Source organism: Polistes fuscatus, unplaced genomic scaffold (genome assembly GCF_010416935.1).
Source record: "Polistes fuscatus isolate 324 unplaced genomic scaffold, CU_Pfus_HIC Scaffold24, whole genome shotgun sequence".
Lineage (NCBI taxonomy): Eukaryota > Metazoa > Arthropoda > Insecta > Hymenoptera > Vespidae > Polistes > Polistes fuscatus.
The window spans coordinates 1189616-1333794 of NW_025113101.1; the positions used below are offsets into that span (position 1 = coordinate 1189616).

The 144179-nt window shown below is 36.3% G+C and overlaps 1 long non-coding RNA gene across 1 annotated transcript; it reads left to right on the forward strand.

The window, feature by feature from the left end:
* The first annotated feature begins 3459 nt into the window (after positions 1-3459).
* On the forward strand, positions 3460-58112 carry LOC122518400. Its single transcript, XR_006304073.1, has 2 exons — positions 3460-3543; positions 57999-58112. It is a non-coding gene; the product is annotated as an uncharacterized LOC122518400 (long non-coding RNA).
* Positions 58113-144179: the final 86067 nt, after the last annotated feature.

The window sequence follows — 144179 nt, forward strand, 5'->3', positions numbered from 1 at the left end:
ACTTTACAGTGGTTACAGTATAGTTACAAGACGACAACGACAAGGATGAATACGATGAAGTTGAGGAAGGTGGGAAGGGGGACACTGGGTGGGGGTGTAGGTAGAGTAGAAGAAACCTCTTGAAATTCATGCAAAGTGAAATCTTGAGAAGCATGGTAATACAACGAAACACCAGGATTCCTTAGACACGTTTCTAATTAAATTTAAATAAATAAATATACACTTGTGTGTGTGTATAAATGTCATGAACGAAAACGTAATCGATATCGGCTTGCAGTTAGGTTTCGAATACATCAGTTAATACGTTTACATTCGTTCGATGAAATCGGAGAACCGTGAAACATGGTATTAACGGATACAGTGATCCCTGATGGTAACAAATGATAGAAGAACCTTAATGGTTCGGTGTTAGGACCGAAAGAGGCATAGAAACGTTTATGTATAGTTCGTCGGTGACTCTTATTCTTCTTAGTACGACGTGTTCCCTTTTGATAGATTGCTTTTGTCACTTAGCCACCGTAAAGGTTTTACTAGCACACGGATCTATACTGCCCTTCTAATTACGAAGAGTTTAATTATTTTTCGCAGTCGGTAGCTTCTCCTATCTCTCTCTCTTTCTCTCTTACTCCTATCAGTACTTTAGTAGTTTCGTGATCCGAGATGGGGTTCGAATTTAAAGTCTTATTCCCCTTGGACCTATGCCATTGGAGTTTGCCTGCCTGCCTGCCTGCCTGCGTTTACTTTGCTGTGCTGTGCTGTGCTGTACTGTGCCACTCTATCGCGTTATATTCGAGAAGGAAATTTCATTTACAGGGTGCGTCAAAATTTGACGATTCAAATATACCAATTAATATTAGATCCTTTGAATAGGAAGATATCATTAATTTGTCTGATAATATTTAATCGATAAAAAGTTCATGCAAAATGAAATGTGATTTTTACAAAAAAATCAAGTAACTTATTATCGATGTTTTAATCATAAATATATTGCTTTCCGTATATATTGTTCGTAAAATAGCAACGATATGATTAGTCATGTACGAAATACCGTATATATACTGTGTTTGCGTGGAATAGGTATACGCAGGGTGAGTATAGTAGTACGAACGGGATACGGGTTACTAAGGCCCCCATAATGACCGCTGCAATCCTGTTCCCACACACAATCCCATAATTAAATCCGTTAATCAAGGCTTACGGCTTGGACTGACCCTATCAACTTGGTTTATTGTGATCTGCGTAATCTATGCTAAATTAAGACGGACCGTTCTAAGCAAAATCGCATGTCTCGTTTGTGTTACTAGGAACCATTCGTCCTCCATTAATTAGAGGATCGTTCCTAGTTTCGCGGAGTTTGGCCTAAGATGATGATGATGATGATGATGATAATCATCATCTTGCAGATAAGACGAGATATTGAATTAATAATCTTTAGAAAAGGTATTTTTAGGATGATACAAAGCAAAGATAACTTTCCTTGACCTAACGTTACTTGTAAACGTAATTAAATGGACCGTGAGGATACGTAAAGTTTGTAGAAGAGAGAGAGAGAGAGACATCTTGAAAGGATTACGAAAGTTTTCGTTAAAAGGAAGCGTGAGGGGGTCCCATCCATCGAGACAGTAAGTGATATTTTATGGCTAAGGTGGATCGTCCAAAGTTCTTCCACCTTTAGACACGGCCTAGAATTAATTGTCCGGCTTATCTATCAGCTTCCTCCGTCTCCTTCGAGGCTTTATTGCCTTTAATGAAAGAGAAAGAGAGAAGAAAAAGAAGAAGAAGAAGAAGAAAAAAAGTGATGGGAAGAGGAGAATGAGAATGAGGATAAGGATGAGGATGAGGTTTAAGCATCGATCGAACTAAAGCAAGAGAGAAGAAGTTTTATATATACACATTATGGGTCCGTCTCGTTCTCTCATGCTCCACTTCCTCTCCTCTCCTCTCCTCTCCTCTCCTCTCCTCTTCCTCTCGTCCTTATCTCTCCGACATTTCGTTGGCTTTGAAATGACAGAAGTCAAGTAGAGCGGAATACGGAGAACGCGGTTGAAGTGTAATTGGCACTGGAGTGCACTTGTCTTGGTTCGTTAGAGAAAATATCTTCCCCATTGTCGAGGGGCTTACGTAGCCTCCATTTTATATATATATCTGTCTCTCTCTCTCTCTGTCTCTTTTTTCTTTTTTTTTTATACATTTCACTTTTCTCTTACTATCCCTTTCTTTTTCTATCTCTCTCGGTCACGTCTTCTTTCTCTCCTCTTCGTTTCTTTTCGTAAGGGACAGTATTATTTTTGTTTCGAGTGGATACGGTCACTAGATGCAAGCAGCCTTCTTTCTTTCTTTCTTTCTTTCTTTCTTTCTTTTTCTTTCTCTATCGTGAAACGTGGAAACGTGGAAAAGCTTGTGACAGTCTAATCTTCTCGAGTATCCAGAAGAATAGAGCCTGATTCTCAAGTGATCTCGAAGGGAATTGACTCGGACGAACCACCACCACCAACATTGCTAACCCTACTACCCCTACCCCTACTACTACTACTACTACTATTATTACTATTACCAATATCATCCTTCTGTCCGTTTGTCTTCTACCCTTCGATTGAAAAATTCCATATTCCGTGTCCACTTTGTCCAACAGATGATTCCATCCTTTTGAACTTTCTATTTCCTTGAACGTGTTTAAACCCCTGTCTCGTATGCTGTCGTAAACAACGGTGCAGTAGCAAACCTTTGCGATTTTTTCCTTGAAGTTTCTCCCTTTCGATGTTTCGATTTAAAGAAAAATATTATAGGTGTACACACACATACACATATTTATATTATATTTCTCGGCGATTACACCCTAAACACTTTGTTCCCTTTTTTCCTCCAGTCTAACGTACATACATACATACATACATACATACATACAGAAGAGTTAATCTTTATTTTTCTTTTTGGGTTGAACTTTTGAAAACCCGTTCGAAGTTTCAAGAATGGTACTTGAATTTTCTTCTACGGTTTGTACAAAGGAAACGAACGTTTAATGACCACCATGTTTTACCAACAGCTTATTTACCGCAAAGTACTTTCCTATGGTTGATGATAAAGCGTGTAAAGAAGAAAAAGAAGAAGAAAAAGAAAGAAAGAAAGAAAGAAAGGGAGGAAGAAGGGTGAAACCTTTTGGAATCTCTCTCTTTTTTTTTTTTATTTTTTTGCGAACACAGTAGGCTTTAGAATCGTACGCGTGCGGACAGTCGAGTGCGAGGAAGAAAGAAAGAATACGTGAAGGAAAGAGTGAGATAGGTATACAAAACGTCACACATTTCTTTTTAGAGAGAGAAAGAGAGAGAAATATAATGAGAATAGGAAGGAAAGAGAGAGAGTGAGAGAGAGAGAGGAAAAAAGATTCTTCGCGAGCACACTCCAGATGGAAAGGAGAGAAATATACGGGTCTGCTTTGTGAATAAGTGAAGTGCGCACGTACAAGAGGTCCTCACCGGACGAGTGCTTGCTTCTACATACCTGCATACTCTTTTGGCTTTTGCGGAAGACGACTTATAGCAAACGGTAATAGCAGTACAACCACCACCACCATCATCATCAGTAACAGCAACAGCAACAGCACTAGCACTAGCACCAGCACCTGTTGGAACCCTTCTATCCCGTAACTTCCGTAAAAGCAATTTTTATCGTTTGATTTATGTACATCTTCAAAATGATATATAAACAAAAATGATTGAATCTTTATAATCAAGGAAGTAATTAGATTCGATTAAAATATATATTTATTTCAGATTTTTATTATTATTTCAAGAAACGACTTATGGTCTCACGTGTACATTTAAAAAAAAAAATAGAATGATGAAGGTATATATATCTCGTCATAATACTTTACATCTTCAAAATGATACACAAACAAAAATGATTGAATCTTTATAATCAAGGAAGTAATTAAATTCGATTAAAATATATATTTATTTGAGATTTTTATTATTATTTCAAGAAACGACTTATGGTCTCACGTGTACATTAAAAAAAAATAGAATGATGAAGGTATATATATCTCGTCATAATACTTTACATCTTCAAAATGATACACAAACCAAAATGATTGAATCTTTATAATCGAGGAAATAATTAGATTCGATTAAAATATATATTTATTTCAGATTTTTATTATTATTTCAAGAAATGACTTATGGTCTCACGTGTACATTTAAAAAAAAAAATATGTAATGACGAAGGTATATATATCTCGTCATAATATTTTTTTGGTTGTTTGTTCTTTCCCCCTTTTTTAAACGTCACGTTTATAGTCGAGTGTCGGACCCCTTCTTCTTCTTCTTCTCTACACGAAAAAAGATAAAAAGATTGAAACGTATCGATAGTAATAGTAGTAGTAGTAATAGTATGTAAATGTATATACAGATATTCACACATTCAAACACACACATACACAGAGATAATATAGTTATGGCGTTTCATAACAGACATCTCATATATAAGAGAACGAAACTGATTATTTATAATCACTCTCAGTGGGCACCTGCTAAATGACGTTCCCATGCGACCTGAAATAGTTCACTGACTATGCCTAACGCTAGAAGTAGATACCGCAACGTGTGTTTTTTTTTTTTTCTTTTTTATTAGAAGATAGAAAGAGAGATAGGGGGAGTGAAAAAGGGAAGAAGATAGAAGTTGTGAGACTGCATGTTAAAAGTCAAAGTTGTTCTTCTCCTTCTTTCACAAGGTGGCCGATGACGACTACGACAACGACGACGGGTTCTGTACTTTTCTCTGCTAAAAATATAATACCGAGGGTTATCCCTTAAATATAAGAACTAAAAACCACCGAGGACACGCGTAAATAGTTTCTCTCCCACGACGAATCTTTCACGAATAGACGCGTCCAACGTGTGTGCCTTTATTTTCTTCCTCATCTTTTTCTATTATTTCTTCTTCTTCCGCCTCATATTTCTATTTCTCTTATTCCAGCAAACGTTTTGTTTGGAATTACTTAATCATAGAAATAGGATAGATAACAACTGGCCGTATCCTTCTACTTGTAACACGAGAATCATTCGTGAAACAAAAAAGAAATAAACAAAACTTATCCTTTCATTTTTAAATCCCCTTATTTTTTTCTTTTTTTTTTCTTTTTATAACGCATACACGCGTGTTAATATGGTATGTACATATACGTAAAAAAGTACGTGTGACACGTATATAATCGATCGATATTTATACACGATAGAGTAATCGAACGTATCCTATCGAGTTTCGTTGCTTTTAAACTTCTCTTCTTCAAAATAAAAAAGAAAACCACGGATTTTTTTTTTGTCCATAACCAGGAAAGGTAAAACCTTTTTCGAACATCATTGCAACGAGTTGTAACACATCGAGACACATTTTTCTCCTGCCCTCGATAAATCAAATCTCACTTTTTCCGTGTAACATTAGTGAAATCGTGATCGTAAAAAAAGGGGCGAAGAAGAAGAGGAAGAGGAAGAGAAAGAGGAAGAGGAAGAAGAAAGAAAAAAAAGGGCCGTACGATAAGCAAAGAGGAAAATGAGAGGGAATGATGTATGACGTTGTCGTGATGTCAAAAAAGGAAAAAAAAAACAAAGAGAACAAAATCATAATCATAATCATAATCATAGTAATAATAATAAAAAAGAAAAAAAACGTGAGCAGCAGCAGCAGCAGCAGCAAGAGGAGAATGAAGAGGAGGACGAGAAGGAGGAGGATGAGGAGGAGGTTGGGGAGGGGGGAGGAGTTGGTCGTTGGTTATATACATTCTCGGTATAGATTTTATTGAGGGATAAACTCGGTATACGTGACGGCTCATTACCCAGTTTCGTGGCGAACGCAACGATGAGTGGTGTGGTCACCCTTCAACGATATGAACACGCGCGCACGCATACACGGACAGAGATAAATGCACATAGAACGGTTTAGTATACGGGCAGGCGCACACATCAGAGCGTAAAACCCTTCACGATGGGTGTTTGCGATCTCTGTAAAGCATCACCCACCCATGTGTTTCCGAGCGTAGCCCTTGGTCAAGCATTCGCATTATAAAACCATAAACCGTAGCATTCTCGTGGACGCCACACGGGTTTCTGAGCCATGTGTCAGGGCACTCGTTTTTCACAAAAATTGCCATTCCCTCGTTTTCCACCCTTCATTTCGTTCTCCCTCTCTCTTATTCGTTATTTTTGTTTTCTCTCTTTTTATCGTATTTGTATAGTGGATCTGCTTAGTATCGATATATGTGTGTATGGTTGAAAAAAGGGTGCGATGAAAAGTGAAAGGAGAACGAAAAATCGTAATGGAAAAAGAAAAAAAAAACGAATTAGGTAAAATAGAAAAAGGTGAAAGAAAGAAATATATATATACAATTGGTTTTAAATGTTTATTCATTGTCATCGTTTGGGACGAAAAGGAAAGAAAAAATGGAGAGAGAGAGATTAGCCTTGATAAGATCGTCTATTATATATATAGGGATTATATTATACACAATGATGCGTTTCCAGACAGAAAACAGATTCCCTGACGCCTAATAGAAATATTTGTCTTCACGTTTCGTTGCTTCCTCAGTTCGTTCTTTCTTCAGTTAGAATTTTCTTTAATCCGATATTAGATTTATATCTATAGTTTTGTTTTCTTTTTTATTTAAATCGAAGAATACCTATCGAGAATTTCTACGATCGATTTTACTTCTATACGAATATAATAATATATTTTACGATTTAAAAAAGAAAAAAATAAAAGAAAGAAAACGAATTCTTCTTTGTGATATAACACTTAGGCCAAGTTGCAGAAGATTACGAATCGGGTTTATGCATAAGAAAAAAAAAAAGAAAAGGAAGAAAAGAAAAATAATAAAACAGATAATGGGGTAGAGGAAAGAGGTTAATTCTCTTCCTCGTCCTCAATCGTTGCTTCTATTCTCAATAAAAAGATTTCGTATGTTAAGGTGAGAGAGGGGGGCTAGAGGGGGGGGTTAAGGTGAATAGAATTAATATCTAATTGTTGCTTGAACGCACGATCTCGATCTTGAGAGAAAAAGAAAGAGAGAAATAGGAGGAGCAAAAGGAAAGAAGGAAGGACAGCAGAACGCTTGGTTGATTGGTTGGTTGGTTGGTTGGTTTTTCGGCTAGTGAAAAGGCTACCCATAGGAAGAATAGTAGTCTTAACTAACTATAGACTCCTTGGACGACATAATCTCTATCCTAACATGCGAAGCCGAGTGTGTTCTTTGCCGCTAAGTACACATTCAAGCACGCTCCTGCTTTTCTTCTTGCGTTATACTCTCCTTCTCTCTCTTTCTCTTCTCCTATCACTTTTTATTCCTTCTCTTTTACGGTGTGTTTCATATACGACGATTAATACGGGGGTGTACGCTTGTGGTAAAGCACATGGTACATACGTGTGTTAGTTAGAAGAGGGAATGGCAAACGAACACGCAAGAGAATCATCTGTATCTGTGTGTCGGGTATACGTGTATATTTGAATATGTATATGTGAGAATGAAAAGAGAGAGGAGTGATCTTTATGAGTCACCATCATTCGGATAAAAATACCAGGGCGCTTGTACAAACAGTTACCCTTCGGGTGGGTGTCTTCTCAAACGACACCGTATCTCGGACAGGTTCACACGACACTCGAACAAAACCAGGTGTCTCTTCACCTGAAAGACGAGATCTTTCTCTATCTCGTTTTTCTTTTTTTTATTATTATATTTAATATTTATATATATATATATATATATTTGAAACTGGATCATTGTACATCATGGAATTATCTTTCCTCTACGTGTGTGATTTATCTTTTTATTTATTTATTATATTTTATTATCCCAGAATTATTTTGATTCGTAGCATCGAACAACACACGCGTGTCTAAAAACGTATTCTCAGACGAATACGAAAAACGATAAATAATGATCTAAAAGGTATTCATATATTTACTATACACATTCACACACACAGGGAGTATATTATAAAATGTGAAAAGATAATAAAAGATAGACAGGACAAGATAGATAGATAAATAGAAGAATAAGAAGAAGAAGAATAAGAGAGAAAAATAAGAATAATAATTCAGTTTAAACGGTGTCATAAATTCGCAAAGAAGTTTCCGTCCACTGTTTGACACTAATACTAATGATCGTTCATCGAGTAGAATAAGCGAATACAAAGGCGAACGTGAAAATCGGTGAAATTGAGCAGAACGGATATTTGGCGTTTGGTCCTTTGAGAGATGACTTTACGGTTGGTTGAGCCTAACATCGAGTAGAGTAGTAATAGTTCAGCCGGCACTACTCTCTTCCTCCGCCTATCGTATTTAATGATAGAAAATGACGGTTTATGAGCCTATCGAAAAGAGAGTTTGATTTATATATCGTAAATACCTTTTTCTTTTGGTGATACTATCGTTCCCTATGTTTCCCTTTCCCCTCCCCTCCTCTTCTCTCTCTCTCTTTCTCTCTGTTTTGACGTATCGTTGAAAAGGTGTTGCCATTCGTGTTCACTGATTCAAGTCGGACCATGTCCCCGTGTATGACACTTTTGAATATCGATTAGAGTATCTCTTTGTCGACACTCAACACGTCCAACATTTCAATGATTCGTTAGATTTTATCTATCTATCTTTATCTCGTTCACTCGGTGTAGAATCGTTAAATAAATGATGTTGTATCTAGTATGGTATGCTTTTATACGAGAAAACGTAATAGGCACAAGCGAGTGCATGCTAGTTGATCAATAAATTCGTTTATTTTCGTTAGCGTACACTCTCTCTCTCTCTCTCTCTCTTTCTCGTTTTCTCTCTTCGGGTATCGAATTAAATACTCGTCTGGATTGGTCCGAATATCCGGGACAACATCTGCGACCAATTTCCTCGCGAAATATACATATATTTTATTGGCTTACTATTCGCCAGGGTTGGGTTGTTTCCCATACGTTGATACGAGATAGTTATAGGTTCTCGTAGTGCGAGCAGCGTGGGCTCATAACCACATACGCGCGAAATCTCATTGGTGATTTGAAAGAAGAAAAAAGTGAAAAAAAAATAAAAAAAAAACGAAAGGAAAGTAAAAAAAGGAATATTATGGGAGTGAGCGAGCGTGCTGCCCCGCGTTGCTGACGGGATTCGCAATTTTCGCGTAACGATCAATTTGATTTCGTCGAACGATTAAGGGTAATTATTGTTTTATTACGGCCTGGTTGTTGTGTGTAGTTAGGTATCCAAATGGGGTGGGGAGGGGGAAAGGTTATGCTATCGAAATCTCTCTCTCTCTCTCTCTCTCTTTCCTTCTGGGAAAAAAAATGTTTATGCTTCCGTGATAGAAGCTAATAAAGTTGCACTCGCTAATTTCTAGGACTCTCGAAAGAAAGAAATAAAGAAAGAGAGAAAAAGAGAGAGAGAGAGAGATGTTTATGGGGTGGCCCCGATTTCGAAGGGGTCGTATACGTCGGGTCACGAAACCACCTACGGCGAAGGAAATACGCTTTTAGGCCTTTGGGGGGCGTTTAGATTCTAATCTAATAAATACTTCCTCGGTAGGCTTTTCGAAGGGTGAAAACTCAATGAGTTAACGTTTCCGTCGGGTAAACCGACAGATCTTTTTTTGCCACCTTATTCTTATTATTCCTATTATGGTAGGTAATCGTTGTTTTGGTACCTTATTGGAGGACCCCACCTGGCTCTCTCGTCGTGGCTGAGGTGTCGCGTTCTTCGATCTTACGGTGATTAGATTTTTCAAAATTTGTCGTTTCTCTCTCTTTTTGAATTTAACGAGACAAGTGTTGAATGTAAAGTATAGTTCGATTGGTAGAGTTATTTGAAATCTAAATGAACGAATTGTCAACGTATATTATAGATAAATTAAACGCGTATATTGTTTGCAATATTTTTAATAAATTATATAAATTGTTATAGGAAATATATAAAATAAGTTTTACTTTTAACAAATGTTACTTATTCTTGAATTTATCGCAATACTCGCATTATCGTACGTCATTCCTGTTTATCAAAGTTTCTTCCTTATCCGAGTTAGTTACGTGAAAATTGATATCGACCAAAATGGAAAGAAAAGTGTAAAGAAGAGGAAAGAAGGAAAGTAAATGGGCGAGAGGAAGAATAGAGAGATACGTTAAAAGCACGTCTAATGACACACGAAGGTGGAGATTTAAAGCCAATCGGCGAATTGCCATAACAATCGATCGTTTTATCGAGCCATACGAGGTTCAACCATTATCTAACTTTACTTTCATATTATCTTATGTATTGTTTTTTATTTTCTTTATTTTTTTTTTTTTCTTTATTTTTATTGTGCTTCCCATTCGTTGGGTTTCTTCTATTTTGGCTGCACCCACGACAGATATAATTCAGAGATTTCTAATCTCGCGTTTTTTGTTCCCCTTTTTTTCCTACCTTTTTCTTCGTTTATTTTTATTTCTCAGATCTCACCGTCAGTTTCTCAAATGCTATGTGTGCTGCAGTCACGATTTTGCAACTGACTTTGCGTTTTGTCTATGCATGTATTTTCCTTGTCACTGGTTAGACATATACTTATCGAATTATCGTTTACTCAAGGATACCTTCTAATTCTATGGAAATTTCTTTCCTTCTTTCTTTCTTTCTTTTCTTTTCTTTTCTTTTCTTAAATCCATTTACAAAGTAACGATAAGTGTACTCCGGATACGTGCGTAACTTTGCAAGATTTCTTCACGTGGTCTCGTGTAATTGTGGTTTAATATCTGTCGTTTGTGAAATTAAAAACCTAGATCTATCTATTTTCTTTGCTATATGTTCTTATCTGCTATAATTAATGACGAATGTAAAGTAACGTTTCTATGAAACATTTTCAAGATTTCTGAATGATCATTCGGAATCATAAACGATTAACCGAACCAAAATTATTTAAATTATATATTCGAAATAAAAAAAAGAAAGCACATATCATTAACAAATAAAATAAAAAATCAATTTAACGAGACAATAATGAATACAATAGTTCAAACAATTGTCCAAAAACTAAAGAGAAGAAAAACCATTTTGATTCGCCAATAAAAAGACAAGCATGGGAGCAATCAAGCAAACGAAGTAAAACTCGTTACGATAGAATCCTCACAGTGGTTTGTCAGGAAATTGCGTTTTTGTAATGTCTCATAGCACGGAAGGAAACCGTTCATTGGTTTTCCCATCAAAGTGAAAAGGTAGCTAGCTTGGATCTCGAGTAAGGTTTGTGGATTCGATGTGAAACAATACTCACTTTAGGTGTAAATACGAGACAATGAGTGAGAGTTTGATACGAGAAACGGTGTAAATTTGGTCCGGCGACTGGCAATAAAAAGCATGGGGCTGGTAGAGTGTTCGAAGGGGTCAAAAGATGAACCGTTGGATCTTTTATATATACATATATAAATGTATATATGTATATGTGTATATGTATATGTGTGTAGTGGTCACCCGTCCCTCGTAGTTGTTGCTATAAAGTAGTCACGTGTCCCTAGCACATACATGAGAATCTTCGAACGAATTCCCCTTCTCTTATTCCCTCTTTCTCTTACAAACTGGCTGAATAGCCAATGGTGTTTCGGAAGAGAGATGCTCTCTCACGATGGGGTAACGTACCTAACGCTGACCCGATATGGCGTGACGTGTTACTGGTGATCGTAGTTGATGACGACGACGACGACGGCAACTGCGATGATAATAATGATGATGATGATGGTGGTGGTGATGGTTGTGGTAGTAGCGATGGTGATGGTATGACCACCGTTCTCACATTAACGAGTAACATCGATTCCATAGCACGCCTACTAGAATCTACCTGAGCTTCGTCATAGTTTCTTCCTCACGCGTGGCACAAACACCACTATCCTCCTCCTCCTCCTACTCCTACTCCTGTTCTTCAATTAATCGTACCTGACACCGTGGGATCTGTTATTTTAGATTATATTTTTCAATTAGTATAAAACACATTTATTTCAATATTAAAATATTAAATTATATTAATATAATTTAATATTTTAAAATATTAAATTATATTATATATTTTTTATATTTTTATTTTAAAATTAAATTAATATAATTTAATATTTATTAAATTTTAAATAAAATTTAAAAAATATAATATTAATTAGAATTTTATTAAAATACGCGTTATCGATTGAAAGATACCACCGTGTGTTTTCATTTTTAATTAGAATTCTTCGCGATCTTCAACAATTTATTTTTCAACGATAATTATTATTTTCGTTTGTTACCTTACAGGTAGGTAAAAGAGAAAAGAAAAGTATCATGTTAGTGATGGCATTGACGAAAAATGAACAAGAAAATACAAATCGTAAGAATTGATCTCGAACGACCTATTTCTATTTTTCTTTTTTTCTTTTTTTAGTATTGAAAAGAATCGAATATGAAACCTCTTGAACTGACTCTATGAGACAACATAGATCAGTATGGGATGAGGTGGAGAAAACTCGGCTTAAAAAATTCGTGACGTGTATACGCGTGCAGGTAGAAAGAAAAAAGTAAACGTGAGAGATGAGCGGACACAGACAGATATATGTGTGTGTGTGTGTGTGTGCTTAACGTCATCGGGAGAGGGTGAAACGGATGACATAAACACGAGCAGGGATTTTTTTTGTTCTTCTCTCTGTATGGTTGCTTCGGTAGGATCGAGAAAAAGAAAAATAAAAAGAAGAAGAAGAAGAAGAAAACAAAACTGAATAAGAGGGGGATAGGGAAAGAAAAAAATAAAGAAATAAAATAAAAAAAAATATAAAAGAGTAGGGAAAAAAAAAAGGGAGTCGTAGTCGATAAGGATCTCTTCGGGGCTCCTGGGCCACTCCGCTCGTTTATCACCTTTTTATCGTTGCGACGTGATTACCTGGCTGCACTCGACGTTAATTTACATTTCCCGACTCTCTGTCTGTCTATCTGTCTCTCTTTCATTCCTTCTCTCTCTCTCTCTCTTACACTCTTTTATATTCTGTTGCTCGGATAAGTGAAATCGAAAGAAACCTACTCGCATAATATAATCTCGTTTTGTTTTATGATCCACGGAAAAACGCGTAGGGTTTGCAACAACGTTGTAACATTATTATCTATCACTATCTCTCTCTTTCTTATTCTCATTCTCTCATTCTCTCATTTTCTTTTTATAATCGTCTTTTCGTTGGCTGCTATGCACGTACTTTTAAGCGTAGGACGTGTTTGACGATTAATCGCGTGAATCAAGTGTTTCCTAGCACAAGTAATGAAAAATTAAATCGATCTAATGATTCTTATCAATCGTTTGAATTATAATACTATCAAAAACGAGACACCATTAACCGAGTTTATCCGTGGCAACGTGGATTTTAACGATCGTTATATGCATTTTTATTATTATTATTATTATTAGTTTTATTCTATCACGTAGTAACTGGAATATTTTAGTATTAGTATTAAACTTTGTATGAAATTATACCGGTTTTAAATAACAACAACAACAACAACAACAAAATCCTTTCTTTTCAATCCCTTATTCTTTCACTTTCCCTTTCTCTCTCTCTTTCTCTCTCTCTCTTTCTTTCTCTTTTTCTTTCTCTTTTTATCTCGAACAAACGCCAAGTTGATTTACGATTCCATTAAGGTGCGTTACGAGCTTCGAATAGGGTAGACCAAATCAAAGAGGATTATAAACGATAAAAAAGGTCAACGTTTTAGATCTTCTAACAACCAAGTGTGCCAACGCGGTTATAAGATATTGCACGTTAGTCCTAAACTCGAGAAAATTGTCGTCACGACGGGATACACAAAAGCATCCAGCCAGTCAACCAACCAACCAATCGCATTATCCTAGAGTAGGACGACTGTTTTAGGAAATCGTCAACGATTTCTCTCGATTCCATTCGTGAGATGGGGAAACGAAATAAGAGAAAGAGTGAGAGAGAGAGAGAGAGATAAATCGCGAGAGAAAGATGGTTTCTCGTTCGCTCTCTCGAACTACCGTTTTCCGTTCTGTTCCGTTCCGTTCGACTGCTTGAAAAATGCAGGACTCGTCCCTGCGTTCGTGCCCCCCTCTCGTCCCCCGTTTTCTTGGCCGTTTCTTCGCTCGACGTGAAAAATCGACGCGCGAGAATTCTGACGTCTCGCGATTTGTCAAGTCTTCCCTTTTTTTTTTTCTTTTTCATCTTATCTTTTTATTTTTTTCTTTCTCACATATACACACACGTACACACACACACACACATCATATACTACATACGTAAGGAAAGAGAGACAAGTACGACTTTTGATTCCCATTTTTATTTTTCCTCTCAATTTCTCTTTTTCCCTTTTCTCTCTCTCTCTCTCTCTCTCTCTTTCTCATTCTCTCCAAGCAACGTATCAATATCATCAACATACGTATAAAGACGAATCCACGAGAAGATAAAAGGGACGAGACGACTACGACGGTGGGTTAGGCTGGGGTGAAGTGAGGTACGGGGTATACGTCCGGGGAGTTTTGGGTTTCAAAATGATTGGGGTGAAATTGGGGTAAGCCGATACCGTCTGGCTGGCTGACTGGCTGGCTGGCTGCTACCACCCTTCGTCGTCGTCTTCTTCAACGGCGAGTCCTCGACTATGAGGACGACGTACCTATCGTCAATTTGGACCCCACATGTCAGTCGGAGAAGAAAAAATTGTTGAAATCGTGCCTGGTAACCTTCTCTCTCTTTCTCTTTCTTTCTTTCTTTCTTTCTCTCTTTCTCTTTCTTTTTCTATCCTTTTATATTATAACGAATTCCATGAAGAGTAGAGTACATCGAGCCAGGATATTCTTACTGGCCACTTCCGGCTTCGTGTTTCACCTGGGAAACGAATCGATTCGAACGAACACAACCCTCTAACTTCTTTTCACCCTAGGAAATACCCCACCTCTTATTCTTTTTTCTATCTATCCATCGAGTTCTACTCGTTCCGTCTCGAGAAAATGAAGATGGACAGGGTCCACGTGTCGAACTATCCCAAACTTCACCCCTCTTCCCTTCGACCCAACTTCCATTTGTTTCGCCACTCATTTTCATTCTATACGTCGAGTAGTTTGAAAAATTCTACTAAGAGAGAAGAATTAGTAGACACAGTTCAATAATAGTTCTATAATATAATGGATAACAACATCTATACATACATACATACATACATACATGCTCAACCATCCTTTTAGGAAGAAAACCCTTTTGATGGTTCGTTTCAAGGATTGACGAACGTCAATTAGCCATAGCCTAGGATTGTCATCGGTCAAGAGAAGAGAAACAAACCCCATGGATTGATCGAACACACACAGACACACATATACACACGTTATCTATGGTGAACTCGTCTCACGGTGCTTAGGATCGCACGAACATTTAGTCTTCCTAGGCTAGTATGGTCAACAACTATCATCGTGTCTCTCATAGTTGCTGCTTATCCTGTTGTCCTACACCAGATCATCGTGGATTTCTCGTTGTCCATGTGCGTTCACCGATCACCGATCTACATTGTCCAAGAATAGAACGTAGGAGAAACTCTTGTTGTTCGACCAGTCACCATCGGGTTCCCTAACAACACAACCTTCCGCCATTCTGTGGGAATTGACCAGTGGTCAGTTTAGTTTACCTCTCTTTATTCGAAAGTGACGAGCGTGTTTAACACGAAATATACGAATCTTTCCCAAGTTTGTCCATCTTTTGTTCGTTTCCGTTTCATACCTTCTTCTTTCTTTCTTTATTTCTTTCTTTCTTTCTTCTTATTTTCAATCGACGAACGAATTTACCAATCGACACGCGTTGTTGTTCCCCCTTCTTTTCCTTGATTATATTATACTAATCGAAACGTGGATTTTACGCTAGAAAAGGTATTCTGACAATGAGATTTGGATCGTTCAATTTCGTATTCTGGTTATTCCGTTAAACGTGACATTCTCAAAGTATCGTACGTGATTTATATTATTTTATATTATTTACGTAGGTGAGAATAATGAAATAATGTTTTAGAATTGATACAAAAGAAAGATTTGTTATATCGTGATGCATGGATTTATATGATTGAAATTTACGTTTCGCGAAGTAATGGAAAAATCTGTTAAATTTATTACATTTCGTTTTATGAATTAGATGAAAATCATCTCGTCTCACACTTCGATTTTATTTTTCGAGAAGGGTTTTTCCGTCCGATTCTCTCTCGTAAACAAATGTCGTTAGGTTTGTTCGAGTAACAACAACACCGAGAGAGATAAAACATTGAATTCTCAGTCGGTCGGAGAGATATCTGAATAGCAGGCAATTATGCGTGATGTATGAAGGGTGAGTTAGCATATGTATATTTTTGTCATTTTCACCAGGGCTCGAATTTGAATGTCATCTTCCTATATCTCGTTTCTCCGAGTCCTTCTTCGTCTCCTCATCCTTCTCAATTTATTCCAATACCATACCATACCTACCTACCTACCATGCGAAAACGTTATGGTTGACAGGGTGATTTGCATTTTACGTAAAAAGAGAGTAGTAGGTAGATGTAACGTAGATATAACGTTTAGTTTAGCAAGTCACACACGTTTTCTATCACGATAAATCATTTCCAATAGGATCTTATTGACGTTTTCGAAAAACTGATGGTAACGTCAGTAATTTTGGAATTTATTCTATAACTTATTTTTAAATATCTAAATGCATATGCGTAATACTGACAATGAGAACGAATTATTTTTCAAAGTTGACAATCGAAGTGCTTGAAAAATCGTGACCAGAGTTATATGGGACACCCTATATATATATGTCAACAAAATTACAAACCAATAAAAAGTAGGATTAAAACAAGTATGATTTTTCCAACGATTTTATTAGTAATTATTAATCCAACAAAAATAAGACGATATTGAAACGTTAAACAAATTAGTCGGATAAATAATATTCGTAAGTTTTCTTCAATTTATTTCAAATGAAATCTAAACTGTTATATACGATAAGTATGTGTGTATTTATGAAATAGGAAAGAAACTAAAACGTTTAATGCAGTCAGTCCGACGGGCAAAGTCAGTAAAAGTGTGTACCCAAGCGATGACAGGCTTCTACACCACCATATACGTAATATTTGCATGGGAAATTAAACGTTTGTTTGCCCAACCTGGCGAATGTCCTACGTTTGCGAGAAGAGATCGAATAGCTTGGTCGTAGCCTTAGGCACGAGAAAATACTCACGAGAGTGTGTACATGTGTATGGGAGTTCGTGTCTCTGATATTCACTCACGGAGAATATACATATCGTTGTGAATGGTATGTACACACACACATACACATGTATATATGTGATATAATACACGTTAGGCAAACGATCAGTTTATATCATATTCTCTCTGATCTCATTTTTTGCTTTTGATGCTGGTCTCTATCATTCGGTCATCTTTCAGATTTTAATCTGATGCCTCATACTACTACTACTACTATCACTACTATCTCATGTTAATTTTATTTCGTCAAATATTTTCATCATTTTATCATTTACATATAAACGTGATACGAATCTTTCACACAAATTTTTTAATTTATTCAAAGAAAAATGTCAATGTATCTCATTTTCAGAAGAAAATTAGATTTTCATTGGTGAATTGCGTTCGTATTTTTGTGTAATGAGGTTGGATTTTTTCATATATTCAAGATATTACAAATGTTGGATAAAAAAAAGAAATGAGGAGGGAAGATATACGAAGATACACGAGGAAGAGGAGAAAGAGGAGCAGGAGGAGGAGGAGGATGGGGTTCTTCTTCTGTCGCTAAAGCAAAGCGGAGATTCCATTGAAAAATCGTCCTTTGATCTGCAAAGTCAGAACCCCATTGAAACGAGACTGAATTTCCTTCAGATTAAGGTAGTAGGGCTTACAATTATGTTGATTAGGTTGTCTCCGTTGTATTCTCCTACACGGTTAGTAGAATCAAATTTTCCGAATTATTTATCGAAAATTAAATCAACGAACAATACAATATCCTACTGGGTAATACGGTTTCTTACAAATTAATAATATCTAAGAACGAATAATAATTAATTAAACATAATAGAATTGTTATAACGAAAAAGATAAAATCAAATGTTGAAAGAAACAGTCTACTCCTTACGAGGGGAGGGAGAGGGGGGAGGAATTATAAGAATAATACATGCAAATAAAGTATATATATTTATATGCAATTTGCATGCGACTTAAAACTTGTTGTCCACTCGTTTTTTCGAGCAACCGAGTTTCTATGGTGCATAAAGAAAGAAAGAATGAAAGAGAAAAAGAAAATAAGAGAGGGTTGGTCAAAGCGTCACGACAATCCAGACATAAGCAGCATTACGAACCAACTAGGTCGTCTACTATTTACCCTCATAGTTAAGGCTAACCCCATAAAGATTCAGATAGCCGAGGAAAAGGCTTGCACACACCCTATGGATATATAAAGCAACGTTTTGTAGCCCTGGCTTTAAAAGGGCGGCAACTCCTCCTCCTCCTCCTCTTCCTCTTCCTCTTCTTCCTCCTCCCTCCTCCCTCCTCCTCCTCGTGGTGGTTCAACGCTAACTGCTCTACGACAGGTTGGATGAAAAAGTTCTTCTTATAACGTTTTTAACCCCTCTCTATGGTAAAGCATCCTTTCTCTCCTTTCAACATGTTTTTAGCTAAGGAAACCGAGGGGTGGGGGGTTGGGGGGGTTGGTTAGTCGTTTGCTACTCCTTAAAAAGTTTCTCTCTCTCTCTCTCTTTCTTTCTTTCTCTTGTAATTTTATTCTTCTTCTTCTTATTGGTCGTTTCTCTTCTCTAACCTCATTCGCGTCCTTTACTTTAATCGATTTAAACCGATTTGAATTCTTCCCAAAGGAGGAGAGTTGCTTTCAATTTCTCTCTCTCTTTCTATTTCTCTTTTTATTTCTTTCTTTGTTTCTTTTTAAAAAGGGTTGTGAAAGTAGTAGGTTCCTTTAACGATGGAAAAAACGTCAGGTGTGGTATGGTGGTATAATAAATTTCCTGGTAGGTGTACCCTTTTTTTTTTTTTGTTTTCTTCTCTCTTCTTTTTTTACTCTTTCGGTAAATCATACCTCGTAGAAAAAAAAATATGTGAACTACTGATAAAGATCGATTTGGGGGGAAGAGAATTGGCGAGATAAGAAACCTGATGTTTTTTTACAAAGTATGAATATATATTTACCTACTCGTTTATGTTATACATGGTGTAAAATGTTAAAAAAAGGATATAATTTAGATAGAAAATAATACTAATCTAGAGGATTAGTTTCACGTGATGTTTGTGGACAAAAATTACTGGTATTCCTTTTATTTTTTTACCATCGTCGAGAAAGTTTTCAATTCAACGACGTATTTTCAAAGATATTTTTTGAAATCGTAGAATAAAAAAAAAACAGAGAGAATAGTAGACGACGAACTTTCTCTTGAGATAAAAATCTTCAAAACGTTCTGTGATTAATTACGCGAATGGTTAAAAAAAAAAAAAAAAAGAAACAGAACAAACGAGAAAAAGTTTTTCAAGGTACGTACGAAACGTGAACGCGACAGGTTGTCGTCGTCGTCGTCGTTGTGCGAAAGGAAGGAAGGTTTTGTGGTGGGAAAAAGGGTTCTGCGTGTTTCAACCCGTTCTCCCTTTCGTTGGCCAGTAGTAACCAACACCACCGATATACACCAATTCGTGCCTGACATTCTGCGGATGTTGGAATTTTCGCGACAGGATTTTTAATCACGCGAGCATTTTACTGCTACGCTTTTCCCCACCATGCTTTTAATATAGGAGCAATGCGGTTATGCATAGTGATGAGAGAGAAAGAAAAAAACAAAGAGAGGAAGAGAGAGAGAGAGAGAGGGAAAAGTGAAGTGGCAGTAAGCGTGAAATGCTTTGGCTAAAAACTTCATCTGTAGGCAAATTGCTTAATTACTTACGATATTGCGGGGGTGTATTCACCCAGAAATACGATCCAGGATCAGACAGAAAGAGAGACAAACCGAGAGAAAGAGAAAGAGTGAAAAAAAAGACGACTACTGGTGGTGGTGGTGGTGGTGGTCGGGCTCCCTCACCCTTCCCCCACCCTCGGTCCTTCCTAGTTACTTTCGACGAAATCAAATTTTCATTTCGACAAATTCGTAGTCTCGTTTAAAATTAGAAATTCAATTGCACGCAATGTTGCGATTGATTAAGTTCAGAAAGGATTCGACGAAGTGCTGAAAATTGAAAAGAAGAAGAAGAATTCTCGTCTACATGGGATTCTGAGATTCTCTTCTTGAATCTTTACTCGTGTTGAAATACAGAAAAAGAGAAAGAAAGGGACACAAAGAGAGATAGAGATAGAGAGAGAGAGAGAAGATTGCAACGTTTTTTCTCGTTAAATGGAGAAAAAATTACGCCAAGCACCGTTGGAAAAAATGAATTAAAGTTCCCCACCCCCACCCCCACCCCCCTTTTCCTCTGTACGTTGTAAAGATGAGAAACAAAGCTTTCTCTTCTTCTTTTCTCTTTTCCTTCTTTACCTTTATTCTCTTTCCCTCTCTTTCTCTCTTGGGAGGAGGAGAAGGTGGGGAAGGGAGGAAACCCTTTGCTCGAGTTTTACGCGTTCGCGTTTTTCCGTAACTTCTTTTTTATCTGCCATTCCCTTTGTGTCGGTACCCCGTGGTTTTTTCTTCTTTCCTTTTTCTTTTTTTTGTTTATTTAAAATTGACGCGTCTCTACGCGAGATTTCTCGCGTAACTCGCGCAAGAAGTAAACGCTTCCGTAATTTTTCCGCTCAATGTTTTTCCTTTTTTCGTTTCTTCTTTTTTTTTTTTCTTTTCGTTTCCGTTCCGTTCCTTTCACCCTGTATTTTTTTGTTGTTTCTTTACAATCGGGTGGACCGTAAAGCTCGGTTGTTCCTATCCGTTTTCGGAGTAACGTTGAGTTACCGCGATGTAACCGTTGATGGTGGGGGGGTGGTAGGCGACGAGCAAACTTTGTTTTCCATCGCGGTTTAATGGAAAGTATCGAATTTTCTCTCCCGTTCGGTGTAAAACCTACCAACACTTTACGTGTATGTATATATATATGTGTGTGTGTATGCGTGTATGAGCAGCGTTGGAAAATTCTATGCATTCATGAGAGCTTGTAATACAAGCTGCCGATACGACACACGAACGTGTATTACTTAACAACAACACACATATACACACATCCATATATATTTACATATTCTATGTAGTTTTACATTTCTATGCAGGTATAAATAACTTTATCAAATTTTTCGTATAGCATTATTACAAGTTATTAATTAATAATAATTAACATTTGAACGAAATATTAAGTAATATCTTATATACATACACATATAATACCATAGAATCGAATAACATATGATTTGATTCTATTTATAAATCGTGGCACGTTTCCTGAAATTATTATAAAAAATAAAAGAAGTAGGGGAACGATTTAGGTGTATACTTGTGTATCATCGTTACATTATTATTCCCTTAGAACGATGTTGGTAGTTCGTATTATTCAAACTACTTCTATCTATCTATCTATCTATCTCTATCTCCTATCATTCTCTATCTTTCCTCTCGTTCTTTATTCAAGTCTCGCGTAGTAATAGCGTAGGTATATGTAGTAGATTTAATAGTAGTATGCCCGAAGCAGCTGCATCACCTGCTGCGAATAACCGTAGATACATTTTCTGTCCCTTTTGTTGAAAGACCACCGTTCCGGAAGTTGTCGACACAATGGGATAGTTCGCGTAACCTATGGAAAGCTCTTCGTGGTTCAACGATTACGATACTTGGACGTAGGATGTAACATCGTGGATAGAAAGCATGATCAGGGAAACATCATCACAATCATAATCATCAAGCTTAATTAACACCCCCTGATATTTCTAATTGCCCTAAAGGAATCCTAATAGGATTCGTTGCATTCCCCCATTAATTGGAAACATTATCTTGCCATTGGTTAATATTGTTGTTAATGTTAGTATTGTTTGTGGGGAATAGGAGGAGGAGGAGGAGGAAGAAAAGGTGGGGGTAGTATGTAATATATCCACTAAGTTGGTATCTCAAACGTAAGCAGGAGGAAAGTTATTTCGTGATTTAACGCGCGAGATGAGGTTTGCTAGCACTCTTCGGAGGGAAAAGGGAGGAACGGTCGATCCTCTTGTTTTTACCTCGAGCTAAATTCTCACACAATCTCGTTGATATCCTCGGAAACATTCTAAATATATATATATGTATATATGTAAGTATATGTATTGTATATACACGGGTTACTATGCTCGGATTTCCAGTTCAAAGTTCTAGCCCTTCCACCACCTATGAGAAATTTTCCTCTACTACCGAGAAATATTTTCATAGAAATGTTTCACGGAAATGACATTGAACGGAGGGATGGAAACCACCACCACCCTCTCCCTTACCCTTTTGGAATATCCAACCACCTATAATCCGCAGGCCTAGTGACTCGTACTTGGCTCCTCGTTTTTCTTCTATCTCATTCTATTTTTCTGTTTTTTATTTTTTTATTTTTTCTTTCAGTTCATCTCGTTCCTCTTTTTCTTACCCAAGAAACAGGATGCTCATTACGAAAAAGGGGTTCCAACGGACGAAACGGTAATTGTTTTTAATCACTTCGGGCCCTACGAACGTGAGAAAAGGGAGGGGAGAACGTTTCGTGGATATTAGAGAAAGAAAGATAGAGAATTAAGGGAGGGAGACTGGGGGGGCAGGGGATTGCTATTACTCTCCCTCCTTTTTCTCTCACTTCGCTTAATATCATGGCACTTCTTTAACCCTCAACACAGAATATCCTTTTCCATTGGAGGAGCACGACCTCAGATTTCTATCTTTTCGTCGAGTAACTTTTCTTCCCCTCTTCGACCATTGTCAGATTTATTTTCCTCTTTTACTCTCATGATAAATTCATAACGCTTTTATATTTTTATAACTTTGTCGTTGTATTTGTAATTTTTTCCCTTTCTTTTTTTTTTTTTCTTCAATCGAATACACGGTTGAGATATGTTGACACGTTAATTGTCACGTTGGTCATTGATAAACGGAACGTTTTAATTAAATATTTAGTAAAAACAATGTTGAATATGAAAATTTATAATTATATTAGTAAATTTATTTTATATATATTTTCAATTATATTAACAAATAGTTCTTCTTCTTCTTCATTCTTTGGTTTAGGCAAATTGCCTGTTTCGTAACGATGTTTTTCTGCCTATTGCACTGTTAAATTGTCGCACCATCGTTTTCGTGGGCGCCCCGTGCTTAAAATAAATTTAAATAAATAATAAATAATTAAATAAAATTTATTTTATATATATTTTCAATTATATTAACAAATAGTTATATGTGAAAATTTATAGTTACAGTATATTGTTTTATTTTTTTTTTGATAACATTACCACTAATTAAAATATATTTTATAACAATAAAGGTGCACACCTCCCCCCCATCATTGTTGAATATGAATCCCGTCTGTTTAATATCATAAATTTATTATTATATTTTCTTATTATATACTTCGAATAATATCAAAATATTATCTTGTGTATTTCTGAATATAACACGTGATTTCGGTTTGCCAGTCAAAGTGTTAAAGAAACATTCTGATTTTTTGTTTTTTAAGTTGATCTCCCTTCTCCATTGTAATCATGTAAATCGTTGCAAACCTATTAAACGTTCGTTTACTCAACAGTCAGTCCATCCTACCGATTCGATTTCCAATTCAACTGACATCACCCTCACTCACCCCTCTCATGATGTTGGCTCGCATTAAAGCCACGTGGCTTGCTCGTGAGTACTGGTCGTCGATTATTCTACACGTTCTTCGTTTTATTTTTTTTTTTCTTTCTATTTCTCTATGATCTCAACTTTCTTTCTTTCTCTTTCGCTTCATTTTTCATTCTTTCATTCATTCTTATTCGTAAAACACAAATGTTATGCGTATATTTTTGTATTTTTTGTATATTGTTTTGTACACTTGAAAATATATCGGAATATTTGAAAGATTTTTTCGAATCGTATAATTAGAAATTAATCATAAGTTTACATAATATTTGATAATAAAAATGAATTTCAGGTTTCAACGATACCATATACAATATGTATGATATATATATATGGATGTATATAGCAGTGTATTTGCAAGTATATAAATTCGTATTATCCTTTATGCAGACTGAAGCAATTACGATTGCAACGAATGTAAAGGTCGACTAGCGCGTGAGAAAACGTTTAATACGAAATCATTTCTAATCAAATATTCATAAGACGTTTGGAGAAAGGTTGAAAGATTATTTGCTTCGATAGTGAGAGATTAACAACTATATTTCTTAAATTATAACTTTCCTATTATACACTAGTATTTTCTTTTTTATTTTTTAAAACGTTTCATGTGAAAATCTAAATATTTTCTTTTACATATAAAAATATATATATTAAATAATTATTTAATATCTGTGTGTGTGTGTGTTACATTTGAAGGTATATAAATGTGTAAAATAATTACGGAAAATTGTAAGACACAATATTTAACGCGCGTAATTTTCCTGTTAGTTAGTTTTGCATTGACCAAGAAACTCGAAATACGACGGAACGCTTGAACGGCAAATTTGTTTCCCGAGGGAGCGAAGGAAGTGTAGGAAGATGGTTTAAAGGGCTTTGAAGGGCGGTGTAGGTTGTTGTGGTGGTGTGGGTGTTCTCGGAGTAACAACGACGCGATAATATACGTTCGGGTGGAACTGACAAACAAGCCTCGTAACGGATTTTACGCGCAAGGCAATTATCAGAGTTGTCAGCCAGTCAGTTTAACGCCTCCATTTATGTTCGTGTAAACGCAAGAGTATGCGAACGGTAGTCGAAATGTAATACACCAACAGTAGTAGTAAATAGTATATTGTAATAGTGTTTAAGTGAACCAATGAAACGTATGAATGCTGGAATACATTAATCTAAGATTCATCGTCGTCGTTGTTTTTTGTCGTCATTGTTGCATTTTATTCGATGCATTACAAATTAGTATTTTACATCCAACTAGAATTAAATTCAAAGCTGTATACACGAACATCGTATGCATTATACTTTTAATTATCGTGTTATGATAGAGAAAAAAAGAAGAAGAAGAAGTAGATAATAATAAATGTTTTAGCATGGGATAAAATTGTATGCACATTTTTTTAAACAGGAACATCGTTCGAAAGTAGAACTTTTTATTTTCTAAATATATATATCATTCAACTAGGATTAAATTCAAAAAAGAAAATGTGTTATCTCGATAATAACTAAATTTGTTTCATATTTTTAGAAATAGTAATATTTTAGAAATAATTTATCAAGCATCGATTCATTTACTTTATCTCAATAGATTCTTCTTTTTCATCTATCAGACGATTAATAAAAATAAAAAGAAAGGAAACACAAAGGCAGACAGTGGTGTCTGCTTTTTGAGAAAATTCTTATTAGTTGTCCATCCTTTAACAGAGTGAAGAGGGGGTGATGGTGGTGATGATGGTGTGAGAAGAGAATATTCGACGTGTCCTAATGGAATACAGAGTGCGACCTAATGCACAAGCTAAAGAATATCTAATTATCTAACACGTGACCTGACACGTGTGGGAAGCTAGCTCCCGCCGATATTTTCTGATTCATTTATCGAGGCCGAGGAAGAAGAAGAAGAAGAAGAAGAAGAAGAAGCAAGAGAAATAAACGATATAAAATAGAATAAGATAGAAAGAAATAACCTACTAGATCTCTCCCTCTCTCTCTCTCTCTCTCTCTTTCTCATCTCGCGACCCCTGTGATATTTTCTAAAGTTTACTCGAACCAAGCTAACTCCGGTGTGAAACGCATGCTGTTATTAAAGGCACGGTTATGGCACTGCACGGCACGCGTGTATGTATATATGTATATGTGTATATATATATGTATATATATTTACCTGCGTGGTTTTGCGTGGTACACGCGTCGGATCGCGTTCTATACGGCACTTAGTCATTCTTCACGATAACCGTTCATTTTCTTTCGTCTGTAACACATCAGTGAGAACGTTTTAACGTACCTTTTCTTTCTTTCTTTCTTTCTTTTTCTCTCTCAATATTATACCTCACGTTATAATAGCTTATACGTTTATTAACCCTTAAAAGGGGCTAACGTGAGTCCAATTTTTGTTCTCTTGTAATATTAACAGTAATAATTAATTTGATTACTTAATATTACATTATTTATTATTTTAATGATTTTAAAATTGTTGATATAATAATGGAGACTATTTCGTAGTATGATTAATGTATTATATTCGTTTATAAACCATCGAATTATTTATATCAATAACAATATTATAAAAACGACAAATCAGATTTTATTTGATATTTGAATATAATTATTGAAGTATATATCATATTTATATAACAATCTGATCTAGACGAATGATCGTTTTAATTTTTAACTTTTAAATAATATAATATCAAACATTCACACGTGGGAATATTATTATTTTGATTCTTTAATTACACCTATCACGCGTGTATATCGTTAATACAATTCAATGGTATTGTAACACTCGAAACGATGTCGTACGAATTCAAGGAACGTTTCCCATGATCCACATCCCCGATATTTATTTGTCTAGCTACTAGTACGTAACTCTATTGAATGTGTCGATAGTCAGGGACAACTATTAAGAAACTCAACTACTTCGTGATGCACTTTAATATTTACTATTACATATCCCTCGAGTGGTTCTTGTGACGAGAGTACGCGTATCGTGGCACGGTTCAACGCCAACAATGTTCGTCAATATGTTTCTCGTACCTTTTTCAACGTATGGGGTGATGCGATTGAAAGCAACGGAAAAAGTTAGAGTGAAAGAGACAGAGAGAAAAAAAAATAAGGGGAGAGGGAGAGAGGTTTAGGAAGAAAGAGGAAAGGGTGGCGGGAAGGGAAAAAGGGAAGACCGGTGATGGAAAAAAAAATAAAATAAAAGACGGGGGTAGTAGTTACATGGCTAACGAGTGGAAGAGTCGTTTTCTACAGAACTCGCCGCGAATCGAAAGTAGAGTTAATTGATCGGAAGTCTTGAGGCTGCACGTGCCGATTTTTCTATTGTATTGTTGTCTACCAAATTTCGTCGTCTAGATGTTACTCGAAAATAAATAGAACGCGTTTCTAACGGGCGTTAACGATCGATCGGTTAAATTAGCGAGATGTTTTAGAGAAAGAAATTATTTTTTATTTGTTCTAAATATTATAATGTATATATCTATAATATTATTTTATTCAATTTTATTCATATTTTCTTCTATTACAAAAGAGACAAGTTATTTTTTTATATTTGTTCTAAGTAAAAATATTAATAATATTATTTAATATTACTATTTTATTGAATTTGATTTATATTTTCCTATTATAAAACATAGAAAAAATATTATTTTATATTTATTCCAATTAACACTTATCTTAAATTCCACTCGAATTCTCTTATTCAAATCAATCCCTACTAATTGGACATTATTTATATTTTCCTATTATACAAAAGAGAGAGAGAGAGAGGAATAAAACATTCGAGTACCCTGCAAGTAATCCTTAATCGTTACGAACGACGATGTAAAGTAGAAAATTTAGGTAGAGAAAATACGATTGAGGGTGGGAGGGAAGGGAAGGGGAAAAAAAAAGAATAAAAAGAAGAAGAAAAATATGAGAAACGGGGGAAGAGAGTAAAGGACAACGATATATAATCGAATTTTCATTCTACTTTCGAAAGGAAGAGGAAGAGGAAGTGAAAAGGGAGAGGGAGAGGAAGGGGGAAGAGGAAGAGGAAAAACGGAGGCATCTCTCTCTCTCTCTCTCTCTCTCTCTCTCTCTCTGTTTTGTAATTGGCAGTATTTATAAGCGATACTACTGTAGAAGAGAATACACAGCGAGGTTTTTCCTAAAACGGAATATGGTAATACAGGCAATGGCCCATATTGACATGAACGATGCTTGCCATTAGCAAGCCCGCCTCTGGATGACTGTTTTTAATTTCCACGGCAAGTGAATTTCTGGCCGATGGCTAGGGGTGGATATTGCCGCGTATCACTCATAATCACTTTTCTCCCGGAACGAGTACCACGGTGGTATCTACTACTACTACTACTACTACAACCAACAACAACAAGAGCGTTGATATAATACTTTCCCTTCTTTCTATATCGGTTATAATTTTTTCCTCTTTCTCTCTCCCTCTCTTCCCCCTTGCCAGTATGTGCGCGTTTATTTTCTTTTTTTATCTTTTTATCCTCTTTCGTCGTTATATCTTTCCGACAATTGTCCGGGGTCAATTTTTTCTAGAAAATATTTATCCGACATATCGAACTTTATACGAGAGAATATGGTTCATTCATATTTTAAATCATCGAATTAGAATTATAAAGGAAATATAAAGAAAAATAAAAAAGAAAAAAAGAACGAAGCACGTATATAAAAAAAATCATTTATCTATGAATATAATATTATATATGCAAATCGAAGTTACGTGACCATTGTTTGTTCGCAATGATCGATAAAGTTCGTTTTGTTCTTCAATTAGATAAGTAATCTACTAACTCGTACAATGTCTCTCTCGTATACGATAAATGCATTCATCGTAACGTGAGTTTATATAGAATAATAAAACGGGTTCGGGGTGATTGTGAATGTTGAAAAATCAGCAAGAAAATCTCAACAATGACGGGGCACCAAATGTCACTTCTACCTACTACCTACCTATCTACCTATACCTACCTGTATGATAAAGCCCTTAAATTAATAATAGAAGCCTTATAGCGAAGTAACATTAATTTTCGAATGATAAAAATCTTCACGGTCTTGGTAATGGTAATAATACGACGTACGCAAAGTTGGGGACACTAATTTCATAGGACAAAAGGTGTCGCGAGCATTTCCTCGCTTATTATTTCTCGTTGACTCTACTATAATATTGCGATTGGGAGATGCAGGTGAAAGTGAACAATTCCTTGCTCGCCCTTTATGTTTTTTAATCTTTTTTCCTTTTTTTTTTTTTCTTTTTTCTTCTTCTCCCCATTTCTTTTCCTTTTTTTTTTCCATCATACTTTGTGTATGTCAAGTGGCCATTAAGAACTCCGCCTAAAACGCACGACATCGATGATTTCAATCTCTCTCTCTCTCTCTCTCTCTCTCTCTTTCTTTTTTCTTTTTCTCTTTCTCTCTTTCTCTTTCGTGCGAGAAATTAAATCACCATTACGACCGGTTTGCCGGTCTTGCGAGCAACACGAAACCATCGAGCGTATTTTATTAGATCCCCATCGTTGTGGGACTTGACGCAGGTGTCTCTTTCCACTATGGTTCCTTTACCTACACACTTCGTTACACACACACACACTCACACACACATACACGTAGAGAAACAGACACACAGAGAAATCCGGTCGCCTCTTCTAATCTGATCGACGATTTGTCGCGTTACCTTTTACCGTGTCTCTTACCTTTTTCACCCTCCTCCTCCCCCTCCTCCTCCCCCTTCCTTTCTTCCTATTCTAAATGTTTTCTCTAAGAAACGTTACGATAGGTCGTCGTCCTCTCTTTTCTTTTTCTCCTATAATCGATTAATTAGGTGTATTTCTTTTCACTCATTTCTCTTTTTATTATTACTTATATATAAAACCGTTAATCTAATTTTATATTATATATTATTTATTATATACAAGATTGTCGTTCACCTTTTGTTCTTTTTACTATCGATTTGTCGTCGCGAATATTCGATTGAATTAAATTTTTATCGTTTTGAAAGAAAAAAGACAAGAGTAATTGGTTATACACAGAGATTACAATTAACGTTAATAAATAAAATAAATGAAATCGTTTTTATTCTTTAATTTTGGTGATAAATCGAAAAAAATATTTGATTGTTTACAAGACAGAGACGATTTCGGAGAGAGAATGAGAGGAAAAGAAAGAGAGAGAGATCACTTGGAATTCGTTTTATTCCTTTTTCACTTGTCCCCCCCTCATCTCTTCTATTCGTAATTAATCCTGGGAATAAGCGTCAGGAAAAAAGGATGAACCTTGTCTCCTCATTACGGAGACGTAATTAATATCGTCCTTCCTTCGTCGAGAGTACAGTCTTTTTCACTGATTCTGTTATAAGGGGAAACCATGCTCGAAGGGAAAACCACAGTCAGTTCCCTTTCCCTTTTCTTTCTCTTTCCCTTCTCTCTTTCTCTTCCTTTCTACGATATTCTCCAACAGCACTTTTCTTCTAATTAATATCAATGCCACATAGTGATCTTGAAAAGCTCCAAAAGTAAAGTCAAACTATCGGCACCATTTCTTTTTTTAGTTTTTTTTTTTATTATTATTAACCCTTTTGCATTTCTAATGGAATTTGAATTTTGTCATGACACCGGGTCTACAACGCACATAAATTGTTTTATTTTGAAATTAATTTTCAACTGAGAAACGATAGAGTTGAATTATTTTCTTTTTCTATTATTAACTCATTTGCATATCTTTAATTGAATTTGAATTTTATTATGACACCGGATTGAAAATGTTTATAAATTATTTTATTTGGGATTTAATGAGTTTCATAGAAATAAAAGAAAGAGTGGGGCGAGATAATGGAATCTCATGAGATAAAAATTAATTTATTTCATTGTCTTAATTAAAAATAATAAAAAATGGATGCGAAAATAAATAGAAATCGGTTTGAAGAAAAATGCAACGAAAGGGTTGGTAGGTAGGAAGGTTGTATCGCGTAGTTACCATGATCAAGCAACACACCAAGGAAATTACCCTACCCCTTTTCTTTCGTTTCGTTTCTCTGTTGCTCGTTACCAGCGCCCTTGAACCCTCGCGAGAATTTTTTTGCTGACGACTTTAACGATTTAATGAGACCTAATTGAGTTACATCCTGCGTTGCACGTTTCGCGAAATGGCTAATATCGGCGTCTGAACCAATTAATCTTTTCATTATACGAGCACTCGACATTGAAAAAAAATGAAAAAAAAAAGAAAAAAAGAAAAAAAGAAAAAAGATAGAAGTGAAATATATTCGAATAGATTACGCGTAACTAAATTTAGATAATCGTAATATATATTCTTTGTTCATTTAAAATCCTTTATTAATGTGAGATATAAAGTGTAAGGATAGGTTTGGTTAATCCTTAAATCCGACGAAGACAGATTTTCACGTAACATCTTGTTATTTATTTTTCGTCCCTAAACGCGAAAGAGAGAAAAGGATAGAAAGATAGCTTCTAACTCTTCCCTTTCGTTTACGCACATAAATACTCGTTTAAGCCTACCACCGTGTGGTAGGATTCTCGACGAGAAAACGATCCGTCTCTCGTCACTCATCCAGGACCCATCGATCCTACAACTCGATAACCAAGGACTATTTATTTTTTCTTTTTTATTTTTTTTCTCTCTCCCTTCGAAACTGTCTCCCCAGGATCGTAAAGTCTAAAAATATAAAAATCACTTTGTCAGGATGATTTGCTCTTTATTCAGTGTAACCTTCTCGTTTTCTTTCTTATTTTTTCTTTACCCCCACCCCTCGTTTCGTATAATAATCTTAATAATTATCTTATATTAATATTAACTTATGACAAATCATTTTTGGTTACTGCTGTTCGTATGTGGAATCAACTACCGGAAGATATCGTAGCTTTAAGTGACTATAAAGAATTTAGATTAAGATGTTATACCTACTTTATTGATAGAGAGATATTCAGCGTGTTTTGTGAATTACGATTTAATTTAAATTTAATTTTTTTTCTTTTTCTCTTTAAAACCATATGTTCATTGCTTTGAACCAATACTACTATACTACTATTATAGAACTATTATACTTTTATTTATTATTTACTATTTTCTTATTTACTATTTTCTTTTTACATTTATCTATATATATACTTACTGTGCGTTACTACTAATATAATGATAAGTTTAATAACAATTACATAATTTTAATTTTTGTTCTGTTTTATCTTTATATTATATTGTACTTTACTGTAATTAATGGCCTTTAGGGAGCCTAGGCTCTAGGGTCAATAAAATATTATTCAATAAATAAATAAATAAAATAATTTTTACTTCGCGTTCTTGTGTGTCGAGTTTCACTCGACGTTTGTTTTCACTCTTATCAAATTGTCTTATTTCTTAATTCGAGTAAATAGCTGATGGTGATGGTGGTAAAATTGAAATTTAATTCGAAGTACGAAAAGAGATCATGATATTATATTTTGTCTTAATAAATACGAGTAACATTTTCTTATTCTTTTTATATTTTTATTATGGTAAATTTGATCAATTTTCCGAACAATTGAAAAGAGAATATAAAGGAATATATTTTCTTTTGATTTAATAAATTCTTTCTCTCTCTCTCTCTCTCTCTCTCTTGCCTTCTGTTTCCTTTTATTCATTTCTTTCACGTACCTACACGAAGGAAAAACTTTTCTTCTTGCTAGTACGTACGTCGGTGATACCTGCTGAGCCAGGCTGTCGTACTAAAAGTATCAAACTAAATTACGAGCAAGTCGCAATTTCGTGCCAAACGAGGATTACCGTCTATTTCTTTCCTTCTCTCTCTCTCTCTCTCTCTCTCTCTCTCTCTCTCTCTCTCTCTCTCTCACTCTATTTCATTTTATCTTATACTCATTCGCCTATCGTTCCATCGAATCTTCTGGCGGAATGGATTTGTCCTTTCCCGTATCCGAGAGCATAAAAATTAAAAATTCACGGCCACTTTTACCCCACCCCTCCCTTCTTCCCACCCCTTTTCGTCTGACCGTTACGTATATTGTACATATACGTATACACACACAAACACACATACACGCGAATAATAGAAGTAACGTATGTAAGAGATAAAAAAAAAAAAGAAAAAAAGAAATATAGAAAATGATTATAGAAACAACGGGGGAAGAAGAAAAGAGAAAGAGAAGGTTTTACCGACATACAAGATAATGATATACCTTCGTACCGTTATCTCGTGCATTTATCAGACCTGTATACGCCTGTATAAAGTCCAAGTGTATAGCGCGTTAGTATGTCTGTCTGTCTGTCTGTCTTTTTCTCTCTTGAATTTTACATGGAGAGAGAGAGAGAGAGAGGAGGATTACCCAAGAAGAAACTAAATTTTGTTTTATTTCCTCGTATGAAAGGTGGTATTCTATGGTGAAAATTCGCGTAATGCGCGCATGAGAAAACGGGTTTGTTCAATTTCGTTTCGATTTTACATAGGATAGGTTAACATAATAATAATAATAATAATAATAAAATAAATGCGTACTTTTTGTTGAAAATTAAATGAAAAGAAAAATGACGAGCCCTTCGAGACTACACACTTGACGGATACGTCCTATCAACTCCCCCCTCACTACCCCCTCCAACTTCGTAGTCTTCTATCTTTCTTTTTGTCTTTGTCTCACTTTTATACTTCTTTCTATGGTCCATTCTCGATAATGGTGACGAAAGATTCGACTATATCTTACTAAACGTACCGAACGATTTCCGATTTTTACGATCACCTTATTTTCTCGATAAACCTCGCCGTGATTCTTTTTATCGACACACGTTAGACCATCTGGTCGTTTCCTACCAATACGACGATAATCGTATATACTTTATAAAATAATAATAATAATAATGATTATAGTATTTTATAAAACGACGAGATTCGATATTCGAAGATATTGGAAGAGTTTTTTAAAAAATTGTTGTTTGATAGTTATTAATCAAATGAATATATTCGTTTAAGTTACGTTTACCTTTCGCGATTAGCATAATATGAAATAAAGATATATTTATATTGAATAATAAATGCAATATATAAGAATAAATTAAGTATGATACAAGATTATAATTTTCTTTTAAAAAATAAATAGGAAATATATAATACATTTTCTGTAATAAAGTATGAAATATTTCTAATTAAAATCTTCAATCGTTCTATATAGTAAAATGTATTATTTTTAAGTATTATATACTTTAATTAACTATGACGTTAAATATTTCTTAACTACAGATATTCATTCAACTTTTACCATAAACAATATTCAACGTACACCGATCGCAGACCTGTGACCACTGTACTGGTCAACCTATTGATAATAATAATATTAATAAAAAACATTATCTTAGAAAAAAGATAAGTACAATATTTTTCTTCAACAGATAAAAAATAACTTGTCAAAAGTTTCATTATACGAAAATCAAACTAACGCTATTGAACTATCAAGAAACTCGTTAAAGTTAACGAATGTTTAAACTATCTACTATTAATACTATGCTAAACAGTGTTTGGTTAAAAAACAAAGAAATCAACAACGTCATAGTAGTCATAGTAGTAGTAGTAGTTGGGTTTACGTCGTTGAAATAATAACTCGGTCGACGGCATCCAAGCTTGTTTGTACAGTTGGCTGCAAAACGAGTTTCGCGCTTTCCGTAATCCGAGATACGAGAGAGAATTTCTCTCTCACACTCTCTCGCACTCTCATTCTTTCCATTTTCTATTTTTCATTCCTTTTTCTCCAAAGTTTCGCGTTTCATACTCTAACATAAGAGAAAAAGAAATAGAAAAGATACACTTAAGCTAGTCGAATGGTTTGGTCTCGGATAAGGGTAGAGAAGGAGGGGGTGGGGAAGGAGGGTGTCTTTTACCCTCGACGAGGACACTTGCTAGAGTTTTGGCCCTTCTTCGAAATCTCTTTCATCGTTGGAAAAGGTAGAATAGGAGTAAGCGAGATAGAAAATGGGGATTGGTAGGATCACAATCGTGTTGCATAGTGCAATATCGTTCGCTAGCAAATCACGGCTTAGTTTCTCCGTAATACTTTTCGCCTTTATGGCGAATATTTTATGGGAGGGGGGGAAAGATGGTAAGGGTTTTATCGTGGAATTAAAAAAGTCAGTTGAAAAATTCATTTCTCTTTCTTTCTCTCTCTCTTCTTTTTACCTTTAACGATAACAACGAGAGAAAGAGAGAGAGAATACACGTTAGGACGATTCTAGTTGGTAGAATGTGCCCTTAGGGTGATAGCCAATGCATCGCCATATGCCCTTTCTTCCTCTCTTCCTCACCCTTAGAATTCCAATCCACCCTTCTCTTCCATTTCGCGTAACGTTTTAAAGCACGCTGGGTGCGGTGCCAAACCACTATTTGACTTTCATTACGTCTTATGAAAGTACCGAAATTTATCGGGACAGATTTCTACTGATTTTTCTATATATCTCTCTCTTACTTTATAGGAAATTGAACCCTACTATTTTTTTCTAATCCTCAAAACCATTCAATAAAGAAGATTAAGTCTGGTGGTGATGATGATGGTGGTGGTGGTGGTGGTGGTGGCTGATCGTTAGAGTAATAGTCCGTAAGTTTTATCATATTTCAGGATCAAAATTCTTTTTTTTATTTTCTCTCCCTATCATCGATGAGGTGAAGAAGGAGGAGGAGGAGGAGGAGATCAGGGTGGTGAGAGATCAGGGTGGCTCGTTCGTCAAGTTCCGCCACCTAAATTCTCCGTTAAGGCCAGACTGACAAGGGAGCAATTTGCCAGTTGTTTAAGTGCCAAGTGTTAAGTGCTCTGTCGTTTATGTTTCGCCATTATTGTTTTATGTTTGGACTCCCCTTCGAGCAAGCGAGCGCGCATGCTTTTGTGTATTATCCTACGTACATAGGTATAACACGCGAGAATAGGTGTATATATATACTTGCACACAGTTGGAAGGTATCAAAACGTGTTTTCATCCTCCTGGTTCATCTTCTCATCCTCTTCCTATTCTTCATCATCCTTCTTCCCCTTTCCTCCTCCTCCTCCTCCTCCTCCCTTCTCTTATTCCTCTTCTTCGTCATCCTCGTCGTATCTACTCGCATAGAACGATTGAAATTAATTCGTGTTTACTGCCGACCTCGCATAAAGCCTCGCTATACTCGAGAGTGTCGAGCGAAGATAGCCAACTTACCTGCAGTTTCCTGCTCTTTACGTTCGACGATGATCATCTCTCGCATTTGCGCTCACAGAAATCCCTTTTGAAAATTCATATTTTATATAATATACCACGTAGAAAATGAGAATTACTATTATATATTATATATTATATATATATACTTATTATAATATTTTATTTATATACACACGACACAAATACGCGAATACAATTATTTTTCGTACTATTAGAAGAATTTTCTATGTATATATATATATTTATTATAATATTTTATTTATATACACACGACACAAATACGCAAATACAACTATTTCTCATACTGTTAGAAGAATTTTCTATATATATATATACTTATTATAATATTTTATTTATATACACACGACACAAGTACGCGAATACAACTATTTTTCGTAACTGTTACAAGAATTTTTTCTATACTTTTTTACAAATCGTCTTTATATCATTTCCTATGTATTAGTCATTTATGCCATTTTTAAATTATTATCATTTATTTTAATATATATATTGATTTTTAATCGTTCTTGATAGAAGATTCTAATTCATATTAATACACTGTGACGAGATACTTAATATGTCGAGAGAAACAAGTAATAAAACTATTTTTTTTCGTTTCAGAGAAAATTATGTTTCCTGTATACGTATGTAACGTCATAAGAATTTCAAATGCATCTTGCACAAATAATTGTTTAATATATATTAAATGTTACACATATATATATATACCCTGTAATTATATATAACACGTAGAATTTTAATCCCACTTATGTAATACACCTTACATATAATGCATCTTGCATTATATAATTGTATGTATATAATAATACGTATAAAATAATTAAATAATTGACGTCTTTTTAGAAATTTCGTATAATTCAAGAATAACTTATATATCTGTTTTTTAGATTAATATTCTAGATAAGTATCGTTACGATCCATACAATTTGCTATTAATATTTTGTAACATTAAGTATAGATCCTCGATAACGATCTTACGCATACATACGCACGCGAACACACATGGAAGAAAATTCCGATCACACTCAGAAGCAGTATAAGTCGTTCGTTGATAGGCGGCAGTAAAGCAAGCTTTAATCATCTGTCGGATTAGAGCGTGAATTTCATTTGGCTTTACGAGTTTTCAAGATCAGCACCCTTCGAGATTGGGGATGGTTGCTGTTGGTACTTGCACCAACAACCCACCGTCATAACCCATACACACCCAAATCAGTGGTGTGTGTGTGTTTGTTACTCGGTCGAGCGTAAAACGTTTTCCTATCCCTACACCCAAAAGTGTAAAAGAAAAACGAAACAAGAAGAAAAAAAAAAAAAAACTGAAAAGAGTAGAGAAGCTTATGCTATCATGGTGTTAAATTTTGGTGTCGTGGCGTCGTACACAACGTTCATGGTATCCCCCCATACTATACCGATGATGGAGTAGTTTAACGCGTTCGTAGTAACGAGATCGCGACGTATCGAATTTCCTGTCATTCTCCTGAACGATTCACGTACTTTTTTAAAAGCCCCATAATGGTTCTTTAAAAACCCTAACATCTGAAGTAACACTCGGGTAATAGGATGACTGATTTGTCATTCATTTTTCTTTCATAATATCAAATTGGACAGTTTTTAATATAAATTCTAATGATATTATAAACTCGAATGTTTTTTCTTTTTTTAAATATGAGATCGAATTTTGTTGAAAATAATATGATTAAAGAGAAGATACTAACATGAAATATTGAAACACAGGATACCAGGATCGTTCGCGTATTTATGCACAACGGACAAATATTTTCCATGGAAAATATTTAAAGTTATATTTATATATGGCAATGTGCGATAAGATAAAACGATAATATTGTTTTTACCAGCCCCTCGAACGTAAAAAAAAAAAAAGCTCGCGGAATCTACCACCTTTACAATTTTAAAGCGAACGTAAAAAATGAAAGAGCCTTCGAAAAAGCAAATATATTTTTTAACGGCGGTCGAGTTAACGTTTCAGAAGGGGGGTTGCAATGAGGGAGGAGTGTGGTCGGGGAGGAGGAGGAGGAGGAGGAGGGGGGTAGTTTTAACGCGACCGTTTAAACATCAACGCGTCGAGGGAAAAATATTGTTAACACGGGGTTGCGTTGACGATTGCACGTTCAAATAACTATGGTAAGCGAATAGAATTCTTAACGTTTCCCCCCTCCCCTCACCCTCACCCTCTCTCTTTCTTTCCTTTCCTTCTCTCCTCTCCTCTCCTCACCTTCTCTTTTCGTCGCATTGAAAATTCGTTTTAATAACGAAATTTGACGATTTATTCTTTGGAACATGGAACGGCACACACATATCGTATATCAGAGATCGTGATTCCCTGCGAATCAGTGGTTAGACGTTTTGAAAAGTTCCAAAGCGCGCATCCCCAAAATCCAATATATCACGCACGTGTCAGGACTGTCCCGGTACAATAAATTGTCATCAAGCCTACCCGCATCGGTCTGTCAAAGCAATAATAGTGTATCGCGCGTTTCGTGAGAATATAGAAATATTTCGCTCGTTAACGACCCATCACTTACGAAAGAAAGAAAGAAGAAAGGAAGGAATACTTTCTTAAAAAAAGAAACGAAAAAACATCAAATTGGTATAGAAACCGAACGTAAAGCAAGCAAAAACACCCGATTATAGGAATAAGATATAATAAAAGAAGGGGTTAGATGGTGGTGGTTGAAAGAAGGTTGGTTGGGCGAGGGGAGGGTGGTGGTTAGGTGGTTATAGGAAAAATAGAGAATGAGTACCCTTCCGGAAAAAGCGTTTCTGGGTCATTACGCGGCCATAATCACTCTCATAAGCCGGAATCGGGAGACTCGAAAACTATTAGCATATTAATGGCCGGCAGTTCAGTTAACCCTTTCATCAGCGTCGGCCAGATTTGCATCTCTTCTTCTCTCGCGTATAAAGGGCTAGGAGAGATGCTAGCAGGCTTTCGGTTCTCGTCTCGTTTCGTTTCGTCTCGTCTCGTCGGGTTGGGTCGCGTCGCGTAGTCTCGCGGGTTGAACGCAAGCGGGACAGGCAGGCAGGGTGGCAGTGCGTTAAAAGCCCGGCTCGGTCACCCCAACGCGAGTTTCTCGCGAAATTAACATGACAAACTACCCCCAGCAATAAGGGGGTTCGTCGAAAGATATATCGTCCTGGATATGCGGGTGTACGGTAGAAACAATAGATGCCCTTTTGCGAATAGGAGGACTACCAACCACCCTTCTTCGCGTCAATCCCTCCCTCTTCCTCCTCCTCCTCCTCTTCCTCTTCCTCCGCCTTCTCCTCCCACGATTCATCGAAAACTCCTACTACCTACCCACCATCCCTTTTCAAACGAAGCGACTAAAAAGCGATGCAAAATTTACTCGCTTTTTCCTCGTGACTCTATTATCTTCTCTATTAATTACTTTTTACCGAACCATTCGTCATTTCGAAGCTTACCACCACCACCACCACCCCTACCCTATTACTTTTTTCTTAATCCCTCTCTTCCTATTCACCCTTCTTCCTTATCGAAATAGATCGATTTAGTTGTAACACGTAGGTATTATTATTTGTTCTCTTCGTGTTACTTTTTTTGTTTGAAAATTGGATAATTTTAAAGAGAATTTAAGGTTTACCGTCGAACCTCGTTAATTTATCTTCGACACCAATACGAAGATCTTTTAAGAGGACACACCATTACTGCACGTTATTACTATTACGTTCTCGTGATTTTTTCCCTCGGCAACAGCTTGGTGGCACGCAATTTAACGAGTTACCAGTCGGAGTACTACCACCACACAATAACGAAGTTTGACAAGCGAGGCCAGGAAACCCGGTGCTCGTACGTACGACCACTCGTTTTCTTCCCCTCGTCTCTTTGCTCCTCTCCTCTCTTTTCTCTACTCTACTCTTCTCTTCTCTTCTCTTCTCTTCTCTTTTGCGCTTCACGTTGCTTTTCGCCTTTACGATTCTCTTCGGTGTAAAAGAGACGAGTAGATTCACGAAGGTAGCTGAGAAAAATTAGCATGCTAATTCGCCCTCCGTGCTCGTGGTTGGTGGCTCGTAAACTTTGGTAATTAACGCTTTTCTACTCGTCTTCCTTCCCCCTCCTCCCCGTTCTCACTCCTTACCTCTTACGTCACGATCTTAAAAGTCGCATAAAAATTCTAATAAAATCTGGTTGGGTCGTGTCAATGGGATTCTTCTAATCGTTACAATTATTAATTTGTCTTATTTATTAATATTATTTTGAGGAATAATGTTGTATTATAGAATGATAATGTTCGTTTGTTAGAACGTTGGACTCGTATAATTTATTTTTATATATTTTTGTTTGTTTTACGTTTAAGTTTTACGAATCGCAGGATCATGTCGAGTTACTATTATTAACGCTATTATTAATTTGTCCAATTTATTAATATTATTTTGACGAATAATGTTGTATTATAGAATGATAATGTTCGTTGTTAGAAAGTTAGACTCGTATAATTTATTTTTATAGATTTTTGTTTAGTTTGACGTTCAAGTATTATGCATTGTAGGGTCACGTTACTATTATTAATTAGTCAAATTTTTATCGATATTATTTTAAAGAATAATATTACATCATACAATGATAATATTCGTTTGTTAGAAGATCCAGCTCGTATTTCGTATTTTTATATATTTCTTTTTGTTCGTTCGCGACGCTGAAGTTTTACGACTCGCACCCGACTTTTCAAGCTTGTTACAATTTGTCGTTTGGGCGTTTATCTGCCGGGTGCCGGCCCTTTTTTACGACTTTCTTCTTCTTCTTCTTCTTTTCCTCGAAGTAAGAAAAAGAATAAGAATAAGAAAAGGAAGAAGAAGAAGAAGAAAGGGAAGAAGAGAGGGCGGGCGTCAGGAAGAAAACGAAGAGAGGAGAGGTCCTTTTGATGGCCGCCTTGGTAGAGAAGAGTAGTCGGTGTGCGTTGCTGGTAATGAGGAGCCTGGGATCCTTTCAAGGATGCCTTTCTATAGAAAGAGAGAGACCAGCAACCCGTCGGGATTTGATAATTACAAGGATTATTTCGGATTTTAAAAGGCCGCCACAGCTACGGTGGTGGTAAGCAGGGCAGGGAAGGACAGGGAAGGGCAGGGTAGGCAGGGCAGGGTAGGCAGGGCAGGCCCTTATCGCCAGACCGCGAGAAAATTCTAAATCTGCTCATTAACCGTGCCGACCTTCTCTCTGTGATTTTTCCTTTCCGGTTTGCTGAACAAACCCCACAGGTATTTCGCGTTTTCCGCGAAACGAACGAATAAACGAAACTTGAGCGCTTCGATCTCTCATTCGTCACTCGTACCGTTGTATTGTGTCGTACCTCGTAATTGGTGCTTGATTATGAATGACTCGTGCCACGACTAAAAGTTGTCGGATGAAAACAGAAAATCAAATAATAAAATCAAATCAAATAAATTAAGAAGTCGAGAAGAAGAGAAATTTCAATATAATAAGCTTTTTACAGGATTAACTTAAAAAGTTCAACGTGTTCTCTGTTGATAATAAGGAAAAACAAAATAATATAATATATACGAGAATTTTATATACGTATGTTAATTAAAACGATGATAATGCATTAACGATGTATAATAAATAACATCGTGTCATTTAAATTTATATACTTGTATTTTAAAAACATACCTCTATATTTCGTTTTATTATAACAAACATTTCAATTTTTACGTATCTGATTACGATTTATTGTATAAAGTACAGGTAATCATTTGTACAGACTACACATACCCATATACATATACCTATGACAAATTAATTTATAAACTATTAATATATATCTGAATATTTTTCTTACTCTCTCTCTCTTCAATAATAATTTATTGAAAATAACAAAAGAAAGAAAAAAAACAAGAAAAAATGTCTTGGAATCGAAGAAATAAATCCGTGATTGGTTTCACTCGTTAAAATAAGTTGGCCGCGAGCCACCGATATCCGATGGGAGTCGAGTACTACTACTTCGCCTTAACAAAAATAATTGGCCGTCGTTAAGAGCTTAACTTAGCTCTCGCATTACCACCCAATATATTCCTGCCCCCTTTCCGTCCCCTCTCCCTCACCCTCACTCTATCCTTTTCATTCTTATTCTTTATTTCGTCAATAAGTCCGTTTTCGTTTAATTCAACCACCTCCCACCATCGTAGAAACGGTGAAAATATTGTTGATGGGTTATTAAATTAAACGATTTTTCTTATTGTACTCGGATGCGGTATCCGTTATTTCGAGAAGGAAGGAGGGAGGGAGAAAAGGGGGAAGGGAGAAGAGGAGGGTTGAACTCGTCGCATCTTCTCCTCCCTTTCCTCGTCCCGTGGGGCACTTCTGGTGTACTGTAACGTTCAGGGGTCGTTCCATGGCAACCCCCATACAGTAATTATGCTTTTCTTTTTATGTCCGCGTCATTTCATTGGCCCCCCCCTCCAACCCCCTCGATATAATAAGGCATTGTTGCTGCGTTCGTCGATGGATATACAGGGACGACGAGCAAAGGCTTCTTCTTTTTCTATTTTTTTTTTTTCTTCTTCTTCTCTCCTCTTTTTCTTTTTCTTTCATTTCATTCGATTTGATTTGATTTTATTTTGATTTCGTACCGGAGCAACGCCCCTTACTTAATTAGATTCTTTCGTCCATCCGTAGAGATTTTTCCTAAAAGGAGCCTAGTAATCGTGGATAACGATTCCGATCCTCGTGATTGGTTCCTTTTTTTTTTTTTTTATAAAAAGAAAAAGAAAGGGATAGAAAAAAATGAGCATAAGTGTTTCGTGGAATGATCGAAAAATCTTGGAATATTCGTTCGTACATTCTGATTTGTGGTGATTCTCTTACTTTATCGTACGTTTGTTGGTAACCTTTACATAAATACACATACATACATACATATACATAGCATATCCCCGCCTACCCATTGGGATAAAAGTAAACGTTCGTCAGGTTTTGCAATCATATGGAAATAAGGTGCTAAGTAAGAGTTAAGGCGAACGTGTTTACCCAACTGGCGCCAGTCTCGACGTTCGTCTTTCTTCCATTCTTTTGGAGTCAACTTGGTTCCTCGTTGACTCTTTCTTTCTTTCTTTCTTTCTTTCTTTCTTTTCTTTTCTTTTTCTTTCTTTGCTTTCTCTCACGTTCGTCCGTATTGTAATATAATAGATGCGAGTGGACCAGGTTTCATAAGATTACACACAAACCCATGATGATTCATGTAACGGAACATTAAGTGTTTGATTTTTCAATGATTTATTTGCTCACGTATCTTTAATCCTCCAACCGCTTAGTTAGTTTTCAACTTTCTTTCTTTCTTTCCTTTTTTTTTTTTTACTATATACAATTACTGGCTAATTTTATTCTCAGTTATGCATCCTGCAAACATGCAAACGTGTATTTGCTACACGAATTTAACGTTGTTCTTGGTTTATATATTAAGTTGAATTAAAAGAATTCGTACATTTTTTTAATTAATATTTCCAAAGTAAATTTTACAACAATAAAAACAATCTATCGTGTCAGTTTATAACACACTTTTGATTCACCCTAACTTTATATTGTTTTTTCGTAATTTGTAATTTGCTATCAAACCTTTTCTTCGAAATGACGGAGTTTCAATTAGAGTTTTTTATTTTTCTTTTTTTTAGGAGATCAAACGTTTGACCTTTTTTTTTTCTCTTATTTCTACGAAAGAGTTTTTACGGAAATAGGTTTTGGTAGGAGTTCGATATTTGGGTTAAAATCTCTCCCGCGTCGATTCGACGTCACACGACTGACTCGTCGTCTACTTGTTTTATCTTTTTCTCTTTTTCTATATTTCGCGTTCTCGAGAGAGACGCAATATAAACCCGCGAACACTCTCTCTCTCTCTCTTTTTCTCTCTCACGCTCGGAAACTCTATTTTCATTTCCCAGTCCCCGTGGATATCCTTTTTTAAACGTCCTGGGAGAAAAGACCACACAGTGAAAAAAAGTTTTCAACTTTGGCGAGTGCCCTCTCATTTCCTCTTTCTTACTCTTTCAATATGTCTCATCACTCAGAAAATTTTTACCTATTTGTATATCAAATATTATACAAACACACACACACACACAGACATAGAATGTTTCTAAAACTCTCGGTTAAATTTTTCTGGACAATCTAACAGTATATATTGTGAAATTGTTTGTGTAAAACATCTTATACCAAATAAAAGAAATTTAAAGAATTTCATCGTAAGAATCTTTCATAGATCAATTGTTGAATTAATCATCTGGAAAATGAAAGACCTCCGGGTTCCATTTCCGATTCCATTCAATCGAACCATTGAAAATTTTTCACGAATCTTTACATATCAATCTATTCAAAATAAAAATCTAGTATATATATATCAGCATCAATTTTCCAAACCCCATAGAACCTCTTTTATTGTATCAACGTAACTGTTATTGAACAACAAATGTTGCATTAATCAAATTGATAGCAAATAGAATGATTAGATACAACGATGAGACAACGAATGATTAGACAATTATTAGATTACAAGTTAGAGACTAGCAGATAGAAAGAGAGAGAGATAGAGAGAGAGAGAGAGTGAGAGAGTTCCTGAACGGAAATTTGGTTCTCGTCGTGGATTTCGATTAGGTCTTAGTACGCCATTTGAAGTGCACTTAAGGTGGATTCGACGACAAGGAGGATAATGTCGTCTCTCTAGCAAATTCTCTCTCTCTCTCTCTCTCTCTCTCTCTCTCTCTCATTCTCTTTCTGGATAATAGTCGTCTGGTAGAAAGAGAAGAGAAGAGAAGAGAAGAGGAGCGAAGAGGGGAATATTCCTTCCAAAGGATATTACAGGTTCTGTTAGATATTGGAGTCCCTTTAAAGGTATCTTCTATATTTATCACTGAAACTTAGTAAACTCGAATAATAAGTTTGAATTTACATAAGTGCAGTTGTCGTGTTACGTAAGACGTAGATTAACATAGATAATACCAATGGTTTTCTTTGTTGTTTTCCCCATCTCTTAGTTTGATTTAAGATTGATCATTTCTCGTAGCGAGTGTGACTCGTAATTAATTAACGAGTTGCTAGATAAAAAGAAAAATTAAGGAATCCAATGGATTACAGACAAATCTTTCGACGTTTTAGTTTCCATCCAATTGTTTTTTTTCTACGATAGGAAATAAAGAATATTCTTGCGATAATACAAATTTTAATTTACATTTTAATAAAGAATCTATATTAAACTGTTGTTCAAACGCAAAATATTTTCACATCGAGTAGTCTAAATGAGATGAAATTATTTGTAATGGCACTTTCATTGAGAATATTTCGGGTGACATTTAATCGACATTAAATTCTTGTCTACGTTTTTTACCTAATTCTTTTTTTTATTTTTTACGAGAAAAAAAAATAAGATCCATGATAATTTCGGGGGAAAAAAAACCGCGTTACAATGCGAGAAAGAATCTTACATTAGTAAAAGAAGAAAAGATAAAGATAAAGAAAAAAAAAGGAATGAACGAAGCGCAGGAGTGTCCTCTTCAATATACTTCTCGTCGTACTAAATATAAGTGCTACGAGAAAAGGAGAAGAAGGACGAAAGGGCTTAAAACATTTTTATTCGAATCCACTCCCTCCCGTCCCACCTCTCACCTCCCTTGAGTGAACGTCGCGGAGAAAAAAAAAAGAAGAGAGAAAGAGAGATAGGTGTATCGAGAAAAGGAGAAAAAAAGTAGGAGGGAGTGGGTGGGTGAGGTGTGGAATGGGTGGTGGTACGAGAAAAGGTGTCCCGAAGTTTTCCAAGGGTGGTTGTCGGATATAATCACCGCAGTATCCTTCCCCCTACCCCCTACCCCCTCTCCCCACTTCGTCATCTTCTTCTTTTCCTTCTTCTTCTTCTTCTTCTTCTTCTTCTTCTTCTTCTTCTTCTTCTTCTCGAACAGTCCTCCTTCCCTAGTACCAGCTCGTATTTCGTCTCACCGCATTGTCCCTTTCAGTCCCTTCGGGATTGCAGGGCCAACACGGCGAGATATCGGATCAATTTTTTAAGCCGAGGGTGCTGAGACTTTACACTCCTTGAAAGACGACATCGACGAGGATGAGGACGAGGACAAGGACGAGGACGAGGACGAGGACGAGGACACAACTGTGGCAAAGTTAGGGTGTGTAACAGCGTGCCTATGGTAAAACTCTCGTGGGGTTGATTCGAAAGAATGAAAGAAAGAAATAATAAGAGAAAGAGAGAAAACAAATGGTGATCGAAAGATACAGAATAAGAAAAGGGATAGTACATATATATATATATATTCGAAGGGTGAAGTCAAGCCGCGAAGAAAATTAAAAACGAGAGGAACCACCGAAGGATCTTTGAAAGGATCTTGCGCGCGTTCAAGGACATTCTACTCGCGCATTTTCCAACACTTTCGTCCGAACGGATAGGATGGGAGGAAGGAACCCTTCTCCTCCTTCCCCTCTTCTCTTTTCGACTCTCAACTAACCTACGATTCTTTCTTTCTTCCTTTGTACTTCCTGAACCTTTTTCCCCAAGTTGAAATCTCTGCAGGATGATGCAAAAGAGAAAGAAAAAGTGTGCGGTGATTGCTCGCGCCTCTTTTCTTCAGCTTTTTACTCGACCCTACTACTACTACTACTTGGTTTTTCTTCTCTTTCTATTTTTGATCCTTCATCCTTTTTCAACGTTGATCCATTGTCGTAACTCTCTTCCAATTTCCATTAACGAGAAACTCCGCGACACGACGAGTTAGATGATACTCTTTTAGGTTTACTCGTATTTATCAAATCATTTTCGAGTGCATAATTTTGATAACAGGAGTTTAACTCGTCGTTTATCAATTATTCAAATGGTATCGTTCGAATCGATCATGTTTTTTTCTCCCCATTTCAATTGTGTGTTCGGGATATTTAATATACTTCATTCTTTATCTTTTAACCATTTTAACGAACGTATATCGTGTGTGGTTTTAATCCTTTCAGTGTTATTAACGCATATACGTGTTTATCAATATAAATGCGTATAATGTAATTATTAAATATAATTTATCATTAGATCTAATGAATAATAATTAATCAATAATAACAACGACACTAATAATAAAGTATTCCATACTTACTAAACATTTCAACTGAGAGTATTGAACATTAAAAGGGTTGAAAAACAACGCATAATAATAAAGTAAAATAAGAAATAGATAATGGTATAGAGAAAAAAAGGATCGAATTTCTGAGACGGTAGTCAGAAATCACACGGAAGAACGAGTAGATGTTTCGTAAATCGCTTCATTTCCCAGTCGTGGATTATAACACCCTCGATAACCACCAATAATAAAATAAATCACAGCCTCGTAAAGGCAACCGTCACGTCGGCGAATTTCTCTTCTACTCGTATATACGTTTCTGTCTATACAGTGTATGATGTATGTATTTGTAAGTGTAGGTTTGCTTACGTATATATGAACTTAACTAACACACCAATACGATCGTAGGAGAGAGAGAAAGAGAGTGACGGGTTTGCGGTTGTAATATAGTTTAGTGCTAACGCACGAATGCTTAGGCGGATGCTGTGTGCCATCTCGTCTCGCAGTGGACCAAAGTACGCGGGAGCTATATTTCTTTATTTAATGTTGGTAGTAACGCCGCTGCCTCGCTATGGCAAAATCCGTTTTATTCTTCTTAAGCTGAGTCAGCCAACGTAACGTGCCAAAGAAAACTCTGAAAAGAGAACAAAAAAAAGATTTCAGCGTTGAAAACGAAAGATCTTAACTATTTTTTTCTTGTGGGGAAGTAACTATGAAAATAAATAATAATATCGTGTTCGATTTACTATTAATTTTGGATTTTTTATTTAAATTTGTTCTCTTATATTTCTCGATCGAATAATTATTTATTAATGTAGATATTTAGAAATAAAAATGTAGAAAAATAAATAAAATAAAATGAAAGAATAATTCGTACATTTATGAAACACACATTTACATACACTTTTATTATATTTATATGTTCATGGTGTTATTTTTTTCTACAATTATTATACGAATATTATTTATATTACATCTGATGAAATAACGACAGATAGAAAGAGAAAAATTAAAAAAAAAAACCATACACGTGGTATAATTTATTTAAATTGAAACATCAAAACTAAACAAATTTCAATATATAGCAATAGTTTGTAATCATTCTCGATAGAAGAACGTAATTAAAACGATCCCGATAAATTTACGTTGCTCGTTACAGGCTGATACGTTTTTTGAATGAATAGGACCCACCCATGACCCACCCATCCACCCTTTAACTCGTAGATTCGAGCTTGCGCGAATTACGGCCATTTTCTTGTCCTCTACTTTTTCTTTCTCTCTTCTTGTATTTTTTTTTGTTTCCTTTCATTTCCCTTTAGCGAGCATCGAAAGAAATTGACGATATAAAACGGTCGTCTCTTTTACGATGAACGCACGTATATATATGTATATATGTGTGTGTGTGTGTGCAAATTCGCTGAGGAACCAATAAAAAGAAGAAATAATAACAGAGAGAAAGAGAAAGAGAGTGAGGGGTAAGGCACCCCTTCGACCGAAAAAAATAAAGAAAAAAGAAAAAGGAAAGAAAGAGATCTGGTTGGAATTGTTTGCATTTACCGAGCATATTTTTACGATATTTATCTGCCGGTACGTAAGAACGACGTTGAAAGTTCGACTGTCAGGAGCAGAAGCAAGCAGCACCAGCTGAACAGGGAACGTGAAAAAGAAAGAAAGAGAGAGTGGTGATGGTGGTAGTGGGAGTTGGGTATGGGGGTGGGTAGGGATCTTCTCACTTTCTTTCTTGGCAGTTCGATCCTTACGACGAGCCTTACGACGCGGAGAAAATCGTAAAAGGGTGTACGCAGGAGTCAGCAGCGAGTAAAAGAACGGCAGCAGAGGTAGGTAGCTAGCTAGCTAGCCGAGCAACCAGCACCAAGTGAACGTCGTTCGATATAAAATGCAGAGGTACGATAAAACGAAGAAGCCGGTAGCTCTCGAGTTATCGTCGATTAGAGCCACGATGGAATAGCCTCGATTTCGTTTTACTTTACTAGAACGAGTGACGAGGGTAGAGAAGGGAAAGGAAGGGAAAGGGAAGATGGTGGTTCTCTCAAGTCCAAGCAAGTGGAAAATAAATGCTCGTGTAGGTATATTCGAGTTAACGCCTACGCGTATACGTTATTCGACACTTTCGATACACCCTGCAAACTTCGAGATAAACTTCGGAATATTATAAGTGGAATAAGAGAGAAGAGAGAGAATGATCTTCTTGTTTTTTTTTTCTTCGTTTATTTCATTTTGTTTTTTTATCAGACGTTTAACTCGATTTACGAACGATTATTATATTCGTTGTAATATCGCGTAATTTGTGATTAATATTTTAATGTATACTTTAATATACAATATTAATATAATTAATTAATATTTAATAATCTTAGAAAAAGATATGAATGTTTCGTTCGATGTACTTGCATCATCATTTTCCAAATAAATTTGTCCATGTGTTACCATGAAAAATTGTAATCGAAAAATGTCTAGATTCGCATAGTTTGCTTGATGCAGAAATCAAAATATATATTATAATGTAATAGAATATAATAGAAATATTATAATGTATATAAGAATGAAAGGAAATATTCGATATTTCATTGACGCATTTGATATCTGTTGACAATTTCATCACCATGCGAATCTAATTTCGGTTTTGCACGATAATATTATATATATATGTGTATTATACTTTTTTGACGATATCGCAAACGAGGTGGAAAGTTAAAAGAGAAGAAAGAAAACAAGGGGGCCGTGGGTGCGTATAAGTGTCGGTGGTAAAAAGGGAAAGAAGAAGAAAAAAAAAATATATAAAAGGATACGAGGATGAAAAGTGGGATGAAAATTCAGTAGGACCTAAGGACCTAACTTTAACTCACTTTTATTCTATTCCTTACGTTCGCAGTAAGTGATAACCACCGAGATAAATATTATATGTCGGTAGTGGAAATAAAATAAAAAAAAAAGAAAGAAAAAAAAGTGATGGTGACCGTAAAGTCGTAGACCGCAAGCGGGCAAACAACTTATTGCCAGTTTCTTCGTTCCATATATCTTCCTATCTTCCTTTTTATTTTGACTCTTTCGTCGTTACCATCTAAGTCGTAGCTAAGGGTGTTAAAAATAAGGGATACCCGTGAAAATCGAATGCGAAGAGGAAATTAGCTCGCTAAAGGTGTCCTCCTCTTCCACCTTACTCCCTCCCACCCTGCCTCTTTGCTATGGGATAAAAAAAAAATAACCAACCGACTGTAAAGATAAAAAAAAAAGAAAGAAAACGACGGGGAGAGAGAATTTCATGGAGAAAGCTTTTCGTATAAAACTCGGCCATATTCTTGCGTGCAACTTTTATTCGAAACATAAGCTTCGTTCTCTCGTCCCCCTTCTTTTTTTTTCTTTCTTCTTCTTCTTCTTCTTCTTCTTTCCTTTAAGAGAGAGAAGAGTTTTACGAAAAAAAAAAAAAGAAAAAAAAAACTAACTCATGGCCTCGGGGGTTAAGACAAGAAGGGAAAGGATACCTTAAACTTCTCTTTATTATCGTAAAGTAAAAGCTATGGGAGAAGAAAACAGTGAGAGAGAGAGAGAGAGAAAGAGAGAGAGGAAAAGTCGATCGGTTTTTCGTCTCGTTTACAACCGCGAATGCAAATGGAAAGCAGTATCCGGTACGGTTCATCGGTCCGTTTGACTTCTTCCTCCTTTAAGAAGAATACCCACCCTTATCGTTTACTTAACTACCGTGCCAGAAGAAACAATAAAATGCAGATTTTAACGTAGACTCATAGAAGAAATTTCGAAACGGGGTCCCAATTTTTTTGACGATTGGTAATTGGTAAATTTTTCATACTAAAAGTGAATAGATTTTTATGATTTTTATATTAAATTAAAGTACACTCTTTTTTCTACGCGTAGAATATTTTTTCGAGTTATAAATTTAGCATGTAAAGTTCAGAAAATGTCAGAGAATGCAATGCTGTAAATTGTGCATCTTTGCAATTTCTTTGAAAAGTTCGGGTAAATATTTTTTATACTAAAAGTGAATAGATTTTAATGATTCTTATATTAAATTAAAGTACACTCTTTTTTCTACGCGTAGAATACTTTGTCGAGTTATAAATTAAGCATGTAAAGTTCAGAAAATGTCGGAGAATGCAATGCTGTAAATTGTGCATCTTTGCAATTTCTTTGAAAAGTTCGGGTAAATATTTTTCATACTACAAGTGAATAGATTTTTATGATTTTTATATTAAATTAAAGTACACTCTTTTTTCTACGCGTAGAATACTTTGTCGAGTTATAAATTAAGCATGTAAAGTTCAGAAAATGTCGGAGAATGCAATGCTGTAAATTGTGCATCTATGCAATTTCTTTGAAAAGTTCGGGTAAATATTTTTCATACTACAAGTGAATAGATTTTTATGATTTTTATATTAAATTAAAGTACACTCTTTTTTCTACGCGTAGAATACTTTATCGAGTTATAAATTTATCATGTAAAGTTCAGAAAATGTCGGAGAATGCAATGCTGTAAATTGTGCACCTTTGCAATTTCTTTGAAAAGTTCGGGTAAATATTTTTTATACTAAAAGTGAATAGATTTTAATGATTTTTATATTAAATTAAAGTACACTCTTTTTTCTACGCGTAGAATATTTTTTCGAGTTATAAATTTAGCATGTAAAGTTCAGAAAATGTCGGAGAATGCAATGCTGTAAATTGTGCATCTTTGCAATTTCTTTGAAAAGTTTTGCTAAATATTTTTTATACTAATAGCAAGCACATTTTCATGATTTTTATATTAAATTAAAGTACACTCTTTTTTCTACGCGTAGAATACTTTATCGAGTTATAAAATTATCATGTAAAGTTCAGAAAATGTCGGAGAATGCAATGCTGTAAATTGTGCACCTTTGCAATTTCTTTGAAAAGTTCGGGTAAATATTTTTTATACTAAAAGTGAATAGATTTTAATGATTTTTATATTAAATTAAAGTACACTCTTTTTTCTACGCGTAGAATACTTTATCGAGTTATAAATTTATCATGTAAAGTTCATAAAATGTCAGAGAATGCAATACTGTAAATTGTAGCAAACAATTGACGACGTTATTCGTGTGAAACATAAGTTAAAAGAAAAGAATAGAAACAGTTACACCCAGAAAAATATTTACGAGGGCTTTTCCGAATGCAGCGTCGTCGTGCGAATCGTTCGTTCGTTCGTTCCTTCCTTCCTTTTCGTTTTGGTTTTAGTTTTGGTTTTTTTCGATGCGAGAGAAACTGCACGCGAGGAAAAGAAAGAAAAGGAAAATGAAAGCAAAGGAAAGGAAAGCAAAGGAAAGGAAAGAAAGAAAGAGATAGAGATAGAGATAGAGAAGAGATAGAGAAGAGAAGAGAAGAGAAGAGAAGAAAGAAAGAGAAAAACGCGTCGCCCTGCCTCCGGGCATTAGCAGTGATATTTTATTCATGAAGCACCTTATATACCACGGCGGGTGCGCCTCTAACCCAAACCGAGTGCAATGCGAGAGCTACTAAATAAAACATCCATACGCGCCTCGCCCATAAATTTCTACACGGCTGATAGATTTACAAGCCGCCCTTGCCGAACTGATATTTAAATTAGTCCAACTACGTCGACAGAGAGAAAGAGAGAGAGAGAGAGTAGAAAAGAAGGAAAATAGGAAGAGAGTAAGAGAGTAGGGGGTGGGCTGGGAGAGGGGTGAGTTCGCCGCGGGTGGCATATACGCTATCACCAACCACCACCTACCCACCCACCAAACAACCCATCCCTTTTTTCAGTTTACCCGGAAAAACGTACTGGAGAAAATACGTTCCTTGTTTGGTTCATCCTGTTTTTTCCTCTCCGCGAGGTACACAAATTTATATATTTATATATTTATTTTATATATATTATTATTAATAGTATTTTTCTTTTTTCTCGTTTTATTATTCGAAGATATAAAATTAATAAAACGTAAGGGAAAATTTGTATCGAAATCTATCAATTTTGTATCGATATCTTTAATGAATATCAATCAAATTTAATTTTAATTTGCATTTGTTTTTCCTCGCGTATAATTAAAATAAAAGAGAAAGTATTTGACTCGAAATTAACGGGATAAAAATATATGAGAAACGAGGTCGAGTAATAAGGGCCGGCGGCTCGCCCTTATCCTCTTCCTCTCGGTATCTACTCGTTTTCCTATATACACCAAAAGCTTTATAATTCATCAAAATCTTTGTTGGTAAGTTCAGCTGTGTGGTATTTTCGCGACCCCCTCGACTCGAACATCTTCAGAAGAACACCCCCGCTCGGTTGCTGTCAGTAGGCCACTGGCCTACTTGCCAAGAGGGAACGGGGTTTGAAAAGACAAGAAGAATTAAGTGCAGCACACCCCTCTGCTTGTCGGTTTCTTTTCTGAGGGTCTTTCTGTTACTGCTGCTGCTGTTGCTGCTGTTGGATGTTGCTGTTGCTGTTGCTATTGCTTCGCGTACGAGTTTCGTGCTACGAGGGTGTAAATAATGAACGAAGGGATGATACGTTCCTGAGGAACCGAGGGTAACTTTAGTAGGTCAATACCTTGCTTGCTTGCTTGCTTGCTTGCGAACCACTTCTTATTTTTTCCTTCATCTTCTTTTCTCTTTCTCTCTCTCTCTCTCTCTGTTTCTTTTCAACCATTCTAGAGAACGAATGAAAAATGATGGGAAACAGAAGGACGAGATTTTGTTCTTCTATTCAAATATGTGTACATTTTTTGTATCCTTTTTTTAATTAATTAACTTGAAGATTGTAACTTCAATAACGAGAGATCGTTAATAGTAATGAATTTACTTCTTCAATTCTTTTTCTCTTTTTCTTTTCATTCATTCATTCATTCATTCATTCGGTGTACTTTATTTTAATATCATTTTGTAATAATACGTCGCAAAATAATGATTACATTATTATAGAATAAAAGAGGGACGGAGGGAATACACTGAACGTTAAAAAATTATACAACATGTTCCCAACATAATCGTATAAAATTTTAACGAAATGGGAGGAGGGGGAGGGGTAGCGAATGAGAAGGGATCTTGCTCAAAGATGAAGAAGAACACTGACAAGATTTGATATTAGTGTCAAATGAATTATTATATATATAATTCCTAACGTTACTTAATAATTTAATAATAACAACACATCACATATATATATATATATAAAAATTCTAACAAAAAAGAAGATCTCTCTAAAAGATTTCTATAACAAAAACCCATATAAATATTAATACCATTTTTATCGTTGTGAACGAAATCACTGTTCAGAAATAAAAATAAAAACCACATAAATAATCGATGTTCCCGTGCAAAGAATCCCAAACGAAAAAAAGAAAAAGAATAATAATAATAATAGAAAGGTAGGGAAAAGAAGGGGTGGGTGGGGGTGGGAGGAGGATTGTTCGTTCGTTCGTTCGTTCTCGATGATTTCCTTCGATCGGACGTTACGTCGTAGTTCGTTTTACGACTTCGTAGCAAAATTGTAGACGAACAAAAAGAGAAAGAGAGAGATGTAGAAGAGATGAGGTAACCAGAAGTGGGTGGGAAGAAGTTGAAAGAGAAAGAGAGAGAGAGATAGATAGATAGAGAAAGAGATAGAATGGTTTTACGCGTGGAATATGCTAAACCAAGATCCGCGGAAACTCAGACCACGTTTCCTCTCCATGCAAATGGTTGGAAGGTCTAATGACGATCCCATGCCGTGGGCGCAAATCGACGGGACCAATTTTTCCTTCATTCTTATTCCTATTTCCTTCTCTCTCTCTCTCTCTCTTTTACACATATACACACATACACATACATATACGTACACAGATTCTCGCTAAGTCTCTCCTTTTCACTCTTTTTATCGCGAGACCATTGCACCCTTCTTTTTTTCCCTATCACCCTTTCCCCATTCTCCATCTTTTTTTCTTTTTTTTTTTTCTTCTTTCTTTCTCTTTCACAGTAATGGTACACATCGGTGCGAGCATTCGAATGCAAAACGAGTCGTCGTATCACTTTGAAAAAGAGGAAGACTCTGATAGAGAATAAAAGAGAGAGAGAGAGAGAATTTTGTTCCGAGCCCTTTTTTCATCCGAGAACGAGCGGTGGCGGTGTGGAAGGGGCAGGGAAGGGGGGGAGGAGAGAGGATATTTTGCTCGTCGTGAAGTCAAGTGCGAAATCGGGAGGACGTTGGAAGAAGAGCCGAATTTTTGCTAGGACACTGGAGTCAACCGAGTGTTGATATTTCCTGTATCGTTTTAAACTATCCATTCTCCCTTCTTCTTCTTCTTCCTCTTTTTTTTATTTTTTTTTCTTATCCGTAAGAAGGAAGAAGATCATTGACGGGATATTGTTAAAAAAATTTTGCGGCTTACCTGTGAAATTAAGTAATTCTCTAGCCCCCCACCCCATCACCTCACCAGGGTTCTTAGTGTCGGGATAAAAGTATCGAGTTAACTTTTTTAACCAGGAAGAATAAAAAAAGATCATCGTGAGTGGGGTAGAAGGGAAGGGGTGGGAGAAGTAGGGAGTGGTTGGATCAATTAAAGTGATAGGATTTTCGTGACAATGTTCCGTATAAATCGTTTCGTTTCTAAATGCGTGACGAAAAGAAAGAAAAAAAAAAGATAAATAGAACGGAATGAAAGTAGGAAGAAGAAGAAGAAGAAGAAGAAGAAGAAAAGGTGAAAGAGTAGGGGAAGAAAGTGGAGAGGTGGAGATTGGTTGACGAATTAACGACACGAAATAATACTTTATCTTTTTGTTCCCCGTGAGCAAATAAAAATGTCAAGATTCGTTCGTTGGTCGGAGTCCAGTTCCTGTCCGTTCATTTATTTAGGTCGAAATTGAGGGAAAATTGGGTCAAATGGGGTGGAATTGGATCGTTCGTGTTCGAACGTATCTCGCGATCGAGTAGTAGTAGACGACAAATAACAAAAGAAAAAAAAATAGGGGAATGGGGGAAGAAAAAGGCAAAAAAAGATTTCTTAGTGTTTTCGTTCGAAGTGCCGAGAAACGAGAGGATTTAAGAGGGCCAGTCTATCACGGGGGGGTTTCAAGAAGAAATAGAGATTTTTCGTTGGTATTGGTGATAGTAGAACGATAGATGAAGGAGGAGGAGGAGGAGGAGGAAGAAGAATAGGAGGGGAGGAGTAGCTAACGATAAGGGCCGTAATCTTACACCTTTTTTTCTCTTAGAGGGGCTTAGTTATCTCGCGAGAGGAGGTCACGTTCCTCTCTTTCCTCTGTTTGCCCTTTTTATTACGTGTAACGAAGAAACACCAAACCAACGAGAGTTGTTCTGTTGCTTGGAAACCTGACACATCCGAAACGCACACTCGTTGAACGCGTGCGACGCGTTTGTTCATCCTTTTTTTACGAAGAAGAAGAAGAAGAAGAAGAAAAAGAAGGAGCTGGAGTGTGAGAAGGTTGAGAAGGATGAGAAGAAGAAAAAGAAGAAGAACAAGGGACGGAAAATAGGAGGCCGAAAAAGAGAAATGGATCCTCTTTGATGAGAGTAGATACAAGTTTGGTAGATCCTGTAGGGCTCTCCTGTACTTTTCGTCTTCCACCTTTTTTTTTTTCCTCCGTCTCCAGCCCTCCACCTCCCTCTTTCTTCTATTCCTCTTACTCGCGTCGAGAAGGGACCAAGAGCGTCCTTCTCCCGTTGGGCTGGGGGTGAGGGGTGTCGTGGGGAGGATAGGGGGACAGGGGGAACCCTCTCGAATAATCTCACGTCGGCAAAAACGATCGCTCGCGCCGTTCTTCCCGTCGTCTACGCTTTGACTGCAAATACGATCGACGTTGTTGAGAAACTACCAAACCTTCTTCTTTCCTCCCACTCGCCCTTTTCCTTTCCTTTCTTTTCTCTTTTTCTATCCTTGTATTTTGTATCTTATGAAAGATGGAAACTGAGAGAATAATTTTGATATATTCGATGAATAAGTTTTGTCAAACATTATTTTACATTTCGTTTGTTTTTTAAACAACACGTGTGTTTGATTTATTTCGCGTTTACATTTTTACACGATAAATTTGATTTATTGTATTCGTATATTTCATTGGATTGAACGCAAGATGAAATGATGTCTTTCGAAATGCATTTTAATAATTCACACGTAACTATACTTCGTATTTTTAAATTCAACTGACCATGAGAGAGATATATTTAAATGTCCGATTTCTTTTGACTCGTCCTGTATAAGTTACGTATGACATGTACATTATGCATATTAGATATTATACAAATAGATAAAGTATATAAGAGGAAAGAGAAATTTTGTACAAACATCAAACGCACGATTCTGTTTCGGCCAGACATCGAAATTGAAAATGCATCGACGTGGTTATCGTAATTGAGTATAAAGAAGGGAAGAATGAAAAAGGGGGTGTAGGGTTGACCATGGCAAACGATACACGTCCATCCCTTCGAATCGTATATATCCGATTTTAATATTTATATATTGATTAATAAATATAATCTATTGGTATATATGTACATATAGATATACATATAACAGGAACTTTAACATTTACATGCCTTGTTAATTCAGGAAGCTTTGAAACGTGTAAACTTCAAACTAAATTCAAACTAACCGAAGAGTCTATATATCACATCCCCTTTCTCACTTACACACACATACACACATTTACTCTATTTAACTCTCTCCTATTCTATTCCACTAACTGTTATGTTTAATGCTTCGTGATTCGTGGCATTTCGTTCGCGTGTTGGTATCTCGTTTATCGTTCGATACCAACGTGCGTGTATTCGTATTATTGTTCTCTAACATATAACGAATTTAGGTTGAAATACACTTGATGTCAAAATATATATATATATAATTATCTACACTTTAAAAAATTATCTATTCATTCCAATAGAATCATTAGTTTCGTGAACTCGTTTAAATTTGATACTAATCAAAAATGTTATACTTATGTTTCAGGAGCTCGTTCGTTGCACGAAGTTACACGAAAGGACGAAAATCAGGCTTCCACGCGTGTATATTATAGAAAGAAGAAGTTGTAAAATGGATTCATCGAAGTGGAATAAACAAAAAGTAGGGAGAATTCGTATTACAGAACTATTCCTATATAGTTTAGATTCACCCATCCACCCACAAATCCAATACACATTGACAAATTTATATACTAACACTTATACTAGTTCGTGGTAGGATCATACGTGGATGATACTAACGTCAATGTTGGATGTGTCACGAAATCGTAAACCGGTAGATATTAAACTTTTACAATCCCAGCTCGTTGGTTGGCTGGTTGGCTGGCTGGTTGGTCGGACAAGAGGTTATGATGATTAGATGTAACTCGATAATACGTGGGTGGTAGTAGTGGTAGTAGTGGTTGGCAGAGTGACGCCATTGGCTGTTCCCACCGTTTCTGCTTTTACCATTGCTGCTGCTGCTGCTGTTGCTTTTGGTACGTTGTTGGCAAAAGTAGTCGATAGAGAGAAAGAGAGAGAGAGAGAGAGGTTTCGGGTAGGATGTTGGGATCGTTAAAAGCGCCGTTAAATCGACGAAACCTAAAAATCGTAAAATTTCACCCTCTGCCACCCCCTTATCGCGACGTATACGTACCTTTTCCTGAATACGCGTTCGATACGTTTTTCTCTATTTTCATTACTTTTCTAAAATACAACCCAACGCGATTGAAAATCATTTATTTCGCTAGATAGAAGTAACAATCGTATTTTCGATTAAACAAATAATAATTCTCAATTTGTTTACGCGTGTATTTAATGGATATCGATGTTTGACCAACGAGATTCAATATTTATATATTCTTTTCTACTAATTATTAATCTTAATCATATCAACGTTGATCCATCGATGAAAAACATTTAATTACGATTATTAATTATTTCAAAACAAAATGATCGTAGACGAATAATTAAAGATATTTACTTATTTGCATAGTTGATTTGATTTTAACGTATCATTCGTTTCGTGGTTATATGTATATAAGATTCGAAGAAATATTAAGATATTAACGTTGGTACCGATTGTCGAAACATACGCCGTCGTTTCGATATCCAAACTTCTCTCTTTCCCTTTCCCCCTCTTCCTCTCTCTCTCTCTCTCTCTTTCTCTCTCGTATTTTTATGCCCGACATAAACGTAACGGCGAGTCATAACGTCCGTCACGAGCAAATGGCATTGCATACGCGAGTTCCCGTAGGTACGTACGTACGTGGCACCCTTCGCATAATAATTCTCCGTATTGTCAAAAGCGAAATACGTTTCGACCACGCATTCGTCGTTATTAACGTTTATACGTTAGTGTAAGATAACGTTTCCTAGTATTTTGAGAGAGAGAGAGAGAGAGAGAGAGAGAAGGAAGGAAAGGCCTGTAACGATTCTATCGATGAAATTTGCCAACAATATGGACGCGCTTACAATTCCATTTATTGGACGTAATTCGTGATTGGCATTTGGTCGTTTAATTCCTCGGTAGCTTAGTACTAATAAATTTCCAACGTATCAAGGTTGGAAGGTTCGAATAAACGAAGTTTATCAGCAACCAGCAAAAGTAACAGCACCAATACTAATACTAATATACCAGTACCAACATTATCAACAGCATCCTTACAACCCCTCGTCAGGGAAAGTTGCGTAGTGCAGAGAAGAGACATAAAGCGGTTTTGCTTCGTCGATTTTATGAATATGCTTTCTCGAAACAGCGCTTGAAGTATCGACGCCAACTCCTCACCACCATCACCACCACCATCTCCTCTTTGTCAGAGGAGAAAGAAGTCGCGAAGGTTCTCGCTGTTAAAAGAGAAGTTATACTAGAAATATGGAACGTTAGAAAGAGAGAGAGAGTAGTGATGGTGGTTGGTGGTAGTTGAAAGCCTAGCAAACACTATATGGTTGGACGATAATTCATAGACTATCGTGATAAACAAGGGAAACCTTTTTTTCCCGATATTCGATGATTCTTCTTCGATTGTTCCCTTAGAAGCGTTAAGTCATTCTCTCCCTTTATTTTTTTTCTTTTCTTTTCTGACCACCCCTCTTTTCCCACCACCACTTCTATACTCCCTCTTCCTACTGTCTTCGTAAATCGAATAGTTTTTTAAATATATTATATTTTTAAACAGTCTAACAAACACTATATATGGTGATACGGTAATTCATAAACTATCCTGTTAAACAAGGGAAACCTTTATCCTGATACTCGATACTTAGAAATGTTAACTCATTCTCTCCCTTTATTCTTTTTTCTTTTCTTTTCTGACCACCCCTCTCTTCTTACCACCCACTCCTACACTCCCTTTTCCTACTGTCTTCGTAAATCGAATCGTTTTTCAAACATATGTTCCCCCATTACAATCTTACCAACATCTTATATATGCATCTTACACCTTTATCCGAAATCCTATCGGGGATTTATATCAGTGATTTAATGCAAATATGTATAAAGGAACCGAGAAGAAATTGACTTAACATAGTGGGAATAGCAACAGTAGTCTCAGGGAATTCATTTAGTCGTCCAGGAAGAAGATAATCGAGTTTACCGACGACGACGACGAAGGCCATTTTCTATCCTCTCTTTCGACAAATTTGTCTCTCCCTTTCGTCAACCGTGACCGAAATGGTGGAAAGGGAAAGGGCATGGGAATGGGAAGGGGAAAGGCGGCAGGGTTGAAAGAGAAAGTAAGAGATAGGATGCCGAAAATACCGGCATACTTCAAAGGATGAGGAAAGCCGAAAGCCGACGACGTTTGGTTGTAGAGACGTATTCCGAACATTACCTAGCAGCGGCATCTTTTTATTCTTATTTCTCACTATAATCGTTTCCCTCTCTCTCTCTCTCTCTCTCTCTCTCTTTCTCTTTCTCTCTCACCTCTGTTTCGTCCTTTCCGAAAGAATATTTCCTCCGAGAAAATATTCTTTCTTTCTTTCTTTCCTTCTTTCTTTCTTTCTCTTTCATTTCTTTTCTTTCTTTTTTTTCCTTCTTCCGTAACGCTCGTGATAGCCTGACAAACTCGTGTTTTATCGTATTATTTATTGCCGCACGAGTTTCGTTGAAGGAGGGGGGTTTGCTTTAGGTCCAGTTAGTGGGATAAAGAGAACAGTAGAGAAGATTTGGGTGGTACTACATATGGGATTCAGCAGCAACACAACCAACCAACCAACCAACCAACCCCCTTCCTTCCTCCCTCTGGCGTTACTTTGGCCACCATGCGAACGAGCAATCGCACACATACCTAGGAGAAGAGAACCCCGCCGTTATTGATGGATTCCTCCCTTATGAAATATCTCGTGAGTCTCGGTACGAATTTATTGCTAACAGTTCGACCTGCTTTATCTCGTATTGTTCATGATAAAGCAGCAGTGATATTCCCAGTGATCTTCCCGGACCTCCTAAAAAGACCCCGATGACCCGTTATACGACTCTTTTTCTATGTCTATCTCTTATTCTCTCTCTCTCTCTTTCTCTATACGTCTTTTTCTATTTTTATTTTTATATATCGTCTCTCTATGTTCAGTCAAAAAGTCAATAACTAATATACATATTAACACAAGAGCAAATTTTTTAACCGGACAAAGAATAATTAGATTCGAGAAATGTATACTTTTTGTTAATTCATTCTCTTTCGCGTACTTATTAATCATACTTTTATTTTTTTTATTTTATAAAAGTAATAGCTAATAAATTTAATATAATAATTTTTAATATAATAAATTTAATATAAAAATTTAATATAATATTTTTTTTATTTTAGATAGAAATGTGATTAGTAACTTTTACATGAACATTTTGTCCTAATTATTACTCTTTAATAATATGAAAACGCAATGAGGAATTTTTGACAAATGAAAAATAAAATAGAGGAAAATCACAGAGAGAGAGAGAAATATTCGATGTTACCTATTCGTTGATCGCAACGAACCCCTGTTCCCCCCTCTCTCTCTCAGTCTTTGTCTCTCACATTGGACGACAAAAAAAAAACAAAAAAAAGGATCACATCGACTCGTTTTTTCCGTCGACCGCACTGGCTGGAACTATTATACCATAATTTTTTAACGGCCTTACTCGCTCGCGTTCTTCCTCCCCCCTGTTCCATACCCATCCCCACCCCCCTCGAACCCCGGTGTCGTCCCCGGTTACTTTACGATTGGAACTTTTATTACGTTCGCCTGTCGCGCTTTTCGGCGCACTTTTCAGCAAATACGTTTTATGACCGAGCGTTTTTCGAACGAGACAGGAAATAGAAGAGGATACACCACGTGATACACACCAACATGATCAACCAACATATTCGTTCGTTCGTCCTGTTCGCAGGTGCTCGTCGTTATAATATTATATTTTGTTCATTTTTCTTCTTCCTTTTTTGTTAACGAATTTTTTTAAGTAATAAACGTAGTAGGTACACGACGTAGAAGATCAATGAAAAATCCTCGGATTGGAAGCTTACCGAGTTAATTATTTTTTTCCGAGGGAGATAATTCTCGTGCGTTAAAGAAATTTAGAGAAAGAATAAGAGAGAGAGAGACGGTAGATATTTATCAAAGGAAACGTTCATAATCTCATTGGTTACGGCAAGCTTTTTCTTTTTTGCTTGCCGCTTTGGCGATCGTTAAAAGAATTTGCACGCTCTCGTCAGCCGCTCGTTCGTCCGTAAAAAAGGAAACGAGACTTAGAAAGATAGAGAGAAAGAGAGAGAGAGAGAGAGAGAGAGAATAAAAAGGGGGAGGAACGATAGAACCGCCCTTGTTCTCGGCTTTTTTCTCTTCTCTTTTGCTCACCGCGAAAAAGTATCCTTTCCCGTGAGTAGGTTGGGCTCGTGAAACCTTTTTTTCTTTTTTTACCTCTCCGTAACCCATGGAATTCCAGTTTATATTATTTTTCTTCTCTTTTCTCTCTCCCTCCCCCTCCCCACCCCTTTCCATTTTGCGCATACTTATACAGGGAATACGCGGAAAAAAAGAACAAATAAATGCGATTCCTTTTGAAAACGATCGTAAGAATTTGGGGCAGGTTGCGGTGTCGAGGATGATGCACGCGATGCGGTTTAAACAGAGGAAAAGTTTCTCTTTTATCTGATCGAACTAAACCACCCCATTCCTTTTGAAGGATCTTCTCCGTTTTTTTTTCGATTTCTACTACACGTCGGAAGGAAGGAAAAAGAAATGAAAAGTAGGTAATCATCTTTTCTCGGTACTGTCGTCGATTACGTTTCTACGTGTTGTTTTCTTTTTTTTCTTTCACTTATTTTACGAAGAAAATACGAGAGAATGGAAAAGGAACGTCATCTCTTACCATCATCAGCACGTTTCGATAGGACAATTACCGTATTCGTATTCCTCGTGCAAGAATGACAAATAAGTGGCGTTTATTGTACCGGTGTCTCAGAAATTGCATGCACGAAAAAAATAGAAATACACGTAAGTGTATTAATAATAATAATAACAATAATAATAATAATAATATACGTGGATAAGTTTTCTAATATCCGAATATCGAATCTAACGAATTTTCTATAATCGAATTATCTTATGGTTAGGTTACTTTTCTTCTATACGATAAATTAGGAATAAAATCATTTATGGTTAACCGCTGGTATTGGATTACCCGACGATACTCGAGGATCTAAATACTTCGGGCATGGTTTTGGGGTATTCGCAAGAATGGTTATAGGTACTCTAGGTATACACGTCCCTCCCTCCCCCACCCACTCGTCCCCTCTCGTACGCTTTTGGATTCTCCCAAAACATCAACTTTAGCAAGAGCAATCGTCCAACCATTGGCAACAACACCACCGGCCGTTCAATTACGCAGTCATTAACTCGCGATTGTCTCTTTCGACGACGAAGTAACCTCGTTATGCCGACTTGAATCCCGGGCTTGGCAATATTCTATGCGTAGATCTCAACACAGATAGGCTTTTAGCGTATTAGCAGGCACAATGTGACAATGGAACGTAGTCCGTGCGCTACGGGAATAGCAAATGCCGCCACTCTATCCGTTTCCCATACAATTGCCAGCCAACTCCTCCCCCTCCAGCTCTACCTGCAGCTCCTCGTCCACCTCTAACCTACGCAACTATCTCCGTTGCTCTTCCTTTACCTCATGTTAAATCGCAAATAGTCAGGCGAGACACGTATTTCATAAACGACCATGACAATGATGCGACAAGAAGATCTTATACATATTTCCCATATAATACAACCGTGAGAAAATCAATACCGATTTATTTTCTTCCATAGAATAGTTCGATGTTCTTGAACTTTATTTTTTTTTTTCAATTGTCGTCTTATTTCGTTAATTAAAGTTAACGTTAATCGTTAACCACATTGAAATCGTTTAACCCAATCAATCAGTCAGATTATACGGAATACGGGAAACGTGATGGGTGGTGGTGTATCCAGGCGTAGACATTAGGAACACACTCGATGGATATGGGTCGATCGTGCGTACGGAGTCATGGGTACGGTTGCAAGGGAGAACTGGTAGAGGATGGTTTGCCTATGGTTTGCCCACCGGTGTGTCTCTCTCGTTGGATGCTGTTGGGTAGAATGCGTTGGTCAGAACGTCGGTAGTACATGCGTCGTAAAGTGACGATCGGATCAGGATACAGGAAATTGGCCGGATACGCGAGCAATGGTCCATGCTGATACTACCCATCGGTAGTAGTAGTAGTAATAGTAGTAATAGTAGTAGTAATCGTGTTTGCAAGCCGCGGATATCAGCCAAAGTACTCGACCGAACTTGGACAAACCCCCTTTCTCTCCCTGCCCCCCTCTGTTCCTTTAGAACACAAACCTTGATAACTCTCCGAACGTTATACTCTTCGATATTCTTCGTTCGATAACCGCGATCCCATTGTTACTACGAAAAAGAAATATAAAACGAGAAAGGGGGAAACAAGTGGGTTGTTAACTAGGGGTAGATTTTGTTCGGGTTTACCCCCGGACGACGCTGTTTTATTATCACTTTTTTTTTTTGCGTCAGCAAACGGAACACCAGCTCTCTCTATCCTCGCGAAAGCTGAAATTCGTGAACGATCTATCGATAGATCGATCGGGTATGAAACAATGGCTAGATAAAGAGACAGAGATAGATAGACAGAGAGAGAGAGAGGAAACGAAACGATTTGAGTTCTTCGCCGAGCTTCAATGTCGCGCCATTAACCGTAGAGATAAGCCAGTGGTCGGTGGTCCGGCCAATATTGAATGGTCTGTATAGGTAGTTTGCCCCGAAGGGGGTCCTAGGTGGACACGAACGCAAAAGTGAGAGAGAGAGAGAGAGAGAGAGACTCACTGACTGACTGAGAAGGGTGGTCGTGCATTAGTGGGACCATTGTGCCTGCCACCCCTCAAATCCATATTACTAGCGTAGTAGTCAGTCAGTGTCCGTTGCTCTCTCCGTCCATCCGTCCATCCGTCCATCCGTCCGTCCGTCCGTCTCTACGTCCGTTTGAATATACACGTATATTCGTGGCGTGGAAGCGTGTATCGGCAAACCAGGGTGGTTGCCTACGCGTTCTATATGCAAACCGCCACGTAATGAGTCCGTCAACCCTCCCCCTCCTCCTGTGACGTCGTTTGCCGCTATCCTTGCACTTAGCCGACGCCCGTACCAACACCATTTTCCAAACCAAATCTACTATCCCTTTTCTACCCCCACCCTCTCTCTCTCTCTTCCTATCTTTCTCTTTACGTCGCGAATGCAAATACGACACAATGAAGAGCAGGACTCTAGGTGGTGGTGGTGGTGGTGGAGGAGGACAAGGACGACGATCGCGCGAATGCAAATTAAATGCGAGTACAGCAGCAGCAACTACGACGACGACGACGACGATTACTCCGGGTAGGTGGGTTCTCTCGCCTACGTGCTAAATCCGTAAACTTCACGAATACACCACCACCATCACCCCCATCTCTTTCTCTTTCTCTTCCATTTATTCCCCTCGTTCCTTCTCTTTCTATTTCCAACTTTGCTTCATTTCTTACCGAGCTCACGAGAAAAGCAACACCTCAACGAGACTACGATTACGATTACTACCTGTCTGCCTACCTGTCTACCTACCTGCTCACTAACGTTCTCTAATTAACTTTGTACTTCTTTCTTCTTTCGAATTTCTTCCTAACTCTTTCCCCTCTCAATGAATTCACTTTTATTTAAGATTTATTTCGTTTTCCAACCACCCTATCATCGACACTTCATTAATCCTACAAAACCTAATGAAATAATCATTCGCTTTATTAATTCGTTTGACGTTCGTAAAAACGATAATTGACTAACAACTCTGATCTTGCGATCGGTGTTATTTAAAACATCATTTTCTAACATCAATTATATTCACGGTCGTTGAGTTTTCCTCGAAGTCAATACGCATCAGATATTGTTTATGAGTTCGGTTATATTAGTCTGCTGGGTGTCATAGGATCGGTTCTAAGGATAGCTCGTTTCTGTTCTGCTCCGTTTAAACAATGGCTCGTCAAAGTGCGAAACGAGATGACACGGCCGGCCGCGTGTGATAATTATTCTTGCGCACGTTACGAGTATGCCTGCGAATATTCTCTCTCTCTCTCTCTTTCTCTCTCACATCACCAACGACGAGACGTTCACTTATACGTATACGTGTATATTCACGTATACTTATACAAGTGTACACGTGTATATGTACATTATGGTTTGCGAGCTCCAGTTAGTCGTGGTGGCATCAGTCGACGTCGCCGGCATAATGTTTAGCATACCTCGTTGCAATATGTTACACGCGCAAAGCGTCGAGTGAACATCAGCTCGACACCCTGCCCCCGCCCCCGCCCCCGCCCCCTCCCCACCCGATTCAGCCCCGATTCAGCCCCGATTCACCCCGCTTCACCCACCGAATCGAGTTATCTCTTCGATATTGGCTATCCGTGCCCGTGCAACACGATTCGCACGTTCGTCGGCTCGATCTCGTTTCGTATGCATCGATATATACACACCCGCACGTACACCGTGTTACCTGTTTTGTTGTGTTGTGTGCTGTGACTGGCAGCAGGACGTCGTCGTTTGCGTGTTTCTCTTCGATTTCCGTTAACCAAAACTCACCTTCCTACGAATTGTTACAACTCTCTTTTTATTTTTATTTTTATCTATCATCTTTTAACGTATACTAAACATCTCCCTCCCACGCGAGTTAATCCTTACCCTTTTCCTTAAATAATAATAATAATAATAAATAATTGTGTTTTATATACGCGTAATTATTTAATCGTGATCAAGAAACAATCCCACCCGATTACTTGTACCCAATTAGAATTAAATCTAAAAACTTGCCACCAAACTTATACAAAATAATTTCCAACTAACCAACATTGCACAATCCGATAAGAATATTAATAAGATAACATAAAAACGTTTCCACTAATCACTCATTACATTTATCAAACCGACATATATCATAAAATACAAGTATGAAAATAATTTGTAATGTGTAACAGCCACGATTCAAATGTTTATCCGTAGAATATCAAAGAGACAAAACCGTTCGTTCATTCGTTCGTTTGTTTGTTAGTTCTAGGTGTCCGTTTGGACAACGTAATGGTCCGTAACAAAAACAAATAGGTTAGGCCCATCGTTGAAAAGGGACGAGGACGAGGACGAGGACGAGGACGAGGACGACGACGTTTAGCACGGCTCGTCGGAACGCGTTACGCGAGTAACACCGCAACACACGTTGAAACTCCTGTCGTGCAAATCGGGTTAGCGGCTTGGTGTAGTATCTCTCCACGATTCGCGTCTATCCTGGCTGGTTAAGCCGCGAGAGTTAGGGTGTTTCAAGGGGTGAACCCAGCAGCAGGATCGTCGATTTCGCCGATCCAACCGACCAACGAACCCTCCTTCTCTCTATTTCCATCTCTCTCTCTCTCTTTCTTTCTCTCTCATCCTCTCCCTATCTCCATCTCTATCTCTATTTCTGTCTATCCCTAGTCTTGTTTAGGGATGCTAGCCTGCCTGTCAACGTATGCTAATCACAGTAATAGGGCGTACGTTGTATTACCATCGGTACCGAACCTGCTTTGCTCTGCTCTACGCTAATATTTCGAAATAACATCGATTTGGACTATACCCTTCTCTATCTCTCTCTCTCTCTCTATTTCTCTTTAAGGGTTGCCCTGAACCATCACCATTGTCCATTAGATACTGTCATAATTATACCGACCGACTATTTCGATGGGACCATTCCTAACGTAGAGAGAACCAGAATTGGTGAAGGGAAAATAAATGGAAATTGTTAAACTGTTTGATCATAGATTGTTTACAAATCAACTGAACGATATTTCTCTTATTGGAAGTGTCTCATTTCATATATCTAATAATTATTTTTATTCGATGATAGATTGTTTAGAAATCAATTGAATAATTCTTCTCTTTCTTAGTTGATACATTTAATTAAATTATTTCAAAAAATAAATGTTTCGTTCGATTATATTATTCTTTTTGATTGTATGATCAACATACGTCATTAAATTCAATCAAATAATATTAATTTGATTAACAGTTATTCATTAATGAAAAAAATGTTAATGCAATTTCGTCGATCTGTCTGTTTCGACGACTATTACTAATTCGTTGAATTACGATCGCCAGGAGGGTGTGATTTTGAAAGAAGTTTCAAAAGAGAAGAACGAGAATAAAAAGAAGAAGAAGAAGAAGAAGGGTGGGTGTCCCACGATTGGACCACTTTAAAGCTTTGGGTGTCCCCGATTTTCTTTCAATGTGCTCTCTGTTATTGGTTAGACTGGAAAAGTGGGGTAAGAGGGTGCATTAACAACAACGCTTTAACTTCGTGGAATATAGGTCCCAGGGTGGCTGTAGTTCAACGACACCCTTCCCCCAACCCCCCACCCTCGTATCTCCCCCGACCAATCCCACCGACGTTGCGCGGATATTATAAATTCCGAGTCAAATGTAGCGTATTGTAATTTCGGCTGGATATCACTTAATGCAATCTGTAAGCTTTTTTCCCCCGTGGAAAAATTGCCCCCGGGTTCTTCCGACAGCGTATTTGGACGCACTCCACGCGACCTTTCTCTCTCTCTCTCTCTCATTCCCTTCCTTTCTTTTTCTATTTTCTTCCATGTTTCTCCGTGTTTTAACCCCCCCCTACTTCTCTCCCTGTACCACCGAAATTGTTTCCGCCCGAATTAAGATAAATGAGAACGATAAGATCGTCGCGGAAACGCGCAAAAATCTATAATCCGCCATACGACGAATAAAAGATAAAGGAAAAGAGAGAGAGAGAGAGATTGTCCGAATTTAATTTCTTTGTTATCTTTCGCGTTTCTTTTTTTCTTTATTTCATAGAAGAGAGAGGGTAGAAAAGAAAGGAGGAGAAAGAGAACCGGATTTTCGAAATTATATAAACCAAACAGTTTAGATAAAATATGAGGAAGTTTAAAGTAAAGAAAAATGAAAACACAATAATAATAATAATAATAATAATATATAATAATAATAAAAGAAGAAAAGAAGAAGAAGAAGAAAAAAAGTAAAGTAGTGGTGGAAAGAGAAATATTCGCGTGCATCGAGGCGAAATTAAAAATCTCTACTCTCCCCCCTTGCCACTTCCCTCCCCCCCCGTCGAAAAATGGGCTCTCGACCCAATGACAAAAGAAGATGCGCGTTCCCGGACGCTGGTAGGAAGCCGGGAATACAGGATTATGTTCTTTCGCTACCTACCTACCTACCTACCTACCTACCTACCTACCTATCTCATCTTCATCTGACAAAAAAAATAAATACCCTCGAGCGCGAGCAGAAAAATAAGCCCTTAAAGAGCCTGATGAATTTTAAATCAGGCTAGCATTGAAATCGGGAAAACGTCTCCATTGCCAGAGGACTTTCAAACTCTACCTAACCAACCCTCCCTTCCTCCCTTCCTTCCTTCCTCCAGCCCTTCAACTGCGTAGACCTCGTAGGAACACAACTTCTTCCTTACTCCTCCTCCTCCTTATCACTCCTACTCTTCCCTTCCATTCCCTTTTCTTTCCCCTTTCCTTTTCCCTTCCCATTTTTCTTCGAATCTTTTCGTTGATGCCTACCGCCTTCGTACTTTAAGTTTTCATCTCTTAATAATACAGAGGCACTAATACCCTGATCACATATTCTCGAGGATGAAAGGTAAAATCTATCTTATGCTTCGGGCGGGTTATAAGGAGCACATTAATTCCATTAGAAAAGAACTTTCGTCGTCTTCTTACCCAACGTACCAACACCCACCCCCCCTCCCCCATCTCAACCCTCATTTCCCTCCCATACTTCTCCTTATCTTCTTCTTCTTTTTCTTCTTTTTTTTCTTTTATTTTTTGTTTTCACAAATACAGAGTATTCATATTCCTCTTCTTATTCGACAACAACCGGTATACGAACAACCTCGTTCGCATGATTGTAACTACCATACATCTTTCTAATGTATTATAAGTATCTTTCATTAGAATTTTAAAGAACAAGACGAAGTACGACCGTTTCTAGGTTTAGTTATTACTCGTGAGTCGTTAGAAGATATTACGTATGCATGTAGAAAAGAAAATAAATGAAAATAAATGAAAAGAAAAGAGATGAAAGAGAAGGAAAAATAAGTTGTATATTTTTGTTTGTTTGTTTGAAAAGTGCGAGTCTATAAACCGTTAGAAACACAACACAAAACAACAACTACGACTACGACTACAACGGAGAAGTTTATCGCGTTAACGAGGTAACCACTTTACTCCCCGAGGCGCGAGAAATATTATGCGCTTTGCTTTTGATGCATGCCTCGTATGTTTCTAAACGCGTTAGACACGTATTAGTGAGTTAGAAAGAAATATAGACAAAACGAACGGAGAGAAAAAGAAAGAAAGAGAGAGAGAAGAAACAGAGATAGAATAAATGGATACACACACACATATATATGCATATATACATGCAATACAATACGTGCATAGGTGCATAGATGCATATATGTGGTATTAGTATACCGAGAAAGATATGCATTAGATTTGAAACTACGACGTTTGGAATAACAACGACCAACAACAGTCAAACGTTTCTCCTAAAGTAGAAACAAATTGAACTGTTAAAATAAATGCATAATTTATTAATATAGTATTAAAATAAAAATATAAATAATATATTATTAGTTATATTTATAGTATGTAATAACAGTGTTCGTATAACGCAAATTGAATAAAACTAAATTTATGATAGAAAGTAATAACGCGGTGGGGGCGTAGGGACGGGGATAGGGCTGGGGGGTGGTGGTAGGTTGAGGGGTTATAAACCTGGCGCCTATAATAAATTCGCAAGAATCACTTCCGAACCATTTAACCGAGTAGGATGAAAAAAATGCTCGGAATTTCTTTTTAGACGTTCGGGAATTTTTTTTTCTTTTTTTCCTTTTCCATTCTCTCTCTCTCTCTCTCTCTCTCTCTCTCGTCGTGTCGGTTATGAACGACCCCGACGACACGCGTGCGTGTCGCTTTTTTTTTTCTTTTTCATTTCTTTTTTTCTGTACTATCGCTTGCTACACTCTCATCTCTCCCTTATCGGGAGAGACGAAAAATGTTATACATATACATACACACACACACATATATATATATGTTTCCCTCTCACTCGCACTCATTTAAGTCTTGTTAGATGAACGCAACCGAGTGATAGGAGGACGGGTTGGGTGGGTGTACGCGCGTTCGTCGTTTTGAAGCTTTTTCGAGAAAAGGAACTTGGAATTTTTTTTCAAAGCGAACAGCTAAGGGATTTTTTTCGATATGAAAAGGGCCGCCCCTTAATACTCTCTCTCTCTCTATCTATCTCTCTCGCTTTTGCTTTTCTCTGGCAGCCAACGGGGCGCCTCGTAAAAGTCGTTATCGCGAGAAATCCTCCTCGAGAAAATTCGAGGAGATCCGAGGTCCTAGCATTTTCCTCGCCAGATTTCTTTCCGGATGCTCTCTCTTTCAAAAGTCTGCAATAAGTTGAGTAAAAGAGAGTAACAGAGAGAGAGAGAGAGAGATGGTGCTTGGTCGATCGGTATTCGAGTACCGACAATCCGGCGACGCCACCCCATGGGAAATCGCTTTAAACCTTTTACATTCGAAAGCCTTGGGAAAAAAAAAAAAACTTGAAAGAAAGAACGAGAATAAGAGAGAAAGAGAGAGAGAGAGAGAGAGAGAGAGATACTTCCTTTTTCGCGTTGGTGTCGTATTCGAACAAGTGTTCGAATGTGAAGAACACGAGAGTATACGTGATCCCATACATACGTGCTTTCTACTATATCTATCTCTCTCTCTCTCTCTCTCTCTCTCTTTCGGTCTCGTAGCTGTTCTTGCGCAGCACATAAATACATCGCACTGGAAAGAGGGAAATCTGTTTAAAATATGTTCTCTCTCGGCGTTTCGCCATGGTCGTTTGCCACGGGGAATAGCTAAATGCTTTTTGCGAGAGGCCATTTAAATCTTTACCTTTCGCTACCGTAAACTCCTTTTTCCATCTCTCTCTCTCTCTCTCTCTCTCTCTTTCTGTCTATTTTCTTCTTTATTTTTCTCTCTATCATTTTCGTTTACTTCTTTTCTTAACCTTTTCCACTTCTTCCGCGGTTTTCCTTTTCGATGCCCCTTGCGGTTTTTACTTCTATGAAAAGAATGACGAGGATATAGAAAGAAATGGAAAAGAAAGAGAAAAACTACGCGAATTCGTTCCCTGGGAAAAGAAGAAAAAATGTTTAAACGAAAAGAGGAAAAAGAAAAGGAGAATGAAGAGGAGGAGGAGGAGGAGGAGGAGGAGGAGGAGGAGTGGATTTTTCGTTAGATTCTGTTTGTTATCAATTCTCCTTGGCATCGGAAAATATCTCTTTTCCAAGTGTCTGCAAATATCCGTGCATACGAGGTAAAAGCAAACCCCTCCCCCCAACACCCCCTCCAACTTTGAAACGTCCTTCCCGAGTTTCCTTTTTTCTCTTCTCTTCTCTTTTCTACTCTTCTCTACTCTCTTCTTGGCTTTTCTCATTTTCCTTTTCCATATCATCGTCGTACTTATTTCTTTGCGCATCCATCCTTTGCTTATCGTCTCTCTCTCTCTCTCTCTCTCTCTTTTCTTAGCTTTCATGTTTTATCGAGATTGGCCAGACCGATTCTTCGCTCGGTTGCTATGCTGAAATCCCTCAGGAAATGGAACTCCGGATCTAGTCGAATGAGGATTCGCGAGGAGCAAAGAATTCTCTCTCTCTCTCTCTCTTTCTTTCTTTCTCTGTCTATATTTTTATTTTGTATTTTTTGTCTACTTACGTATGCATACGCGAGAAACGAGAACGTCGAATCTATGTCGAGAAAAATCACTTCTTTTTCTTTATTTTTACAACGCGTCGAAAATATTTCCCAAAGAAAACAAAATAATAACACGAGTCGAATGAAATTAGGATACTTTGGATTAACGCGTCGAGTGTTACATTGGTTCACAGAAACGTATGGTTTATGGGATCGTATTATAAAAGTGTTACAATTTTAACGAAGTTTTATTACAAACGTGATCTGTGATTGGTGAATATTTTTCTTATGCAAAACGTAACTTCGAATATTGCACAAAAGTAATGAACTATCATATAATTTCGTTTGTCACCAATCGATCAATTAATCTTTCGTTTCTTTATTTGAATTGATATTTTGTTTATTAGTTAGTTAGTTTGTTAATTAATGATCAACACTGTACAACTTCTAATTTTATTTTATCTTCAATCTTTTATACGTCAACGTATTGTTGTATTATATTGAACGAAAAATATAACAAAAATGTCTGGAACGATTTTATTTAATATTTCGAAACGAAGATAAAACTAAGAGAAAATTGATTCGTCCTTTAATCAAAAAAGAAAAAACGCAATCGTATCTTCGAAAGGAGGCTAAGCGCCATAGTTCGTGAATTCAGTTGAACCGATCGATTAATAAAAGAAGAAGAAGAAGAAAAAAGTCGTTCGATCGGTTGATTCGTCGTAGAACTTGTCGGTAACAGTTGACCTTAATACCATACGTAATCTCTAACGTATTATGGTTTAATATAACACAAGCAACCATCGTGGTAAAATCCTAGACACTCTTCTGACGAAATCGTACACGACATTCCAGAAAACGCGACGCGTCCAGTTTTTCCAACAACATAGAAAACTAAACGATCTGAACGATAGATTTTATTTTTCATTTTTCTTTTTTTCTTACAATCGAGAATCCTTTATTATTAAATATCACTCGAGATACTTTTACGAAAGAATTCAATTATCTTTAAACGTGACTTAAATATGAATAAAACAATGAAACACATTTATTTAAATAAAATAATATAAAACGTTTATATATCATAAATTCATGATTTTATTTATATCATATAGATAAGAATAACATAACAAAGCTAAGAAAATTTTTTAAGAAAGAGAAAGAAAGAAAGAAAAAGAAAAGGAAGAAAAAAAAAAGAAAAAGGGCATTCGAAAGTGGCGACGATCTTTTAGCGTAGAAATGATTCTTTTGATCTCCCTTTTATCTTTCTCCCTTTCACCTAGAATCGAAGTAACTTTGTGGTGGTCGGCTTGTCGACGGGCTATTGTAAGTAAATCGGTCACTTCACCGCTCATAAATGAAGAAGAGGAAAACGATATAGGAGAGTAAGAAAGAGAGAGAAGGAAAATAGTAGAGAATAATAGATAGAACAAGAGAGAGAGAGAGAGAGAGAGAGAGAGAGAGAGAAAGGAAGGTTCGAAAGGGCCGAACATTTTGGCCACCCCCAAGACCGATGTCCGGTCAGCACCCTTGACTCGAACGTTGCCCTTCCCCGTGTAGAGAACTTTTATGGCGCATAAATATCAAGAGCCTCTCCATGATATCCCTACTGTATTATCAGAGATGCTTACTACCGATCGAGAGGGTGCGAGAGAGAAAGAATGATAGTGAAAGAGAGTAGGCAAGAGGTGGGTGGAAGAAGGGGGAAGGGGGAAGCAAAGAAAGGTTATTCGAAGCAATTCTATATCACCCTGCTAGCCGCACCTACCAAAGCGGAATCTACTACTGGACTTTCGGAACACAACCAGTGTGTTTCCCTGGACTTCCGCCAATTTCCCTCTCTCACTCGCTCTCTTACTTGCTTTCTTTCTTTTAGCCGGAGGATAGTTTCTTTTCCAGCACATCCAAATTCAATTTACCGTCCGATTCGTACTTTCCCTTCGGGTTTGTTCCCGTGTACGATAAGTAAAATTCGTTTCTATCTTTCTCGTACTTATTTCTTTTTAGTATAAGGGGGAAGAGAGAGAGAGGAGTATATTTTATTTATTCTAATTTTTAGATACTTTTATCTCTTGTTAATTTACTTTTTTTTTTTATTATCTTATATGTTATCGTTTTTCTTATTTATTATATAACGTAACTAACCATAAGAAATCTCACCGATCGAGAGAAAAGAGAGGGGAGAAAATCGCACATTGTCAGACCATCGTTCATGGTTTTCTTGAAAAATCGTCAATCAGAAAGCAATCCTGGTTGCCACGATTCACACAACTCCCGTTAGCAATGGAAGAAAACGGCAGAAACGAACGAACGAACAACCCCTCTTCGCGTTCCTAGTCTCGAAACATTCCGAAGGGGGGTGGGTGTTATGGGGATGGGGATGGGAAAGAAGAGGTATATCGCCCCCACCCCCATCCTATCAGTATATCCGTGTATGCTTCCAATAAAACGGGAACCACTCACAGCTTTTGTGTCGGATACACAAGGCAGCACGAAGGAAAAGGGAGGAAAGGAAAGTGTAAGAGAGTTAAAAAGAAAGAAAGAGAGAGAGAGAGAGAGAGGGTTGGTTGGTCGGGGGTGAGAGGGTGAGACACGCTAGTGGTTGTTATCGGCCATCAGGTTTTATATCCGTGGCCGTTGGGGTTCTTGAGGAGAAGGAAACGCGAAGGGACGGTCAAACGATACTGGGATACCCACCGCGTGTTTCACAAAGATTCTATGAAGATTGCCCCGGGATTTTATTACGGGAGAAATGTCGGTTAATAAAAATGAATACTACGAAGAAGGAGAGAACCAGGAAAAAGAGAGAGAGAGAGAGAAGGGGGGAAGGGGGGACTAAAGAGAAGGAGGGGGAAAAAAGATACTATTCTCTTCCTTCCGTCTTAAATTTTTCTTCTTTTCTTTTTCTATCTTCAAAATAGTCGACTCTCTTTTCTCTTTTCCGATACGAACCACCCCCCTCCCTCCTCCTCCTCCTTCTTCTTTTTCTCGATTGGTAGTAGGCGATTCGAAAGTACGCTTTCACGTTTCCTGGCGTAAACTTCCTCGTTTAGATTGTTCCGTGGAATCTGTCGTTTCTTTTAAGAAAGAAAGAAAGAAAGAAGGAAGAGGATAGAAATACGGTAACTTCTGTTCTCCTCGTGTTCGCGAATCACTGGACCCACCACAAACTCCGTTTATCTTTCTTTCTTTCTTTCTTTCTTTCTTTCTTCTCTCCTGTTGTATTTTCCGTGACTCACCCGTAAACCGATCGAGATCTCCCGTTGTAAGATTATTGGTCCACTCGGTGTTGTTCTTCTTCTTCCTACGTGATACCGGTAATGGTATTTCTACGTGTATATATATATATATAGGACGTATTCAATGTTATCGATCGGTTCTTATCTTTAAATAGTATCAGTAAGTATCATCAATTTAACTCCCTAGGAAGAGGGATACCACCATATCTTATGGTTAACTCGAGATTTCTTCTATTAATTGAAATTAATATTTAATGATCAATTCAATTTGACGATTAAGTTGAATTCATGGGAAAAATATTATATTTGCATGTATATATAATTCATTGTTTAATATAATATTTTAATTATAAATCAAAAAATCGTTTGATTACGAACAAGAAAAAACTTGTTGTATTTTCTCGAATAGATCGATTTGTTTTTCCTATATAACAATCTTAAAATTAATAATACATTATCGATGTACAAGATCGAATATTTTTTTAAACCATATGTTTATTGCTTTGAACCAATACTACTATACCACTATTATAGAACTGTTATACTTTTATTTATGTATTATTTACTATTTTCTTTTTACATTTATCTACCTACTGTGCGTTACTACTAATATAATGATAAGTTTAATAATAATTACATAATTTTCATTTTTCTTTTGTTTTATCTATACATTACATTGTACTATACTGTAATTAATGGCCTTTAGGGAGCCTAGGCTCTAAGGTCAATAAAATATTATTAAATAAATAAATAAATAAATAATAATCATATCGATGATATTTAATTATCGTATTACATATGATTATTATACTTATAAATAATCAAAATATTTTTATATAACGTCAGATATTTGAAAATTTTCATTTATATTTTCCGATATACGTCAAATTCCTAAGACAAATTTTTCTCATCTTTCCTATAATTTGATTCTTTATGGTACACACTCGAATGGTAAATAAATCAAAATGATATTGACTATTTGCAGCTGCAACAACAACAACAACAACTACATTCGTTTGTAATTCGATCCACGTATAATTTCGTCGTGTTAATTCATGCGAAGTAGTACTTTCATCGCGATGCGTTACATTATGTATCCGTTTGTACTATATATCGTTAACCCTTCGATGGGATAGAATGAGGAGGGACAGGGGGGTATCGTTTGATCGAATCAATAGGCGACCTGTTTGAAAGTCTCCAGCCGGAAAATCCAATGAAACGCATCTTGATGGGCGTCACGATAAAATTCACGGCGCCTCGTCGTGCCCACCGAGGTTGAGACAAGAAACTTAGATAAAGTCGTCCCTCCCCCCTCGCCCCCGCCCCCTTTTTCCATCGAACTTCTATCGTATTTTCTCTCTCTCTCTTTCTTTTCATTTATTTATTTATTTTGTTCTCTTTCTTTCTTGTCGCTAAAACGAAAATTCGTCTTCTACGGATTGCAACATCCAATTTTTCAGGAAACACACGGCGCGTGTTGTAGATGAAGATGAAGAAGTAGAGGGAGAAGAAAAAAGACGAGTAGGTTAATCCGCCGGAATATTTTAGCTGACGTTTGCTTCCGAATGAACGAAAAGAGAAGAAACACATAGGAGACGTACACAGATACACACGGATAAAGAAAGATGGGAGGAGAATAGGAGGAATTCATCGAATTCCAGTCGCGATAGCTCACTGTCGATGTTGAACAGCCTCGAGCATTTGTCGATGAGAGAAAACAAGCATTGAAAAAAGAAAGAAAAAAGAAAGAAGGAAGGAAAGAGGAAGGTACACTAACGGGAAAAGAGACAAGTCCTTTCTTGTTTTCCCTTATCCCAGCCAGTTTCACTTTCCCTATTTCTTTCTTTCTCTCGCTAACCTTTGTAAGGGTCAGAAGCGAATCTACTGTCGTGTCATTTGTAACAATAAAGGTGGGAGTCTTGATGTCTCGACGGAGTCTGATTGTCGTTTCTGTGATACGTAGGGAAGGACCAAACGACGACGACGAGAGGAGAAAAAAAAGAAAAACAAAAAGCACGATGAACGAAAAAAGTAGACGAAGAATAAGATCAAACACACACACACACACACACGCATATACAAAATCTTACAAATAGGTAGAGTTGTTCGTTATCGCATTGATAATAACGAGCCGGGACGATTTTTCAAGCCAGGATAAATTCGGACACAGAAGAAGAAGAAGAAGTTAAGGGTGTTTTATTGTTGGCTACTAAAATCAATGGGGATTCCCATTGAATGTTCTTGAGAAAATACATTTATTATCGATAATGGACAACGGATGACGGTGATGATGATGATGATGATGATGATAATAATAATAAAAAGAGGTAAAGGAAAGGTGGTAGTGGTGGGGGGATGGGGGTAAGGGATGAGATTGGGTGTTTAGTCGAATGTCCACGTTCTTTGCAATGGACATTCTCATGCGATATGACGTACACTTAGTTGCTATTTATTTCCTTCATAAATCTCACTCTATCTCTTTCTCTCTTTCACTCTCTTATAAATAAATGTATATGTATATATATAGGGAAAAAGAAAATAAAAAAAGGGAAAAAAATACTTTTCTTTTGGTTGCATGTTACGAGTACGGGCCTGTTAGCTTTTTGATAAAGTGATACTCCGTCTTTTTCGTTCTCGTTGAAAAATAATACCAAAGTATAGTATAATCGCATATATATATATACGTTTTGAAACGGGGTCGTGAGTTTTTGAAGCTCGAAATATCAGGAACTGAGAAGTTTGTTAGTAGTAGTAGTAGTGGTAGTAGTGATGGGGTACAATGGACTCTGACGTATGGACGACATAAGTCAGTAGATAAAAGAGATAGAGATGAAGAAGAAGAAGAAGAAGAAGAAGAAAGAAATGTAACTTTGTCTCTCGCGAGCAACAAAGAGAAAAAAGATAAACGGTAAAGGAAAGATTTTTTTTTTTCCTGCACTCGTGGAGAGATGGTAGAAAAGGACAAAAAAAAATATAGGAGGAATGGAAAGGATATGGGGAAGGAAGAAGGGGCTCCGTGACCAATTCATTACGGGACGTGTTATACAGAAAGAATGGGAATGAAATATGTTTCAAAATGATAGGAAAAAGAGAGAGAGAGAGAGAGAAAGAGTTTTAAGAGAAAGAGAGAATTCGTCAAGGTGTAGCACGAAGTTTGGAAATATTTTGGTGAGTCCACGGGGTATACTCCTCCAACTGACAATGAGTGTCTCAATATTTCTTTACAGTTTAACCAAGACGTATGGTGTTGCATTGTCAGGGGGACCACTCTTTCTCTCTTTCTCTCTTTCTCTCTCTCTCCCCCTCTTCGTCACGCTCACGCAGTGGGCCCATTTTTAAAAAAGAATAATGAAACGGTAACGATTCAACTTTCAGTTAGATCCTTTTTGACGTCTCATCCCCGTTGTCTCTATTATATTTTACCGTATTTTTATATTATTTCTTTCCTGTTCTTTTTCTTCTTCTTCTTCTCTATCTATTTATTTATTACAAATCTATCGCGAAATAATATCTTATGGGAATAATCGTACATATTTTCTACTTTCCTCTCTTCTTCCCCTTTATTTTTTTTTCCTTTTTCTTTTTTTTTCATCCCTTATTTGTTTCCTTTTTCGGCATAAGTTCAAAAGATGCCGACTATAATATTCAACCACCCAATAAGTTTTGAACGTTATGTTTAGTTATCCACTCGTCACTCGTAACTTTCTTTTCCGTTTGACAGATCGGTAAAGAATCCTTCTTCTTCTTATATTTGACAATACAAACTTTTCAAGAATAAATTGATAAAAGAAAAATCTTCAAGTTCTTTACTTGAAATTGAATACTTAAAAAACAGCCGATCTTGCAAGAAACAATCCATACGTACCACCACCTACACCTTTTTTTCTTTTCTCGATTCACGTATAACAACGTCTCGTAGAATCTTCAATGTAATTCTTTTCACGCGTTAGTTTATTTCTCTTCTTTTCTTTTCTTTCTATAAAAGTGTTCTTCTTAGCCAATGGGAACCTGTATGTCACTTGCGAGAAATGATCACGAATCCTTTTCTTCTTGGGTTCAATCGGAACCGCCGACACGAGTGAACTAACCGCAAACGTTTTCCTATCTCGTTCGTTCGTTCGTTCGTTTCGCTTTCGAATCGGCGTCAACGTCAATAGAAAAACTCAGAAGTGAAAAAGAAACAACGGAAAAAGAAACGAAAAGAACAACAAAAAATAGAATGAAACAGTGAAAACGTTAAGTTCTACCTTTCTTTCTTTCTTTCTTTCCTTCTTTCTTTCCTTCCTTCCTTCATTCAGGTAAACTTCGTTCGAGCGTCACGTAACGATTAAAGGACAAATGGTAGGTAGTTACCAGGTAATTGTAATAATTGTACACCACGTATGATACGTACGCAACTATTACTAATACTACTACTAATATTACTACCACTACTATTTCTTTTTCTTCTACTTCATCGTTGTTTTCCTCATGATCATCCCATATACCTTACAATACCCTCCTATTCGATTGAAAGGATGCAACAAGGAAGATGCACCATGTGTACGAAGCCTTTTGCAATGGTTTTTTTACTGGTTCTTCTTCTTCAATGAGGAAAACCATTGTATGGGGAATGAAAACGTGCGTGTAATTTCTACACCTCTTAACCCCCTTCTCTCGTTTCTCTTCTTTCTTTCTTTTTCTTATGTCTTCTCGATATTATTGACGATTGTAAAAAAGCAACGGGGGATCGGGGGGGGGGAGAAAAGAAAAAGAGAAACAAGAAAATCGTGGTTTAAATTCCATTGCTGGTTGGGTCATTAAATACTCCCCTATAAGATGGTTAATACCTTACGTGATGTATGATATCTCGTGTTATACGTGAATTTTTGTTATAATAACGTGTGGTAACTTAGGGGATGGGGGGGGGGGAAACTATCGTCATTTTCTATTTTATTTTCTATACTTTTTTATCTATTGGAGATAGTTATATGGTTTCTTTGTGAACTTCGTTATACATAATTATATATATTATTTGATGATACGTTATTTATTAAATATAAATAATATTTTAATATGATATATATTTTATACAGAGATAATTGATTTAATATTATTAATTGTATTATTTATAATATAACATGTGTGCATCATATAACAGAACGAAATCCTAATAAAAAGAAGAAGAAGAAGAAATATTATTTATAAATAATTTAATTTATTTATATTATAAGAAACTCTCTCGTGTTATATTTTGTAATTAACTATAATTATTTATTATTAATTCTTTGATTAGAGCTTTTATTTCCTTTTAGGTTCTTCTTCGTTGTTCCGATGGAAATAATTGTTGTTCGAAAAATCGTCGTACAGGTTGCTTATTAAAACCAACGTATGCATGAGTTTCAAAAGCCGTGAGAAAAAGGGAGTACAAGTTCGAAGTATTATTATTTATTTGTTCAAGGTATATATATATACGTCTTCTTAAAAGAACAAATAAAGTAAAAAGAAATAAACGTGATCGCGTGTACGCATACACCACGTATATTCTTCGTTTCTTTTCGTTGACTTTCTCACAACGCGTAGAAAACGGTTTATGAAAGAAAATAATGGAGGGTGGGAGTCTAATTAAGAAGGAGGTGTTTCCTTCGTTATTATTTCTTTTTTTGTTTTTTTTTTCCTCAACCATCCATCGTTAATCGACACCTGTCGTTTTCTGTCATGCTTGGGATAAGACACCTATTGAAAATATTTTTTTTTTCGTTCACCTATTACCAGATAGAAATTTTTTTTCTCACGTGTATGATATAAATATGCACGATAATTATATAACACTTGATCGATTAATTATAAATATAATATAATATATTTTGTACAATGATAATAATGAAAATTTATTTATTCATTAATTTATAGTAATTAATTAACATAAGTTTATTTTTTATGCATATATATATTTTTTATTCTATCGAAATCTTTAATTGCAATTCCTCAAATGAAAATATATTATATTAATTTTACGATATATACTTTGGTGTCACGATTATTAATTCATTTATTCAAAAATATATCTTCATAAACAAAATGATTGCGAAGAGATACAATTTTCGAGATCATACGAAATCATTTTATCGTCATATATAATCATTATAAAATGTAAATAAATGAAAAATATATTATACGAGATATTATTCTCGAATATAACCAACTTAATAGATTAATTTTTGATATCTTAAGAAAAGAACGAACAAAAATTTATATACATAGAAAGAAATAGAGAGAGTACAAATCAAAATCATATCTCGAAAGTATTATATTAGAATTGTACGGAAAGCTTAGGGCGTATAATAGTTAGTTAGGAGTCATTGTGATGGTATAAGGTACGTGAACGCTTTTATGCATGACAATGGAGCTTGTCTCTTAGAATCGTAGGATGCATTTTAGTGACGGTCGTTTACGCAGATGCATTTTCTCTATGTACATGAGAAACGTTACGACGTAATACTTTCGTAAAGGTGCCAACCTATCCTACAAAATTTTCCGATCCAACAAATGTCCCTTTCGTCAAGGGACATCCGTCATTTTGGATGTTTCTAAGGGATCGTCAAATAAATTAAACAAATTCCCGATTAGCGACACTCTCTAAAAATTCTTTTTTCTTTCTGCTCCTTCTACCTTTTTATTTCTTTTTTTTTTCTTCACTCTCCCTTCACGCTCGGATTTTTGATCTATGATTTTTTAAACGGGTCACTCGAGCCGAAGGTCGAACAAATCCGACTGTATTTTCTTTTTCTTGCTTGCTTTCTTTTTTGAATTACTCATCCTCGTATATATATCCTTTTAAATACTCATTTTAATGATTAAGAATTTGATACTAAACCGAGACGTACATATATAGGTACTGTCTGTATAAATAAGATCATTTATTTAAAGAAAGAAAATATTCAGTCTGAAAGGAGGGCTGCAAGGTACAATTGTTTCATATAAATTTTATACCCACCAGAAATATACATATTCTACACATATACATATATATATGTATTAGATCGTCAAGTATAAAATTTATAAAAGAACAAAATTAAAAATATGATTTATTATAAATTTCTTACTTGCCAATTAAATAAATATATATATATAATAATAATAAAAAATATATATATTATAATAATATATATAATAATAATATAATATATATATGTATATTATACATTAGATCTAATTGATTTAAATATTTTACATTTTATATATAATACATATGTATATATATCTACATATTACATATACATATTCATATATAAACGTACTACCTACATATAGATAGATATAATACAATGTAAAACTTTGTCCGTACGATGACTCCGAAGCTTTGACATTTATTACCTGTATAATGTAGAATGTTGAGACCCAAGAAAGGTGTCCGGCCTCTGGAGCACTGAACTGTCACTTTTAGGACCTCTTACATCTATAACCACGTACACATACATATACAAGAATATGGATTCGTGGAACTCGCGATGAAAAATATTCGTTGCGCTTCGATATCCGTCCACTTTGTAAAGGTAGTGTAAACTTACCTTCAAAATTAGGTAGAGAGAGAGAGGATTGAACAACCGAAAAGAAGAAGAAGAAGAGGAGGAGAATTTTTCGACATTTAAGACCCTAACATCTCTCTCTCTCTCTCTTTTTCTCTTACATTGGGTTCGGATCCCTTCGACTGTTATTATTACCTACACCAAGAAGAAAGACCTCACGTCATTTCGGCTTCGCATACGACAACCGCGGAGCAGTATTTTGCCTACAAAGGTCCGTCACGGATTTTAAAGACATTTACGAGCATTCTCGGTGCTTCTCATAATATGGAGAGAGAGAGAGAGAAAGAAAGAGATAGAGCAGGCAACCCCTTTCCCCTTCCACCTCCTCCCCTTCCACCTCCTCCCCTTCCCATTTCACTACAATTCGGTATATCGGCATTTATGCGTTTATATATGTATATTATATGTGTATAATATGTGTTGCACGCCTTAAAACCCATTTGCTACACAAAGTAGTTGTTTCTTTCGTCCTCTTCCTTCCATTTCCTTTTTTCTTATTTTTTTATCTCCCTTCTTTTTTCTCTTTTGCGACTGTTTCACTCACCCCCACATATACCACCGGTTACGGATTATCATCTTTGTGTGTAAATGGTCCCTTTCATCGATGGAAACGTCTCTACCGTTGCGAATCCTTTAAGAGAAAATATTGTTGTCTAAGACCACCCAATAGTTTAAAGGGAAATGTCTACTCGATCGAAATATCAATATAGTTAAAGAAAAGAGGGAATATGTAAAATAGAAAACTGCTAATTTATCTAAGTCTTCACGGCTAACGTAAAGCGAGTTTTTCGTTGCTTTTCAAAGAAAGGGAACATCCTGATATATACTTTGATCCTTTTCCGACAATGTTGCCGACAAGATCTTTATTCCGAGCTACCGAAAACGTTTCTAATGGGGAATAGTCTGATGGTTTCGTTTCTTTTTCCCCTCCCCCTTTTTTCATCTCTTTCTTTCTTTATATATAAGCTCGCCACATTTTTAAATAGAATAGCAAATTAACTATCGATATTTTTTCTTCTTTGACAATACAAATGTTCTCTCTTAGGAACGAAACACTTTCTACAAATTATTTTGTAATTTGTACTGGGGGAGGGGGGATATATTTTAGTCATTAATCTATCGCATATTTTGTTATTGAAAGATAAACAAAATTTAATATACATCTAGATTATATTTTTTCTACTGAGAAATATTTAATCTAAATTACTGTGATAATAATTAGAGAAAATTAAGATTATATTTTTATTAATTGGATATAAATAAAAAGAAAGAAAGAAAGAAAAAAATAGTAATCTAATTAAATATAGATTATAATTTATGGTTAAACGATTATATCTATCGGGATTAATAGCGCGAATAACAGTTTAATTCGAATAGAATTTTATTGGGATATCAAGGAAATGGAAAGTGTGAATTAAACACCCAACGAATCTGATTCTCGTAGTATGTATTGATTATCTATCTATCTATCTCTTTCTTTCTTTCTTTCTTTCTTTCGTGTAGAAGGTGAATACATTCACCAAGTTTTATTTCATATTATAACAACAATAACGACGACAACGAGAATCATTGCAAACCTGCACTACACATACATATATATATACATATATATATGCATATACATTTGCAAGTAAATAAAGTGTGTTAGAAAAACCCGCGTTGTAACATGTATTCGTTATACACATACTCACATATATACATACACACGTGGGACTTGTTAATACGCGAGTGGAGGAGAATATTACGCGTTCATAAGTATTACTCCACGTATGTTTATCTACTTAATTCCTACGTAGATACGTATGCCACCTGAACCTGTCGAGAGAGAAAGCTGTTTTTCCATAGCCGACGCTCTCGTCATACCTACACGCCTCGTATTAGTTGCGTTATGTTACTTGTAAACCTAACCACTGACCTACGCTTATTTCACGGCAACAACAACAACGACGACAAACTTACACGCGATTACTTCGAAACATATTTGATTCCAAAAAATCATTTAAAAATCAAATTATTTTTTCAATGAAAAATTATTTCAAGTTGCGAGATTATATATTGCCATCATTTTAATATCTTTTTTTTACTGTATCGTATCGTTATAATCGAAGTTTACATTAAAATTAAAAAAAAAAGAAAAGAAAAAGGTTTAGTTTCTTTCTTAGATTATTTTTGATATTTCTGACGTTAATCAAATGAATTTATATAATAGAAAATATAATGAATTTTATAATTTATTTACTAATATCATTTATTCTGATAATCGTATAATTAATATTAATCATTTTGAACGTTTTCAACTTTGTTCCTGCGTATCATAATTATCTTCACGTTTATGCATTTTCGAATGAACGTTATTGTATAATTACATTATTTATCTATCTTCTTTTCTGTTTTTTTTTTTTTTTTTATTTAAAGTCATAAATATCATTTACAGTATAGTAATACAATTATTATCTCACATTAATATATACAAAGTATAAATTATTCATATTATTTTTATACAATTTGAATTATTATTTATATATTATTTTTGTAATTTTTTACTATCAAAACGGACACAGGTATCTTTGCTCGTGTATAAATAATATCACCATAACGTGTGTGTATGTGTGTGCCAATAAAAACGTTTAGAAAAACGTATACGCGTATTTGAAAAGTTATCATCATCGATATTGAGCAAACTCTTTTGATTTAAACAAGCGAAGTTAGATATCCCATTTTCTTCTTCGTCATTTTCCAATCTTAGAAAACTCACGTCTCTTATTTTAGTATCAGGAAAGACTTGGCAAAATTACGATCGACCTATCGCGAAAGCGTAAATTCGATTGGTGATGTAATAGTAGCAAGACGCGTATCTTTTCTTACGCCATAACTTCGGCAAAATTTACGATCGCGTAACTGATTGTAAAGTCTTCAAAAGGATTTCTGTAATCTTACGATAAACGTATGACATTTAGTATAACATCTATCAACGATTCTTCTTTCTTCTGTTCGTTCTTTCATTCACACATTCCTAACACGTTTACGAGGAGGAACTAGAAAACCATCGTGTAATAATATTCATATTTTCTAATAATTCTTTTATATTAACAAAAAAGAAAAACAAAATATTTTCTAGCAATACAAATTTGACGACATTTAACACCTCGTTTCTTAATTATTATATTACCCAATGCAAAACGAATGATAATTAATTAACTGTAATGTATGAAAATATAAAAATGAGAAAAAGAAAAGAAATGAAATAAACACGCCATAGTTGAAACATAAGCTCAAGCACATTTATTTTCTTTCTTTCTTTCCTTCTTCCTTCCTTCTTATTCTTCTTCTTCGTAGCAACAAATACGGGGACACTTTAATGCTTACTAGATCAAGCCTTTGGGGGAGGAGGAGGATAATTAAATATCGATTTTATAGTGATCTCACGTGCGTTATTTATACTTCAGACATTGCCAACGCCAAAAGCTAACATTAATTTCCTTTCGCGTATTCTCATTCGCATATCTAACGACGCACTTATCGTTTCGCAGCGTAACGACTCGTATGGATAATAACCTCTCTGATTCTTTCTTTTCCTTGATTTTTTATTTTTCTCTCTCTCTTTTTTATTTTACGCACTCTTATATACCATATATACACACGTATATAGGCATAGTAATATTAGTATTAGTTATAACATATACATATAAGTACACATGCGTGTACCATCGCACGCTTCACGCATCATTACGCGTAACCAAGCTTTGATATTCTCGCGTATTATCCATAGCTAGTTAAAGTAATAGAAAAAGCAACACCAGAGTAACGAAAACAACATAACGGTTATGGTGGTAGTGGTGGTGGTAGCAAAAGACAACTAGGTACGTTTACCAACGACTGTCCAATTAATAGAACGATCCTTTTTATTCAACGTTTTCTATCTCTTTCCTATCCTATTATTTTCATTTGATTTGATTTTATTTTATTTTCTTTTCTATACTGACAACGAATTAGAAAGAAAGAGATTTAGAAGGTAATAGATAAATATGGTTACGGAACGTATCTATGTATATATATATAGATAGATAGATAGAATTATTCTCCTTTGATTCATGAACCTTTAAATGCAAGACTCTAGAAAATACTACGACACGGGATATATGGCGCGAGTTTAAATTAATCACTCGGACATAAAGCGTTATGATTTCAATTGATCTCGTACGAGTATTCGTAGTTCTAACTAATGTTATGCAATAACATTCGATATATCGTATAACGCCTTTGCAAAACGGCAGCAACAGCAGCAGCAGCAGCAACAGCAAACTATAGTAGGTGTGTTTCTGTAATTAAACGGTTAATGAACCAAATATTCAATTGTTTTTATTTTCTTTCTTTTTGTTTCTTTTCGAAAAATAATCTACAACGAGTTTAGGAATGTACGATCGATAAAATCAATCTACTAGATGATTAGATAAAGATCATTGATTTCATATATATATGTGTGTGTGTGTGTATGATGAAAATTTGGTAAGATATAATAAAGAATAATTAACACATTATTAAGGAATTTTTGATAAGTTTCTAAAAGAAATAAGATAATCATTAGTTACGATTAGATATATAATGAAAAGATTCTTCCAACGATTAGAATGAAGAAGATGTTAAGTAATATGATGGATTATAATTACGTAGAAACGAAAGTGATCGGTATTAATTAACACGTTTGAGATTACCATAGCCCGATCATCGTAGTTCATATTAAATTTTCTAGGATTCATTTGAAATCATTCTAAAGATTTATCTCGACCTTTTTAAATATTATAATTAAACGATCGTAACGACAAATTAGAAAGAAAAAAAAGAAAATAACGATGTAATATGTTTATACTGATATAATAATGAAATAAAATAAACGAACTGAACAATCAATAATCTAACAACAAAAATAGCACGGTGATTATTACGAAATTGATTAAAACGTTAATCTTTTGTAATAATTCCTGTTTATATAATCATAAAGAATATAATATCGTTATAACTATATATATATATATATATAAACGTGCATGTAATAAACAAGAAATGCCATAATAAGAACACGTCAAATGATAGAAAGAGATAGAAATAAAAAGACACATGAATGAAGGCGACGCACGCGTTACATGGAACTCGGAGATTGCCTATCGAGATTCGATAATGCACTCAAGCACGGTATACAATATGTAGGTATACACGTTTGTGTATTTATATACATATAAGTCCAAGGTAATCGTGTATGTCACAACGAGTACTCGCGAACGTTTATACGACACAGCACACGCACGACTGACAAGAAGAAGATGAAAGAGAGAATGAGAATGAGAGAGAGAGAGAGAGAGAAGAAATAAGAGAGAAAACGAACAAAAAGAGAAAAAGAGTGAGATGAATATCATGCGGTCCGGTTATGTCAATTCAACGTGGTGTCATTGATCGAATCGGAAAATACGAGAAAATCAACTAAACGTGAATTCGAATCGAATAAGAAAATGGAAAAAAGTTAGGTGTAAAAGTAACCCGACGAGAATTAAATGAATCCTTTTTCTCTTTTCTTTTTTATTTCTATCAATCGTATCTTTCATGAATGAAATAATTAAAAAAAAAAAGAAGATAAATCGTGGTGGGCGCAGATGTTTCTATCGACGCGAATGAAATAAATAGATAAAACGATCGCCCTCGCAAATTTACCTTATTCGGTTAATCCACTCGACTAATCGAGATTCCATTATGCCATAATATATCCTCTTCCTAGTAGAATGAAGGAGGAAACACCATACCAGACGATGCACCAGACGAATACGTGGGATGATGATACGTTGATGTAATCTCAATGAATTTTCTACGACAACAAGTGGGATGTTCGAAACATTCTAAGAAAGTTTACTTATTTTATTGCATAATTGTGTAGGTTAACTCTGTACTCGCGTCTTTTTGATTGACTAGTTTTTAACATTTATGGGGTACGACGAATTTTTGATTTATTATTTTGATTGAATTTTACGATAGTTTATATTGTGTTGCATATATTAATGCGTTAATTGTACTTTTCTTTGATTTTTTCTGTAACATTTATGATACACGAATGTTCAATATTTCAATACATTGATTTTGTAATTTTTACTTTGAAAAAAATGAAAATTTGTCTTTAATTTTCACGCATCTTGAAAAAAAATATATTAAAACACTTGTATTCCACAATATCAAATTAATATTATTTATTTATTCGTATTCTACGATATTTTTATTAGAACCAAGAACAATAATCAAAAAATGTCAACGTCAATCACGTGTCACATGTTAGTTTCGTTTATTTCTATTAAATTGAAAAATTCAATAAAGATAACAAATCCAAACATAAGATTCTTAGTTATCGAGCGTTTAAGTTAATAGGGTAAAGCTGAAATTCGATGAGTATAATATACCTAGCATACCTAAAGGATCGTAACGAGACGAGGAACTTTGGTACAGACTTTCTACCGTAATGCGAATACACGAGACGGGAGGAGTCAGGGATTGACTTTAGTAAGAGTTTACGAGGGTAGCCAACACGAAGTTAATTCAATCAGCCTATAATCCTGACTCTTGGCCCTGATTACCCCTTCGTGAAACTCAGATAAAGATAGGAAACGAAGATAAAGAGAGAGAGAGAAAGAAAATGAATAGGATTCGATTCTATCCTGATTAAAAGATTCTCTCCCAAAGATGTTTTTTCCTTTCGTGATTTTCTCTTAAGGTAGACGTTTATAGATCGTAAGTAAAATGTAAAAAAAAAAAAAAACAATCGGATTCGATAAATTATTCGTTAGAAAATAATCATCAAATATCGAGTAGGTATTTACGGGGTGGGGTGAATGGGGGGGGTTGAGGAAGTTAAACTTACTTCAGTTAGGGTTCCTTGTTTAACGTCTAGGAGAAAAAACGTTTTATCTTTTAAAAGATGAAAGTGCCATTAGGATTAGTAGAGATTGGCCTTTCGTTCGAGTATCAGAAACAATGGGGAACTCACTTATGGTGGTTGGTTGGTAGTGGTACACTCTTCTTCTCGTTCTACTTCTACTTTTTACTTGCATCGTATGGATGGATGGATGGATGGACGTTACTCGCATAGTAGTCGAAACGTCCATTTAGAAATGGGTTAAGCACGCTTAAGATAATTTCTAGTCCTTAAAAGCTATTAGTTTGTGCTCGGCTTTCAGGTCGTTTGACTTTGCTCGCCCATCCACTGTCGTGGTGGTGGTGCTTTTGGTGGCATTTTTTACATTAGAAACATGCCCGTTTGATTTTTCGAGTACTGTTATTAACTTCAAAGAAATATTTTACTCCTCTTACTTTTTTTTTCTTTTTATCGAAGAAAATAAAACCATAATATATATAAGCCCTTTTGAAATATCGAATATTAATTATCGATTAGTTTGGTATAGAAACGAAAATGAAGAATATTAAAACATGATACACTTTATAATCATATTTCGTTATCGGTAATCTTTCGTTATAAGAATGGAACCAAAGTAATCTTATTCCTCTTTAATCGACTCTATCCTACCTAATCATTGCAATTTATAGCAAATCGTCGTTTTCCAACGATTTTATCTTCCGCGATATTATAAAGGCATTAGCCATTATATGTACTACCGCTTTGGATCGTTCTAACTAGGATAAGATCTATCGTTACGTGTGAGCGAACAACGCAGTCACGATTAGCAGCTTCGTGGAAATCGCTTGTATGTTCACATAAATGAGTTAGAAAGATAGAGAGAGAAAGAGAGAGAGAGAACACATAAGTGCAGCACTCGTAGAAGATAGAAAGAGAGAGAGAGGGAGAGGAGAGGAGAGGAAAACCAAACGAGACGGGTCTCCCTGCTTTGTTCGACCCCTTTGCCAAAGTGCAATTCCACGAAGATATAACGGACTGTTATAATTGGAAAAGCCAAAGTGAGTGCATAAAGGGCTGAAGCACACACACACTCGTACATATATATACTCCGTGGCAAATTTTAAACGATCGCTCCGAGAAAAGTACTTGCCGAACGATAAACGAAATGTTGGCTAACCCATATCGTCGTATCGTGAATATTATGTGTTTCTCTCATCCTTATATACTGATCGTTCTTGGAAAAGAATTTATTTCTTCTGGCCGAAATTACTCATTCATTCGTAATCCAATCTCAAATTGTAATCTATGTTTTTCTATGTTCTATATATATTTGTATAAAATGTATGTGCATAATGTAAAAGAAATCAAATGGAAATGAAGACATCGAGAATTCTTTTTAAAGATTTAGATAAGAACAATTATTATTTTCTTTTTTATTCTATCAATTGTCATTTCAATATCTATGAAGAATTGCTCGAACTAATAATTTTTAATTGATTATCCTTTATATAATTTTTATGAAGGAATAAATAGAGAATCTTTTATGCAATTGCATATTCTGACATCATTTCTTGCATATATTTTGCATATTTTAACATATTTCTCGTATATTTTCACTGCCCCATTAAAAATCAATCAAAAATCCTTTTTCAAGTATATCAATAGATATATATATTTTCTAAACAAATCTACTTTACATAGAAGAATCATTCGTTCTATCTTTTGGCAGTAACCGAGATTCGTATTTGAAATTCACTTAAAAGTGAGAAACTTCATTTCCTGAATTGGGAGAATTCCGATTTCGGATGATGCACAAACCAAATGGAAAATCAAGCGTGCGTCACAAAGGGGTTTATCGAGAACACCCACCCCCTCCTGCCCCCCTTCCTCCTCTCCACCACCCCCGAATCGTTCTATCGCACTTTGGGCGTTAATATCGTGCTATCTCTGAATGCGTGTAACATAATAACGATGTCATCTCACTCTCTCTCTCTCTTTCTCTTTCTCTTTCTCTTTCTGTTTCTCTCGTATACATAAGCACGAACGTATTCTCGTTTGCTTTACATCGAGCATATAGATAGAGGTCCTATGCGTTTTCTCTTTTCGTCTCTTGCACCGTTTCTGTCCGCTACACTGCCGGCGAGTTGATTGGATCCACTTAACGGGGTATACGCCATGCGACATTACTGCTCTATGGTGTATGGCGAAGTGTGTTGTTGTGTTGCGCCACCATAACCCGATGACGATAGCGATGGCATCAAACAACTATCGAGTTTTACCATTGAAAATAATATCTCTGTGAGAAATTAGTTTTTACCTATTTTTTTTCTAATTTGTAAACATCTTCGTTAACTGTTAGAGTGAATTAAAATTTCGTAAGTTTGAATGAATATTTCCAAAGTAAATTTGATAAAAACTTAATCCATTACGACAGCTTATAATACACATTTATAACACAATAAACGTACGAATTTTTAATTCATCTTTTATAGATTCCTAATTATTTTTCTATAGAAAATCTTCATCATTTTTTATACTTATAATATTTCAACGATATATCATAAATTTATCAACGTATATGTATATGTAACGTAATTAATTCTAATATTTTTATTAATATGAAAAATTGTACAAATTGCTTATATTATTTTTTAATGAAATCAAATAATATTATAAAGATAAAATAGATAACTAAATAATATAATAAATTGTTCGTATTCAGAGAGTTGGTTCATCGACATTACTGAATCGATTGAAGAGAGAGGAAGAGGGAGAGTAGGTGGAATAGTAGAAGGAGTAGAAGGAGGAGGAGGAGGAGGAGGAGGAGGAGGAGGAAGCAAAGCAGCACGGGACTTGGGGCTAAGTGGTCTTCGGCTAAGTAACAACGGTCGGCCTAATGACACGAAAGGCCCAGATTATTTTATTATCGCGTCGCCAGTGATTTCGGCGACGAGATCGTAAAACTGAACCTCTCCTTTCCCTCTCGCCCTTCCACCCTTCTTCCCTTTCTTCTGGCAAGTCGAGCGTAACGTGCCGAAACGGCGCCCAAGTGCCAGAAAGATGCGATAGAAACCTAGAAATAGGAGAATCTTTCAACTTGGAATGGTCGAGCGAATAATTGAATTGTCGAGATAGTAGCCCAGTTTATTTTAAGTAGCATTTTCCAAAAACGACTGATTCACCCTTATTCTAAATATATATATATTTTTTTAATTAATATTTCCAAAGTAAATTTTTCAATTATGCAAGTTTATAATACAATTTATAACACAATAAAAGCACGAACTTTCATTTCACTTTTTATAGATACCTCATTCTTTTTCTATAGAAAATTTTCCAAAATTCTTACTTATAATATTTCAACGATATATTTATAAATTTATATATATACATAACATAATTCATTCTAATATTTCTATTAATATGAAATTGTACAAATTGTAAAATATATATATATCTTAATATTCGAAGTAATGAAGATATTTAGAGAATCCATAAGAAAATTTCAAAAAGTAGTGATTATTTTTGTCCTTGGCAATGGAGGGAGGCTTGCCTTTTTATCTCCGAACAAAACCTTTAAACTTTGAACGTTTAACGGTACGTAGGCTATACTATTCACGTGGGCAAACCACGTAATTCGGTACACGTTTCTCATCCTGTAGACCGAGAGAAAGAGAAAGAGAGAGAGAGAGAGAGAGAGAGCAAGAACAGGGGGGTAAAGGAGTGGGGGGGAGGGGGACAAATACTCGTAGTAGAAGCAAGCAAGCAAGCAAGCAACGTAGCATTGTCGTCGAGAAAGGGAAGAGAGTAATAGTAGTAGTAGTAGTAGTAGTAGTAGTAGTAGTAGTAGTAGTAGTAGTATTATCCGTCTTGTCATGTTACGTGTCTTACAACGTGATAAGCCAAGTAGGGACAACTGCAATCAGAGTGAGAGAGATAGAGATAGAGATAGAGATAGATAGATAAAGACGTGGTTGTTTGCATGGTTGGTTTCTTTTTCTGTTTAAACGCAACGTCGAGGAGAAGACGATGAGAAGTCTCGGCGACGGTGACAGCGATCGAAACGTTACTTTGCGTTGTGTCGTCGTTGTCTTTGTCGTCATCATCGTCATCGTGGGCTTAGACGACGAAGACGACGACGACAAAGACGACGACGACGACAAAAGCAGAGATAGGACAACACGTTGTGGAGGCCGCTCGAAAACCAGTCACGAACCAATCCCTCTCTCTCTTTCTTTCTATTTCTCTCTGTTTCTCTTGCATTTCCCTTTTCATTCCTCTCACATCTTCTTCTCTCTCTCTCCTATGTTCTTCTCGCATTGGAAAAACTCTTTTAGCAGCATCAGCAGTAACAGAATCAGTAGAGTGTCGTTTTAAATGAAGAAAATGAAAGAAAGCGAGCTTACCAGAACGTAAAAGACGATGATGTTGCATGTTGTAATATACGTCATCTCTCGTGTTGGAAATATCGAGGCCAGATATATCGAGAAAAAAAAAAGAGAGAGAGAGAGATGTACTTAGCCCTTGATGAAGAGAATTTAGAAATGATTCTTCTTCTTCTTTCATACACGATTAATGTTACGTAGATTATTTATCTACAATAAGACACCGATCATCGAGATTATTGTCGGCTTTTTCTTCGGACAATTGAATCTTACGTTAGTTAACTTCTCGAGGTTATTTGTTTGTTACCTGTTTGTTGTCTGTCTCTTTTCCTTCCTTCCTTCCTTCCTACCTTCCTTCCTTCCTTTTTCAACTTCTTTATCTCTTTTTCTATCTGGAATGTTGCGTGTTTCTTTGATTCAAGGTCAATGCTAAACTAACGGTATTTGAATTTTCTTTTGTCTTTAGTCAAAGCTATTCTCTCTCTCTCACTCTCTCTCTCTTTCTCTCTCTACTGTTGTTCTAGCTTACGATCGAATTATTAAGTCGTTAGCAACGTACTACCTGTTCTTTGTATAATATATACATATATATATGGTTAAATGTTTCTCTCTAACAGTTGGATGATTATTTTTAGAGAAACTCAGTTAGTGATTACATCGTTAAGGTATTCATTCTAATGTCGTAGTAGAACGAGATAACGTTGAAACGATCCTGGAATAATGAGACGAGAATGACATCGTTTACGATGTTGTTAATCGAATGACAAGTGTTAATTGTTTATGCTGAATTAAATGCTTTTACAGTATCAATGATCAAACCGTTGTTTCTTCTACTCGATAGTCCGTGAAATAAAATCAATAAACGTTTGAGTAACATAATTATCAAGACAATGAAATCTCAACTTGTTATAATGACGTGTGATATTTATGATTTATCCAATTAAAACTCAAAGATTATAGAAAAAAATCAACCCAACTATCTTCTCATCAATCCTACAACATTTAATTTCGTCATTTCGAAATAAAAATCTCTAATAAAATTGCTGACAAAAAAAACATAAATTTGATCTTATTAACTTCACTTTCAAAATACCTGTGTCACCTATCAACGGATATATCTTATTTTGTATATTCGACAAATTAATTCGCGAGACACCACGTATACGCAAAGAGAATACGTGCACGCATGCTACTATCGATTTGAAATATGCATGATCTCAAGGATGTAACACGTTATCGCACTAAGTTCGATTAACTTCTTTTTACAATCGTTAACGGGAGACTCCTGCTAATTTTCCCCGAGTGTTATCGCGTAAATCATGCGATCGCATGATAAGAGAGAAGTCTCTCTCTCTCTCTCTAAGATTTTCATCGTAACATTTTTCATTTCATTTAACATAGTACATTTTCTAGTACCTTAGTTTATATGTTTATAAATCAATATAATTAAAACCACCTCTCGTTTATTTTCTAACTCCTGTTACGGTCGTCAAGATTCGCGTGCGTGTTTCGATCGTTACGTTGTTTTTTTTTCTATTTAGATATTTTTGTTGTTGTTGAACGAAGAATGAGGTATTACAGGTATATACGTTTTTGAAGGATGAACGTAGGGAAAACTTGAGAGGCAATTAAGTCATATGTAATGATCCTCGGTAGCACGAACTGGTCGAAGGCTTTGCAATCTCTTTCTCTCTTTCTCACACACACACACACACACATATACACATTTACTCTTTATCTATCTCAAGTCTCTTCTTACACGATGAATCTTCTGACTAGATAATTAATTTCATATAGCGGTGACTTTAAGCCACGCATCGTCGATCTTACCGGTACGTTTTATCTTACTTTCTTTCTCTCTCTCTCTCTCTCTCTTTGACTTATTTACTGATTTATTAATTAAAAACGTTCTGTCCTTAAACCCTACGTAAGATTTTACACGGTCAATTTAACTATCTATTTTTCTTCGACTAATCTTGCTTGATAACTTAATATACAGACTCTAAACTCGAATAAGATAAGTTATATTCTGAAGTTCATTAGCGAGAAGATATATCAACGTATTTTTAATTAAAAGTTACTAATTATAATACATTTTCATATACGTTTATCTATTACTATTTTTAATTTATTCATTATTATTTCATATAATAATTAATTAATAGTATCGTGCAAAAATGTTAACAAATAGATCATTCCTATACATGCTAGATTTATTTTCAAAAGAAAATATTGACGAAATCTCATTCAAAAATCATGATCAAACATTTAAACGACGTATGAACTTTTGAATTTTCATTTTTCAAAATTACGTATTACATATTTTACAAAAATAATAGTAAATTGTTGGAGAGCATCAGCTGTTCGATATCGTATAAAGGTGTAACCCTTTCAAGTTGGTCTAACGAATCGACGGGTTGATCCTTAATTAATTAAATCCTTGGAGAAGAAGACTCAGGTGGCCCGGTTAAATCTGGTAGCCCTTGAAAGAGGAGATCCCTTCGAAGATACGATAATAGTAACATTATCATACGCACGACCTACTTATAACCCTTTGGTCGGCTTTCTCGTCTTCATAGGACACGACGAGACACCGAATTCGTAGCCTTCGGTTATAGTCCCAGGTGTTTGTTCCACGAATAGCCCTGTGTAAGGCCATTGGTTCAACGAGCCGTGCGTGCCCTTCACGGTTATTGAATGAGCTAATAACGAGTACCCACCGATCATTCTGATATTACCTTATATACATCTTTCTTAATTAAAATCATTATACTAATATCACCTTTTAATTATTATTATTATTATCATGTGAAAATCATATTTTCGATGATTTAGGAATATCATTAAAATGATTATGTTTAATATATCACATTTATTATTATTTTCGTTTGATTTACGAGTACGTTTCTTATCCTGTTTGTAGATAAACTAGCGAAAATTTCATTTGGAAGTAATACAACTACTATCTCGAAGAATGAAGTACCCATCCGCGATCGAAGTATTTTCGTTAGGAGGAATTGTAAATAACGAGAGTAAATCCTCGCAGAGATAGGAACTAAAACCAGTAGTTGCGATATCGAACGAATTCGAGAATTGTGTCAGTGAAGAAAAGTAAAGTGAGTTTTTCGACTAGGCGAAAGATACAGCAGCAGCAGCAACTTCCGGGTTACTCGGGAAGTAATGGTGTTTGCTAGAATCTGCTGATATTCGATTTTACTTATAGTTAACAACGGCCAACAACCTCGTATTTCCTCCGTTGGGTTCTTCTTCTCTTCCGATATTTATTCGATCTATCGATTTTCCTCGATAGTTTGAAAACGGAAGCAACGTGTACACCTATAAAATGCGAACTTAAGTTAAAATGAGAAAAAAGAATAAGAGAAAGAGATAGGAAGAGTGTATTAACAAACGTGAACGACCTACTTACGGAACTTCTTGCCACGACCATAAATCAGTTTACTTTTGGATTACTTATCGGATGTACTCGCAACGGGCCCTCACGTAAATTTGCTCTCTCGTCTCCTCTTCTTTATTTCTTTCCCCTCTACCACCACCACCACCTCTACCACCACCACCTCCACCTCTTCTCTCCTCCCATCCTCCCTTTTACGAACTGGCGCAGCATTTTTCTCCGTTATCACTCTTCCAGCTGATAAAAACACGACGGCCGCCTGTTCTCTCTCGTGAGAAAGTTTCTTCTTATTCTTCTTTTTCTTTTTCTTCTTCTTCTTTAGATTGTATAAACAGAATTTTAACCGAGGTAGTTACTTTTTTAGATTAAATTCGATATAATCGACTAGATTTGATTATTATTTTTTCGTCGATGATATTGAAATTATTGTGGATTAATTAAAACGAACAGTTATATTTATTTAATTTTTAAAATAAGATAAAAATAATAAATATATATTCATTTGATTCGTAATTATCGAGATTACGTTTCTTAATACATGGGATATACAATAAAGATATTTATTATGGGACCACACGCAACTCGTAACTCGTAACAAGAAGTTAATAAACTTATCCCATGCACCGACATGATGCATCTCTAACGCGTGTTAACGCAACCAGTGTTGTTAGTAAACGCGAGCAAACTTCTCCTGTCACGTTTCTTTCCACATTTACGTAGACGTTTACTTATACACTATCAACAACGCATATTCTCACTCGATGTCTTATTTTCCCAACGTCAGTAAACTTATACTCTCCTCCCGTTTACCAGGAACTAGGAAAGTATATTTCAGTGAAAGTATATTATACCGTTTATACGCGTCAAATCTTTCCCATAAGATTTTATTTTCTTTCCCTTTGTTTCTCTCAACATTCCCTTTTCTCCGAAAACATTTTTTTCTAAACACTTCTGAATAAATTTAAATAATTCGTATATATATAGATTTGTTTGATATATTTCATTGAATTTTCAAACAAAAATTTCTTCCACCTCCTCCCCCCCATATAAAAACCAAATCTTTAATCAAATACTTATCAACGAAATCATTCGATTAGAATACATCGTTTCGCGTAGAAATAAAATAGAAAAGATGAATTGTTTCAAATATAATTGTTTCGATTATTAAAATCGATGAGATCAGTCGAATGGGGTTTTAAAGTGTGCCGTTTATTCGAGAATGTCAGTAGTGATCACATGTTGTGTACGGTCAAAGCCATCGCGAAATGAAGCTCTCTGTATGCCACGTCGTCATTATTGTGAACCGCAGGTAGACAATGCAACGGGCCTGGCATATCTCGAGTGCAGTAAGCGTACAAGCCGCGACACCACCACCACCACCACCACCATATAACCATCAGCCAACCAACCAACCAACCAACGAACCAACCAACCAGCCCTCCTTCCTTCTTCTTCTTCTGTTTTATCGTAGAACCCTTGGCATTGTCGAATCGGAAGGAAGATTCGTTTTGCATGCGACGTCCTTTTCAAGTTTCTCGACGTGACGTCTGCTTCGTCTGCTGATTCTAACATATACACACACATACGTATACACGTAAGCATATGTAAACGTATGTTCGTATATGAAAGTTAGTGTCTCTGGTGTTACGCGTATATTTGTATGGGTTTTCTCTGTATGAAAAGGCAGACGCGAGATAGATAGATAAATAGATAGATAGATAGACGTTTATTACGGTTGTGGAACATGCGTTGCTCTTACGGATCATAGCAAAGATTATAAATCTTCGTCTATTCTAGTGTCGAGCGTTAATGAGAAATTTCGAAAGATTCTTTGTATCATTTAAAAATTCATTTATACGATATGATACATCGTTTCTTATTCCTTTATTTAATCGTATTATTGAAGAAAATTTCAATAAATTAATGGACAATGGTATAGATATTCTTTAAGAAAATTTAAAAAACAACATTTTTCTATTTCAATTTGTGATCCATCATAGATCAATTAAATCGATTAAATATAATAACAAACAAATCATAGAAAAATATATTATTAAGAAAAGTTTCATCATTCAACACTGGATGATACTCTCTTCTTTCTTCCAATTAATAATTCAACATACTTCTTTATTATTACATTTTAAAAAGAAAATAAATAAACGAATAGACGAATATTTTTGTACTAAAAACATTTTTCTTTTCTAAATTTTGGATCATTCGAAACCAATCGATCGAATCAGATCATCAATTTAATCATTGAAACATAATATAATAAGAAAGAAATGATGCTAATAATAAATATATAAAGAGGATTCTAATCTTCGAACAACGATACTACTTTCGCCTAGCCCTGAGCTAAATCTCTTAGGTCTAACTACTCGACGACGACTCATACTAGTGTGCGTGGTTCGGTTTAACGTGCCGGTGTGGCCGATTACTGTGTATAATACTCTGTATACTTGCAGTAACGTACGTAGAAGTACTAAAGCGCGAGCGTGTCTACCTTAGTGCCACTTTAATGCCATGGTAGCCACCTATATATACACATATACATACATACATATATATATATATTGTTTCTCGTAAAACTAATTGCATCAGGCCTCGTTTATATCGCCACTCGTTGTTGTACTCCCACCATATTCTTTCGACTTACCTAACAAAGGTAGAAAATTGTTGCTTTTTCTTCTCCCCCTTCCTATTCCCCCCTTCCCCCCTCTTCCCACCCTCTTTCTCTTCCTTTCTATTTTCCCTTTTTATTTTCTCTCTCTCTCTCTCTCTCTTTATTGTCATATCTATGTATATTTGTATTTGTATTTGTAAGTTAAGTTTATGTATATTTATATGTATATATATATATATCTGTGTACATAGAAACACCATAGATTTACGTATGCTTCGAGATTTGAACGACAAACGCCATTGGACGATTCGACATAAAGTTCGTAGAAGCAGCCACGTGCTACGGATAACAGCTACGTGGGATCGTTATTTGCGTTGAAAGTTAATGTCCGTCATACCATGATTTTATCGGAAAATTTCGCTACCGTTGGTTTAACTTGATAATAGCAATACGTTTTCCTATGGTACTACTACTACTGAATTATCGACGATTCTAAGTGATAGACACGCGATTATTATCGTTTTATTCGATTAATATAATAAATCGATTATTCAGATGCGACTTTTGAGATTTTTTTATAATATTAGGTGATTCAATTCCACCATATAAACGATATTACGATATTTTGATTGAATTTTTATTAGAAAATGAGATATGTTTTAATTTGTATTATTTTTTAAGAACAAAAAATCAATATATAATATAATATTCGTTTAACATTGAATTGTATTTAAATAATATCGAGGCCATGGTTACTACATTCGCGATAGCGTTAAGATAAAAAAGAACAATGAAATTTTTCATGCAAATTAGAAGAAGAAGAATAATAAGAAGAAGGTGCATCGCACCGGATAATCGTTTTGCTCGATTCTGCTTGGAAAAATTATGTTTTTCTTTCTTTCTTTTTTTTTCCCCTTAAACTCGAGAGAGAGAGAGAGAGAGAGAAACGATGCCATTGTTTTCTACGTAAACTCTTTCTATTTTTCAACGATTTAAAAAACATATATATCTAGTAATTGACAAGACCTCGGATTTTCTTCGGAATATTTTTTCTAAGGATTCATGGACACCACTCTTCAAACGTTTCCGCTTCTCACGTTAATATCTGCGTAAAAGAAAAAAATAAAAAGGGAAGAAAAAGAGAAAAAGACAGAATAGAAATAAAATAGAAAGAAGATCCGTATCTTCGTTTAAGTTGAATCCTCATCCGTGATTATATTTACCTTACGTACGATTCATCATACATATAATTAGACACGCGAGTGTCTATTTGTTTCTCTCTATACTATTCCATACAAACCAACGATGATTTCCTATTGCGAAATCGTATTAAGAAAAAACGACTAACCGCGATTACGTGATTCAATTTTCATTTTTTTTATTTGTTCCTTTCCATTTTCTTTTTTTTTTTTTTCGAAACGAAAAATAGATGAAATTTTCAAACGGAAGATAGATCCTCGTTTAATCACTCATCGATGTTAGGTTCTAATTAATTTGGTATCTTTGAATATCACAAGATAAATAGGGCTTACAAAATCTTAGAGATAAAAGAGAAAAAGAAGAAGATGAAGAAGAAGAAAATGAATAAATGAAAAGTAAATGTTAACATAGAGATGTGTATTACATAAACATACTAATTAATCAGAGTATTATGATTAATCCAAGAATTGATTTATTAAATGATTTGTGTATCTGTTTAACCGTTCGTAAGAGTATCATTAAACGAGATCTATCTATTTTATTTTCTCTTCTCTTCGTTTTTTATCAATTTATATTTTTATTACCACAATCGATTTTTCCTTTTACGATCTTCAGAAGAGGATAGAAATCATCTCATCGCGTTCGTGTAGGAGCTTTGATTTATCGATTCCAATTCCCATTATTCGTCATAGTTATCGATTAACCATCAAACGGACGTTAACGTTAAAGTTAACGTTTATGTTTTTACGTAATACAGTGATCATTAAACGATCGCATAGAAGGGTGTCGTCACTAAAGGAAGACAAAATTACTAAGAAAAAAGAAAATAGAAAAACAAAAAGGTCATCTTATTTTTCCTGTAAAAAGTACATTACAAAAGATATACAGGGTGTCCCACATAACTCTAGTTACAATTTTTCCAACACTTGCGACAACCTGACAAAAAAATACTTTAAACGAATACGCAGTTTGGTACTCGATTAAGAGGTAAGAAGTATTCGGGTAGTCGACAAAAAAAGACAAAGAAAAGAAGGAAAAGCAATAAAGGGAGGGGGGAAGAAAAAAGGAACAAAATGCACACAAACAGAAAGAGAGAAACACGAAGGGGACGGGGGATTGGTGGGAGGAGGGGGGAGGAGATCGAAGTGGCAGAGTGGACTCGTGTCAGATGTTAATTAAGGCCAAGGAACGGAAAACGTTGGTCTCTCTTACGAGACGAAGGGTGTCGCAAGTCGTGAAATGGCCGGCTTGCCAATCCCTTCCCTCCCCCCTCGTTCCCCCTTTCCGTTCCTTCCCATTTACCCCCTCTCATCCCACTTCTCTCTTTGGTTTGAAGTTAACAACAACAACCACCAGCACCACCACAAGCAAGCAACCAAGCAACCAACCAACCAACCATCGTTGCCAGTGTTTTAGTTCACCACTAACAACGGAGAGATGGGTGAAACACAGTGGCAATACCTGGGAGTGCAGCGTGTGCCAGGATTTTTATCCCGTAGGAGTTACGATGGCTTTACAACCTACCGGTTGTGTCCGTCGTTATGAAGGTATATACTATACGGGGATCGTGGTTACTACTATACCTACCGTATTATACTACTCTCTCGGCCACGTGCCACCTGGTGGGGAATAAAAAAGTTAAGGCAGGTCAGAAACACCAGTGGGATACCAACATACAAGCAAACCATCGGTTCACTACTACTACTACTACTACTACTACTACTGCTAGCATCACTGCTATTACTACTACTAATACTAAATATACTAATCCAACGAAACCACCGAACAACGAAGTTCTTCTTGCGGACAGGAGAATCGCGGTTTCAACATTTTTCTATACCTGAGATCTATCTTTTCTTTTCTCTATTTATTTTTCTTCGTGTCTCGCACACATCTTTCTTTGTTTATTTATTTATTTATTTCTATTTCTTTAGTATCTAATATCTCTCATCTGAGAGAGGATAATCCCATTCGACGACTAATAATCTTAATGATTAGAAGCGTCACGTTTCTAAGTATATACTTGAAAGATTAACGAGAGATCACGTCGAATATAAGAATATTAGTAAGTAAATTATTCTAATAAGTTTTATAACACGTAACAACTTCGTTCACATCGATGAAAGGGAAAGTTTTTGTTACTTCATTTGATTTATCTATAAATATATATATATATATACATTAAAAGTTTCTTTATTTCTTTTTCTTTCTCTTCTCTCTTTTTCTTTTTCATTTTCTTTCTCGTGCTATGTCAGAGGTGAGAGACGTCGTATACGAGATGAAATCTCTTATATCGATACGTAATCTTCCACCAACCACCATAAGAGCGACTTCTTCCCGTTATCTATGTTTGAAAATAGATTCTATTTCTCTCTCTCTCTCTCTCTCTCTTTCTTACGGTGATCTCAGAAAACGGTTCTTTCTTATCGCCACACCGTGAGTCATCGTTCGTCTTATGAAAGAGAGGAGAGAACCAGCGGATAGTAGATAGATATTACGTTTAAAACTCTCGTGGAACGATCGAACCGTGAAAATCGAACGGTGATCTTTCTCTCTCTCTCTCTCTCTCTCTCTCTCTTCTCTCATCGTGACTGTCTTCTTCCACCTCCTCCACCTCCTTCTTCTGCATCACCAACTTCTCTTTCTCTTTCCTTTTTTTCCCTTCTTTTCATCGATATTACTTTTTCCTTTTTTAGCAACAGCAGCAACAGCAGCAGCAGCAGCAGCAACAACGAACAATTGCAACTGCAACTGCAACTGCAACTCTTCTAGTTGATAGACGATTCTAACGTGGTACGATAAAGTTTGAAAAAACACGACGATGGTAGTAGGTAGCCGAGCGAAATGCCAACGGCTTCTCCTCTCGTTGGCTGTGTTCTCTGACGCAAGTTTGCTTTTCCATCTCGGTTTTCTATCTCTGAGTATACGACGCGTATACGACGTATCAATAGAGTTCGCAGTGGGTATAGTAGTCGATGAAAAATACTAAAGTATTTTAGCGTTCTGATTTATTCTTCGCATTTAAAATAAATTCGCGTTTCGCGTGTTGTGAATATTATACGCGAGAAAGAAAGAAAGAAAGAAAAGAAAAAAAAAAGGAAATACGGGCGAGAAATAATATAATATTAGGAAAATAGTGTCGTATACGTAAATTGAAACGCACTACGTCGAAGAGGATGATGGGTCTGGTCTTCGAAAAAAAAAAAAGAAAAAGAAAAAAGGAAAAACACCAATAGGAGGAGGAGGAGGAGGAGGAGGAGGATGGAAGGAGCGTAGGTAGAAAGGAAAAAAGGAGGCGAGATGCGATCGAAGGAAAAAGGGAGGACGAGAAGATGCTTGACGGGGTGGTTGAGGGCGGCCTGGGGGATGGGGAGGGGGTCGGAAAGGGGGTTTTGTAGGATAGAGGATAGAGGGTTCTTTGACTCCGCCATCCTCGTCGCCATTTTTCCGGCGTCGGGCAACGTTCAGCTCGTATTTGACTTGGTAATGCTAAAGGTCTTGTATACCCACTCGCTTGCCTTTTCCTTCTCTCTCTCTCTCTCACACACACACATACACTCTTGGTTTGTCCTTTTTGCGTCTTTCTTCCGCACTCTCGGATGCATGCGGTCGTCGACGCAACGGCACCGACGTGGCGGTAGGTCCTGACACCGTCTTCTTCTTATCCTAGGACATGCACGACACGCTCGAGAAGGTTTCGTGTTTCTCTTGTCCCGGAGACCGAAGCAAAAGAGTTTTCTTCGAACGAGAACGAACGAATACGCTAGTTTTTGATATCTTTTTACTCTCAACTATTACTACTACTACTACTACTACTATTACTGTGTACGTACGTACTATCCTAAAACATTTTCTCTACGTTCTATTGTTCTATTTCTCAAATTGGTTCCATTCTATTCTATTCGTCGAACCGAGTAGTAGTAATCCAGATTCTACAATATTCTTTCTTTTTCTTCTTTATATATGTGTATATTTCTCTCTCTCTCTTTCTCTCTTTTTATACATCTCAACGTGTTTGCCAGCATCCACTCGAATCACTGCAATGCTGACCTCCCTCAAGGTCTTATTCCGAAATGGGAGAGAAAGAGAGAGAAAGGATAAAAGTTGAGACTTCGAGTATCGAACGATTTTTATCGAGTAGTAGGAAACATTTTCGACCCTTACTAAAGTTTATCCTGAAAATTTCGATGGAAAAATTCAAACTATACTTTACTCTCTCTCTCTCTCTCTCTCTTTCTATTTTTCTTTCTATTCCTCTTTATTTCACTTCACTTATATTCTTTCTTTCTAATTTTGAGAAAAGCTCGAGATGTTATCGTCAATTTTCGATACGATATAAGTATCAAATCTATATGTATATAGAATAGATTCTATTGCTGGTAACATCGGTTTCGAGATGGTCGAAGAAGAAGAAAAAGAAGAAAAAGGCTATAGAAGGAGGAGGAGGAGTAGGAGGAGGAGGAGGAGAGGGAAAAACAGAAATCTTACAGTTGGAAGACGATTTTCTCGTCTCGACTGTGAAGTAGTAGCAAGTATTATAGTACTAGCCCAGCGTTTCCTCGCTTTTAGGATCATTTCGCAACGTCTCTTCTCTGAACTCGGAAGATAGAGAAAATGAGAGCGAGAGAGAGAGAGAAAGAAAGGATGAAAAGAGGATAAAAAAAGTATGTGGAAACGTTCGGTGCTGCGTTCGTGTCCGGGAGTTACTTCCGGTCGTTTCGAATGTGGACCGATTCTTCGCCATTCGGCGTTTCCGTAAGAACGGAATCGTCGTCCGGTGATTTAACCGGTTCGATCCTACTACGATCTACCAACGATATCAACGATTTTCGCTACCATTTTCTTGGCGATATTATACTTCGGCCCTTTTTTCTTTTTTTTTTTGTTCGAGAAGAATCTGGAACTCTCGAAGATTCTTACTCGGGATATAGGAAAGGAGAAATAAGATAGAAAGTATGTGTACGTGTATGGGTGTAGGTGTGTGTGAGAAAGAGAGAGAGAGATGAAAGATAATGGACGATGCACTTTTTCTTCTTCTTTTCCTCCTACGCGACTTCTACGACCGTCCGATAAATCCCTTTTATCGCTTTTCTTCGACCTTCGAGGACGTAAAATCGTTCCTGTATTTATATAGGTATCTATATATTACGTAAAGTATATATATATATATACTTATACACGTTCGTAAATCGTGTACACGATTACTCCGCAATTAACCTTTACGTTATTTTACTCTTTTTTATTTCTTTTATCTCTTTTTTTCATTACTCGTTTGTTATTTATTATATAAGAATATATATATTTATATATATTTATTTATTTGAAAGACTGATTTAATTATTTGATTATGTCAAACTTTCAGATGCACCGACATAGAAATTCAATTACGATTTACCTGAAATTCTATTTTGTATAAGGACACATTTAAAATATATTTCAATAATGAAATAATTCGAATGATCTCACGTTACGTTGAAACAATATTATTTATCAAAGAAATTGTTAACTATAAATATTAAACAATTCGATGGGGGAAAAGTAAATTGTAACAGTTAACAGTAGCCTATAGGAGTTAAGTAACATTATCTATCAATAATATATAATAGTATTTTATGATAAATGACTCGTCAAGGGAGAAAAAAAAGGGACTCCGAAAAAAAAATAAAAAAATACGAAAGAGAGAAAAGACATGGAGATGCATGCAGCGACGTTTGGTTGGTTGGTTCGTCATGGGTATCTTTTAAAAGAAATAAAGATGTTTTCTTCTCCATCAATAAGCGAGAGAAAGAAAGGATATATAGTAATACATCTTGACGTTAAAGTTTTCTGTTGTCTTCGACTCGTATTTCGAACGTGTCGACGCGCTCGCTCCTGTTACTTTTACCCGGCCTTGAGAGCACGACGCGTAAAGTAAACTTTGCTTTACACACGACGATGCGTTTCATTGGCCTCGTCGAGAACTCTCCTCGAGGGATGTAAAGAGGGAAGGAACGTTTAAGAACTTAGGTTTCACTCGTTAACTCTTGCTCTTTATCTCTTTCTTTCTTTCTTTATCTAATCGTATATATGTACATATATACACATACGAGTATATGTGTAACTTCGAATGAAGTAACTAACTCGATCGATCTTTCTTCTCCTACGTCAAAAGTAAATACTCAAAAGTTGTGGATCAGGGAAATCGAAATAATTTTAATCGAACTGTCGTCATTTTATGAATCTCTCTCTCTCTTTCTATTCTAACAGAATTTGTGTAATATAATCGACTATAAATTTAACATTAAGAACCTATACATATATATATGTATTCATGAGAAACTGTTGCAATAGTCGGTAACAAACGTACGGCGACCTATGATCGTAAATTATTTGAATGGCACTGATTTGAATTCGCATAAAGAGTGTCGTTTGTCTACCCCGTCTTCATCGTTCCACCTTTCTGGGTATACCTTATCTTATTTTTCTCTTTCTCTCTATCCAAACTATCTATCCATCTCGATCTTCTTCTCCGCAGGAGAGATCGTAACGAGAGATAACACCGAAAGGGGAACAAGTGCTTAAGGAAAAGGATCTTTATCACGATTGTCGTGGCATCACCTCGGCCGTTATTTTATCGTCGCTTTTGTATCATGCGGTTGCAACTTGAAAGTATCGCAATATAACGCGCTTTGGTTATATACCTATATGTGTATGCGTGTGTGTGTTGCAGTGTGCACTGACGCGAAACGCTCAAGGTCACTCGCAGTCATCTCTCCTTCGTCCAATCGAGCAAGACACCGATTATTTTCATTATATATTATTCCCTTTTTTCTTTTTTTTCTTTCTTTTTTTCCTCTTTAAATCCCCTTCCTAAGGATATAATATATGTATGTGTGTGTCCGATCGGAAAAAAAGAACAGATGTCACGGTTTAGACAGAATTTGGGTTACCGAAGGAAGGAAGGAACGGTCTACTAAGACGAATTTAGGGTTCTCTTTAAAAACGAGGGAATTTCTTCGTAGAAATCTGACGAGAAATTCTGAGAAACGATGAGATATCCTAAGAAATATTATACGTGGTATGGGAATCTTTCTTTCCTTTAAATGTTACGGGTTCGGTTTGGGTTCGGTTTTTGGGCTCGGTTCGGTTCGGTTATTCTCGTAAAATATAATATCAAAAGAAACGAAAGAAAGAGAGAAATGTTTACAAAAATCAAATTCGTTTCTTTCTCGTTATTGTTGAAACTCATGGACCGAACTGTACGGAATCGCGCAAGTTCGGACACGTTTTCCTAGCATCCTTCTACCCTTCCGCCTCGTTCCTCACCTCTCCCTTTCTTCTTTCGGACAACAAAAAAAAGAAAAGCCGAGTCTCCAGAACTCGTAGCCGAATTGTACGCACTCGGCCAACCTTTTTCTCTTCCCCGGTCCCCGTCCCACAACCCAGGTCACCTTCTGACAACAGCGCCACCTCTTCCTCCACCTTTTCCTTTTTCTTTTCCTTTTTTCCTTTTTGTCCATCACAATCCTCGTTTTTCGTTCTCGTCGTAGTCGTCGTTGCACGAGGAGTGCAACGAGAAGAATCTTTTTGCATAATTTCTCTCAGAAATCCTTGCGTAACCACGATCGCGCGCAGATGTCTTCGATCGTAGTACGAGTTGGTTTTAACTGCTGGGGGCAGACCGAACAAAAAATATTTAATCCCTTCTTCTTCTTCTTCTTCTATCTTTTTTTAGCTCGATACTTTTTTTTTATTCCATTTTCTTTTCCCTGATCATTCGATTGCATCACATATGCATATTACATATTAGTCAATGTATTTTTGACTATAATCAAATACAAATACACTTACATTTATTTATTTATAATATTTTTTTTTCAAAATAAATCGTACAACTCGAAACGATCATAGTTTCTTCGATAGAAAAGATTTTTATGATTATATAAAATCCTAACGGATATAATATTTTCCTAACAAATAAAAAAATTGTTATTTCGAAAACAATCGTTCATCGTCTAAATTTCTATGTATACCTTTATAATATTATAATATAATATACTTAGTTACAAACATAAGTAGGAAATCGTGTCGTAGTATCGTATCTGTTATGGTCTTGCTTGGAAGGTTTTCATGGTGCTACGTCTATTGTTATGATGAAAAGTTTTAGCAGAGATTGTACCGGGTCGTGCAGGCTGGGACACGTTTTCCTATCCTCCTCCTCCTCCACCACCATCACCTCTTTCACCCTCCCCTTCACCACCTTCTCTACCACCATGACCAACAACACCACCACACCACCATCGCTACCTTCCTCCTTCCTCCTCCACCTCTTATACGCCGTTCTCTTCCCCCCTTTTCCTACAAACCAACGTTCACTCTTTCTCTCTCTCTCTTTATCACCATCTCTCTTTCATCTTTTATTTCTACCAAAGGAGTAACGAGGATAAACCTGGACGAAATGGGTGAAAGGAGGGAGAGAAAGAGTAGCTTAGTGCTGAGCTAAAGAGGAAAGAGGAATGAGTGAGTGAGTAAGTAAGATTAGTGAGAGAGAAAGAAAGAAAGTATAGGGAGGATGGGGTGTGGGTAGAGGAGGGGGGGGGAGGGGGAGGGGAGAGGTGGTGAACGAACCAGTGTGGTGTACTCTCGTTTCATCTCTCTTTCAACCACGAAACACTATCCATCTATCTCTCTTTCTCTTTCTTTCTATCCAACTTTCCTTCCCTCTTCCCTTTTACCCATCTCTGTTGCACATACAAACACACACACACACACACTCTTCTGTAGGGACAGTGGACGCACGGAGCATTATAACTCGACTCGACTCGAGTCCCTTCTTCCCTTCCCTTCCCTTACCTCACCGTTACGGCCTACCTTATCCTCCTCTTCCTCTCATCCTCTCCTCCTTCTTCTTCTTCTCCGCTGCCACCACTGCAATCTTCTTCTTTCTTTCTCTCTCTCTCTCTTTCTTGTAACGCACCAACGAACAAAAGAGTAGAGTGAGTGAGCAAGAGAGAAGAGAAAGATGCAGGGACACGCGGACCGCTTCTCGCGAGTAAAACCGTCCTTGATCCCCGGGCCACGCTGCATACGATACAACGAGAGAGGTATATACGGAGTCCTCCCTCCCTCCCCCCTCCCCCCTTTCCCTCATCCTCAACTCAACTCAACTCAGTCTCAACCCAACCCTCTCCCTTCTTTCCTTCCTTCCTTCCTTCCTTCCTTACTCTCTTCTTCTTCTTCTTCTTTTTATTATTTTTCATTTTATTTTTTTATTTTTTGTTGTTGTTGTTTTTTCTTTATTATGTTAGACTTCTTCTTCTTCTTCTTCTTCTTCTCATTCTATTTCACCACCGACTACTATCTTTCCCTCTTCTTCTTCAGCACGTGGTCACTACTGACGTCACGAGGCGCACTCCTCCGAACGAGAAGGAAAAGAGAAGAGAAGATAAGATGAGAGAAGAGGAGAGGAAAGAAGGGAGCATCTTCCCTACGAAAACCTTAAGGTACCGTCACACTCGATATATTTATCTCACGTGTGTGTTATAGTAACGTCTATAGTAATAAAGTTCTTCTGATTTTGTTCGATAATCGTGCAACAACTTTCTTATCGAGTTCGATTCATGATCGAGATACACCCAAATTGGTAACTAACATTTATTGTTTATCGGTATTACGTTTGTATGATTATTATTTTCTATAACATTTATATCTCGATTATTTAATAAAATTATATTTCATATTTGTTATATTATTTCAAACTTCCTCTATGCGAGAACAAATTAATTTATTATTTAAAAGATCGATACGATTGATGAATTCATTATTTTCGAACGTTTGATTGATTTTGTTGTTTGTTAAAAAATAACTTAACAATACGTTTGTGAAATATTGAATACGGAATAATTGATCCAATTTTTATTTAATATATTTTTGAAAAATTATATCTTGTTGTTTTGTTGCTTAATGTAATCGTAAAATTAATCGATGATCGACTAATCTCTCACGTAAATTATTACGTTTATTAAAACGTAATAGGTAAAACAATCAACGTGTATACGTATCACATAAAATATCACACATATACAGTTGAACTATCTTTAAAACATCTCTCTACTCTAACGCTGAAATTATCCGTTCCTGGAAGCACCGGTCATGCTGGAAACCCTTCGACCTCTCTTCCTCCCCCCTCGACACGTGGCCGAGACTGACGTCACGAATCGCACGATCCTCCCTCCTTTCCTCCTTCAGAGGGATCTTGAAGGTCCGTTCACACCGAAGGGAACCCGCCCTGGTTTTAAATGCAACCTTTACTTTTCCACTATTATAAACGTCGAGTAAATCGATAAGAAGATCATTGGTTTTCGCATTTTGTTTCGTTCAACAACTACAAAATCGAGATCCCTTATATAATTATATACATTCTCGCGTTTCTTGGTCTTCTCCCTAGCCACCCTCCTCCTCCTCCTCCTCCCACCCTCCTTCCATTTCTCTCTCTCTCTTTTTCTTTTTCTTCGATCAGGTAGACCTTCGAGATCTCTGACAAATCGCGCGAGAAAACGACGAAGATTCGCAAAAGAAAAAAGACAGAAAAAAAAGGAATAACAGAGAGAAAGAGAGAGAGAGAGAGAGAAAGAAATATAAAACGTTCGACGGAAATAGAATGAAAAAATCGCTTAAAATTCCAGACGCAAAGCTCGAACGTATGCGCGAATACGCTCGAGCGTTCGCGCGAGAGGAGAGGAGAGGAGAGGAATGAGTTATCCATGGAATATCGTTTCTTTGTTAGAAGAAGAGTCGCGTGTGTGAAACTTTGTCCTCGTCACCCTCGTCTTCTTCTTCATCGTCTTCTTCGTCGTATTCGTTGGAATTGCTATCGTAAAGGATAGAAAAGTTTCATGGAACAGGAATGATGAAACGAAAGACACTTGACGCAATACACCCTTCGGTCGCATAATAAACCGTGTTCCAGGTGTTTCGCGTGGGAGACGAGAGAATTACTCGACGTGTACTTAGCTGATAATAATAATCCATGAACGCTTCCACAACCTATCGATGCCCCGAGCTGCACACGCCACCAGGAGGACACATACATACATATATATATACACACATGCATATACATACTTATATATATATATATGTATGCACTTTAAATACAATCCTGTTTCGCTAAAGATAAAATGCATAAAGATGAATCGGGTAATTAGCTTAATTATATACCATAACGAATTTATTATAGGTGACATTATGTACACCTAGTCAATACGTATTATCTCGATTGGTGTGTTACAATCGTAACGTTTCATTTTATTAATACGAAATTGATAGTTTATTAACACTGCATCATTCTATTTGACTCCTTCTTTTTCTTCTTCTTTTTCTTCCGTTTCTTTTCTCTCTCTCTCTCTCTTCTTTTTATCTGTTTTTTTTTCTTTCTTATACTTCGATCGTAGAATTGATTAACGTTAAATTTATGGATACTGATTACATATGTCTATTCAGATAATATCTAACCATTGTACATTAAAATCCACATTTAACACTATCTTTTTCATTAATAACATTACATTAATCATACCTTGTACGTAAATGAATAAATACAAAAATATTCTTCTAACCACCACCATCACCCTATCGATGATAATTTCCTAAGCTCGATAGATATGAAATTTGAAATCTGTCATATTGACAGGTTCCGTAAATCTAGCGTTCATAAAACGTACGTCGAACAAAAAAAAGAAAATAAAATAAAATAAAAAAGAAACAGTATTATACTGAAAATTAAAGCTCGTCCTCGTCGTCAACAACGATATAACTCGTAAAACCGAATCGTAAAGATATCCAATAGGTGAGGTGCCGATCGGAAAGCGCTACGATAACGGTACGGGTTCCGATAATTTATACGGCATTGCATTAACCAGCTTCGTGTCTTCTTCTTCTTCTTTGACGACGGAGGATCCCTACCTACGTACCTATACATATTTATATATATACACACGTATATATATATATATATTTTATATATATATATATACACACACATATACAGATGTATATGCGTATGCACGTACGAGATCGTCGTCGTCGTCGTCGTCGTCGTCTAGCACTTTCTCCAAGGCCTTCCTTCGAGGATCACCGTCGTGTATTCTTTGCTCGCAGCAACGATTTGCATAAAAGCGCGGCTCTCTCGCGACTCCCGGAATAATAACAATATACAATAACTCTAATAGAGGTAGCCTCGACTTTTGTAGGATAAGAAGTTCTACGCGAACGGTATAACACATTTTCTATGTCCCTTCTACCTGACTAATCTTTTTTTTCCTTTTTCTTTCTCTCTCTCTCTCTCTCTCTCTCTCTCTCTACTTTTATTATTTCTTTCCTTCGATACTTTTCTTTATTTACGACGTTTCTTTGGTTTCTTTTTTATTCTTCTTCTTCTTCTTCTTTTCTTTCGTTTGCAATTTTTCTTTCTCTTCGACATTAGTTTTAGTTTCTTTTTTTTTTTATTATACACTCGTGCGTGCGTGAGTGCACGCGTGCACGCGACCGTAAACGTAGTTAAATGCGCGTATAATAGCCCGTGTACACGGACGAGGAGAAAACCGCGAAGAGTACCTGGTCCGAATGGGCTAGCTACTTGCCTGCCTGCTTGCTTGCTTGCTTGCCTGGCTGGCTGGCTGGCTGGCTGGCTGGCTGCTTACCTGCCTACCTGCAATCTCTTATTCTTTATTCTTCGAAGGAAAGAACAACGAAAAGAAAAAAGAAGAAAATAAAAAAAAAAAGAAAAACATACGAGTCAACGTAAGACGTTCTTACGATTATGAAATTCAACTTGTGGAACGAGAATAGAATAAAGAAGAATAAGAATAAGAGGAAAATGATAAAGAAGAAGAAGAAGAAGGTGCGAGGATGAGAATGCGAACCGATCGACCCCGATCGCACCAATGGAAGAGAAATACTAGAAAATTCATTTATTCGTAATAAGAAGGAGAGGAGAGGAATATCCATGATAATTCTAGAAAGGAAAAAAACAAACTTAGCGCGAGAGGAGACGACCTCGCGTCATTTTAATCTGATCGAATGATCCTTGGATCGCGTGGGCGTCTGATCGAGCGCCAGGCAGGGTGCCTGCCTGCTTGCCTGCCTGCCTGCCTGCCTGCCTTCTCGTGATTTATAAATAAATCATATCGTGCACTCCTCGTCGCGTAAGATATTCTCGTTACGAAGGACGAAAGACGACGAACGACAACGATCTTTTCCGCGAAACCGGTAAATCCCTCCTCCCCCCTCTTCCTCGTTTCTTTGCCTATCCTAAGAGAGTGTCTTCTAAACAAAGACTTGGATTGGCATATTGCGTATTGCGTCCGATGATGATGATGATGATGATGACGATGATGATGATGATGGTAGTAGTAGTAGTAGTGGTGATGGTGAATGTGATGGTGGTAGCAACGATGGTGTGCGGAACGAACGAGAGACGACGTATATAGGCGAACCTTAGAGATTGTAGGCCTGGTGTTAGGGGAGCCCAAGGCCAACACCTGCATCGGAAACCCCTCCACCAACCAAGTGTACCACTACCACTAAGACGACATGCATAGACGACACGCATACACTATCTCGTGTCTACAACACAACACGTTCTCGTTCCTTGCATCGGTGTTCAGAACAGAACTGTACCGATACCAGTTTCTTCCTCCTCCTCCTCCTCCTCCTCCTCCTACTTCTCCTCTGTGTTAACTACCATTAAATATACCGGCACTTTGTGTCCTTCTTCCTCGGATCCTTCCACCATTGGCGACTAGTGTGTGTATGTGTGTGTGTATGTATTCGTTTTTTTTATTATTATTATTATTATTATTATTATTTTTCTCTTCACGCGATTTATATATATTCTTCTTTTATTTTTTAATTATACTCTAGGATTTGTTTTCTTTTTTTTTTCTTCTCTATAAGAAGGATTACATAAATAATATATCTTCTTCGTTCTTTATCCTTCTCTTTCTCTTTCTATATTTCCTCTGACATGACTCAGATAACTTCGGAATAAAAAAGAGATAAAAAGAAATAAAATAATAATAAAATAAAATAAAATAAAATAAAATAAAAAAAAAAATATAAAAACAACAGAGAAGAAAGATAATCAAGTTGGAGAAAAAGAAGAATAAGAAAAAGAAAAAGAGAATAGGTTATTTCGTTGGGTATACGAACGGGTCAAAGCGATCCTGGAATCGGTCAGACCGGCAACAGGCCTGTTCTACCTCTTTCTCTTTCTCCCTTCCTCTCTCTCTCTTTTTCTTTTGTGGATTATACCTGTCCTGTGGAGTTTCTTCAACCTGCGCGCATTTAGCGAGCGTTTTCCCTTTCGCTTCCTACGCATCTCTCTCTGTAGAAGAGAAGGCACCCTTCCAAGTAGAGAAAGAGAGAAAGAGAAAAAGAGAAAAAGAGAGAGAGAGAGGGAGAGAGGAAAGGAAAGACGTTAAAGAAAAAGAGAAAGAGGGAGGTAGAAAACTCGAACGTACGGACTACTCTCCTCTCCTCTCTTCTCCTCTCCTCTCCTCTCCGTGTCCTGCACTTTATAGCGCAATACATTACGAGCACGGTGCTCTCGGCGTGGGCCGACGTATCTCTCTCTCCAACTGTCCAGGTGAACCCACGTCCTCCACTGGCCGTTGCCTGTTTGCTTGCTAGCTTGCTTGCTTGCTTGCTTGCTTACTCGCCTGCTTTCCTGGCTGACTGGCTGGCTGGCTGGTTCGTTGGTTGGTTCGTTCGTTGGCTGGTCCAGCTTCGGCGGTAGCACAACTCCGGTTCCAGTTGACCAGTTTCTCTCCAGGCAGTCCACTGAGATCTCTCTTTCTCTCTCTCTCTCTCTCTCTCTCTCTCTCTCTACCTTCGACCATCACCACCACCATCACCATCATCCCTACTACTACTTCTACTACTTCTACTACTACTACTACTACTATAAGCTGGTCGAGAGCAACCGGCCATGCTTGCGATGGCATTGACGTGGTGCACCGAACGGCGAAAGTAATGCACCGTACACACGCCGTGATCCTCGCCACCCTCCTCCTCCTCCTCCTCCTTTTACTTCTTCTTCTTCTTCTTCTTCTTCTACTTCTTTTTCTTTTTCTTCTTTTTGTTCTCCCCTTCTATTTCTCTTCATCTTACATTAGTCGTCGACGGTCAGCGTTGGTAAACTGCTAATCCGTTCCACGTATTTACTACGTGCCACTTGCCTCCGCACCGGCAGTTGTTGCTTTGTAGGTTACTACGAATGCGTAAAATCTACGTCCCTCTCTCTCTCTCTCTCTCTCTTTTTCTCTTTCTCGTTTTCTTCTCTCTTTCTCTCTCCCACTGCGTGGACGCGCGCTACCTCGCACCTTTCCCTCTAGGTTCCCTCCTCCAACTTCGAAGAGAGCTCACTCTAAGCAGGTTTTCTCTCTTTTTCCTCCCTCCGGGGAGTGTTTATCGAGGTCGTCGAGGTCCATCGAGTGCTTGTCAGGAAGCAGAGAATCGCTCGGGGTAAAAAAAGAAAAATACGAACAAATAGAGAGATATTGGCTCTTGATTTTGTATTTTTATTTTTATTTTAATTTTTATTCTTTTTTTCTTCTTCTTCTTTTCCTTCTTTATTTATTTATTTCTGGAGTACATAATCAACTGCCATTTGGAAGCTTCTGTCTTTTGTAAATAAAGATTATTCTTCTTCTTCTTCTTCTTCTTATTTGATAGATAGATAAATAAATAGGTAGATTCAACGAGTGTTTTAATCAGGCATATTATCTATCCATCGTTATTACAAGTATCATTTGTATTCATTTATACATTTAGAGGGTGGCGTTGTTTTTTAATTACATCCAATTTATGAATATCATTGACTTATAATAGGATACATAATAGTTATGATTAGTTGTTGTTAACATGTTAGCATCTATAATTAAACATTATTATGAAATTGCGCATATATCGTAATTAATTAATTTGATTTACAGATACGATCAAATGATATTTCAATGAAATATTAAAATTAGATAGATAAATTCATTTCACTTATAAATTCATAAAATAGATCTATATATTTATCCTACATATAAAAAAATGATCTACAATTTATTTAATATCAATATTATTTAATATACAATTTAATTATTAATAATATTAATTAATTGAATGATCAAGAAACATCCGATGCATTACGTGAGATTCACCAACATTATATCTCAATTTTAGATCACCATAAATCGTGGACGAATTACGTTAATCGATCTTTCCATTTCGATTTTTCTCGTTCGTAATCGAAAGGTGAAAACGCGGATCTCTGACGATCAGAACAACAACAACAACAACAAAAACAACCAGAACGACGACGACGACGACGACCTATGTAAATTATTCTTGGGTGCACCGGCAATCCTTAAACCCGGTGCATAACACATATATCTATATATATGTATATACACACAACCATAACGAGATTAGTCCTACGCCCGGCGTGCTTCAAGAGACATTTCGTAACAATTCTGCGCGCTCGCGCGTTTTGTGTGCGCTCATGCGTACCACGACCTGAATCTTTTCTTCTCTTTCTGCACACACACACATACATATATATACATATACATATATACGCACGTATAGATAATTCTTATACACATAGAAAATCCATTGCTTTTGCTTCGATAGATAGATAGACAGACCACTGTGTTCCTGGATACCGTTCATCTATAAAGATTTATACATATATACATATATATATATATATATACACTAATGTATGTAGGATTAGGTAACACAACACGTTTATTATATGTTCGTTCGTTCACCACGAGAAATTTACGTTCTTTTAAATTTTGTATATCGATAGTATATTCCTCGATATATAAGAAGATATGCATTTTCCACGATGATTTCTTTTTTGCTTTTTATTATACATTCTAAAAATTACATCCGTTTTATCTATCGGTTAATTGATACGATGTTAAATAACTGTACACGAAATTAATATTTCTACTCGGTTTCATTAGAATCTTTTTATTTCTTTACGAATAAAAGAATTTATTAATCAATTTTTCGATAAAAACCGTTCGATCCAATGAGAAATATTTTAACGACAACCTTGTCAATTTCTAATTACTACATCGATACAAGATATAAAACAACTATACTCTAAATTAAATGTACAAACACTTGTTCTAATATAATATTCAATTTTCATTTCTATTATAATCTCTAAATCAATCGATAATAAAACATTTTCTAATTACGAAAGTTCCAACATATTATACATACATACATACACACCTATAAATTATATCATACCTTTAATAATAATTCAATTGATACGAGATAAAATAAGGTATGTCATGTATTAATCGACAAAAAAAAAAAAGAAAATACGAATACGATATCGAATGTTTCTTTGGAATCGATGATAAACGAAAAATAGAAAATTATGAGACGAAAGTATAAATGAACGATCGAAAACGTTTTGCTCGCGGATCGAAGGGGGAAATGGGGGGGGAGTGATAGGTGAGTAGGTGGATGGGGGAAGGGGGATGTGTACGTGCGTCTAACATCGATCGGAAATTGAATTCTCGCTAATTTGCAAAGTCGTTAACGCGAGTAGATCCTACGGCAGTTGCAATTATAACGGGACACCGAGCGTCGTATAATTAATCCTTTGATCTGAGCGTGTGTGTAAACGTTAATTGGATTACAGGCTATCGATTCGACAGCTAATTCGATCCTCCATCCTGGAGGACGAGCGAGATGCATAGACACAGAAAGAGAAAGAGAAAGAGAAAGAGAGATGGAGATACAAATAGAGTGGGAGAGAGAGAGAGAACACACGCGCGAATAAGAGATAGAATATGTTATAAGAAGATAATCCGTCGTATCTATACATTGAGATACGTTCATCTAAACGGTTAAAACTTATCTTTCCCTCCTCAACCCCCCCCACCCCGCAGGAAGTCGTAAAATCACGTTGGAATATCAAAAATATCATACTCGTGAAAATAATCTTACGCTACTTTAAATATCGGTCCCTGTCCCTCTTCCCCCTCCACCATTCTTTCAAGGCGTTATTTCAAACGTATAACCGTGAATTCGGGATGATATCGTAACGCCGAAGAAAATAATAAATCTCGAAGAAATTCATTTGACGCGTGTAATGTAGAATAATAATTCCAAAAAATGTATACGATCTAACGATAATAAAAGTAGTTGTTGGGTTGGGAAGAAGAAAAAAGAAAGAAAATAAATCTTCGAACGTATATCGGAAAAAAAGATTAGATAGAAATACAGAGAGAAAGAGAGAGAGAGAGAGAGAGAGACTCCAACAAAATCTACATCCTACGCGTAGGATTTTTCTATCGAATATATTTTTTTCTTTTTTTTTCTTTCAAACGTCTGATCTCTCGTGTCAAAAAGGGTTGGATGTAAGGTGGCGAGGGTGGAGGGAGGGGTTTAAAGGGGGAAGGATAGAAAAGGAAGAAGAAGAAGAAGAAGAAGTAGAAGGGGGGTAGGGTGGGGGGGGATCGTCTATACGTGAGAGTCACGTACGTATAATATAAACTGCATCTTTCTCTTTCTCTCTCTCTCTCTTTTCCTATTCAACTACACAAATATATATATACACACACAAACGCATATATATGTAGTAGATACACAAATACAGTAAAAGACGTTAACTATGTATTTGTTCTCTCTCTTCCCCCCCCCCTCATCCCCTAAGCGTGGATTTGTATTCGTGTCTTGGGTTACGACAGAGAGTAGGCCCGTTATCGGGGCCTGCTGATTGCCTTTGAACAAAGAGAGCCTCGGTTGGCTCGCGTCGGTCCGAGCAGGACCGACGATAGAGTACGAGAGGAAAAGAGTAACACGAGGAGATTGTTCGTGATGAGGTGGTTAGACTGGTTCACGCACGTGTGTGAGTCTGGCAACACTGTTAGTTGTTCCCGGTGTGCGTCTCTTAAACTGCATATGGAGCCGTAGCTTGGCCAACAGCAAGAAGGGGGAAAAGACCTCTCCTCTCCTCTTCTCTCTTCTCCTCTCTTCTCTTCTCTTCTCTCTCTTTTCTCTTTTCTCTCTAACCATCTTTCTCTAACTTTCTTGATCTTTCTTCTTTCTCTTATTTTCTCTCTTCATCGCGAGCCGTTTCTGCGTGAACTTGTTCTCTCCTCCCTTCCTCTCTTTTTACCTTTCCATACATACAGATATATTATGTAGGTAGTACCTGGGCATACGTATAATAATACGTACGTATATTTTCTACGTGTTTGTATAAGTAATAGTGTACGAATGTATGTGGGTGTGTGTGTGTGTGTACGTCGTCGACTGGCAAATATCGAACGCACCAAGTCTCGGACAACAAGTGGTGTTTGCCGTGCTAAGTATCTACATCGGTGGTAGAAGGGGAAAAAAATAAAAAAGAAAAAAAGAAAAATAAAAAAGGGTGAAAGTCTTTTGGAAAATCCTAGGATAATCGTTTCTTTGTCTCCCTTTTTTTTCCTTTTTTCTTCTTCTTCTTCTTCTTTCTAATTTTTTTCCCCTCTCTCCTGTCCGCCTAGTCCCCTCCCTCTCTTATTTTTTTCTTTTTTGTCGAGGTAGTCAAGCTTGGAAAGATTATTGTCAGAGGGTGTGTGTATATATATCGGTATCTGACGTGTACCTGTCTATCCTGTGTAATACTATAAGAGAACTCAGAAAACAGGTGCGCAAAACTCGCGATTATCGAAGCATAAAAATGTTTTTATTATAGGATACCGAGATAGATTATAAGAGAGCTTGCAATTAGAATTTAATTATATCGTTGAGATCATACGGTTCACCGTACGGTGACTCTCGACGGGGAAGATAAAAAAAAAAAATTATCATATATCATATTTTCCCACACGTCAAATTCTAATCACGTTAAAACGTTTATACGCGTATTTATGTATGTATGCGTGTATGTATATGCGCATCACGTATCATAGAAAAGATCGAAGAAAGATTGGAATAAATTATAATTATTGACATAAATTTTTATCGAATATTTTTAACATCCGACGAATGTTCACATTTCTTTTTTAACGTATAAATAATTTATGCGTTAGATTTTTTGATTTTCTCTATTCGAATCATTTGGATGAAGGTGTTAATACAATATTCTAATGTTATACAAATTTTGATTTATTCTTCGTACCAGGTACGATTTGACGCGAGTTTTCATGTGCCAAGTAGAGAGGAGGAGAAAGAACATCGTGATCGAATATATGCGTGTGTATGTATATATATATATATATATACATATATGTAGATTTGTATGGGTATGAGGAACGCGCGAATGTGTGTGTAGGTTGCATACTGTCCAATGTACCTTTCAAGGGTGTAAATGCGTGTGGAGGCGGGTTCGTTGGGCCGACTTGCTTGCTTCTTCCCTTCTTTCTCTTTTTCTCTTTACCATCCTGCCCCTCCTCCTCCTTCCTCCTCCTATCCTCGTCACTCTTACTGCATCCAGTGGTTTGTTTTGGTTCACCAGTAACTCGCGCGCGAGGAGAATCAATATCATCGTTCGTTGTTACTTCGAACGACGAGGATGCACACGTGTGTGCATGGATAACGATTTAGAATTTTCTTTTTTTTATAATTATATTTCAAATTGATCGATATATAAATCATTGTAGAAATCGATTAAATCGTTTCATTCGATAAACATAATTTTTATCGAGCAAGATTGTTTTTGTTTCCAAACAATCGTAGAATCCTCGCACAAATTTACCTAAATTACTTATGGTTTAATTTTCTTTTTTTAATTATATTTCAAATTGATCGATATATAAATCATTGTAGAAATCGATTAAATCGTTTCATTCGATAAACATAATTTTTATCGAGCAAGATTGTTTTTGTTTTCTAACAATCGTAGAATCCTAGCACACAAATATACCTAAACAACTTATGGTTTAATTTGCTTTTTTTTAATTTTATTTCAAATTGATCGATATATAAATCATTGTAGAAATCGATTAAATCGTTTCATTCGATAAACATAATTTTTATCGAGCAAGATTGTTTTTGTTTTTTAACAATCGTAGAATCCTAGCACACAAATATATCTAAACAACTTATGGTTTAAAAAACTTATGTTAGAACTTTCCTTTTGGAACTTGGATTTTTTTTTCTTTACACGAATTAGTCGTCGTCCTTCCCACCTCATCTTCCCTTCACCTTCCACCTCTCCTCCCCGTTGTAACCTTTTTCTCAGTAAAGGTGCACACAATAGCACCCGCCAACCGATGGCACTGGCGGTTGTTATGGATGAACGGTGGCGAACGAGAAGCGACAGTCGGCAAGAAAGCGATGAGGAAAAGGAAAACGACCAGAAGGAGGAGGAGGAGGTGGTGGTGGTGGTGGTGGTGGAGGTGCAAGAGATGAAGAAAAGAAGACGAGGGAGAAAAGAGACTGCCGAGTTGATTCTCTGTTGGATGGAACGGTCGGTTCGTTTTCTCCGACGAACGAACTCGATGATTTTCTCTTTTTCCATCGCAAGAAATTTTCCTATCTTCTCTCCCCTCCCTCCCTCCTTCCCCACTCCCCTTTATCTCTTTACATATCGCAAGTCGATTCGATACGAAAAATGTTTTTCGTATGTTTTGGTTGGAAAAACGATGGCGAATTTCTATGACGCGAAGAAAATATTCTAGAAAAAAAAATATACAAATCCTTGGAAAATATATTTTCCTTTTTGTTTATACAAAGAAAAAAGAACAAAAAAATTAGATATATACGTTGATGCAACGAACAAGAAAATAATAAAATAGAAAAAGATGATCGGAAAAAGGTGAGTTCTTTGAACTGACAGATCGCAAATTTGCGAGTTTCTTGTTGCCATTGTTGTAGTCGTCGGTGCAATTCGGTTCCGTGAACTTTGAGACCAGTTCAATCCTGTTAGTCCTTTTAGTTAGTTAGTTAGTTTAGTCCAGTTAGTCGGGACCAGTTTAGTCCTGGTTCCGGTCCAATCTTCGGCCTCGGTTCTTCGAATGGGAGAATGAGTTGTCGGTAGCACCTTCTCCTCTGTTGTCGAAGGTGCATCGTACGCATGAAAACACCTTGGTGTATCTTTTTTCCTTCTTTTCTTTTTTTAATCTTTCTTTCTTCATCTTGCTTCTTCTTGCTTATTGCTTTTTCTTGATCGGATCGATCGACTCTCCTCATATCTTTTCTTTCGAATCGGAGAGATCGTATTCATCTTAAGACGAACAAATCGATTGGAAGAAAACGAGAGAAAGAGAGAGAGAGAAAGAGAGAGAGAGTTCTTCTTTAGTGTACTCGAGCACGAAAGGAATATAACACAGAGTTGGTGCATTCGAAGCGATCCTTAAAGTACATCAAACCCTCCCTTTATATGTTCCTTTATACCCACTTAAATATACCTGAATCCTCGAAAGGGATTTTCGAATGGATCACGAGAGAAGGAACAGGTGTCAAGAGCCGAAGAGAGGAAAGTGCAGTAGTAGTAGGAAGGTAAGAGAAATAAACAAAGAAAGAAAGAGAGAGTGAGAGATGGTGAGAGAAGAAAAATAAAAGATAACGTGATGAAGAAGAAGAGAACACTATATATATATATAATAAAAAAAAAAAAAAAAAAAAAAGGAGTAGTCTCTCGCACCCAACTCCCCCTCGACTTATATTCTCGGAGCGCATCGAGACCCGTCTCCGGGCATAGCAGACTCCTTTCAAGGATAACGAGTAATCCTGGATAGTGGATCCGCTGATCCAAAGGAGAAAGAAAGAAAGAAATAAAGGAATAAAGAAAGACGAGAGTTAAAAAGAACAACTCTAACTCTCTCACTCTCTCTCTCTCTTCAACAACTCGTCCCTTTTCCATCGATCCCGAAGGAGTATTATTCTCTTCCAGTTCCACTCCTGTGGAAACAGAGAGTTGTGGAAACAACGTAACGTAAGCCTGTAATTATAAGTAGATATCGATCCGCGTTAAAATTCGAACGACGATGGCCCGTGGTTTGCCTCCGGGTGGGGTAGGTGCTTCAAGAGAGGGTCAAATCAACGGAGGTCACCCTTTTTCCTCCCCTCTTTTTTTGTCTTCTTGTTCCGAGCACTTTCAATGTTGCTAGGAAGGAGAACGCCAAAGTTTCTCGCTCCGGATCAGGATTCTCTTCCTCTACCTTTTTTTTTTTATTTCTTCTTCTTCTTTCTATCTTTTTATCTATCTTCCCTCTCTCTCTCTCTCTTACACCCTCTTCTTTCCGTGCACGGTCGTCGTCGTCTTCGTAGTCGTCTTTGCCCTTAGAAAGAGAACGTGACTCGACGAAAGGCCTGGGTTTTGTTTTGACAAATCCTCCCGTACGTGTGCGTGCGTGTACGAGTAGAAGAGTGTCCCTCCTCGAGATTGGACCCTCTCTTTTCTGGCTTCGTGGTTTTTATTTAAGTATTGGTAAATCTTTCCCTTAGTGTGCGTTGTTATACTCCTCTATCTTCCTCTTCTTCTTCTTCTTCTTCTTCCTTCTATCCTCGACCAAGTAAAAACGAGAAGAAGAGAGAAAGAAAGAGAGAGAGAGAGAGAGAGGGCGGGTACTTTAACTTGTTCGTCGTTTTGTCGAAAGCCCCCACCAATCTGGCCCGATATAAACACGAGTGGCTGATAGCAGTGGTGGAAGCCCTGGTGAGAACAGAGTGCGACGAAGAAAGATAGTTATAAGGATAGAGATAGAAGAAGAAGAAGAAGGAAGGAAGGAAGGACAGAAAAGGGTTCGTAGAAGAGGGACAACTAAAAGGATGATAGAAAGAAGAAGAAGAAGATGAAGAAGAAGAAGAAGAAGAGGTGAGGAGAGGAGAGCCTTCTCCCGAGCCAGTCCGAGCTGAGATACAAACGAAACGAGCAAAGAAAGAAAGAAAGAAAGAAAGAAAGAACAAACAAAAAAGTGAAACACGAGGGAGGCAAAGTGCAGCTGAGCCCCAATGGCGTAGCCACAGTTTCCTCGCTTATTTTCTCTACCCTTGGATTAACGACGAAATAGATTTAATCTGATTGTCGTAAGACCGACAACCGACAAGTCTCAATCTCTCAGATGAAAATCTATGAAACATCAATAATCGTTCTATTGATATATTATCTATTTATATTTTCTAATTTTCATTCTACAATATCTTGTTTTTTCTATAATATATTATGGAAAGAAAATTGACGTGACAGTTCCATAGTAGGATTATTAATGAGACACGTCCAGTAATTCTCCCTTTTTTGTTATTGTTGTTGTTGTTGTAAGATTGGAAAAGATCGAAAAGATTTACAAATAATAAGAGAATAAGAAAAATGTAAGGAAAGGGGTGGGGTGAGCAGGGTTGGGCCGCAGGGAGGATGCTTTTTTCCTGGCCGAATAATGTCGAGTCCAAGCCATTGTGCGTGTGTAAGTCAGTCCTCAATAGCCATGAGGTCTAACCGGACAAAACAGAAGAGGGCCTTAGGCAGCAACGGTCTGTTCGTTGAACTGGGTCACGCCGAAGTGGTTGATTGTATTTTTTTGTTGAAACATATCTCTCTCTTTCTCACACAGACAACACACTCTTGTTCATTCTCTTTCTTTCTATTTTTTTGCTGGACTGGACCTCATCTCCCATACTTTCTTTATCCTTTTTTCCTCCCTTTAGCCGAGATCAGTAAAAAAAAAAGAAAAGGGAGGAAAGAGAAAGAAGAGGGGGATGACGTTGGAGAAAGAGTAAGAAGAAGAAAAGAAAAGAAAAAGAAAAGAAAAAGAAGCTTAGAAAGAGAAAGAAGGAAGAAATGAAGGAAGGAAGGAAGGAAGGAAGGAAAGAAAGAAGGGAGGTAGGCGTCATTATGAAAATGATACTGTACCTGTAGCCAAGGGGACAGACCGCAGACCATGGCAATTACGCGTAATGAAACGTCCGGGTCCACTGTTCGCAGGGAGAGGACGGCGAAGGGCAATTGACGACGTTTATACCTACGCACGGAGAGGATCTCGAACTCCTCGTGTAAACTGCTACGTGGCATCGCGTGTAAATAAGTCGTAAAAAATCCGTTCGCCCTTCGTCTTCTCCCTTTCTCGACTAAGACTATTCTATCTTTCTTTCTTTCTTTCTTTCTTTTTTTCTTTTTCTTTTTCTCCTTACATTAAGGGCTACATTACGAGCTTCGTATCGATCCTCCCTTTTCTTTTTACTATTTTTATTTTTATCCAATTTCGAAGATTCCAAAGGGCATCGATCGATCGATCGATTCGCAAAACGTAGTCAAATTAAAAAAACTTTTCGCGTATAATTAAAGTTAATAATTATGGTAATATAATAATTTCTATGTGATATTGAAAAGAGATGCCGAGAGATAGAGAGAAAAAACAAAAAGAGAGAGAACTCTTTTACTCTTTATCTTTCCCTCTCTCCCTTTCTCTCCTCTTTGACTCGTTTCCCCCTCGTTAGAATCGCCGTAACGTGTCTCCACTCATCCACGTGTGTCGTACACACGGCCGCCCCGCATCTGAAATTCTTCAACACGTGTTCTACTCGCCGTCACACAATGTTTAGCCTTTTGTTTGACGTGAATCACCTCCTCCCGTACGACGCTCGCGTTGATGTATCTGCGCAAGCGAGTACTCATTCCCTCCCTCGTTTTCCCCCTCTCTCTTTTTACTTCTTTTTTTTTCTTTTTTATAGGTGACTGTAAATGTGCGTGCGCGCGCGCGTGTGTATGTACGAGAACACGACACCACAAAGCAAGTACGAAGAGAAGAGAGACCACGGTTACGCTTGTAGATGTTCAACAGGTACGAAGGTTCTCTCTCTCTTTCTCTCTCGCGTACGGAAACACGCATTACGCTAGTTCTCTCGGTACACATAGAAACGTACATGCATAATACACATATACGTACTCTCGAGAAGCATGATGAAGGGCTTTCAGTATTGTCTTCCTCTCTCTCTCTCTCTCTCTCTCTCGTTCTCTCTTTACCCTCTCGGTATGAGTCACTAACCAAAGCATAAAATAGTCATAGAAGTGAGTTATACCGTGACCCTTCCTCCTTCTTTCCATAGTTCCTATGACAAACTCCACTATTACTATCGAGCTACCTGTGTTTTCTCGATGCACGTTTAGAATCGGACATCGAGAGATAGTTCGAGATACATCGAATCAAATTCGAAGGAGGGAACAAGAGGAAAGGAGATAGTGGTGGTTAGAGGTTAACGAGAATTTAGATTGCTTGCTTGCTTGCTTGCTTGCTTGCTTTGCAGTTACACTCGTACTACTAGGTAACAGTTTAAATCCCCATACATTTCTTTAAACTTTCATTCCTAATTGACCCACTTTGGACTGAAACGTTTCACAATACGTGAAACCTTTCCCGTTCTCGACATTAATATTAGTTCAAAATCGTCCTATTACTGTTACGATCGAAACTATCGTCCTCCCCCTCCCCTGTCCCCCTACCCCTGTTCCCGTCATTTTCGTTAGATTAGTCTATTTCTCTATCTATCCTGTGTAATCTATTTATCCATCTATTCATCTATCTATCTATCTATCTATCTTTACCTTTAAGATAATGATTCGAGATTAGAGAGAGAGAACATTGTAGTTATATTACCGTATCGAAATTATTACACCGCGTTGCGGGAGAACGAACACCGTTAAGTTCATTGATAGTTTGATGTTAAATCGAAGTTGACCGTTCAGATAAGAGAAATGGCAAATCGTATCTTTTGAAACAAGCGTAACACTAACTATAATAACACTTTGCCATTCATTACGGTATTTTAAATTTATCAACGTTCTATTATTTATTCGTCGTCGAGATATGATTAAATAAGTAACATAACTTTTCCAGCATGTTATACACATTTATATATATATGTTTTATGAAAAATATGACACATAGATAAGGAGCTATTTGAATTTTTGTCTCTTTTTCTATTTCTCTATTTCTATATCTCTGTTTATCTCGTTTATTCTCATTCAAGAGAGACATACTCTGGCAGTTTAAAACGACGACCCAGATCTAAAGTGGCCGATAATTACGACAGCTTGTCAGCGAACAACCGAAGCAAATCCAAAGGTTCTCATTGCTAAGGAAGAATCGTTTCTATTAACGTAAGATACACACGCACACACATATGCACATTTATATATATATGTATACACATATTAAATGTATAATTTGTGTTGAGAAAAATCTACGAAATTTGGATTAAAACGCGAGAAGATAGACTTTTTTTTAACAAAAAAAGAACCGAAAGATCTTTGCAAAGAGAAGGGGGGACGAGGGGGGAGGGAAGAGAGGAAAGGTTGACTCTTGCTCTTATACAACCTTTGGCACCCAAGGGAATTCCTCCCTCTAATTAGTGGTATAATTAATAAATATTTTCTCTTATACTTTATATCAAACGAACGAGAAAAGAGAAACGAAGAGGAAGAGTGGAGTGGGTGGTAAGAAAGTAACCATCTTTTTTACACCCTCGGTGTTTTCACAGGGATAAAAAAAAGAAATGTATGAAGTATGAAGTAATAAGGGGGAGGAAGAGGAGCGCAAAAAGAATAAACAGAAGTAAAGAAAAAAAAAAAGGAAAGAAAAAATTCTCGTCGACGCCTCCGATTTAATTTTATTCCTGCTGCGTTTTTTTTTTACCTTTTTTTTTCTTTTCTTTTCTTTCTCATTACTCGGTTCGATGATTCACGAGAGAACAAACCGGGGATTGTAGAGAAGTTAGGAGAGAACGGTGTCGATGGTGGTTGGTTGGTTGGTTGGTTGCTCGTAGAGAAGAGTGTTTCGGAATGATTCACGTTATTTGCAGAGTACGCGAGAGAGCAGCGTTGCTCCTACCTTCCCTCCTTCACCCTCTTTCTGTATTGGGTCTCCTCTTCTCTACATTTCACCTCTCTTTTCCCTTTCTTCGAGTCGCGGCGAGCTGGTTTTGCCTTTCTCTCGTGACCGAAGGGGGGCCGGTGACATAATTACACCATAGCCTGGAGGCAACTCCACCTGAGTCACCCATCGTCATCCGTCATCCATCCATCCATCCCGTCTTTCCTTTTCTTTTGTTCTATTCGCATATTTTACTCTCCGATAACGTTGCATGCACGATCGTTTATTATCATAAATGATATAATACGTATATGGATAATACCATACAACGATTAACTATAAGGATTTCTTAATCATTTACTGTTCATTTAAAACGAATCAATATTTTATCGTTACGAGAATAATTTGTAATTATTGTTAATAGATTTGGGGATTATTTATTATTTTGATATTGATGTGTTCATTTTATTATAAGAATTTGTTATATTTGATATAATTGATTAGGAAATTAGTAATATTGTTATTATATATTTTATGCAGATGCACGAATACTCTTGTGAGATCGATTATTTGATCATTTAAGTATTATTAAAATATTTTTCTAATTGTAAGAATATAATATGTTATTTTGTAATCAAATTTACATAATACCAGCGTTTATCAATTTCTCCTATCCGCGAAGTTCTTTATTAATTATTATATTTATAATTAATATATATTTGAACGATTTTTTATTTTTCTTTTTTACGAAACGATTGCCATATTCAAATTGAAATAAATCTTAATCCTAAAGGAAGTAAGTTAAGAAAATAATATTATATATATATATAGGAACTAGATATATTCGCTAAAATACGACAAAGGGATTGTTTTTCCACCCCTACGTTGAGCTTCTTATTTTCATAGAACGGCAAAGGTGTAGCGTAACACCGAGATCTCCATATCAATAGCTCCCCTAGTAAGTTCGCAGGTGTACCACCCTATTCACCATAAAAGAACAAACCTCTGGGACAAGTGTGTTACGATGGGCGCCCAGTAGAAACGGTTACACCATGATTTTCTTCTACCCGTTTCTCTCCATCTCTCTCTCTCTCTCTCTTATAGATTTGACATAACGTAAAAAAAAAGAAAAAAACGAGAAGAAACGAGAAGAGAAAGAGAGAGAGAAACGGCTTTGCATTATTGAGGGGTTAGAGATCGAGGGGAGAACAGTGTTCAGAGTGTATGGGAATCTCACAGGTGTATGGTTTTCTAAGAGGAGAGACGAGGACTTTGCTTCGGGCAACGTTCGTCCCGTAAAAGAGGGTGTGCCAAAGGGGAAACTATCTTTCTCTCTCTCTCTTACTCTTTCTCTTATTCTATTCTTCCGATGGTGATATTAAAACACAATATCCTATTGGACGAAAAAGCTCTATAAGGTAGGAAGAACCTTAGGTAGTGTTGGAAGGTGATGACACTGCTCGAATGCACGTGCATGGGAATCCGATATCCCGTTTCTAAAACTAGCGAGGGTTGAACGCAAACGAGAAGGAGGAGGACAGATGGGTCAAGGGTATTACTACTACTACTACTATTACTTCTGCATATAAAATCTTACGTGTTAAAGAATCGTTTGAGATTGTGTGCTTGGTATCCGACCTTAGAACGAATCGATCCTTCTTACCCAATCCTTCATCGTCGTGTCTATTATATTTATCGATATCTTACGTTCGACGAGAACGACAGAAAAAGAGAGAGAGGGAAAGAGAGAATATGTGTGAAAGAGAGAGAGAGAGTGGAAATATATTAGGATACTTATATATAGAAAGATACTTATACACGTATATTATAATACATATATAGAAAGAATATATGTAATAATAAATATATATAGAAAGATACTTATACACGTATATTACTATACTATATACTATATTACACGTATACTACTATTATAGAACTATTATACTTTTATTTATTATTTACTATTTTCTTTTACATTTATCTACTTACTGTGCGTTACTACTAATATAATGATAAGTTTAATAATAATTACATCATTTTCATTTTTCTTTTGTTTTATCTATACATTACAATGTACTATGCTGTAATTAATGGCCCCTTTAGGGAGCCTAGGCTCTAGGGTCAATAAAATATTATTCAATAAATAAATAAATAAATAAGATAATACATATATGTAATAATACATGTATAGAATAAAATATATGTAATAATATATGTATAGAAAGATACACGTATGTTATTTTACTCTGTCTATGTTTCCATCTCTATCCTTCTTTCACTTTCCTTTTTATTCCTTTTTTATTTTTTTTCCTCTTGTATTCCTTTACTTCTCCTTTCTCACTCATAAGAGTCTATTATAAAGTTCTCCGGTAAAAGGGAGGAACGAAGAAATGAGAAACGGCTACCGTTGGCTCTTTAGCTCCTGGCGCACGCTGCTGCACTGAGAATCGAGGTCAAGGGACGAGCTTCGATTATCTCTCTCTCTTTCTCTCACACTCTTTCTCTTTTTCTCCCTCGTTCTATAACATATATCCCGAGAGGAAATTGAACTCGAAGTTTAGATAAAGATCTTAGGAAAGTATCACAGTTTCGTATAATAATTAGGGATTTTTCTAACATATTGGAGGAGTATTTTCGAAAGGAAGAGAAATTCATGGTCGTCGACCTTGACCATTCGTTCGTTCGTTCTTTCGTTCGTTTCTATAGACAGACAGACAGACAGACAGACATCGTACGAACAAGAAGGCTTATCCGAAGGGGCACCAAAAGGGAGGAGGAGGAGGAGGAGACGGGAGGAGATAAAGGGAAAGAAGAAGAAAAGAAAAAAAAAAGAGATTCTGTCGAGAAACGAAACGTAGTTCAACCTTGAACAGGACTCATTCCATCTCTCTCTTTCTTTCTTTCTTTCTTTCTTTCTTTCTTTCTTTCTCTGGCAGCTTTGAAGAGATTCGATTGAGTTTGCACGGTTCCTTCCATCGGACTCTTCTTTCGATTTGCTGGAAGAGGAAGGGGGTGGGTGGGAGAGAGATAGGCAAAGGAAAGAGAAAGAGAAAAAGGTTAAAGCAAAAACGAGGATCTTCGGGGTACGACGATACCCGGACCCCGGACCCCGGACCCCGGACCCCGGGCCCCGGGCCCGTCCTCTCGTCGTTGTCCGAACCAGACACGATAGCCACGTTTTCCGTTGTAAATTTTCCCAAAGCGCGAGTGGGACGTAAATCGATCAGACACTGCTTGCTTGCTTGCTTGCTAGCTTGCTTGCTTGCTCTGCCTTTGCCTCGGCTGTGGATGAGGTTTTGTTCGTTTTTAGGCCCCTGCTCCCGTACAAGAGGGAATCGAGGGGCCTGATGAGTCACGGACGGTGCCCCGCGGCGAAAGCCCAGTGATTCTCATCTTTCTCTACGATACATCCATCGTTGCTTGTATTTCTTCTTCTTCTTCTTCTTCTTCTTATTATTATTATTCTTATTCAAAACAAATCTTTTAAATCCTTTAATACTTTCATTACTTTTGACTTTTATTCGTACTTTTTATATTTTGATTGATTTTTATTAGATTTATTAATAAACATATATATATATTATAATTTATTTATTTGTATATTTTGCAACAATTGGAAACGAAGGATTGACATCTACTTATTTTTTATATTCTTAGAATATTCTTTCTTATTTTTTTTTTTTAAATCAAATCTCATTATTGTATTACTCTTACGATATATATATATATATATATATATATATATATATATATATATATATATATATATTTATTTCTGTAAAGAGAACGTACGTAAAATCAAATCGAGTTATTTAAAAAACAGCATCTTAAAATAGTTTAATGTTTATTCCCTCCGGGGAATATGATTTGTAAGAAAAAGTGAATATAGTGAGAACCTTCGGACGATAGCCAAGGGTTTGGGTACGTTAGGAAGGAACACGTGCAGTCTGGAAGAACGGTCCAGGTTCCCTGCCCCCCCCTCACCCGTAAACGTGTTCGTGTTCAGATGGTACCCTTTTAAATGTGTGCGCGTCGAGATATAGAAGCCTACTCGTTCCTTCACCATCTCCATCTCTCTCTCTCTCTTTCTCTAACTTTTTTTTTTCCTTCCTTCTCTTTCTCTTTCCTCACCGTTGCTACCCCAAGTTATATTCGAAAGGGGAGATTTGTATTTGTGCATTGGACGTATTGTTTGTGTAAGTTGGCTCCCCTGGCAGGTTAGCCACCTGTTGACTAAACTGAACCTTAGAGGTCTGCCCACACAAACCCTTCTGACGATGTTTTTAAACTACCCCCGTTCGTCCCACCCTGCTCTCGGCCCTTCGCTTACTTCTTAGCTCTTAATCTTTATTTTACCCTATAAGGGTTACGGACCTACAATTATCACAGTCGTCGTCGTTGTCGTTGACCGTTGTCGACGTTGTTGACGAGTTTTTACCAAGTATTTTTTGTTTCTTAAAATATTCATTTATTTCGCACGATAATGTCCAGTTTTCTTCTTCTTCTTTTTTTTTTTCTTGTTTTCGAAAAATCTTAGCAAACATTTTCAATCCTCCTATACGTTGAAAAAAAGTACTCTTCTTTTATGTAATATTTTTCTATGTATTCCACACATGTGTATAATTTTTGTAATTTAATATATAGAAGGAGATACTCTTTTCATAGAACGACCATAGTTCGCATTTATATCATCCGATAGAATCTCCTCTCGAGAAGGAAGAGAGAAGTTATTCACTTTGAAATGAGATTTCCATTGGAACATTTTACACGCTGGCCCGATTCCAGTTTTAAAACGAGAAAAAATATAATACGACGATCGGAGGATCCTTCCGAATAAGATCCTGCAAATCGATTCGAAACATATTCAAACCTATTCCCAGTCGATATCTATACGCAAATATATATATAGTAATAGTTAACGTTATAGTAATAATAGTCGTTTCTTCGTATGCTACACTAGACAACAATCGAGAGTTCCTATTTTTGTCCCCCCTTCGAAAATCCTTCGGGATAAAATCTTTGATCTTTCAAATCTATCCAATCGAAAAGAGATATATATTTACAATATTAAACGATTAGAAATTATACAAAATATAAAAAAAGAATATACATATGGAAATGGAATTTTCGTTTAACGAATTTAACGATTAAATTTTGAAATATCTTGCGAATGAATAATTCTCGCGTATATTTGCAATGAAAGTAAGATCAAAATATTGCACGTGCAACGTGTGATATCACAGCATTGAGAAAAACATAAGAGAGAGAGAGATAAAGAACGACGGAAATATTTATAAGCGAACTCAGCGTGTGGTAATTGGGTCAAGCATGACTCCAAGAGTTATCGAGCTTTGCTCATATCTGCAAAAAATCTTCCGAGTATCTTCTTTTGTATTTCGAATGATATTTAAACGAGACTTTAATATATCTTTTAAGAATCCTATAAACTCGTTGAACTGTAATAATATAAGACCACCAAGTACAATACAATGAATTCTTCTCAATTATCTATTCAATATAAAATATTCTGATATTCATGACTTTTTTACACTAAAACATTGAAACGGTAAATATAAATTCATGTAAAACACTTAGACAGTTTATTTTGTATTATTATCAGTCCCGACAAATAACAGTTGTTTGATTAGATGTATCCAACGAAAGAAGAACAAAACTATTCGATTGCTTAATTCGAGGGTAAGGAAAGTTCCTGAAATTACGATAATTATCTCTCTCTCTCTCTCTTTCTCTCGTTTAATAACGAGTCTTTAACGCTTCGATATCTATCAAGTTATTCTAGTGTGTATGTGTAATAATAATAATGTACGCGAGATTCCGTTTGACTAAAAATAGGAAAATGTTTTAGCGATTAAAAAGACCGGCTCTCTTCTTCGACGTGATTCTATTGGCTTCTATTTATATACATGGGTATACATATACAAACACATAGACATAGATATAGGTACATTGATCACGTTCACACGTTTATGTTAGATATATTTGTAAGCGTGTAAAACACGTTTGAAGAAGGATAATGTACGATAGGAAAAGGATAGGTTTTCTTTTCATAATTCAAGGATTGATTCTACGCATCAACCTGCCTAATTTTCTTTTCGTAACTTAAATTATTCTATTTCTTTTCTCTCTCTTCTTATCTATCTATTTATCTATCCGTGGTCGTAGGTTTACGGCTAATTAGCGAACCGATCTACTTGTTCTCGGTGCCAAGCAAGCAAGCAAGCAAGCAAAGCAAACGTGCTGCTTGCTCGTTCACGAACCAACACTAATAATTAAGTTGGGATCATTGCGCCGTCGATTACTCTTGCCGATAATTGAGCCTTAATATCGTCGGTTATAGTAACAGCACCCTGTTCGGAAGTTGCTGATTCTCGAACAGATAAAGACATTAACGAATATCTGTGGAATAATAAAGAAAAAAACGAACATTTCTACGAGCAGCTGTTTATTCTTTCTTTCCCTCCCACTCTCTTTCTCTTTCTATTTCTATTTCTATTTCTATCTTTTATTCTTCACAATTGAATTTATTCTTTCCTTTTGTTTTCAATCCATTTACCTTATTTCTTTGAAACTACTTTAACACTTTACTTATTTCTTTTATAGATCGTATATCCTTGATCTACGAACGTGTAATAAACGTTTACTATGAACATTCGATTTTTGTCGCGTCTCTGTTACAATGCAACGAATGTTCTCATGGAAGTTGCTCTCGTGCATACAGCGAGAGAGAGAAAGAGAGAGGGAGAGAAAATCATTGGCAACGAAATGTCGCGGTCTGTTAACCCTCGACAATTATCGCTGAGTCAGCACGTTTTAGCAAAAATCGTGTTATCCCGAGCCGTTGATAAAATAGAGGATGGGGGAGGATAGAAGAGGAGGAGGTGGAGGAGAGGAGGAATTTCCTAGCCCTCTCTCTCTCTCTTTCTCTCTCTCTATTTTTTTTTCTTTCTCATTCGTTTAATAAAACAGATCGAATCTTGCACGGATAGATAAATCTGTTCGATCTCTGTGCAACTTCGTGTCCTTTCGATTCGATATTATATCGTTCCTTTTTTTTTCCTTTTATTTATTTTTGTTTTGTTTTATTTTGTATTCTCTCTTTCTCTCTATCTATTTTTCTATTAATTTTTTTCCATATATATTTTTTTCTTTGCTAGATAATTTCTTTTACTAGATAATATTGCCTGCTGTTTTGTGTCTCAACCAATGATTTCGCGTTGTAATTTTTCCTTCTCTCGATTAGTTTAGACTCCCAACAGTTTTCAGGCCAACGATCTCTTTTTCTTTTTTTTCCTTTTTTATCATTAACACTCTGTCGACACTATCTTTGAAAAACAATTTTGACGTATCTATCTAGGCGTATATATATATACAGAGCTGTAGGATAAAAATCATTTTCTTGTTATTTTTTTCTTTTTCTTTAGTATGGAAAACTAAATAACGAGTTCATTATTTAAGTATATAAAAAACGAAAGAAAGAGTGTTAGATAAGAAAATGAATGATTGAAATGATTGAAAATTATCGTCTATATTTTCATCTCTTGGCAAACAAATAGTAAACGATTTTGTTGAACTGACAAAATGGAACGACTATGGATAGAGAAAATTGTGTAAATACTTTTGCGTTACGTTTTAAAAAATGATAGATTCATTTCTACGATTAATTTTGTCATTATTTACGAAAAATAATATTATATGCAAACAAACAAACAAAAAATTTGATTATTACGTATTTGTTATCCGTTTGAAAAACTTTCGAGTTTAAATCTGTCAGATTTGATGTAAAAATTCGAATCGTTAATAATTTCGACAAGGATTATTATTTAACGACGTTAAATACGATTATTCAATTCGTTTGGAGGCTACTGTCTCTCGTGTTGGAAAAATATTTCCAAACGCGTTACTACATCCAAATACCCTCGGATAAATGATTTTTGGCTAAGTTAAATGCGGCAGCAACGACTTTTAACGAATGATTTATGTTTTAATCACGCTTTACAACGCGACGTCGTGCTCGCCCACGTTCTTAACGCACGTTCTCCTCCTCCTCCTCCTCCTCCTTCACCTCCTTCTCTTTACCTCGCTTTGACTTTGCATAATGGTTTTCAGGTGAATGCAATATGTAAAAGCGTCAGGGTTGGTTTTCTCGACGCTTCTTTCTTCCACTTCCTCTTCCTCTTCTTCTTCTTCTTCTTATTTTTATTTCTCCGTTATCAATAACGTTTTCTTCGTTTCTTTTTCATTTATAAACAAAAATTGATTATCCTTTTTATTTCTTTTTATTCTCTAACTTTTCGTATACATTCCCTCCTCCCTCCGACCCTACTCCCCCCCCCGTTGGTGATATTTTCTTTAAACTCGTAGCGTTTACCTCTTCCTTATTCGAATATTTCTCGTACGCAACTGGAACAAATCGGTTCAGCGGTGGGGAGGAGGGAACGAGGAAGGAGGGGGCACGTTTGTGTTGGTCCATTAAACGTCGCGAAAAGAAAATCGCCAAAGTGGGTAATAATTTCTTATTCTCGGTAATACGAACGAAAAATACGAGAAAGAGAAAGAGAGAAAGAAAGAGAGAGAGAGACTCAGCGTTATTTTATGATTTAGTTCGTGGAAATAATGGGAATCCAGAGTAGAGTATATTCTGTAACTGTTAGGGTTATACCAATTGTATATATTTATCTATCTCGTTCGAAGTAATTTTATATATGGTATTATTTCGTGTTTTTCTTTTAAACAAGGATAAAGTAATAATAAATATAAGAAAAAGGATAAAGAATGAGAGAAAGAGAGAGAGAATAATAAACACGATCTTTTTTTTTTTATTACTCCCAGTTTCTTTTTCCACGTTTCTATTATACTTGATCGTTGTTATTATTCTACGCAACGAGTATTAAAAACTGAAGTAGAAACTGAGAAACTGAGTATTAGAATACACACACACAGACAAATACAAATGAACACCTACATGCACGCAGGATGAAATAAATGAATTTTTTCCGTCGTCGATAAGAATTAAATCTTTTTTTTACTTTTATCGAAACAATAATCAATCTCATTTCGTGCAGTCTCGTATATTTCATCATTTATTCCTCACTCACACATTCTTATACTCCAGATAAATAATCGTTCGTAATTATGCGAAACAACGTAACCACCAACACCAACAACAACACCAACAACAACAGCAACACGTAGAGAGAATCATAGTTGGCGTTGAGAATCATTCGACGATTGATGCATACGCATACTATTGTATTTATATTACAATATTTAATATACATATAGGAGAATAAAGAAGGAAACTAATGACACGACTTAATGATCGAAACGATCCCTCGATTCGATCGTGCACGTTCCGTTGGTTGGTTGGTTGGTTGGGTAAGGTTACGGTGTCATGGCCACGCTCGTGTTTGTCTTTTCTATTAGAAAAATAGAAAGAGAAAGAGAGACTGAGAAAGAATTAAATAGAAAGAAGAATAAGAAGAAGAAGAGAGAAATTGAAAGCTTGCTTGCTTGCTTGCTTATTTGCTTCTGTAAAATATGCAGTCGTGTTATGGTGATCATTGGAAAGATGTAATCTTAGAATCATCTCCTTTCTATCTATTTTCCTCATAAGAAAGAAAGAAAGATAGATAGAATAAAATGTAAGTAACTAGTCAAGGCCAAGTTTAGATCATCGTGAAGAAGAAGTAGAAGAGGATGATGAAGATGATGAAGTAGAAAAAGAAGAAGAAGAAGAAGAAGAAGAGAACGTTTGAAAGCTGAAAAGGATAACCTGTCGTTCGAGGATCTCTTAATGAATGGTAGACATTCCTTTCGTAATTCCTTCGTTTCTAATAGCGAGTCTGTCGCATTAACGGCCTTTTCGATCGATCGTTAAGGTGTTTCTTCTTTCAAGGATTCGTTTAAACTACGGAGAATTATATTTACGTATTGTACAGGATTATTTCAATAATGTGTATTTAATATTTTGATACGTTAAATGCATTCTAAATGTTATTAGAACGCGTTGAAAGTGTTTTAGTAAATATAAGGACGAAAATCTTCGAAAATAATCGAATTTATTTTTAAAAATCTGATAAGTGTGTATTTAATAGTACTTTTATTTTTAACACACTGTACTTACATACATGCATATCTCTTTCTCTTCCTTTTTTTCTTTTGCTTATCTATTTGTTTTTTTTTTTTTCATTTACTCTAGCTAGCTAGCTAGCTTGCTAACTTGCACACTTTAGAAAGCCTTAGGGCTCTATGATTAACGACGCTAATGGCATCAAGCCTCTACGGAGACAATGCGTCTCCCGATGCGATCTAAAAGTCTATCTATCTCTCTCTCTCTCTCTCTCGCTCTTGGTTCTATCGATCCTAACACACTGATATATACCACATTACTGCAATTTACGACGATTAAGGCATAATCGAATGCATTATGAACGTTCCAGAGAGGAAAATCGTGTCGATTAACTTCAACGAAGGATACCAATTTTCTTTTTCTTCTTCTTCTTCTTTTTCTTCTTTATTGAGAGAGAATTTTCTTTTCTTTATTTCATTAAAAACTTTTCTTTCTTTCTTTCTTTTTTCTGTACTTTTTCTTTCGTTTTATTTCATCACTTTTGATATTTTTTGTGTGTATATTTCAATAAAGATAAAAATGATTTTTGTTTAATGTCAAGATCGGTCCTGTCAATTTCTTGAAAATCGATTGTATCGAAAAGTTGAGAGAACCGGAGGATGGTTAGACGTTGAAACAATAAATGACATGTCGCTTGAGACAACACGCGTTCTATCTCGCGCGTGCGTTTAACTGTTGCTGCTGTTGCTGCTGCTGGTCGGTTAGTGCATACTACGAATGCATCGTAAGCACGACCACGTGTTAGCTCGTAACACGTGTCGAGTGGTGCCAGTGAAAATAAATCATGTATCTCGAGAAGAAGAAGAAGATGAAGAAGAAGAAGAAGAAGAAGAAGTAAAAAGAAAAAAAAAGTAAAAGAAGAAGTAGCAGGAGTAGTAGTAGTAGTAGTAGCAGCATGAATTTTCCTTCAGAGATAGGATTTTAAGGAAAGAAATTGAAGGGCAGAAAAAAAAATAGAAAAAAGTAAAAAAAAAAAAAAAAATAAAAGGTCGAGAGCCTCGTTTTGCTTACGCTCGTGTTTTGTCTCGTGCCAGTTAAGGGGAACGAAAAAAAAAAAAAGTCGTAGAAATGAATATTAAGGCTTTTAAATTTAACACGTGTTCTATCTATTGTCTTTGAAATCCTCTCGACGAAAAATAATAAATATATATTATTCTTTTTTTCGTGTCTTTCTCTCTGGAAGATGGTAATAATTTTTTTCTTTTTTTTTCTAATAATATATAATTTATATATATATTTTTTTTTAATTATTAACACACGTTTGTGTGACCACGATGTTATTGTATCATATGAAAATATGATAAAATTAGTCTATATTTTATATTCGTTTTAAATTGCAAAAATAAAATTGATCGATATTTTTAATCAACAACAACAAAAATATATGTTTATATAAATTATTTGATTAAGAAAAAAAAAAAAGATGAAGTAATAAACGTACGTTTATACCTACGTGTCTAAAAATATATAGCGAAACTATGATGAAACATTTTCGAAAGAGGGTTATTAAACCTCGTAGCATCGTTTCGATGTAAATGGTTTAACATAGTTATATTCGATGGTAAACTTTGTAAAGCTTATGGACACTTTAAAAATTCTACGCTCGGATACGCGCTAACGGCCGTTTAAAATGAGCTAGCGTCACTTCTTCTTTTCCCCGTTAAATCGATCGGTCCAACCCATAACCGCCAACTCTTAACCCATGGGGAGAGAAGGAAGGAAGGAAGGAAGGAAGGAAGGATGGGAAGGGAAGGCTCTCGTTTTCGAAGAAGAATTAACGTTTGAGAATTTCAACGAGCGCGTTAACGCGCGCTCGTAACATTTCTTTTTTACTTTTTTCTTTTTTGGATATAACACCGCACGTTTTCATAGTCTCATTTTGAAACGTGACACACAAAGTATTATTATAGTGGGATAACTCATTTTGAAATCCCTTTCTCAGAGTTATTTTTTCGACAAAGTTCAAATAAAGAACGATCCTTTAAGTGAGGAATTAAAATTAAATAGGAAACAGATATATATATATTTCCTTTTCTTCCTTTACCGAGAACACTTATATAAATTATATTTAACGTTTAAACGTCATTCCGTTCTTTTTTTGCTTTTTCATGTTACAACGTTCCAACTACGAAAACGGAGTCGTTAGTTGGATCGTTTCGATAAAATGTTAGAAGTAGAAGTAAGTAAGTAAGTAATAAAGAAAGAAAGAAAGAAAGAAAGAAAGAATGAAAGATTTATTATAGCGTCTTACGACACGTCAAAAAAGAAAAAAAGAAAAAAAGAAAAAAAGAAAAAAAGCAGACGTCGAAGATAGAAGGAAAGATAATGCTAAACTTTCTTAGGATTCGAACTTTGAAAAGAGTAAACGAGGGAAAACTACGTTTACAAAATACTATTACATCCTGAACACGATGCAATATTATAAACTTAAAAATATTCCCATAAATGGAAATCTTTAGCAATTGCAAAATTCAATGGTGCATAGGAGGATCTTCGCAGTCGGTAATCGGCACGTCGTCGCAACGATACTTGTCCGATGAGTTGTTCTTTCATTCTCACGGAAGAAGGAAGGACTCCACGCGCGTCATTATCTTTCGAGCGCACGTGCGTTCGAGATGCATCACGTGCGTGCATCGTCTGCATTCGCCAAAAGCGTAACCACGTGACGTCAATCTTAACGCCAGGAAAATTCATTTAGATTGCAACTAACGTTCACGTTAATTTGAGTTAATAAGAGTTATAATATAAATATATAGATGTGTAAAGGCGTGTAGGTACACACACACACAGACGTATATATGGATATAGGTAATTTCATCTTTCCATTAAAACTGATAATTAACTTTCGCCGATCGATTAACGTAATACGCTTTGATTCGAAAGCGGGCGTCAATTTACATCGAAGCAGCTGCGTCAATATAGCAATCATCGACGAGCACCAACCAGGATAGGAGAGGAGAGGAGAGGAGTATTCAGGACGTTCCAGTTTTGGCCATTCGAGCGGAGAATCTCAAACAGCCGCGTAATGGATGACGTTGAAGCGGTAAGACAGTGGACGAAGGTAATCTTGGTACGTCCCGTCGGTTATCCAGCATGGTCGACTTGATGTATGTAGTCACGTACCCGGATCAATATCTCACGTACGTAGTCCTGCGTAACGGTGGCAGCAGGAAGGAGTATTACATACGAAGGAGGTATATTACATACGAAACACTGTCGGTTCTCTCTGCTAGCACCCACCACCACCACCACCACCACAATCAACATTAGAGGTGTATATTATATGCGATTGTCTCTTTCGTGTTCCGGTATGACTATATACAGAAACAGGGCGTGTACACGCGTACACTACGTGTCTAATTAGCGAGGCAAACAGTGTACCTTCGGGATGCCAAATAGTGTAAGGGTGTTGCTTCGCGATAACGGGTAAACTCCTCCGTAGGTAGGTACTTTACCTTCGCGAATATTATCCAATCGTCAAAATAATCTTTTGTCAAATTCTTCTATCCGACTAGTATTATTGTTACTTACTACTACTATTACTATTACTCTCTATTGCTACTGTACACCGAAGAGATGGTATTTTAATCGCGGTTAATTGCTACGAACG